The sequence below is a fragment of the Pelophylax lessonae genome (genome assembly GCF_965119305.1).
Source record: "Pelophylax lessonae genome assembly, chromosome: 12".
In the NCBI taxonomy this organism is placed as follows: Eukaryota; Metazoa; Chordata; class Amphibia; order Anura; family Ranidae; genus Pelophylax; species Pelophylax lessonae.
Window position 1 is genome coordinate 33,151,116 of NC_138779.1, and position 144,179 is coordinate 33,295,294.

General features: G+C 46.8%; 1 protein-coding gene and 1 pseudogene across 2 annotated transcripts; both read left to right on the forward strand.

Moving 5' to 3' along the window:
- Positions 1–17,936: 17,936 nt before the first annotated feature.
- LOC309568835 (uncharacterized protein) lies at positions 17,937–81,045 on the forward strand (the record flags this gene model as incomplete). Its single annotated transcript, XM_082274620.1, has 5 exons — positions 17,937–17,946; positions 19,957–20,066; positions 21,402–21,494; positions 26,469–26,549; positions 80,998–81,045. 5 exons carry the CDS (start codon positions 17,937–17,939, stop codon positions 81,043–81,045), a joined length of 342 nt encoding a protein of 113 aa, XP_082130746.1.
- Positions 81,046–82,990: 1,945 nt separating this feature from the next.
- On the forward strand, positions 82,991–95,549 carry LOC309567737 (GDH/6PGL endoplasmic bifunctional protein-like; annotated as a pseudogene). The gene is made up of 4 exons (XR_014226125.1): positions 82,991–83,631; positions 89,151–89,268; positions 92,896–93,165; positions 94,179–95,549. The product of XR_014226125.1 is annotated as a GDH/6PGL endoplasmic bifunctional protein-like (transcript).
- Positions 95,550–144,179: the final 48,630 nt, after the last annotated feature.

A 144,179-nucleotide genomic window follows, 5' to 3' on the forward strand; every position in this document is an offset into this window, starting at 1 on the left:
AGCAGTAAATTGATTGTTCACTGCAATACTTGTGGTCTCAATTATTCACAATGACAGAATTAATGGTGTCAGATGGGTTGGAGCAGGCTCAGAGCACAAGAAGTGAAGAGGATACCCATGCCACTCCCTCGGGGGCAGGGCTACATAAGGGACCCTACACCCACTGACTACCAATGTTAGGGGGCCCTTCACCACTTACCTCCAATGTTAGAGGGCCCTTCACTACTGACCACAAATGTAAGGGGGCCCTTCACCCACTTACCACCAATGTTAGAAGGCTCTTCAGCACCGAGGTAAGGTGGCCCATTACCACTAACCATCAATATAAGGGGGGTCCCTCACTACCAGCCAACAATATAAGAGGCCCTTCTCCCACTGACGACCAACATAAGGGGGTCCTTCACTACCAGCGAACAATATAAGGGAACCCTTCTCCCAGTGACCATTAATGTAAGAGGGTCCTACACCACCAGCGAAAAACTTAAGGGGGGCTGTTCTCCAACTCCAACTCCAGCTCCAACCAATGTAAGAGGGTCTTTCACTATCAGCCAACAATATAGGTACCCTTCACCCACTGACCACCAATGTAAGGGGGTCCTTTACTACTGACCACAAATGTAAGGGGGCCCTTCTCCCACTGACCACCAACGTAAGGGGGTCCTTCACTACCAGCTAACAATAAAAGGGGGTCTGTTCTTCTACGGACCACCAATGTAAGGAGGCCCTTCCTCCAACTTACCCTTCACTACAAGCGAACACTGGAAGTAAAGGTTTGGCAGTGGTGGGATTCACTATCAGCCAACAATATAGGTACCCTTCACCCACTGACCACCAATGTAAGGGGGTCCTTTACTACTGACCACAAATGTAAGGGGGCCCTTCTCCCACTGACCACCAACGTAAGGGGGTCCTTCACTAGCAGCTAACAATAAAAGGGGGTCTGTTCTTCTACGGACCACCAATGTAAGGAGGCCCTTCCTCCAACTTACCCTTCACTACAAGCGAACACTGGAAGTAAAGGTTTGGCAGTGGTGGGATTTGAACCCACGCCTCCAGAGAGAGCAATATACCAATGTTAGGGGGCCCTTCACCACTTACCTCCAATGTTAGAGGGCCCTTCACTACTGACCACAAATGTAAGGGGGCCCTTCACCCACTTACCACCAATGTTAGAAGGCTCTTCAGCACCGAGGTAAGGTGGCCCATTACCACTAACCATCAATATAAGGGGGGTCCTTCACTACCAGTCAACAATATAAGGGGCCCTTCTCCCACTGACCACCAACATAAGGGGGTCCTTCACTACCAGCGAAATATAAGGGGGGCCGTTCTCCCACGAACTACTAATGTAAGGGATCCGTTGACCACTGACATCTAATGTAAGGGATCCCTTCACTAGTGACCACCAATGTAAGGGGCACTGCACCACTGATCACCAATGTTAGGGGGCCTTCACCACTGAGTTAAAGTGGCCCTTCACCACCAACCATCAATATAAGGGGGTCATTTACTACCAGCCAACAATATAAGGGGGCCCTTCTCCTACTGACCACCAACGTTAGGGGGTCCTTCACTAGCAGCGAACAATAAAAGGGGGCCTGTTCTTCTATGCACCACTAAGGTAAAGAATTCCATCAGCACTGATCACCAATGTAGGGGGGGGGGGCTTCTCTCACTGCCCACTGATCCTTAGCTACCAGTGAACATTATAAGTAATGGTTTGGCAGTGGTGGGATTTGAACCCACGCCTCCTGAGAGACTGGAGCCTTAATCCAGCACCTTAGATCGCTCGGCCACACTACCCTCTACAGCCACCACTGTAAGGTATCATCTGTCACCCACTGACATCTAATGTAAGGGATCCCTTCACTACTGACCACCAATGTAGGGGGGTCCTTCTCCCACTGCACACTGATCCTTCGCTACCAACGAACACTATAAGTAAAGGTTTGGCAGTGGTGGGAGTTGAACCCATGCCTCCTCTGATTCTGTTTGCATATTCTTGTTTTACATAAAAAGTCAAAAGCAGTAAATTGATTGTTCACTGCAATACTTGTGGTCTCAATTATTCACAATGACAGAATTAATGGTGTCAGATGGGTTGGAGCAGGCTCAGAGCACAAGAAGTGAAGAGGATACCCATGCCACTCCCTCGGGGGCAGGGCTACATAAGGGACCCTACACCCACTGACTACCAATGTTAGGGGGCCCTTCACCACTTACCTCCAATGTTAGAGGGCCCTTCACTACTGACCACAAATGTAAGGGGGCCCTTCACCCACTTACCACCAATGTTAGAAGGCTCTTCAGCACCGAGGTAAGGTGGCCCATTACCACTAACCATCAATATAAGGGGGGTCCTTCACTACCAGCCAACAATATAAGGGGCCCTTCTCCCACTGACAACCAACATAAGGGGGTCCTTCACTACCAGCGAACAATATAAGGGAACCCTTCTCCCAGTGACTATTAATGTAAGAGGGTCCTACACCACCAGCGAAAAACTTAAGGGGGGCTGTTCTCCAACTCCAACTCCAGCTCCAGCTCCAACCAATGTAAGAGGGTCTTTCACTATCAGCCAACAATATAGGTACCCTTCACCCACTGACCACCAATGTAAGGGGGTCCTTTACTACTGACCACAAATGTAAGGGGGCCCTTCTCCCACTGACCACCAACGTAAGGGGGTCCTTCACTACCAGCTAACAATAAAAGGGGGTCTGTTCTTCTACGGACCACCAATGTAAGGAGGCCCTTCCTCCAACTTACCCTTCACTACAAGCGAACACTGGAAGTAAAGGTTTGGCAGTGGTGGGATTTGAACCCACGCCTCCAGAGAGACTGGAGCCTAAATCCAGCGCCTTAGACCGCTCGGCCACACTACCAGATGCTCATGCTCCTGCTCCTGCTCCTGCTCCAGCTCCATCTTCAGCTCCAACTCCAACTCCAGCTCCAACTGCCACCAATGTAAGAGGGTCCTTCACTACCAGCGAACAATATAAGGGGGGGCCGTTCTCCCACGAACTACTAATGTAAGGGATCCGTTGACCACTGACATCTAATGTAAGGGATCCCTTCACTACTGACCACCAATGTAAGGGGCACTTCACCACTGATCACCAATGTTAGGGGGCCCTTCACCACTGAGTTAAGGTGGCCCTTCACCACCAACCATCAATATAAGGGGGTCATTTACTACCAGCCAACAATATAAGGGGGCCCTTCTCCTACTGACCACCAACGTTAGGGGGTCCTTCACTAGCTGCGAACAATAAAAGGGGGCCTGTTCTTCTATGCACCACTAAGGTAAAGATTTCCATCAGCACTGATCACCAATGTAGGGGGGGGGGGCTTCTCCCACTGATCCTTAGCTACCAGTGAACATTATAAGTAAAGGTTTGGCAGTGGTGGGATTTGAACCCACGCCTCCGGAGAGACTGGAGCCTTAATCCAGCGCCTTAGACCGCTCGGCCACACTACCTTCTACAGCCACCACTGTAAGGTATCTGTTAACCACTGACATCTAATGTAAGGGATCCCTTCACTACTGACCACCAATGTAGGGGGGCCCTTCTCCCACTGCACACTGATCCTTCGCTACCAACGAACACTATGAGTAAAGGTTTGGCAGTGGTGGGAGTTGAACCCACACCTCCTCTGATTCTGTTTGCATATTCTTGTTTTACATAAAAAGTCAAAAGCAGTAAATTGATTGTTCACTGCAATACTTGTGGTCTCAATTATTCACAATGACAGAATTAATGGTGTCAGATGGGTTGGAGCAGGCTCAGAGCACAAGAAGTGAAGAGGATACCCATGCCACTCCCTCGGGGGCAGGGCTACATAAGGGACCCTACACCCACTGACTACCAATGTTAGGGGGCCCTTCACCACTTACCTCCAATGTTAGAGGGCCCTTCACTACTGACCACAAATGTAAGGGGGCCCTTCACCCACTTACCACCAATGTTAGAAGGCTCTTCAGCACCGAGGTAAGGTGGCCCATTACCACTAACCATCAATATAAGGGTTGTCCTTCACTACCAGTCAACAATATAAGGGGCCCTTCTCCCACTGACCACCAACATAAGGGGGTCCTTCACTACCAGCGAAATATAAGGGGGGCCGTTCTCCCACAAACTACTAATGTAAGGGATCCGTTGACCACTGACATCTAATGTAAGGGATCCCTTCACTAGTGACCACCAATGTAAGGGGCACTTCACCACTGATCACCAATGTTAGGGGGCCTTCACCACTGAGTTAAAGTGGCCCTTCACCACCAACCATCAATATAAGGGGGTCATTTACTACCAGCCAACAATATAAGGGGGCCCTTCTCCTACTGACCACCAACGTTAGGGGGTCCTTCACTAGCAGCGAACAATAAAAGGGGGCCTGTTCTTCTATGCACCACTAAGGTAAAGAATCCCATCAGCACTGATCACCAATGTAGGGGGGGGGGGGTTCTCTCACTGCCCACTGATCCTTTGCTACCAGTGAACATTATAAGTAATGGTTTGGCAGTGGTGGGATTTGAACCCACGCCTCCAGAGAGACTGAAGCCTTAATCCAGTGCCTTAGATCGCTCGGCCACACTATCCTCTACAGCCACCACTGTAAGGTATCTGTTAACCACTGACATCTAATGTAAGGGATCCCTTCACGACTGACCACCAATGTAGGGGGGCCCTTCTACTGCACACTGATCCTTCGCTACCAACGAACACTATAAGTAAAGGTTTGGCAGTGGTGGGAGTTGAACCCATGCCTCCTCTGATTCTGTTTGCATATTCTTGTTTTACATAAAAAGTCAAAAGCAGTAAATTGATTGTTCACTGCAATACTTGTGGTCTCAATTATTCACAATGACAGAATTAATGGTGTCAGATGGGTTGGAGCAGGCTCAGAGCACAAGAAGTGAAGAGGATACCCATGCCACTCCCTCGGGGGCAGGGCTACATAAGGGACCCTACACCCACTGACTACCAATGTTAGGGGGCCCTTCACCACTTACCTCCAATGTTAGAGGGCCCTTCACTACTGACCACAAATGTAAGGGGGCCCTTCACCCACTTACCACCAATGTTAGAAGGCTCTTCAGCACCGAGGTAAGGTGGCCCATTACCACTAACCATCAATATAAGGGGGGTCCTTCACTACCAGCCAACAATATAAGGGGCCCTTCTCCCACTGACGACCAACATAAGGGGGTCCTTCACTACCAGCGAACAATATAAGGGAACCCTTCTCCCAGTGACTATTAATGTAAGAGGGTCCTACACCACCAGCGAAAAACTTAAGGGGGGCTGTTCTCCAACTCCAACTCCAGCTCCAGCTCCAACCAATGTAAGAGGGTCTTTCACTATCAGCCAACAATATAGGTACCCTTCACCCACTGACCACCAATGTAAGGGGGTCCTTTACTACTGACCACAAATGTAAGGGGGCCCTTCTCCCACTGACCACCAACGTAAGGGGGTCCTTCACTACCAGCTAACAATAAAAGGGGGTCTGTTCTTCTACGGACCACCAATGTAAGGAGGCCCTTCCTCCAACTTACCCTTCACTACAAGCGAACACTGGAAGTAAAGGTTTGGCAGTGGTGGGATTTGAACCCACGCCTCCAGAGAGACTGGAGCCTAAATCCAGCGCCTTAGACCGCTCGGCCACACTACCAGATGCTCCTGCTCCTGCTCCTGCTCCAGCTCCATCTTCAGCTCCAACTCCAGCTCCAGCTCCAGCTCCAACTGCCACCAATGTAAGAGGGTCCTTCACTACCAGCGAACAATATAAGGGGGGGCCGTTCTCCCACGAACTACTAATGTAAGGGATCCGTTGACCACTGACATCTAATGTAAGGGATCCCTTCACTACTGACCACCAATGTAAGGGGCACTTCACCACTGATCACCAATGTTAGGGGGCCCTTCACCACTGAGTTAAGGTGGCCCTTCACCACCAACCATCAATATAAGGGGGTCATTTACTACCAGCCAACAATATAAGGGGGCCCTTCTCCTACTGACCACCAACGTTAGGAGGTCCTTCACTAGCAGCGAACAATAAAAGGGGGCCTGTTCTTCTATGCACCACTAAGGTAAAGAATCCCATCAGCACTGATCACCAATGTAGGGGGGGGGGGGCTTCTCTCACTGCCCACTGATCCTTAGCTACCAGTGAACATTATAACTAAAGGTTTGGCAGTGGTGGGATTTGAACCCACGCCTCCGGAGAGACTGGAGCCTTAATCCAGCGCCTTAGACCGCTCGGCCACACTACCCTCTACAGCCACCACTGTAAGGTATCTGTTAACCACTGACATCTAATGTAAGGGATCCCTTCACTACTGACCACCAATGTAGGGGGGCCCTTCTCCCACTGCACACTGATCCTTCGCTACCAACGAACACTATAAGTAAAGGTTTGGCAGTGGTGGGAGTTGAACCCATGCCTCCTCTGATTCTGTTTGCATATTCTTGTTTTACATAAAAAGTCAAAAGCAGTAAATTGATTGTTCACTGCAATACTTGTGGTCTCAATTATTCACAATGACAGAATTAATGATGTCAGATGGGTTGGAGCAGGCTCAGAGCACAAGAAGTGAAGAGGATACCCATGCCACTCCCTCGGGGGCAGGGCTACATAAGGGACCCTATACCCACTGACTACCAATGTTAGGGGGCCCTTCACCACTTACCTCCAATGTTAGAGGGCCCTTCACTACTGACCACAAATGTAAGGGGGCCCTTCACCCACTTACCACCAATGTTAGAAGGCTCTTCAGCACCGAGGTAAGGTGGCCCATAAGGGGGTCCTTTACTACTGACCACAAATGTAAGGGGGCCCTTCTCCCACTGACCACCAACGTAAGGGGGTCCTTCACTACCAGCTAACAATAAAAGGGGGTCTGTTCTTCTACGGACCACCAATGTAAGGAGGCCCTTCCTCCAACTTACCCTTCACTACAAATGAACACTGGAAGTAAAGGTTTGGCAGTGGTGGGATTTGAACCCACGCCTCCAGAGAGACTGGAGCCTAAATCCAGCGCCTTAGACCGCTCGGCCACACTACCAGATGCTCCTGCTCCTGCTCCAGCTCCTGCTCCTGCTTCAGCTCCATCTTCAGCTCCATCTTCAGCTCCAACTTCAGCTCCAACTTCAGCTCCAACTGCCACCAATGTAAGAGGGTCCTTCACTACCAGTGAACAATATAAGGGGGGGCCGTTCTCCCACGAACTACTAATGTAAGGGATCCGTTGACCACTGACATCTAATGTAAGGGATCCCTTCACTACTGACCAGCAATGTAAGGGGCACTTCACCACTGATCACCAATGTTAGGGGGCCCTTCACCACTGAGTTAAGGTGGCCCTTCACCACCAACCATCAATATAAGGGGGTCATTTACTACCAGCCAACAATATAAGGGGGCCCTTCTCCTACTGACCACCAACGTTAGGAGGTCCTTCACTAGCAGCGAACAATAAAAGGGGGCCTGTTCTTCTATGCACCACTAAGGTAAAGAATCCCATCAGCACTGATCACCAATGTAGGGGGGGGGGGCTTCTCTCACTGCCCACTGATCCTTAGCTACCAGTGAACATTATAACTAAAGGTTTGGCAGTGGTGGGATTTGAACCCACGCCTCCGGAGAGACTGGAGCCTTAATCCAGCGCCTTAGACCGCTCGGCCACACTACCCTCTACAGCCACCACTGTAAGGTATCTGTTAACCACTGACATCTAATGTAAGGGATCCCTTCACTACTGACCACCAATGTAGGGGGGCCCTTCTCCCACTGCACACTGATCCTTCGCTACCAACGAACACTATAAGTAAAGGTTTGGCAGTGGTGGGAGTTGAACCCATGCCTCCTCTGATTCTGTTTGCATATTCTTGTTTTACATAAAAAGTCAAAAGCAGTAAATTGATTGTTCACTGCAATACTTGTGGTCTCAATTATTCACAATGACAGAATTAATGATGTCAGATGGGTTGGAGCAGGCTCAGAGCACAAGAAGTGAAGAGGATACCCATGCCACTCCCTCGGGGGCAGGGCTACATAAGGGACCCTATACCCACTGACTACCAATGTTAGGGGGCCCTTCACCACTTACCTCCAATGTTAGAGGGCCCTTCACTACTGACCACAAATGTAAGGGGGCCCTTCACCCACTTACCACCAATGTTAGAAGGCTCTTCAGCACCGAGGTAAGGTGGCCCATTACCACTAACCATCAATATAAGGGGGGTCCTTCACTACCAGCCAACAATATAAGGGGCCCTTCTCCCACTGACGACCAACATAAGGGGGTCCTTCACTACCAGCGAACAATATAAGGGAACCCTTCTCCCAGTGACTATTAATGTAAGAGGGTCCTACACCACCAGCGAAAAACTTAAGGGGGGCTGTTCTCCAACTCCAACTCCAGCTCCAGCTCCAACCAATGTAAGAGGGTCTTTCACTATCAGCCAACAATATAGGTACCCTTCACCCACTGACCACCAATGTAAGGGGGTCCTTTACTACTGACCACAAATGTAAGGGGGCCCTTCTCCCACTGACCACCAACGTAAGGGGGTCCTTCACTACCAGCTAACAATAAAAGGGGGTCTGTTCTTCTACGGACCACCAATGTAAGGAGGCCCTTCCTCCAACTTACCCTTCACTACAAATGAACACTGGAAGTAAAGGTTTGGCAGTGGTGGGATTTGAACCCACGCCTCCAGAGAGACTGGAGCCTAAATCCAGCGCCTTAGACCGCTCGGCCACACTACCAGATGCTCCTGCTCCTGCTCCTGCTCCAGCTCCTGCTCCTGCTTCAGCTCCATCTTCAGCTCCATCTTCAGCTCCAACTGCCACCAATGTAAGAGGGTCCTTCACTACCAGCGAACAATATAAGGGGGGGCCGTTCTCCCACGAACTACTAATGTAAGGGATCCGTTGACCACTGACATCTAATGTAAGGGATCCCTTCACTACTGACCACCAATGTAAGGGGCACTTCACCACTGATCACCAATGTTAGGGGGCCCTTCACCACTGAGTTAAGGTGGCCCTTCACCACCAACCATCAATATAAGGGGGTCATTTACTACCAGCCAACAATATAAGGGGGCCCTTCTCCTACTGACCACCAACGTTAGGGGGTCCTTCACTAGCTGCGAACAATAAAAGGGGGCCTGTTCTTCTATGCACCACTAAGGTAAAGATTTCCATCAGCACTGATCACCAATGTAGGGGGGGGGGGCTTCTCCCACTGATCCTTAGCTACCAGTGAACATTATAAGTAAAGGTTTGGCAGTGGTGGGATTTGAACCCACGCCTCCGGAGAGACTGGAGCCTTAATCCAGCGCCTTAGACCGCTCGGCCACACTACCTTCTACAGCCACCACTGTAAGGTATCTGTTAACCACTGACATCTAATGTAAGGGATCCCTTCACTACTGACCACCAATGTAGGGGGGCCCTTCTCCCACTGCACACTGATCCTTCGCTACCAACGAACACTATGAGTAAAGGTTTGGCAGTGGTGGGAGTTGAACCCACACCTCCTCTGATTCTGTTTGCATATTCTTGTTTTACATAAAAAGTCAAAAGCAGTAAATTGATTGTTCACTGCAATACTTGTGGTCTCAATTATTCACAATGACAGAATTAATGGTGTCAGATGGGTTGGAGCAGGCTCAGAGCACAAGAAGTGAAGAGGATACCCATGCCACTCCCTCGGGGGCAGGGCTACATAAGGGACCCTACACCCACTGACTACCAATGTTAGGGGGCCCTTCACCACTTACCTCCAATGTTAGAGGGCCCTTCACTACTGACCACAAATGTAAGGGGGCCCTTCACCCACTTACCACCAATGTTAGAAGGCTCTTCAGCACCGAGGTAAGGTGGCCCATTACCACTAACCATCAATATAAGGGTTGTCCTTCACTACCAGTCAACAATATAAGGGGCCCTTCTCCCACTGACCACCAACATAAGGGGGTCCTTCACTACCAGCGAAATATAAGGGGGGCCGTTCTCCCACAAACTACTAATGTAAGGGATCCGTTGACCACTGACATCTAATGTAAGGGATCCCTTCACTAGTGACCACCAATGTAAGGGGCACTTCACCACTGATCACCAATGTTAGGGGGCCTTCACCACTGAGTTAAAGTGGCCCTTCACCACCAACCATCAATATAAGGGGGTCATTTACTACCAGCCAACAATATAAGGGGGCCCTTCTCCTACTGACCACCAACGTTAGGGGGTCCTTCACTAGCAGCGAACAATAAAAGGGGGCCTGTTCTTCTATGCACCACTAAGGTAAAGAATCCCATCAGCACTGATCACCAATGTAGGGGGGGGGGGGGGTTCTCTCACTGCCCACTGATCCTTAGCTACCAGTGAACATTATAAGTAATGGTTTGGCAGTGGTGGGATTTGAACCCACGCCTCCAGAGAGACTGAAGCCTTAATCCAGCGCCTTAGATCGCTCGGCCACACTATCCTCTACAGCCACCACTGTAAGGTATCTGTTAACCACTGACATCTAATGTAAGGGATCCCTTCACGACTGACCACCAATGTAGGGGGGCCCTTCTCCTACTGCACACTGATCCTTCGCTACCAACGAACACTATAAGTAAAGGTTTGGCAGTGGTGGGAGTTGAACCCATGCCTCCTCTGATTCTGTTTGCATATTCTTGTTTTACATAAAAAGTCAAAAGCAGTAAATTGATTGTTCACTGCAATACTTGTGGTCTCAATTATTCACAATGACAGAATTAATGATGTCAGATGGGTTGGAGCAGGCTCAGAGCACAAGAAGTGAAGAGGATACCCATGCCACTCCCTCGGGGGCAGGGCTACATAAGGGACCCTATACCCACTGACTACCAATGTTAGGGGGCCCTTCACCACTTACCTCCAATGTTAGAGGGCCCTTCACTACTGACCACAAATGTAAGGGGGCCCTTCACCCACTTACCACCAATGTTAGAAGGCTCTTCAGCACCGAGGTAAGGTGGCCCATTACCACTAACCATCAATATAAGGGGGGTCCTTCACTACCAGCCAACAATATAAGGGGCCCTTCTCCCACTGACGACCAACATAAGGGGGTCCTTCACTACCAGCGAACAATATAAGGGAACCCTTCTCCCAGTGACTATTAATGTAAGAGGGTCCTACACCACCAGCGAAAAACTTAAGGGGGGCTGTTCTCCAACTCCAACTCCAGCTCCAGCTCCAACCAATGTAAGAGGGTCTTTCACTATCAGCCAACAATATAGGTACCCTTCACCCACTGACCACCAATGTAAGGGGGTCCTTTACTACTGACCACAAATGTAAGGGGGCCCTTCTCCCACTGACCACCAACGTAAGGGGGTCCTTCACTACCAGCTAACAATAAAAGGGGGTCTGTTCTTCTACGGACCACCAATGTAAGGAGGCCCTTCCTCCAACTTACCCTTCACTACAAATGAACACTGGAAGTAAAGGTTTGGCAGTGGTGGGATTTGAACCCACGCCTCCAGAGAGACTGGAGCCTAAATCCAGCGCCTTAGACCGCTCGGCCACACTACCAGATGCTCCTGCTCCTGCTCCAGCTCCTGCTCCTGCTTCAGCTCCATCTTCAGCTCCATCTTCAGCTCCAACTGCCACCAATGTAAGAGGGTCCTTCACTACCAGCGAACAATATAAGGGGGGGCCGTTCTCCCACGAACTACTAATGTAAGGGATCCGTTGACCACTGACATCTAATGTAAGGGATCCCTTCACTACTGACCACCAATGTAAGGGGCACTTCACCACTGATCACCAATGTTAGGGGGCCCTTCACCACTGAGTTAAGGTGGCCCTTCACCACCAACCATCAATATAAGGGGGTCATTTACTACCAGCCAACAATATAAGGGGGCCCTTCTCCTACTGACCACCAACGTTAGGGGGTCCTTCACTAGCTGCGAACAATAAAAGGGGGCCTGTTCTTCTATGCACCACTAAGGTAAAGATTTCCATCAGCACTGATCACCAATGTAGGGGGGGGGGGGCTTCTCCCACTGATCCTTAGCTACCAGTGAACATTATAAGTAAAGGTTTGGCAGTGGTGGGATTTGAACCCACGCCTCCGGAGAGACTGGAGCCTTAATCCAGCGCCTTAGACCGCTCGGCCACACTACCTTCTACAGCCACCACTGTAAGGTATCTGTTAACCACTGACATCTAATGTAAGGGATCCCTTCACTACTGACCACCAATGTAGGGGGGCCCTTCTCCCACTGCACACTGATCCTTCGCTACCAACGAACACTATGAGTAAAGGTTTGGCAGTGGTGGGAGTTGAACCCACACCTCCTCTGATTCTGTTTGCATATTCTTGTTTTACATAAAAAGTCAAAAGCAGTAAATTGATTGTTCACTGCAATACTTGTGGTCTCAATTATTCACAATGACAGAATTAATGGTGTCAGATGGGTTGGAGCAGGCTCAGAGCACAAGAAGTGAAGAGGATACCCATGCCACTCCCTCGGGGGCAGGGCTACATAAGGGACCCTACACCCACTGACTACCAATGTTAGGGGGCCCTTCACCACTTACCTCCAATGTTAGAGGGCCCTTCACTACTGACCACAAATGTAAGGGGGCCCTTCACCCACTTACCACCAATGTTAGAAGGCTCTTCAGCACCGAGGTAAGGTGGCCCATTACCACTAACCATCAATATAAGGGTTGTCCTTCACTACCAGTCAACAATATAAGGGGCCCTTCTCCCACTGACCACCAACATAAGGGGGTCCTTAAGGGGGTCCTTCACTACCAGCGAAATATAAGGGGGGCCGTTCTCCCACAAACTACTAATGTAAGGGATCCGTTGACCACTGACATCTAATGTAAGGGATCCCTTCACTAGTGACCACCAATGTAAGGGGCACTTCACCACTGATCACCAATGTTAGGGGGCCTTCACCACTGAGTTAAAGTGGCCCTTCACCACCAACCATCAATATAAGGGGGTCATTTACTACCAGCCAACAATATAAGGGGGCCCTTCTCCTACTGACCACCAACGTTAGGGGGTCCTTCACTAGCAGCGAACAATAAAAGGGGGCCTGTTCTTCTATGCACCACTAAGGTAAAGAATCCCATCAGCACTGATCACCAATGTAGGGGGGGGGGGGGGTTCTCTCACTGCCCACTGATCCTTAGCTACCAGTGAACATTATAAGTAATGGTTTGGCAGTGGTGGGATTTGAACCCACGCCTCCAGAGAGACTGAAGCCTTAATCCAGCGCCTTAGATCGCTCGGCCACACTATCCTCTACAGCCACCACTGTAAGGTATCTGTTAACCACTGACATCTAATGTAAGGGATCCCTTCACGACTGACCACCAATGTAGGGGGGCCCTTCTCCTACTGCACACTGATCCTTCGCTACCAACGAACACTATAAGTAAAGGTTTGGCAGTGGTGGGAGTTGAACCCATGCCTCCTCTGATTCTGTTTGCATATTCTTGTTTTACATAAAAAGTCAAAAGCAGTAAATTGATTGTTCACTGCAATACTTGTGGTCTCAATTATTCACAATGACAGAATTAATGATGTCAGATGGGTTGGAGCAGGCTCAGAGCACAAGAAGTGAAGAGGATACCCATGCCACTCCCTCGGGGGCAGGGCTACATAAGGGACCCTATACCCACTGACTACCAATGTTAGGGGGCCCTTCACCACTTACCTCCAATGTTAGAGGGCCCTTCACTACTGACCACAAATGTAAGGGGGCCCTTCACCCACTTACCACCAATGTTAGAAGGCTCTTCAGCACCGAGGTAAGGTGGCCCATTACCACTAACCATCAATATAAGGGGGGTCCTTCACTACCAGCCAACAATATAAGGGGCCCTTCTCCCACTGACGACCAACATAAGGGGGTCCTTCACTACCAGCGAACAATATAAGGGAACCCTTCTCCCAGTGACTATTAATGTAAGAGGGTCCTACACCACCAGCGAAAAACTTAAGGGGGGCTGTTCTCCAACTCCAACTCCAGCTCCAGCTCCAACCAATGTAAGAGGGTCTTTCACTATCAGCCAACAATATAGGTACCCTTCACCCACTGACCACCAATGTAAGGGGGTCCTTTACTACTGACCACAAATGTAAGGGGGCCCTTCTCCCACTGACCACCAACGTAAGGGGGTCCTTCACTACCAGCTAACAATAAAAGGGGGTCTGTTCTTCTACGGACCACCAATGTAAGGAGGCCCTTCCTCCAACTTACCCTTCACTACAAATGAACACTGGAAGTAAAGGTTTGGCAGTGGTGGGATTTGAACCCACGCCTCCAGAGAGACTGGAGCCTAAATCCAGCGCCTTAGACCGCTCGGCCACACTACCAGATGCTCCTGCTCCTGCTCCAGCTCCTGCTCCAGCTCCTGCTCCTGCTTCAGCTCCATCTTCAGCTCCATCTTCAGCTCCAACTGCCACCAATGTAAGAGGGTCCTTCACTACCAGCGAACAATATAAGGGGGGGCCGTTCTCCCACGAACTACTAATGTAAGGGATCCGTTGACCACTGACATCTAATGTAAGGGATCCCTTCACTACTGACCACCAATGTAAGGGGCACTTCACCACTGATCACCAATGTTAGGGGGCCCTTCACCACTGAGTTAAGGTGGCCCTTCACCACCAACCATCAATATAAGGGGGTCATTTACTACCAGCCAACAATATAAGGGGGCCCTTCTCCTACTGACCACCAACGTTAGGGGGTCCTTCACTAGCTGCGAACAATAAAAGGGGGCCTGTTCTTCTATGCACCACTAAGGTAAAGATTTCCATCAGCACTGATCACCAATGTAGGGGGGGGGGGGCTTCTCCCACTGATCCTTAGCTACCAGTGAACATTATAAGTAAAGGTTTGGCAGTGGTGGGATTTGAACCCACGCCTCCGGAGAGACTGGAGCCTTAATCCAGCGCCTTAGACCGCTCGGCCACACTACCTTCTACAGCCACCACTGTAAGGTATCTGTTAACCACTGACATCTAATGTAAGGGATCCCTTCACTACTGACCACCAATGTAGGGGGGCCCTTCTCCCACTGCACACTGATCCTTCGCTACCAACGAACACTATGAGTAAAGGTTTGGCAGTGGTGGGAGTTGAACCCACACCTCCTCTGATTCTGTTTGCATATTCTTGTTTTACATAAAAAGTCAAAAGCAGTAAATTGATTGTTCACTGCAATACTTGTGGTCTCAATTATTCACAATGACAGAATTAATGGTGTCAGATGGGTTGGAGCAGGCTCAGAGCACAAGAAGTGAAGAGGATACCCATGCCACTCCCTCGGGGGCAGGGCTACATAAGGGACCCTACACCCACTGACTACCAATGTTAGGGGGCCCTTCACCACTTACCTCCAATGTTAGAGGGCCCTTCACTACTGACCACAAATGTAAGGGGGCCCTTCACCCACTTACCACCAATGTTAGAAGGCTCTTCAGCACCGAGGTAAGGTGGCCCATTACCACTAACCATCAATATAAGGGTTGTCCTTCACTACCAGTCAACAATATAAGGGGCCCTTCTCCCACTGACCACCAACATAAGGGGGTCCTTCACTACCAGCGAAATATAAGGGGGGCCGTTCTCCCACAAACTACTAATGTAAGGGATCCGTTGACCACTGACATCTAATGTAAGGGATCCCTTCACTAGTGACCACCAATGTAAGGGGCACTTCACCACTGATCACCAATGTTAGGGGGCCTTCACCACTGAGTTAAAGTGGCCCTTCACCACCAACCATCAATATAAGGGGGTCATTTACTACCAGCCAACAATATAAGGGGGCCCTTCTCCTACTGACCACCAACGTTAGGGGGTCCTTCACTAGCAGCGAACAATAAAAGGGGGCCTGTTCTTCTATGCACCACTAAGGTAAAGAATCCCATCAGCACTGATCACCAATGTAGGGGGGGGGGGGTTCTCTCACTGCCCACTGATCCTTAGCTACCAGTGAACATTATAAGTAATGGTTTGGCAGTGGTGGGATTTGAACCCACGCCTCCAGAGAGACTGAAGCCTTAATCCAGCGCCTTAGATCGCTCGGCCACACTATCCTCTACAGCCACCACTGTAAGGTATCTGTTAACCACTGACATCTAATGTAAGGGATCCCTTCACGACTGACCACCAATGTAGGGGGGCCCTTCTCCTACTGCACACTGATCCTTCGCTACCAACGAACACTATAAGTAAAGGTTTGGCAGTGGTGGGAGTTGAACCCATGCCTCCTCTGATTCTGTTTGCATATTCTTGTTTTACATAAAAAGTCAAAAGCAGTAAATTGATTGTTCACTGCAATACTTGTGGTCTCAATTATTCACAATGACAGAATTAATGATGTCAGATGGGTTGGAGCAGGCTCAGAGCACAAGAAGTGAAGAGGATACCCATGCCACTCCCTCGGGGGCAGGGCTACATAAGGGACCCTATACCCACTGACTACCAATGTTAGGGGGCCCTTCACCACTTACCTCCAATGTTAGAGGGCCCTTCACTACTGACCACAAATGTAAGGGGGCCCTTCACCCACTTACCACCAATGTTAGAAGGCTCTTCAGCACCGAGGTAAGGTGGCCCATTACCACTAACCATCAATATAAGGGGGGTCCTTCACTACCAGCCAACAATATAAGGGGCCCTTCTCCCACTGACGACCAACATAAGGGGGTCCTTCACTACCAGCGAACAATATAAGGGAACCCTTCTCCCAGTGACTATTAATGTAAGAGGGTCCTACACCACCAGCGAAAAACTTAAGGGGGGCTGTTCTCCAACTCCAACTCCAGCTCCAGCTCCAACCAATGTAAGAGGGTCTTTCACTATCAGCCAACAATATAGGTACCCTTCACCCACTGACCACCAATGTAAGGGGGTCCTTTACTACTGACCACAAATGTAAGGGGGCCCTTCTCCCACTGACCACCAACGTAAGGGGGTCCTTCACTACCAGCTAACAATAAAAGGGGGTCTGTTCTTCTACGGACCACCAATGTAAGGAGGCCCTTCCTCCAACTTACCCTTCACTACAAATGAACACTGGAAGTAAAGGTTTGGCAGTGGTGGGATTTGAACCCACGCCTCCAGAGAGACTGGAGCCTAAATCCAGCGCCTTAGACCGCTCGGCCACACTACCAGATGCTCCTGCTCCTGCTCCAGCTCCTGCTCCTGCTTCAGCTCCATCTTCAGCTCCATCTTCAGCTCCAACTGCCACCAATGTAAGAGGGTCCTTCACTACCAGCGAACAATATAAGGGGGGGCCGTTCTCCCACGAACTACTAATGTAAGGGATCCGTTGACCACTGACATCTAATGTAAGGGATCCCTTCACTACTGACCACCAATGTAAGGGGCACTTCACCACTGATCACCAATGTTAGGGGGCCCTTCACCACTGAGTTAAGGTGGCCCTTCACCACCAACCATCAATATAAGGGGGTCATTTACTACCAGCCAACAATATAAGGGGGCCCTTCTCCTACTGACCACCAACGTTAGGGGGTCCTTCACTAGCTGCGAACAATAAAAGGGGGCCTGTTCTTCTATGCACCACTAAGGTAAAGATTTCCATCAGCACTGATCACCAATGTAGGGGGGGGGGGGCTTCTCCCACTGATCCTTAGCTACCAGTGAACATTATAAGTAAAGGTTTGGCAGTGGTGGGATTTGAACCCACGCCTCCGGAGAGACTGGAGCCTTAATCCAGCGCCTTAGACCGCTCGGCCACACTACCTTCTACAGCCACCACTGTAAGGTATCTGTTAACCACTGACATCTAATGTAAGGGATCCCTTCACTACTGACCACCAATGTAGGGGGGCCCTTCTCCCACTGCACACTGATCCTTCGCTACCAACGAACACTATGAGTAAAGGTTTGGCAGTGGTGGGAGTTGAACCCACACCTCCTCTGATTCTGTTTGCATATTCTTGTTTTACATAAAAAGTCAAAAGCAGTAAATTGATTGTTCACTGCAATACTTGTGGTCTCAATTATTCACAATGACAGAATTAATGGTGTCAGATGGGTTGGAGCAGGCTCAGAGCACAAGAAGTGAAGAGGATACCCATGCCACTCCCTCGGGGGCAGGGCTACATAAGGGACCCTACACCCACTGACTACCAATGTTAGGGGGCCCTTCACCACTTACCTCCAATGTTAGAGGGCCCTTCACTACTGACCACAAATGTAAGGGGGCCCTTCACCCACTTACCACCAATGTTAGAAGGCTCTTCAGCACCGAGGTAAGGTGGCCCATTACCACTAACCATCAATATAAGGGTTGTCCTTCACTACCAGTCAACAATATAAGGGGCCCTTCTCCCACTGACCACCAACATAAGGGGGTCCTTCACTACCAGCGAAATATAAGGGGGGCCGTTCTCCCACAAACTACTAATGTAAGGGATCCGTTGACCACTGACATCTAATGTAAGGGATCCCTTCACTAGTGACCACCAATGTAAGGGGCACTTCACCACTGATCACCAATGTTAGGGGGCCTTCACCACTGAGTTAAAGTGGCCCTTCACCACCAACCATCAATATAAGGGGGTCATTTACTACCAGCCAACAATATAAGGGGGCCCTTCTCCTACTGACCACCAACGTTAGGGGGTCCTTCACTAGCAGCGAACAATAAAAGGGGGCCTGTTCTTCTATGCACCACTAAGGTAAAGAATCCCATCAGCACTGATCACCAATGTAGGGGGGGGGGGTTCTCTCACTGCCCACTGATCCTTAGCTACCAGTGAACATTATAAGTAATGGTTTGGCAGTGGTGGGATTTGAACCCACGCCTCCAGAGAGACTGAAGCCTTAATCCAGCGCCTTAGATCGCTCGGCCACACTATCCTCTACAGCCACCACTGTAAGGTATCTGTTAACCACTGACATCTAATGTAAGGGATCCCTTCACGACTGACCACCAATGTAGGGGGGCCCTTCTCCTACTGCACACTGATCCTTCGCTACCAACGAACACTATAAGTAAAGGTTTGGCAGTGGTGGGAGTTGAACCCATGCCTCCTCTGATTCTGTTTGCATATTCTTGTTTTACATAAAAAGTCAAAAGCAGTAAATTGATTGTTCACTGCAATACTTGTGGTCTCAATTATTCACAATGACAGAATTAATGGTGTCAGATGGGTTGGAGCAGGCTCAGAGCACAAGAAGTGAAGAGGATACCCATGCCACTCCCTCGGGGGCAGGGCTACATAAGGGACCCTACACCCACTGACTACCAATGTTAGGGGGCCCTTCACCACTTACCTCCAATGTTAGAGGGCCCTTCACTACTGACCACAAATGTAAGGGGGCCCTTCACCCACTTACCACCAATGTTAGAAGGCTCTTCAGCACCGAGGTAAGGTGGCCCATTACCACTAACCATCAATATAAGGGGGGTCCTTCACTACCAGCCAACAATATAAGGGGCCCTTCTCCCACTGACGACCAACATAAGGGGGTCCTTCACTACCAGCGAACAATATAAGGGAACCCTTCTCCCAGTGACTATTAATGTAAGAGGGTCCTACACCACCAGCGAAAAACTTAAGGGGGGCTGTTCTCCAACTCCAACTCCAGCTCCAGCTCCAACCAATGTAAGAGGGTCTTTCACTATCAGCCAACAATATAGGTACCCTTCACCCACTGACCACCAATGTAAGGGGGTCCTTTACTACTGACCACAAATGTAAGGGGGCCCTTCTCCCACTGACCACCAACGTAAGGGGGTCCTTCACTACCAGCTAACAATAAAAGGGGGTCTGTTCTTCTACGGACCACCAATGTAAGGAGGCCCTTCCTCCAACTTACCCTTCACTACAAGCGAACACTGGAAGTAAAGGTTTGGCAGTGGTGGGATTTGAACCCACGCCTCCAGAGAGACTGGAGCCTAAATCCAGCGCCTTAGACCGCTCGGCCACACTACCAGATGCTCCTGCTCCTGCTCCTGCTCCAGCTCCATCTTCAGCTCCAACTCCAGCTCCAGCTCCAACTGCCACCAATGTAAGAGGGTCCTTCACTACCAGCGAACAATATAAGGGGGGGCCGTTCTCCCACGAACTACTAATGTAAGGGATCCGTTGACCACTGACATCTAATGTAAGGGATCCCTTCACTACTGACCACCAATGTAAGGGGCACTTCACCACTGATCACCAATGTTAGGGGGCCCTTCACCACTGAGTTAAGGTGGCCCTTCACCACCAACCATCAATATAAGGGGGTCATTTACTACCAGCCAACAATATAAGGGGGCCCTTCTCCTACTGACCACCAACGTTAGGAGGTCCTTCACTAGCAGCGAACAATAAAAGGGGGCCTGTTCTTCTATGCACCACTAAGGTAAAGAATCCCATCAGCACTGATCACCAATGTAGGGGGGGGGGGCTTCTCTCACTGCCCACTGATCCTTAGCTACCAGTGAACATTATAACTAAAGGTTTGGCAGTGGTGGGATTTGAACCCACGCCTCCGGAGAGACTGGAGCCTTAATCCAGCGCCTTAGACCGCTCGGCCACACTACCCTCTACAGCCACCACTGTAAGGTATCTGTTAACCACTGACATCTAATGTAAGGGATCCCTTCACTACTGACCACCAATGTAGGGGGGCCCTTCTCCCACTGCACACTGATCCTTCGCTACCAACGAACACTATAAGTAAAGGTTTGGCAGTGGTGGGAGTTGAACCCATGCCTCCTCTGATTCTGTTTGCATATTCTTGTTTTACATAAAAAGTCAAAAGCAGTAAATTGATTGTTCACTGCAATACTTGTGGTCTCAATTATTCACAATGACAGAATTAATGATGTCAGATGGGTTGGAGCAGGCTCAGAGCACAAGAAGTGAAGAGGATACCCATGCCACTCCCTCGGGGGCAGGGCTACATAAGGGACCCTATACCCACTGACTACCAATGTTAGGGGGCCCTTCACCACTTACCTCCAATGTTAGAGGGCCCTTCACTACTGACCACAAATGTAAGGGGGCCCTTCACCCACTTACCACCAATGTTAGAAGGCTCTTCAGCACCGAGGTAAGGTGGCCCATAAGGGGGTCCTTTACTACTGACCACAAATGTAAGGGGGCCCTTCTCCCACTGACCACCAACGTAAGGGGGTCCTTCACTACCAGCTAACAATAAAAGGGGGTCTGTTCTTCTACGGACCACCAATGTAAGGAGGCCCTTCCTCCAACTTACCCTTCACTACAAATGAACACTGGAAGTAAAGGTTTGGCAGTGGTGGGATTTGAACCCACGCCTCCAGAGAGACTGGAGCCTAAATCCAGCGCCTTAGACCGCTCGGCCACACTACCAGATGCTCCTGCTCCTGCTCCTGCTCCAGCTCCTGCTCCTGCTTCAGCTCCATCTTCAGCTCCATCTTCAGCTCCAACTTCAGCTCCAACTGCCACCAATGTAAGAGGGTCCTTCACTACCAGTGAACAATATAAGGGGGGGCCGTTCTCCCACGAACTACTAATGTAAGGGATCCGTTGACCACTGACATCTAATGTAAGGGATCCCTTCACTACTGACCAGCAATGTAAGGGGCACTTCACCACTGATCACCAATGTTAGGGGGCCCTTCACCACTGAGTTAAGGTGGCCCTTCACCACCAACCATCAATATAAGGGGGTCATTTACTACCAGCCAACAATATAAGGGGGCCCTTCTCCTACTGACCACCAACGTTAGGAGGTCCTTCACTAGCAGCGAACAATAAAAGGGGGCCTGTTCTTCTATGCACCACTAAGGTAAAGAATCCCATCAGCACTGATCACCAATGTAGGGGGGGGGGGGCTTCTCTCACTGCCCACTGATCCTTAGCTACCAGTGAACATTATAAGTAAAGGTTTGGCAGTGGTGGGATTTGAACCCACGCCTCCGGAGAGACTGGAGCCTTAATCCAGCGCCTTAGACCGCTCGGCCACACTACCCTCTACAGCCACCACTGTAAGGTATCTGTTAACCACTGACATCTAATGTAAGGGATCCCTTCACTACTGACCACCAATGTAGGGGGGCCCTTCTCCCACTGCACACTGATCCTTCGCTACCAACGAACACTATAAGTAAAGGTTTGGCAGTGGTGGGAGTTGAACCCATGCCTCCTCTGATTCTGTTTGCATATTCTTGTTTTACATAAAAAGTCAAAAGCAGTAAATTGATTGTTCACTGCAATACTTGTGGTCTCAATTATTCACAATGACAGAATTAATGATGTCAGATGGGTTGGAGCAGGCTCAGAGCACAAGAAGTGAAGAGGATACCCATGCCACTCCCTCGGGGGCAGGGCTACATAAGGGACCCTATACCCACTGACTACCAATGTTAGGGGGCCCTTCACCACTTACCTCCAATGTTAGAGGGCCCTTCACTACTGACCACAAATGTAAGGGGGCCCTTCACCCACTTACCACCAATGTTAGAAGGCTCTTCAGCACCGAGGTAAGGTGGCCCATTACCACTAACCATCAATATAAGGGGGGTCCTTCACTACCAGCCAACAATATAAGGGGCCCTTCTCCCACTGACGACCAACATAAGGGGGTCCTTCACTACCAGCGAACAATATAAGGGAACCCTTCTCCCAGTGACTATTAATGTAAGAGGGTCCTACACCACCAGCGAAAAACTTAAGGGGGGCTGTTCTCCAACTCCAACTCCAGCTCCAGCTCCAACCAATGTAAGAGGGTCTTTCACTATCAGCCAACAATATAGGTACCCTTCACCCACTGACCACCAATGTAAGGGGGTCCTTTACTACTGACCACAAATGTAAGGGGGCCCTTCTCCCACTGACCACCAACGTAAGGGGGTCCTTCACTACCAGCTAACAATAAAAGGGGGTCTGTTCTTCTACGGACCACCAATGTAAGGAGGCCCTTCCTCCAACTTACCCTTCACTACAAATGAACACTGGAAGTAAAGGTTTGGCAGTGGTGGGATTTGAACCCACGCCTCCAGAGAGACTGGAGCCTAAATCCAGCGCCTTAGACCGCTCGGCCACACTACCAGATGCTCCTGCTCCTGCTCCTGCTCCTGCTCCTGCTTCAGCTCCATCTTCAGCTCCATCTTCAGCTCCAACTGCCACCAATGTAAGAGGGTCCTTCACTACCAGCGAACAATATAAGGGGGGGCCGTTCTCCCACGAACTACTAATGTAAGGGATCCGTTGACCACTGACATCTAATGTAAGGGATCCCTTCACTACTGACCACCAATGTAAGGGGCACTTCACCACTGATCACCAATGTTAGGGGGCCCTTCACCACTGAGTTAAGGTGGCCCTTCACCACCAACCATCAATATAAGGGGGTCATTTACTACCAGCCAACAATATAAGGGGGCCCTTCTCCTACTGACCACCAACGTTAGGGGGTCCTTCACTAGCTGCGAACAATAAAAGGGGGCCTGTTCTTCTATGCACCACTAAGGTAAAGATTTCCATCAGCACTGATCACCAATGTAGGGGGGGGGGGCTTCTCCCACTGATCCTTAGCTACCAGTGAACATTATAAGTAAAGGTTTGGCAGTGGTGGGATTTGAACCCACGCCTCCGGAGAGACTGGAGCCTTAATCCAGCGCCTTAGACCGCTCGGCCACACTACCCTCTACAGCCACCACTGTAAGGTATCTGTTAACCACTGACATCTAATGTAAGGGATCCCTTCACTACTGACCACCAATGTAGGGGGGCCCTTCTCCCACTGCACACTGATCCTTCGCTACCAACGAACACTATAAGTAAAGGTTTGGCAGTGGTGGGAGTTGAACCCATGCCTCCTCTGATTCTGTTTGCATATTCTTGTTTTACATAAAAAGTCAAAAGCAGTAAATTGATTGTTCACTGCAATACTTGTGGTCTCAATTATTCACAATGACAGAATTAATGATGTCAGATGGGTTGGAGCAGGCTCAGAGCACAAGAAGTGAAGAGGATACCCATGCCACTCCCTCGGGGGCAGGGCTACATAAGGGACCCTATACCCACTGACTACCAATGTTAGGGGGCCCTTCACCACTTACCTCCAATGTTAGAGGGCCCTTCACTACTGACCACAAATGTAAGGGGGCCCTTCACCCACTTACCACCAATGTTAGAAGGCTCTTCAGCACCGAGGTAAGGTGGCCCATTACCACTAACCATCAATATAAGGGGGGTCCTTCACTACCAGCCAACAATATAAGGGGCCCTTCTCCCACTGACGACCAACATAAGGGGGTCCTTCACTACCAGCGAACAATATAAGGGAACCCTTCTCCCAGTGACTATTAATGTAAGAGGGTCCTACACCACCAGCGAAAAACTTAAGGGGGGCTGTTCTCCAACTCCAACTCCAGCTCCAGCTCCAACCAATGTAAGAGGGTCTTTCACTATCAGCCAACAATATAGGTACCCTTCACCCACTGACCACCAATGTAAGGGGGTCCTTTACTACTGACCACAAATGTAAGGGGGCCCTTCTCCCACTGACCACCAACGTAAGGGGGTCCTTCACTACCAGCTAACAATAAAAGGGGGTCTGTTCTTCTACGGACCACCAATGTAAGGAGGCCCTTCCTCCAACTTACCCTTCACTACAAATGAACACTGGAAGTAAAGGTTTGGCAGTGGTGGGATTTGAACCCACGCCTCCAGAGAGACTGGAGCCTAAATCCAGCGCCTTAGACCGCTCGGCCACACTACCAGATGCTCATGCTCCTGCTCCTGCTCCAGCTCCTGCTCCTGCTTCAGCTCCATCTTCAGCTCCATCTTCAGCTCCAACTGCCACCAATGTAAGAGGGTCCTTCACTACCAGTGAACAATATAAGGGGGGGCCGTTCTCCCACGAACTACTAATGTAAGGGATCCGTTGACCACTGACATCTAATGTAAGGGATCCCTTCACTACTGACCAGCAATGTAAGGGGCACTTCACCACTGATCACCAATGTTAGGGGGCCCTTCACCACTGAGTTAAGGTGGCCCTTCACCACCAACCATCAATATAAGGGGGTCATTTACTACCAGCCAACAATATAAGGGGGCCCTTCTCCTACTGACCACCAACGTTAGGAGGTCCTTCACTAGCAGCGAACAATAAAAGGGGGCCTGTTCTTCTATGCACCACTAAGGTAAAGAATCCCATCAGCACTGATCACCAATGTAGGGGGGGGGGGGGCTTCTCTCACTGCCCACTGATCCTTAGCTACCAGTGAACATTATAACTAAAAGGTTTGGCAGTGGTGGGATTTGAACCCACGCCTCCGGAGAGACTGGAGCCTTAATCCAGCGCCTTAGACCGCTCGGCCACACTACCCTCTACAGCCACCACTGTAAGGTATCTGTTAACCACTGACATCTAATGTAAGGGATCCCTTCACTACTGACCACCAATGTAGGGGGGCCCTTCTCCCACTGCACACTGATCCTTCGCTACCAACGAACACTATAAGTAAAGGTTTGGCAGTGGTGGGAGTTGAACCCATGCCTCCTCTGATTCTGTTTGCATATTCTTGTTTTACATAAAAAGTCAAAAGCAGTAAATTGATTGTTCACTGCAATACTTGTGGTCTCAATTATTCACAATGACAGAATTAATGATGTCAGATGGGTTGGAGCAGGCTCAGAGCACAAGAAGTGAAGAGGATACCCATGCCACTCCCTCGGGGGCAGGGCTACATAAGGGACCCTATACCCACTGACTACCAATGTTAGGGGGCCCTTCACCACTTACCTCCAATGTTAGAGGGCCCTTCACTACTGACCACAAATGTAAGGGGGCCCTTCACCCACTTACCACCAATGTTAGAAGGCTCTTCAGCACCGAGGTAAGGTGGCCCATTACCACTAACCATCAATATAAGGGGGGTCCTTCACTACCAGCCAACAATATAAGGGGCCCTTCTCCCACTGACGACCAACATAAGGGGGTCCTTCACTACCAGCGAACAATATAAGGGAACCCTTCTCCCAGTGACTATTAATGTAAGAGGGTCCTACACCACCAGCGAAAAACTTAAGGGGGGCTGTTCTCCAACTCCAACTCCAGCTCCAGCTCCAACCAATGTAAGAGGGTCTTTCACTATCAGCCAACAATATAGGTACCCTTCACCCACTGACCACCAATGTAAGGGGGTCCTTTACTACAGACCACAAATGTAAGGGGGCCCTTCTCCCACTGACCACCAACGTAAGGGGGTCCTTCACTACCAGCTAACAATAAAAGGGGGTCTGTTCTTCTACGGACCACCAATGTAAGGAGGCCCTTCCTCCAACTTACCCTTCACTACAAATGAACACTGGAAGTAAAGGTTTGGCAGTGGTGGGATTTGAACCCACGCCTCCAGAGAGACTGGAGCCTAAATCCAGCGCCTTAGACCGCTCGGCCACACTACCAGATGCTCCTGCTCCTGCTCCTGCTCCAGCTCCTGCTCCTGCTTCAGCTCCATCTTCAGCTCCATCTTCAGCTCCAACTGCCACCAATGTAAGAGGGTCCTTCACTACCAGTGAACAATATAAGGGGGGGCCGTTCTCCCACGAACTACTAATGTAAGGGATCCGTTGACCACTGACATCTAATGTAAGGGATCCCTTCACTACTGACCACCAATGTAAGGGGCACTTCACCACTGATCACCAATGTTAGGGGGCCCTTCACCACTGAGTTAAGGTGGCCCTTCACCACCAACCATCAATATAAGGGGGTCATTTACTACCAGCCAACAATATAAGGGGGCCCTTCTCCTACTGACCACCAACGTTAGGAGGTCCTTCACTAGCAGCGAACAATAAAAGGGGGCCTGTTCTTCTATGCACCACTAAGGTAAAGAATCCCATCAGCACTGATCACCAATGTAGGGGGGGGGGGGGCTTCTCTCACTGCCCACTGATCCTTAGCTACCAGTGAACATTATAACTAAAGGTTTGGCAGTGGTGGGATTTGAACCCACGCCTCCGGAGAGACTGGAGCCTTAATCCAGCGCCTTAGACCGCTCGGCCACACTACCCTCTACAGCCACCACTGTAAGGTATCTGTTAACCACTGACATCTAATGTAAGGGATCCCTTCACTACTGACCACCAATGTAGGGGGGCCCTTCTCCCACTGCACACTGATCCTTCGCTACCAACGAACACTATAAGTAAAGGTTTGGCAGTGGTGGGAGTTGAACCCATGCCTCCTCTGATTCTGTTTGCATATTCTTGTTTTACATAAAAAGTCAAAAGCAGTAAATTGATTGTTCACTGCAATACTTGTGGTCTCAATTATTCACAATGACAGAATTAATGATGTCAGATGGGTTGGAGCAGGCTCAGAGCACAAGAAGTGAAGAGGATACCCATGCCACTCCCTCGGGGGCAGGGCTACATAAGGGACCCTATACCCACTGACTACCAATGTTAGGGGGCCCTTCACCACTTACCTCCAATGTTAGAGGGCCCTTCACTACTGACCACAAATGTAAGGGGGCCCTTCACCCACTTACCACCAATGTTAGAAGGCTCTTCAGCACCGAGGTAAGGTGGCCCATTACCACTAACCATCAATATAAGGGGGGTCCTTCACTACCAGCCAACAATATAAGGGGCCCTTCTCCCACTGACGACCAACATAAGGGGGTCCTTCACTACCAGCGAACAATATAAGGGAACCCTTCTCCCAGTGACTATTAATGTAAGAGGGTCCTACACCACCAGCGAAAAACTTAAGGGGGGCTGTTCTCCAACTCCAACTCCAGCTCCAGCTCCAACCAATGTAAGAGGGTCTTTCACTATCAGCCAACAATATAGGTACCCTTCACCCACTGACCACCAATGTAAGGGGGTCCTTTACTACTGACCACAAATGTAAGGGGGCCCTTCTCCCACTGACCACCAACGTAAGGGGGTCCTTCACTACCAGCTAACAATAAAAGGGGGTCTGTTCTTCTACGGACCACCAATGTAAGGAGGCCCTTCCTCCAACTTACCCTTCACTACAAATGAACACTGGAAGTAAAGGTTTGGCAGTGGTGGGATTTGAACCCACGCCTCCAGAGAGACTGGAGCCTAAATCCAGCGCCTTAGACCGCTCGGCCACACTACCAGATGCTCCTGCTCCTGCTCCAGCTCCTGCTCCTGCTTCAGCTCCATCTTCAGCTCCATCTTCAGCTCCAACTGCCACCAATGTAAGAGGGTCCTTCACTACCAGTGAACAATATAAGGGGGGGCCGTTCTCCCACGAACTACTAATGTAAGGGATCCGTTGACCACTGACATCTAATGTAAGGGATCCCTTCACTACTGACCAGCAATGTAAGGGGCACTTCACCACTGATCACCAATGTTAGGGGGCCCTTCACCACTGAGTTAAGGTGGCCCTTCACCACCAACCATCAATATAAGGGGGTCATTTACTACCAGCCAACAATATAAGGGGGCCCTTCTCCTACTGACCACCAACGTTAGGAGGTCCTTCACTAGCAGCGAACAATAAAAGGGGGCCTGTTCTTCTATGCACCACTAAGGTAAAGAATCCCATCAGCACTGATCACCAATGTAGGGGGGGGGGGGCTTCTCTCACTGCCCACTGATCCTTAGCTACCAGTGAACATTATAACTAAAAGGTTTGGCAGTGGTGGGATTTGAACCCACACCTCCGGAGAGACTGGAGCCTTAATCCAGCGCCTTAGACCGCTCGGCCACACTACCCTCTACAGCCACCACTGTAAGGTATCTGTTAACCACTGACATCTAATGTAAGGGATCCCTTCACTACTGACCACCAATGTAGGGGGGCCCTTCTCCCACTGCACACTGATCCTTCGCTACCAACGAACACTATAAGTAAAGGTTTGGCAGTGGTGGGAGTTGAACCCATGCCTCCTCTGATTCTGTTTGCATATTCTTGTTTTACATAAAAAGTCAAAAGCAGTAAATTGATTGTTCACTGCAATACTTGTGGTCTCAATTATTCACAATGACAGAATTAATGATGTCAGATGGGTTGGAGCAGGCTCAGAGCACAAGAAGTGAAGAGGATACCCATGCCACTCCCTCGGGGGCAGGGCTACATAAGGGACCCTATACCCACTGACTACCAATGTTAGGGGGCCCTTCACCACTTACCTCCAATGTTAGAGGGCCCTTCACTACTGACCACAAATGTAAGGGGGCCCTTCACCCACTTACCACCAATGTTAGAAGGCTCTTCAGCACCGAGGTAAGGTGGCCCATTACCACTAACCATCAATATAAGGGGGGTCCTTCACTACCAGCCAACAATATAAGGGGCCCTTCTCCCACTGACGACCAACATAAGGGGGTCCTTCACTACCAGCGAACAATATAAGGGAACCCTTCTCCCAGTGACTATTAATGTAAGAGGGTCCTACACCACCAGCGAAAAACTTAAGGGGGGCTGTTCTCCAACTCCAACTCCAACTCCAGCTCCAGCTCCAACCAATGTAAGAGGGTCTTTCACTATCAGCCAACAATATAGGTACCCTTCACCCACTGACCACCAATGTAAGGGGGTCCTTTACTACTGACCACAAATGTAAGGGGGCCCTTCTCCCACTGACCACCAACGTAAGGGGGTCCTTCACTACCAGCTAACAATAAAAGGGGGTCTGTTCTTCTACGGACCACCAATGTAAGGAGGCCCTTCCTCCAACTTACCCTTCACTACAAATGAACACTGGAAGTAAAGGTTTGGCAGTGGTGGGATTTGAACCCACGCCTCCAGAGAGACTGGAGCCTAAATCCAGCGCCTTAGACCGCTCGGCCACACTACCAGATGCTCCTGCTCCTGCTCCAGCTCCTGCTCCTGCTTCAGCTCCATCTTCAGCTCCATCTTCAGCTCCAACTGCCACCAATGTAAGAGGGTCCTTCACTACCAGTGAACAATATAAGGGGGGGCCGTTCTCCCACGAACTACTAATGTAAGGGATCCGTTGACCACTGACATCTAATGTAAGGGATCCCTTCACTACTGACCAGCAATGTAAGGGGCACTTCACCACTGATCACCAATGTTAGGGGGCCCTTCACCACTGAGTTAAGGTGGCCCTTCACCACCAACCATCAATATAAGGGGGTCATTTACTACCAGCCAACAATATAAGGGGGCCCTTCTCCTACTGACCACCAACGTTAGGAGGTCCTTCACTAGCAGCGAACAATAAAAGGGGGCCTGTTCTTCTATGCACCACTAAGGTAAAGAATCCCATCAGCACTGATCACCAATGTAGGGGGGGGGGGGCTTCTCTCACTGCCCACTGATCCTTAGCTACCAGTGAACATTATAACTAAAGGTTTGGCAGTGGTGGGATTTGAACCCACGCCTCCGGAGAGACTGGAGCCTTAATCCAGCGCCTTAGACCGCTCGGCCACACTACCCTCTACAGCCACCACTGTAAGGTATCTGTTAACCACTGACATCTAATGTAAGGGATCCCTTCACTACTGACCACCAATGTAGGGGGGCCCTTCTCCCACTGCACACTGATCCTTCGCTACCAACGAACACTATAAGTAAAGGTTTGGCAGTGGTGGGAGTTGAACCCATGCCTCCTCTGATTCTGTTTGCATATTCTTGTTTTACATAAAAAGTCAAAAGCAGTAAATTGATTGTTCACTGCAATACTTGTGGTCTCAATTATTCACAATGACAGAATTAATGATGTCAGATGGGTTGGAGCAGGCTCAGAGCACAAGAAGTGAAGAGGATACCCATGCCACTCCCTCGGGGGCAGGGCTACATAAGGGACCCTATACCCACTGACTACCAATGTTAGGGGGCCCTTCACCACTTACCTCCAATGTTAGAGGGCCCTTCACTACTGACCACAAATGTAAGGGGGCCCTTCACCCACTTACCACCAATGTTAGAAGGCTCTTCAGCACCGAGGTAAGGTGGCCCATTACCACTAACCATCAATATAAGGGGGGTCCTTCACTACCAGCCAACAATATAAGGGGCCCTTCTCCCACTGACGACCAACATAAGGGGGTCCTTCACTACCAGCGAACAATATAAGGGAACCCTTCTCCCAGTGACTATTAATGTAAGAGGGTCCTACACCACCAGCGAAAAACTTAAGGGGGGCTGTTCTCCAACTCCAACTCCAGCTCCAGCTCCAACCAATGTAAGAGGGTCTTTCACTATCAGCCAACAATATAGGTACCCTTCACCCACTGACCACCAATGTAAGGGGGTCCTTTACTACTGACCACAAATGTAAGGGGGCCCTTCTCCCACTGACCACCAACGTAAGGGGGTCCTTCACTACCAGCTAACAATAAAAGGGGGTCTGTTCTTCTACGGACCACCAATGTAAGGAGGCCCTTCCTCCAACTTACCCTTCACTACAAATGAACACTGGAAGTAAAGGTTTGGCAGTGGTGGGATTTGAACCCACGCCTCCAGAGAGACTGGAGCCTAAATCCAGCGCCTTAGACCGCTCGGCCACACTACCAGATGCTCCTGCTCCTGCTCCAGCTCCTGCTCCTGCTTCAGCTCCATCTTCAGCTCCATCTTCAGCTCCAACTGCCACCAATGTAAGAGGGTCCTTCACTACCAGCGAACAATATAAGGGGGGGCCGTTCTCCCACGAACTACTAATGTAAGGGATCCGTTGACCACTGACATCTAATGTAAGGGATCCCTTCACTACTGACCACCAATGTAAGGGGCACTTCACCACTGATCACCAATGTTAGGGGGCCCTTCACCACTGAGTTAAGGTGGCCCTTCACCACCAACCATCAATATAAGGGGGTCATTTACTACCAGCCAACAATATAAGGGGGCCCTTCTCCAACTGACCACCAACGTTAGGGGGTCCTTCACTAGCTGCGAACAATAAAAGGGGGCCTGTTCTTCTATGCACCACTAAGGTAAAGATTTCCATCAGCACTGATCACCAATGTAGGGGGGGGGGCTTCTCCCACTGATCCTTAGCTACCAGTGAACATTATAAGTAAAGGTTTGGCAGTGGTGGGATTTGAACCCACGCCTCCGGAGAGACTGGAGCCTTAATCCAGCGCCTTAGACCGCTCGGCCACACTACCTTCTACAGCCACCACTGTAAGGTATCTGTTAACCACTGACATCTAATGTAAGGGATCCCTTCACTACTGACCACCAATGTAGGGGGGCCCTTCTCCCACTGCACACTGATCCTTCGCTACCAACGAACACTATGAGTAAAGGTTTGGCAGTGGTGGGAGTTGAACCCACACCTCCTCTGATTCTGTTTGCATATTCTTGTTTTACATAAAAAGTCAAAAGCAGTAAATTGATTGTTCACTGCAATACTTGTGGTCTCAATTATTCACAATGACAGAATTAATGGTGTCAGATGGGTTGGAGCAGGCTCAGAGCACAAGAAGTGAAGAGGATACCCATGCCACTCCCTCGGGGGCAGGGCTACATAAGGGACCCTACACCCACTGACTACCAATGTTAGGGGGCCCTTCACCACTTACCTCCAATGTTAGAGGGCCCTTCACTACTGACCACAAATGTAAGGGGGCCCTTCACCCACTTACCACCAATGTTAGAAGGCTCTTCAGCACCGAGGTAAGGTGGCCCATTACCACTAACCATCAATATAAGGGTTGTCCTTCACTACCAGTCAACAATATAAGGGGCCCTTCTCCCACTGACCACCAACATAAGGGGGTCCTTCACTACCAGCGAAATATAAGGGGGGCCGTTCTCCCACAAACTACTAATGTAAGGGATCCGTTGACCACTGACATCTAATGTAAGGGATCCCTTCACTAGTGACCACCAATGTAAGGGGCACTTCACCACTGATCACCAATGTTAGGGGGCCTTCACCACTGAGTTAAAGTGGCCCTTCACCACCAACCATCAATATAAGGGGGTCATTTACTACCAGCCAACAATATAAGGGGGCCCTTCTCCTACTGACCACCAACGTTAGGGGGTCCTTCACTAGCAGCGAACAATAAAAGGGGGCCTGTTCTTCTATGCACCACTAAGGTAAAGAATCCCATCAGCACTGATCACCAATGTAGGGGGGGGGGGTTCTCTCACTGCCCACTGATCCTTAGCTACCAGTGAACATTATAAGTAATGGTTTGGCAGTGGTGGGATTTGAACCCACGCCTCCAGAGAGACTGAAGCCTTAATCCAGCGCCTTAGATCGCTCGGCCACACTATCCTCTACAGCCACCACTGTAAGGTATCTGTTAACCACTGACATCTAATGTAAGGGATCCCTTCACGACTGACCACCAATGTAGGGGGGCCCTTCTCCTACTGCACACTGATCCTTCGCTACCAACGAACACTATAAGTAAAGGTTTGGCAGTGGTGGGAGTTGAACCCATGCCTCCTCTGATTCTGTTTGCATATTCTTGTTTTACATAAAAAGTCAAAAGCAGTAAATTGATTGTTCACTGCAATACTTGTGGTCTCAATTATTCACAATGACAGAATTAATGGTGTCAGATGGGTTGGAGCAGGCTCAGAGCACAAGAAGTGAAGAGGATACCCATGCCACTCCCTCGGGGGCAGGGCTACATAAGGGACCCTACACCCACTGACTACCAATGTTAGGGGGCCCTTCACCACTTACCTCCAATGTTAGAGGGCCCTTCACTACTGACCACAAATGTAAGGGGGCCCTTCACCCACTTACCACCAATGTTAGAAGGCTCTTCAGCACCGAGGTAAGGTGGCCCATTACCACTAACCATCAATATAAGGGGGGTCCTTCACTACCAGCCAACAATATAAGGGGCCCTTCTCCCACTGACGACCAACATAAGGGGGTCCTTCACTACCAGCGAACAATATAAGGGAACCCTTCTCCCAGTGACTATTAATGTAAGAGGGTCCTACACCACCAGCGAAAAACTTAAGGGGGGCTGTTCTCCAACTCCAACTCCAGCTCCAGCTCCAACCAATGTAAGAGGGTCTTTCACTATCAGCCAACAATATAGGTACCCTTCACCCAATTTTTGTTTATTAAAAGTCTTGCAATCAATAATCATAAAATCAATATACATAAATAAATATATACATATTTACATGAAAAGGGGGGAAAAAAAATACATAGCAAATTCTGCTCTCAAATAAAGAATGGCTTTACAGCAAAAACAAAACTCACATCATGAAACACATCATTACCGGGAAAAATAATCTTAATAAGACTCACACCACCACACCAGACATCAAACCTGCGAGGTCAAGAAACAAAACCACTCCCATTATGCATGCAGCCCTTCTTCAAAAATGAAGATATTAACTAACAAAAGCTAAGGGCGTGAAAGAAATAGCATAGGAAAAAAGCTTTTCACCCAGAGATGGACAGTTCACCAAAAGCAGGTCTGATATTCCTCCACGCCCTTATCCAGACCGCTCGAGGCTCCCTGCTCTTCTCAAGACCCCGAATCTTCCCAACCTCACCCAGAATATCGTACACCACCACCTCGACAGGGAGGACTTTCTTCCGCAGGGTAATCTGGCACCGTGCATTCCACGTGAAGTAACGGACAACTATACTAACTAGAAAAAGTGTATCCAAATCAAAATCCCAGCGAGTCGGGAATGCCCCGTACACCCACTCCGCATAACTCATGCGATAGAGAAAGGGGATGCCTAGAGCCCTCCCCACCCTTTTATACACCTCTATGTTAAAGGGACACTGGAGCAAAAAGTGGTCCATAGACTCCACTTTACCAACACACTCCGCTCTAGGACAATCCCGATCATCCACAGGGCGATGCTTCAGGTTCCCTCTCACATAGAGCCTTCCGTGGAAAGCGAGCCAGGCTTGATCCCTAAACTTCAAAGGGATTCTTCCTAAGTTAATTAAACGCAACCCCTCCCTCATTACGGGGCCTGGGCAATCCCTTAAGGTCAGCGACACACTGAAAGCAGAGCCCAAAATCCTCTTCTCCAGAAGCTTTCTGGGGAGGGACTTGATATCCCCCACTGTCACCTGCCACTGCCTAAGTATTTTCAGACACGTGGCAACATAAGCCGGAAGCTTGCCATGTCGGACTCTCAGACTTTTCACTGGCCCGCCATCTTCCCAGCATCGCAGAAAAGGCCTAAACCAAGATTGAAAAATACCCACCCATCCCGGCGGGGTCTCTGCTAACATATTACCAAGATTATACTTTAAAAAAAGCAGAGAAAAGAAAACTATAGGGTTGACCATTCCTAGACCACCCTCCCGCCTGGACAGGTAAGTTACATTGCGTTTGATCAGGTTCAGCCTATTTCCCCATAACAGTTGGAAAAAGCAGCTGTACACCCTTGCATAGAGAGATTCCGGCAAGATACAGACAAAGCTGACATATAAAAAGATTGGGATCAGGTAAGTTTTAATCAAGTCAACCCTTTCCCTCAAGGAAAGTTTCCATTTCTTCCAGCTTGCCACCTTGGCATTGGCATTCAACAACCTGCTTTCCCAATTTCGATGACCATAGTCACCAGGACCAAATTTGATGCCCAACACTTTAATTTCCTGCTGGGGCTCTGGGAAGGCATCCGGAAGTTCGAAGCTTTCACCCTCCTCACCCATCCAGAAAACTTCACTCTTTTCATGATTGATTTTAGAGCCAGAAGCCTCAGTGTACTGCTCTATCACAGAGACCACCTCCTGCGCCTCCTCCATCCCAGAGATAATAACAGACACATCATCGGCATAGGCCACGACCTTCAAAGGCGGCACACCAGCAATGCCCAAAGGCACCCCACACAACGATCCACTCTCTAACCTTCTTATGAAGGGGTCGATTGCGAATACATATAGCAGGGGGCTCAAAGGACACCCCTGGCGCACACCAGAGCCAACCTCAAAAGGCCGTCCAACCCAACCATTAACAAGTGGGAAGCTCTCAGCCCCTTTATATAATGTTTTCAGCCAATCAATAAACCTCCCCTGCAGGCCGTATCTACCAAGTAGCAAATACAGGTACTCATGATTGACTCGATCAAAAGCCTTCGCCTGATCCAATGCCAGCAAGTACTTTCTCCATCCAGCAGCCCTGCATCGCTCCAAAGCCTCCCGGACAGCTAAAATTGCTGAAAAGGTACTTCTGCCCTGGACCGAGCAGTGCTGATGATTGGACAACAAATCGCCTGCTACTGACGACAAGCGCCAAAAAAGAATCTTCGCCAAGATCTTTCTATCAACATTGAGAAGACTGATGGGGCGCCAGTTCTCAATTATTGAGGGGTCTTTACCTTTTGACAGAAGAATCACAGCGGATTGCCTCATGGAGGGAGGGAGAGAACCCTCTTCTAAACAGCTGTTATAAACCTCCGCTAAAAAGGGAGCCAGAATGGACTTAAAACACTTGTAAAATTCAGCTGTCAACCCATCTGGCCCAGGCGACTTTTTGGTAGCCAGCTTCTCTATAGCACGAACTACCTCATCCGCTGAAATTGGTTCTGTCAAATCCATCAAAGGCAATGTATCATTTCCCAATCCTGGAGTAGAATCCAGAAAGCTTTCCATCCTGTCCCGACTAAGGTCCTTTCTTCCCAGAAGGTCTGCGTAATATGACCTGAAGATCTCCAGGATCCCTGATCTGGACTTCACCAGGGAACCCGTACTATCCCTCAGACCTATGACCGTCTTAACTGCTATGCCTTGCTTACAGTTCTGGTAAGGATCAGGCGAGTGATATTTCCCATAATCTCTCTCCAGAACCAAGGAGGCATGCCGGTCGTATTGACACTTCCTAAGAAGAAGCTTTACCTCCGAGATCTCCCCTGGATCTCCTCCATACGAGACAAGACGATCAAGCTTCCTCCGCAAATGCTGGTAGGCAATATACATACCAAGCTGCTTCTTCTTACTTATGGCCTTGAAAAGTCCAATCGCCCTTTGTTTCACAAGCTCCCACCACTCTGACTTACTGCTGCAAAAGTCCAGAATAGAAACCTGTGCCTGAAAAAAATCCTCAAAGGATTGTCTTACCTCTACATCTTCCAGGAGAGCCGAATTCAGTTTCCAGGTACCCCTTCCCCTGGGTGGAGTGTCCGAGGCATTCAGAGTCACAGACAGCATACAGTGGTCAGAGAACTCCACCGCCCTCAACTCAGGAGCCGAGAAAGCAGAGTTCTCCTTTAAAAAAAACCTGTCTATCCTACTCTGACTATTCCCTCTCTGAAACGTGAATCCCGTGCTGCCAGGGCAGTGCTTAATGTGCACATCTACCAGGCCTGCTTGTCTAACCATATCTCTAAGAAAAACGCTATCATAACCCAGCCTGTCTATGGAGACCCCCCTGTCTTCAGGCCTAATTATGGTGTTAAAGTCACCTCCAAAGACAACCTGCTGGGATGTAAAAAGGAAGGGCTTGATCTTTGTGAAGAGGCATTTCCTGTCCCATTTTGACTGCGGTCCATAGATATTGATGAGGCGCAGGTCCTGCCCCCTAACAGAGACGTCTAAGACCATGCATCTCCCCATTTCTACCTCAATTATCCGCCGGCACGTTACCATATCGGTTTTAAAAAGAACCGCAACTCCGCTGCAAGGCTCAGCCGCAAGAGACCAAAAGGAGGGACCACATCTCCACTCCCTTTTTGCTAGATGGACATCGGCCAAAGTATTGAGCCAGGTCTCTTGCAAAAATAAAATCTCAGCATCAAACTCACTGAGCAAAAATAAGGCAATATCACGAGCTCTTGCAGATTTCACGCTGGCGACATTAATGGTCGCCACCTTTATCAGAGCGGGCACTGCCATCAGGATGATTGGGGTAGTCGTTTCTTAACCTCCACCACACTCTCATCACCCGAAACAGCTCTCTTTACACTATGTGACTCCCCCTCATCCATAGATGATAAAGAAGTGGATAAATTGGATACTAACTCCTCCCCTGATAAAACCGAAAATGTGTTGCCAAGAGGAACCCCTCCTGGCTCTAACTGTAAGGAGGAAACGACCGCTTTACTGGTTTTCCTCTTTTTCTTTTTCTTCCTCCTTGTCCTCTCCCACCCCTCCTCATCCGAATCCTCCACAACAGAGGGTGAGACATGGGACATGGACACCCCTCCCTCAACCCCATCGACCCCACCACCATCCAGCACCCCTGCACCCTCTTGGCCGCGTTTGCGGTGTCGAGAGACAGGGACTGGAGGTGGAGTAGGCCGAGGGGGAAGATCCACTATACCCGCCCCCCCAGCAGCTTCCGCTAGTCTGGAGGATCTACGCACAGTAGATGTAGGAACAACAGGAGGGACAGACTCAGGGACCACATCACTAGGGGAAACAAAATCTGACACAATAGACACAGGAAGGACAGACTCAGGGACCACCTCACTAGGGGAAACAGAATCTGACACAGGAGGGGCAACAACAATTTCCTCTCTAACTTCAGCTGCTTCATCTTCTTTATCAAGCCTCTGCAGCTCAGTCTCCAATCCTGGCAAGTTATGCAGTGCCTCTGGGCACTGGCTATATGGATGACCCAGCTGCTGGCACAAATTGCACCGAATCTGGGTGCATTCTCTGGCCAAATGGCCTAAATCCTGGCACAGTGAGCACTTCTTGTGGGTGCAGGACGATGCAAAGTGGCCTTTATCACCACATTTATTACATACCTTAGGCTGACCTTGGTAGAAAATGGTCAGCCTATCCCTACCCAGAAAGGCTGAGCAGGGAAGGTGCTGAACTACATCGCCCAGCACCCCCAATTTTAGTGACACTGTCCAGGCCCCTGTCCATATCCCATGCTCATCAAGGACCTTCCGCAGTGGAGTGAGGACCTCGCCATATCGGCGTAGCCATACTAATAAATCAGCCTCTGGTATGGATTCGTTACGCACCAAGATGGTCACCGACTTTATCAGAGGCTGTCTTGAAATCACCTTTGGCACCAAACCACTCCACTGCTGAAGGCCCTTGCACCTCCTAAATCTCTCCCAAAAGAGATCCAAACTCTCAGGTTTCACAAACGACAAATCAAATTCATAACTTCCCACCGGGCAAATCAAAGCAAAAATGTCACAGGCTTTAAACCCCATTTCCAAGACCAACTCGGCCACTCTCCCCCTTACTGGCGGCGTTCCATCGCCCTCCCACCGCAACTGAACCACATTCCTCCTCCTATACCCACTAACCAACCCCCCAACAAACCTCCTTGAATTGCGATTACTAACCAAATCCCCACCACCCACCCTGGTGCGACTCCCCAAAGCTGAAGCATAGCTTCCAACATTCCTCCCAGCAGAAAATCCATCAGTTTGTTTTGAAACATCCGACACAGACATAACAGATAACGATTGTACAGATCCGGGATTAATCTGTACAATCGATAAATCTTTCCTCTGCTGAGCAGGGGGAGAAATGTCATTTCTATTTTTCCCAGCAATATTATCCCCTTCACCACCACCCACCACATTCATTGCTTTATGATTATTGTCATTTTTAATACTTGCTGGGATATTTGTTGTCTTCACAGCAGAATCCATAGTTGGTGCTGCACTGGTAAGAGTTTCAGCTGTCATCTTCTCTTCCACTGGGACAGGGTTTTCAGCTGTGGAAATGGAATTCAGTTCTAGCACAGCAGCAGGTAAAACACTGCAGGTAACTTCCATGGCTGCTTCCATTCCAAAAACAGCAGCATGCTGATCCCCTCCCCCACCAGCAATCAGCCCTGAAACACTGGGAAGCTCTGGTGAAAGTGAAACAGACTCCTTGGAGCTGGCAGCCATTTTGCTTTCAGAGGGACTACTGGTCTCAGCCAGACCAGCAAAATCCATGTCTGGGGTGTCAGATGCAGGTCCATCCACATTCACCTGATGGTCCGGGGATTTCACGGTCAGGGATTTTCCCTGCATGTCTGTACTGGTTGTGTTCACAGCAGAATCTCCAATAGGTAGCTGTAGGCAAAGCTCCTTCTCACCTGGGACACCATCCACAACAGCAGGTGGGGCAGACATGTTGGATGGCAGCATGGTATACTGGGATTTCTCCACCAGTACTGGCTTTGCTGGTTTGTATCTCCTCTGCCCATCCACAGGGATTTCTGATGGATCATCAGTGAATGCAAACTTATCTGCTCTCAGGGGGGACTCCATCTCCTGGATAAATGTCAGGGATCCATGCCCACTCTCAACCCCCTGGCTGGTTGCCGCTGGCGATTCCCAGTTCTGGCATGGGGGGAGAGGTGCAGAGGCAGATGGAGCCTGGTCATCCATTAACTGAGGCTGCTGATCCACAGAACTTGCTGATGCTTGGCTGGCAAATCTCCTCTCATTATCAAATTTTTCTTTAAACACTCCGCTTCTATCTTTCAACTTTTCCAGTAATAAAGATTGTTTCTTTACCTTATCTTCCAATTCCTGTAGCTCAGGCTTCATGGCTGTGCGATTTTTACTCCAGGCCTGGCAGTATTTGGCTCTGAAGGATTTATGTTCAGCCTTCAAAACTTTAAGTTTTTCTTCAGCTCTCCCAATCGCCCTAAAACGATTGATAACCTTCTGGCTGAAGACATCCGCATTCTCACCAGGGCCTGGACCCACAGACAGGTCCTCCACCTCCTCCTCACTAGGCCCCGTGTCATCAGGGGGATCCCTCCCAGGGCCTCCCCCAGGATCAGGCATTGTTCCTGGGCCAAGCTAGCAAGCAAGGCCCAGGCTTGAAAAGGGCTGGTTCTCTGAGAGAGCTCTTTGGGTGTGTCCTCCTCCTTCTTCCCACTGACCACCAATGTAAGGGGGTCCTTTACTACTGACCACAAATGTAAGGGGGCCCTTCTCCCACTGACCACCAACGTAAGGGGGTCCTTCACTACCAGCTAACAATAAAAGGGGGTCTGTTCTTCTACGGACCACCAATGTAAGGAGGCCCTTCCTCCAACTTACCCTTCACTACAAATGAACACTGGAAGTAAAGGTTTGGCAGTGGTGGGATTTGAACCCACGCCTCCAGAGAGACTGGAGCCTAAATCCAGCGCCTTAGACCGCTCGGCCACACTACCAGATGCTCATGCTCATGCTCCTGCTCCTGCTCCTGCTCCTGCTTCAGCTCCTGCTCCTGCTTCAGCTCCATCTTCAGCTCCATCTTCAGCTCCATCTTCAGCTCCAACTGCCACCAATGTAAGAGGGTCCTTCACTACCAGTGAACAATATAAGGGGGGGCCGTTCTCCCACGAACTACTAATGTAAGGGATCCGTTGACCACTGACATCTAATGTAAGGGATCCCTTCACTACTGACCACCAATGTAAGGGGCACTTCACCACTGATCACCAATGTTAGGGGGCCCTTCACCACTGAGTTAAGGTGGCCCTTCACCACCAACCATCAATATAAGGGGGTCATTTACTACCAGCCAACAATATAAGGGGGCCCTTCTCCTACTGACCACCAACGTTAGGGGGTCCTTCACTAGCAGCTAACAATAAAAGGGGGCCTGTTCTTCTATGCACCACTAAGGTAAAGAATCCCATCAGCACTGATCACCAATGTAGGGGGGGGGGGGGGCTTCTCCCACTGATCCTTAGCTACCAGTGAACATTATAAGTAAAGGTTTGGCAGTGGTGGGATTTGAACCCACGCCTCCGGAGAGACAAGAGCCTTAATCCAGCGCCTTAGACCGCTCGGCCACACTACCTTCTACAGCCACCACTGTAAGGTATCTGTTAACCACTGACATCTAATGTAAGGGATCCCTTCACTACTGACCACCAATATAGGGGGGCCCTTCTCCCACTGCACACTGATCCTTCGCTACCAACGAACACTATAAGTAAAGGTTTGGCAGTGGTGGGAGTTGAACCCATGCCTCCTCTGATTCTGTTTGCATATTCTTGTTTTACATAAAAAGTCAAAAGTAAATTGATTGTTCACTGCAATACTTGTGGTCTCAATTATTCACAATGACAGAATTAATGGTGTCAGATGGGTTGGAGCAGGCTCAGAGCACAAGAAGTGAAGAGGATACCCATGACACTCCCTCGGGGGCAGGGCTACATAAGGGACCCTACACCCACTGACTACCAATGTTAGGGGGCCCTTCACCACTTACCTCCAATGTTAGAGGGCCCTTCACTACTGACCACAAATGTAAGGGGGCCCTTCACCCACTTACCACCAATGTTAGAAGGCTCTTCAGCACCGAGGTAAGGTGGCCCATTACCACTAACCATCAATATAAGGGGGGTCCTTCACTACCAGCCAACAATATAAGAGGCCCTTCTCCCACTGACGACCAACATAAGGGGGTCCTTCACTACCAGCGAACAATATAAGGGAACCCTTCTCCCAGTGACCATTAATGTAAGAGGGTCCTACACCACCAGCGAAAAACTTAAGGGGGGCTGTTCTCCAACTCCAACTCCAGCTCCAGCTCCAACCAATGTAAGAGGGTCTTTCACTATCAGCCAACAATATAGGTACCCTTCACCCACTGACCACCAATGTAAGGGGGTCCTTTACTACTGACCACAAATGTAAGGGGGCCCTTCTCCCACTGACCACCAACGTAAGGGGGTCCTTCACTACCAGCTAACAATAAAAGGGGGTCTGTTCTTCTACGGACCACCAATGTAAGGAGGCCCTTCCTCCAACTTACCCTTCACTACAAGCGAACACTGGAAGTAAAGGTTTGGCAGTGGTGGGATTCACTATCAGCCAACAATATAGGTACCCTTCACCCACTGACCACCAATGTAAGGGGGTCCTTTACTACTGACCACAAATGTAAGGGGGCCCTTCTCCCACTGACCACCAACGTAAGGGGGTCCTTCACTACCAGCTAACAATAAAAGGGGGTCTGTTCTTCTACGGACCACCAATGTAAGGAGGCCCTTCCTCCAACTTACCCTTCACTACAAGCGAACACTGGAAGTAAAGGTTTGGCAGTGGTGGGATTTGAACCCACGCCTCCAGAGAGAGCAATATACCAATGTTAGGGGGCCCTTCACCACTTACCTCCAATGTTAGAGGGCCCTTCACTACTGACCACAAATGTAAGGGGGCCCTTCACCCACTTACCACCAATGTTAGAAGGCTCTTCAGCACCGAGGTAAGGTGGCCCATTACCACTAACCATCAATATAAGGGTTGTCCTTCACTACCAGTCAACAATATAAGGGGCCCTTCTCCCACTGACCACCAACATAAGGGGGTCCTTCACTACCAGCGAAATATAAGGGGGGCCGTTCTCCCACAAACTACTAATGTAAGGGATCCGTTGACCACTGACATCTAATGTAAGGGATCCCTTCACTAGTGACCACCAATGTAAGGGGCACTTCACCACTGATCACCAATGTTAGGGGGCCTTCACCACTGAGTTAAAGTGGCCCTTCACCACCAACCATCAATATAAGGGGGTCATTTACTACCAGCCAACAATATAAGGGGGCCCTTCTCCTACTGACCACCAACGTTAGGGGGTCCTTCACTAGCAGCGAACAATAAAAGGGGGCCTGTTCTTCTATGCACCACTAAGGTAAAGAATCCCATCAGCACTGATCACCAATGTAGGGGGGGGGGGGGGCTTCTCTCACTGCCCACTGATCCTTAGCTACCAGTGAACATTATAACTAAAGGTTTGGCACTGGTGGGATTTGAACCCACGCCTCCGGAGAGACTGGAGCCTTAATCCAGCGCCTCAGACCGCTCGGCCACACTACCCTCTACAGCCACCACTGTAAGGTATCTGTTAACCACTGACATCTAATGTAAGGGATCCCTTCACTACTGACCACCAATGTAGGGGGGTCCTTCTCCCACTGATCCTTCGCTACCAACGAACACTATAAGTAAAGGTTTGGCAGTGGTGGGAGTTGAACCCATGCCTCCTCTGATTCTGTTTGCATATTCTTGTTTTACATAAAAAGTCAAAAGCAGTAAATTGATTGTTCACTGCAATACTTGTGGTCTCAATTATTCACAATGACAGAATTAATGATGTCAGATGGGTTGGAGCAGGCTCAGAGCACAAGAAGTGAAGAGGATACCCATGCCACTCCCTCGGGGGCAGGGCTACATAAGGGACCCTATACCCACTGACTACCAATGTTAGGGGGCCCTTCACCACTTACCTCCAATGTTAGAGGGCCCTTCACTACTGACCACAAATGTAAGGGGGCCCTTCACCCACTTACCACCAATGTTAGAAGGCTCTTCAGCACCGAGGTAAGGTGGCCCATTACCACTAACCATCAATATAAGGGGGGTCCTTCACTACCAGCCAACAATATAAGGGGCCCTTCTCCCACTGACGACCAACATAAGGGGGTCCTTCACTACCAGCGAACAATATAAGGGAACCCTTCTCCCAGTGACTATTAATGTAAGAGGGTCCTACACCACCAGCGAAAAACTTAAGGGGGGCTGTTCTCCAACTCCAACTCCAGCTCCAGCTCCAACCAATGTAAGAGGGTCTTTCACTATCAGCCAACAATATAGGTACCCTTCACCCACTGACCACCAATGTAAGGGGGTCCTTTACTACTGACCACAAATGTAAGGGGGCCCTTCTCCCACTGACCACCAACGTAAGGGGGTCCTTCACTACCAGCTAACAATAAAAGGAGGTCTGTTCTTCTACGGACCACCAATGTAAGGAGGCCCTTCCTCCAACTTACCCTTCACTACAAATGAACACTGGAAGTAAAGGTTTGGCAGTGGTGGGATTTGAACCCATGCCTCCAGAGAGACTGGAGCCTAAATCCAGCGCCTTAGACCGCTCGGCCACACTACCAGATGCTCCTGCTACTGCTCCAGCTCCAGCTCCAGCTCCATCTTCAGCTCCATCTTCAGCTCCAACTGCCACCAATGTAAGAGGGTCCTTCACTACCAGTGAACAATATAAGGGGGGGCCGTTCTCCCACGAACTACTAATGTAAGGGATCCGTTGACCACTGACATCTAATGTAAGGGATCCCTTCACTACTGACCACCAATGTAAGGGGCACTTCACCACTGATCACCAATGTTAGGGGGCCCTTCACCACTGAGTTAAGGTGGCCCTTCACCACCAACCATCAATATAAGGGGGTCATTTACTACCAGCCAACAATATAAGGGGGCCCTTCTCCTACTGACCACCAACGTTAGGGGGTCCTTCACTAGCAGCTAACAATAAAAGGGGGCCTGTTCTTCTATGCACCACTAAGGTAAAGAATCCCATCAGCACTGATCACCAATGTAGGGGGGGGGGGGCTTCTCCCACTGATCCTTAGCTACCAGTGAACATTATAAGCAAAGGTGTGGCAGTGGTGGGATTTGAACCCACGCCTCAGGAGCCTTAATCCAGCGCCTTAGACAGCTCGGCCACACTACCTTCTACAGCCACCGCTGTAAGGTATCTGTTAACCACTGACATCTAATGTAAGGGATCCCTTCACTACTGACCACCAATATAGGGGGGCCCTTCTCCCACTGCACACTGATCCTTCGCTACCAACGAACACTATAAGTAAAGGTTTGGCAGTGGTGGGAGTTGAACCCACACCTCCTCTGATTCTGTTTGCATATTCTTGTTTTACATAAAAAGTCAAACGTAAATTGATTGTTCACTGCAATACTTGTGGTCTCAATTATTCACAATGACAGAATTAATGGTGTCAGATGGGTTGGAGCAGGCTCAGAGCACAAGAAGTGAAGAGGATACCCATGCCACTCCCTCGGGGGCAGGGCTACATAAGGGACCCTACACCCACTGACTACCAATGTTAGGGGGCCCTTCACCACTTACCTCCAATGTTAGAGGGCCCTTCACTACTGACCACAAATGTAAGGGGGCCCTTCACCCACTTACCACCAATGTTAGAAGGCTCTTCAGCACCGAGGTAAGGTGGCCCATTACCACTAACCATCAATATAAGGGGGGTCCTTCACTACCAGCCAACAATATAAGGGGCCCTTCTCCCACTGACGACCAACATAAGGGGGTCCTTCACTACCAGCGAACAATATAAGGGAACCCTTCTCCCAGTGTCTATTAATGTAAGAGGGTCCTACACCACCAGCGAAAAACTTAAGGGGGGCTGTTCTCCAGCTCCAACTCCAGCTCCAGCTCCAACCAAGGTAAGAGGGTCTTTCACTATCAGCCAACAATATAGGTACCCTTCACCCACTGACCACCAATGTAAGGGGGTCCTTTACTACTGACCACAAATGTAAGGGGGCCCTTCTCCCACTGACCACCAACGTAAGGGGGTCCTTCACTACCAGCTAACAATAAAAGGGGGTCTGTTCTTCTACGGACCACCAATGTAAGGAGGCCCTTCCTCCAACTTACCCTTCACTACAAACGAACACTGGAAGTAAAGGTGTGGGATTTGAACCCACGCCTAAATCCAGCGCCTTAGACCGCTCGGCCACACTACCAGATGCTCCTGCTTCTGCTCCTGCTCCTGCTCCTGCTCCAGCTCCATCTTCAGCTCCAACTGCCACCAATGTAAGAGGGTCCTTCACTACCAGTGAACAATATAAGGGGGGGCCGTTCTCCCACGAACTACTAATGTAAGGGATCCGTTGACCACTGACATCTAATGTAAGGGATCCCTTCACTACTGACCTCCAATGTAAGGGGCACTTCACCACTGATCACCAATGTTAGGGGGCCCTTCACCACTGAGTTAAGGTGGCCCTTCACCACCAACCATCAATATAAGGGGGTCATTTACTACCAGCCAACAATATAAGGGGGCCCTTCTCCTACTGACCACCAACGTTAGGGGGTCCTTCACTAGCAGCTAACAATAAAAGGGGGCTTGTTCTTCTATGCACCACTAAGGTAAAGAATCCCATCAGCACTGATCACCAATGTAGGGGGGGGGGGGGCTTCTCCCACTGATCCTTAGCTACCAGTGAACATTATAAGCAAAGGTTTGGCAGATGTGGGATTTGAACCCACGCCTCCGGAGAGACTGGAGCCTTAATCCAGCGCCTTAGACCGCTCGGCCACACTACCTTCTACAGCCACCACTGTAAGGTATCTGTTAACCACTGACATCTAATGTAAGGGATCCCTTCACTACTGACCACCAATATAGGGGGGCCCTTCTCCCACTGCACACTGATCCTTCGCTACCAACGAACACTATAAGTAAAGGTTTGGCAGTGGTGGGAGTTGAACCCACACCTCCTCTGATTCTGTTTGCATATTCTTGTTTTACATAAAAAGTCAAAAGTAAATTGATTGTTCACTGCAATACTTGTGGTCTCAATTATTCACAATGACAGAATTAATGGTGTCAGATGGGTTGGAGCAGGCTCAGAGCACAAGAAGTGAAGAGGATACCCATGCCACTCCCTCGGGGGCAGGGCTACATAAGGGACCCTACACCCACTGACTACCAATGTTAGGGGGCCCTTCACCACTTACCTCCATTGTTAGAGGGCCCTTCACTACTGACCACAAATGTAAGGGGGCCCTTCACCCACTTACCACCAATGTTAGAAGGCTCTTCAGCACCGAGGTAAGGTGGCCCATTACCACTAACCATCAATATAAGGGGGGTCCTTCACTACCAGCCAACAATATAAGGGGCCCTTCTCCCACTGACGACCAACATAAGGGGGTCCTTCACTACCAGCGAACAATATAAGGGAACCCTTATCCCAGTGACCATTAATGTAAGAGGGTCCTACACCACCAGCGAAAAACTTAAGGGGGGCTGTTCTCCAACTCCAACTCCAGCTCCAACCAATGTAAGAGGGTCTTTCACTATCAGCCAACAATATAGGTACCCTTCACCCACTGACCACCAATGTAAGGAGGCCCTTCCTCCAACTTACCCTTCACTACAAGCGAACACTGGAAGTAAAGGTTTGGCAGTGGTGGGATTCACTATCAGCCAACAATATAGGTACCCTTCACCCACTGACCACCAATGTAAGGGGGTCCTTTACTACTGACCACAAATGTAAGGGGGCCCTTCTCCCACTGACCACCAACGTAAGGGGGTCCTTCACTACCAGCTAACAATAAAAGGGGGTCTGTTCTTCTACGGACCACCAATGTAAGGTGGCCCTTCCTCCAACTTACCCTTCACTACAAGCGAACACTGGAAGTAAAGGTTTGGCAGTGGTGGGATTTGAACCCACGCCTCCAGAGAGAGCAATATACTAATGTTAGGGGGCCCTTCACCACTTACCTCCAATGTTAGAGGGCCCTTCACTACTGACCACAAATGTAAGGGGGCCCTTCACCCACTTACCACCAATGTTAGAAGGCTCTTCAGCACCGAGGTAAGGTGGCCCATTACCACTAACCATCAATATAAGGGTTGTCCTTCACTACCAGTCAACAATATAAGGGGCCCTTCTCCCACTGACCACCAACATAAGGGGGTCCTTCACTACCAGCGAAATATAAGGGGGGCCGTTCTCCCACAAACTACTAATGTAAGGGATCCGTTGACCACTGACATCTAATGTAAGGGATCCCTTCACTAGTGACCACCAATGTAAGGGGCACTTCACCACTGATCACCAATGTTAGGGGGCCTTCACCACTGAGTTAAAGTGGCCCTTCACTACCAACCATCAATATAAGGGGGTCATTTACTACCAGCCAACAATATAAGGGGGCCCTTCTCCTACTGACCACCAACGTTAGGGGGTCCTTCACTAGCAGCGAACAATAAAAGGGGGCCTGTTCTTCTATGCACCACTAAGGTAAAGAATCCCATCAGCACTGATCACCAATGTAGGGGGGGGGGGGGGCTTCTCCCACTGATCCTTAGCTACCAGTGAACATTATAAGCAAAGGTTTGGCAGTGGTGGGATTTGAACCCACGCCTCCAGAGAGACTGGAGCCTTAATCCAGCGCCCTAGACCGCTCGGCCACACTACCCTCTACAGCCACCACTGTAAGGTATCCCGGTAACCACTGACATCTAATGTAAGGGATCCCTTCACTACTGACCACCAATGTAGGTGGGTCCTTCTCCCACTGCACACTGATCCTTCGCTACCAACGAACACTATAAGTAAAGGTTTGGCAGTGGTGGGAGTTGAACCCATGCCTCCTCTGATTCTGTTTGCATATTCTTGTTTTACATAAAAAGTCAAAAGCAGTAAATTGATTGTTCACTGCAATACTTGTGGTCTCAATTATTCACAATGACAGAATTAATGGTGTCAGATGGGTTGGAGCAGGCTCAGAGCACAAGAAGTGAAGAGGATACCCATGCCACTCCCTCGGGGGCAGGGCTACATAAGGGACCCTACACCCACTGACTACCAATGTTAGGGGGCCCTTCACCACTTACCTCCAATGTTAGAGGGCCCTTCACTACTGACCACAAATGTAAGGGGGCCCCTTACCCACTTACCACCAATGTTAGAAAGCTCTTCAGCACCGAGGTAAGGTGGCCCATTACCACTAACCATCAATATAAGGGGGGTCCTTCACTACCAGCCAACAATATAAGGGGCCCTTCTCCCACTGACGACCAACATAAGGGGGTCCTTCACTACCAGCGAACAATATAAGGGAACCCTTCTCCCAGTGTCTATTAATGTAAGAGGGTCCTACACCACCAGCGAAAAACTTAAGGGGGGCTGTTCTCCAGCTCCAACTCCAGCTCCAACCAATGTAAGAGGGTCTTTCACTATCAGCCAACAATATAGGTACCCTTCACCCACTGACCACCAATGTAAGGGGGTCCTTTACTACTGACCACAAATGTAAGGGGGCCCTTCTCCCACTGACCACCAACGTAAGGGGGTCCTTCACTACCAGCTAACAATAAAAGGGGGTCTGTTCTTCTACGGACCACCAATGTAAGGAGGCCCTTCCTCCAACTTACCCTTCACTACAAATGAACACTGGAAGTAAAGGTTTGGCAGTGGTGGGATTTGAACCCACGCCTCCAGAGAGACTGGAGCCTAAATCCAGCGCCTTAGACCGCTCGGCCACACTACCAGATGCTCATGCTCCTGCTCCTGCTCCTGCTCCTGCTCCTGCTCCTGCTCCATCTTCAGCTCCAACTCCAACTCCAGCTCCAACTGCCACCAATGTAAGAGGGTCCTTCACTACCAGCGAACAATATAAGGGGGGGGGCCGTTCTCCCACGAACTACTAATGTAAGGGATCCGTTGACCACTGACATCTAATGTAAGGGATCCCTTCACTATTGACCACCAATGTAAGGGGCACTTCACCACTGATCACCAATGTTAGGGGGCCCTTCACCACTGAGTTAAGGTGGCCCTTCACCACCAACCATCAATATAAGGGGGTCATTTACTACCAGCCAACAATATAAGGGGGCCCTTCTCCTACTGACCACCAACGTTAGGGGGTCCTTCACTAGCAGCGAACAATAAAAGGGGGCCTGTTCTTCTATGCACCACTAAGGTAAAGAATCCCATCAGCACTGATCACCAATGTAGGGGGGGGGGGCTTCTCTCACTGATCCTTAGCTACCAGTGAACATTATAACTAAAGGTTTGGCAGTGGTGGGATTTGAACCCACGCCTCCGGAGAGACTGGAGCCTTAATCCAGCGCCTTAGACCGCTCGGCCACACTACCTTCTACAGCCACTGCTGTAAGGTATCTGTTAACCACTGACATCTAATGTAAGGGATCCCTTCACTACTGACCACCAATGTAGGGGGGTCCTTCTCCCACTGCACACTGATCCTTCGCTACCAACGAACACTATAAGTAAAGGTTTGGCAGTGGTGGGAGTTGAACCCACACCTCCTCTGATTCTGTTTGCATATTCTTGTTTTACATAAAAAGTCAAAAGCAGTAAATTGATTGTTCACTGCAATACTTGTGGTCTCAATTATTCACAATGACAGAATTAATGATGTCAGATGGGTTGGAGCAGGCTCAGAGCACAAGAAGTGAAGAGGATACCCATGCCACTCCCTCGGGGGCAGGGCTACATAAGGGACCCTATACCCACTGACTACCAATGTTAGGGGGCCCTTCACCACTTACAGTGGCGGAGCCAGAGGGCTAGCTGGGGTGGCAGTTGCCACCCGAGACGAAATCCTTGCCACCCCTGTTGCCACCCCGCTCACCAGTGGCAGGGGGGTTTGGCCGGGAACTCGGGCTACATATCAGCATTTTAACATTCAAGCCAGTGATAAGTGAGCGATTGGGGGGGGGGGGCAGATTGGGGGGGGAGAGTGATTGCAGCTGTCAAATTTAGGCATTGATGTCGGGTGTGGGCGGGGCCGTATGCGGGAGGCGGGGGTCCGCCCCCTTGCTCGTGGAGAAACAGAAGCTGGCTGGGAAGGGAGGTGGAGTCTCCAATGAACATTTCTTGTGCTTCTGCTGCTATTTGTTCCCTCCCCCTTGCCCAGCGCGCCTCTTTTGATTTCATCACAGCAGATGCCAGGAGGGGGAGGAGTGGAGCCTGCAGTGAGTGGAGGAAGAAGTTCAGCCTAGCACAAGGTAAGCTGCCTCTGGGCTGAATGTAGTAGTGATGTCGGTGGCTTGTCTTAGTGGGCAGGAAGAGGGGGAGGAGGGGGGCCTCTCTGTAGCAGACTTCACTGATGCTGTAAGATCGTTTTTTTTTGTTTTGTGTGTCTGTCTGCTTCTGAAGAGAAGAGGTTTTCTAAGATCTCCCCAAATCTCTATTACACCTTCCTAGAGTCCCTACCCACTACCTGCTAACCAGTCCAGTACACAGGCACATTCTCCTCTCCTGTATGACCGCCTCGTGTGTCTGGGGCTGGGGCACTACAAATCCAAGCATGCCAGGTGAGGAGAGGCAGCAGCAATATGACAGATCAGGCTGATTGTTAGATGAAAAGTGCTGGTGTATAGTATTTGTGAGTGATGGAGCGAAGGATAGAGGGATGGGGTGATGGAGCGAAGGATAGAGGGATGGGGTGATGGAGCGAAGGATAGAGGGATGGGGTGATGGAGCGAAGGATAGAGGGATGGGGTGAAGGAGAAAGGGATAGAGGGATGGGGTTATGGAGAAAGGGATAGAGGGATGGGGTGAAGGAGAAAAGGATAGAGGGATGGGGTGAAGGAGAAAAGGATAGAGGGATGGCGTGATGGAGCGAAGGATAGAGGGATGGGGTGATGGAGCGAAGGATAGAGGGATGGGGTGAAGGAGAAAGGGATAGAGGGATGGGGTTATGGAGAAAGGGATGGGGGGATGGAGAAAGGGATAGAGGGATGGGGTTATGGAGAAAGGGATGGGGTGATGGAAAAAGGGATAGAGGGATGGGGTGATGGGGAAAGGGATAGAGGGATGGGGTGATGGAGCAAAGGATAGAGGGATGGGGTGATGGATAAAGGGATGGGGTGATGGAGAAAGGGATAGAGGGATGAGGTGATGGAGAAAGGGATAGAGGGATGGTGTGAAGGAGAAAAGGATAGAGGGATGGGGTTATGGAGAAAGGGATGGGGTGATGGAGAAAGGGATAGAGGGATGGGGTGATGGAGAAAGGGATAGAGGGATGGGGTGAAGGAGAAAAGGATAGAGGGATGGCGTGATGGAGCGAAGGATAGAGGGATGGGGTGATGGAGCGAAGGATAGAGGGATGGGGTGAAGGAGAAAGGGATAGAGGGATGGGGTGAAGGAGAAAGGGATGGGGTGAAGGAGAAAGGGATAGAGGGATGGGCTTATGGAGAAAGGGATGGGGTGAAGGAGAAAGGGATAGAGGTATGGGGTTATGGAGAAAGGGATGGGGTGATGGAGAAAGGGATAGAGGTATGGGGTTATGGAGAAAGGGATGGGGTGATGGAGAAAGGGATAGAGGGATGGGGTGAAGGAGAAAAGGATAGAGGGATGGGGTGAAGGAGAAAGGGATAGAGGGATGGTGTGAAGGAGAAAAGGATAGAGGGATGGGGTGAAGGAGAAAAGGATAGAGGGATGGGGTTATGGAGAAAGGGATGGGGTGATGGAGAAAGGGATAGAGGGATGAGGTGATGGAGAAAGGGATAGAGGGATGGTGTGAAGGAGAAAAGGATAGAGGGATGGGGTTATGGAGAAAGGGATGGGGTGATGGAGAAAGGGATAGAGGGATGGGGTGATGGAGAAAGGGATAGAGGGATGGGGTGATGGAGAAAGGGATAGAGGGATGGGGTGAAGGAGAAAAGGGATAGAGGGATGGGGTGAAGGAGAAAGGGATAGAGGGATGGGGGGATGGAGAAAGGGATAGAGGGATGGGGTTATGGAGAAAGGGATGGGGTGATGGAAAAAGGGATAGAGGGATGGGGTGATGGGGAAAGGGATAGAGGGATGGGGTGATGGAGCAAAGGATAGAGGGATGGGGTGATGGAGAAAGGGATAGAGGGATGGGGTTATGGAGAAAGGGATGGGGTGATGGAGAAAGGGATAGAGGGATGGGGTGAAGGAGACAGAATAATATACGGATGAAAGTAATGGAGAATAGAAAGGGTGGAGGGAAATGGGGCACAAGGATTATTGGATGGATGGTATGGTGGAGGGATGGAGTAAGAGCTAAAAGGGTGTTGTGATGGAGTTATGGAGGGAGGGATAGAGTAACAGAGGGATGAGAGTGATGGAGGGTGAAGAGGTTGGAGGGACCTACAACAGAGGGATGGTAGGATGGACAATTGGATAGATTGATGGAGACAGGTGATGGGTGAAGGAGGTGATGGAGGGATGCAGACAAGAGGTGATGGAGACAGAAGATGCTGGAGACAGGAGGTGATGTAGGCATGCTACGTTTGGAGCTCCTGATGTTAAGGGGGGACTCCTGATGTGAAGTAGGGTTGCTTCCTGATAAATTTATTTTAGTTTCCATTTTTGTTTTTTTTTTGGGGGGGGGGGGGGGGGCAGCATCAAATTCTTGTACCCAGTTAGCATAATATCTTGGGCCAGTCCTGCACCCACCTCCCTGCAATCAGAGAGAGAAACTGACTGAAGCTGGATGGGGCAGGAAGGATTCAGCCACAGGATGGATGGATGATGTCAGCGCCGGTTCCTGGACTTGGTAAGTGTTACTGGCTCTGCCCCCCTCCCCCCTCTCTCACTACTACCCCCCCCCCCCCCCTCACCACCACCCCCTCCCCCCTCTCTCTCACTACCCCACTCCTCTCACCACCAGGAATGCATACACATGTGTATAAACTCACAGTCTATAGCATAATCTGCCCACATAAGTCTCTCATATGAACAAAGCTTGTCATTAAAATATCATAAAATGAATTATAAAATAAATAAAATCCACCAAAACAGCAGAATTAGCTTAAAAGTCCATAACTGCTAAAGAGTCCTGGGATGATGACTAAACGTGCAGATGTAGTACTGGATCACCAATGCATGCCACCACTATGCTCAGAGGGGGAGTAAAAGTGCAAACACTACTGGCTTAGCCACTCTCGTGACCAAGCAAACGAGCCAAAAAACAATCACATCCACCTGGACAGATCCTGGGTAGCCAAAATGATGTGTGATCTCACAGTGCTCCAAATCATGTGGAAGAAAAAAGAGCTTCACTAGTGTGATAACGTTTAAACAACTTTATTCACATCCACATTTAATAATGTTGCACTCACATCTTAGTAGCACATCCATCGCTCGTGTCATCTGTCCAGGTGGATGGGATTGTTTTTTGGCTCGTTTGCTTGGTCACGAGAGTGGTCTTTTTACCACCTAGCAATGCCCCTGCCGCTCACGCTCGCTTATGCTTATAACATTACATAGCATAGCTGAACCTGAACGAGAGGGCCCCTGTGTAGCTTGTTCTCTGTGACTCTGACTGAGCGCGGTGAGCTGAGCAGGAGCGGCGCCATGATTCGCTGCACAGCTAACCAATCACGCGTGCCTGCACACCTGATTGCTTCGCTGTGCCACTACTCACGGTGAGTGGCGGCACAGCGAACCAATCAGGTGTGCAGGCACGCGTGATTGGTTAGCTGTGCAGCAAATCACGGCACCGCTGCTGCTCACCGCGCTCAGTCACAGACAGTCACAGAGAACTAGCTACACAGGGGCCCTCTCGTTCACTTCTTCTACCTGTAACCTTAGGTAAGTCTCTCTCTCTGGTCTCTGCATGATTGAAGGGGGCACGGCACGCTGGTCACTACATTGATATGTTGGCAATCATGCTGGTCACTACATTGATATGTTGGCAATCATGCTGGTCACTACATTGATATGTTGGCAATCACTCTGGTCACTACATTGATATGTTGGCAATCATGCTGGTCACTACATTGATATGTTGGCATTCATGCTGGTCACTACATTGATATGTTGGCAATCATGCTGGTCACTACATTGATATGTTGGCAATCATGCTGGTCACTACATTGATATGTTGGCAATCACGCTGGTCACTACATTGATATGTTGGCAATCACGCTGGTCACTACATTGATATGTTGGCAATCACACTGGTCACTACATTGATAGGTTGGAAATCACACTGGTCACTACATTGATAGGTTGGAAATCATGCTGGTCACTACATTGATGGGTTGCTACGCTGGCGGTCACTACATTGATGGGTTGGTACGCTGGCGGTCACTACATTGATGGGTTGGTACGCTGGCGGTCACTACATTGATGGGTTGGTACGCTGGCGGTCACTACATTGATGGGTTGGTACACTGGCGGTCACTACATTGATGGGTTGGTACGCTGGTTACTACATTGTCAATTGATGGGGGGGGCATGCTGGTCACTACATTGATGGGGGGCAATATTGTGCAGCCCTACTCATAGGCATGCGCACGGGGTGTGCTGGGTGTGCCTAGGCACACCCTAATCACCCCCATGCAGTGCTTCTGCCATGGCCACCGCCGCTGTGTCTGCTGCTCTCTGCCCCTGGCTACTCAGCTCCCGAACCCAATCCTGTCGGTGCGGAGACTGAGAGGGACTGTCTGGGGGAGGACCCTGGCCTGCTGTAAGGGGGCATCTATATAGGGGACCTCACCTCACCCTGGCCTGCTGTAAAGGAGGATCTTTGGGGGACCTGCCCTAGCCTGCTCTAAAGGGGGATATATGGGGATCCTGCTCTAAAGGGGATCTATGCCATAGATCCCCCTTTAGAGCAGGGTCCCCATAGATCCCCCTTTAGAGCAGGGTCCCCATAGATCCCCCTTTAGAGCAGGGTCCCCATAGATCCCCCTTTAGAGCAGGGTCCCCATAGATCCCCCTTTAGAGCAGGGTCCCCATAGATCCCCCTTTAGAGCAGGGTCCCCATAGATCCCCCTTTAGAGCAGGGTCCCCATAGATCCCCTTTAGAGCAGAGCCCTGTGATCGGTGTGCGGCCTTAAAAGAATAATGTTTACTTTGATAATTGTTTATTTAATTAAAAATGTTTTAATACCACTTAGCGCCGGTTCACATTGCAGCGACGCTACTTCGCACCGCGACCTCGGAGCGGCCGCCACGGACTTCATAACATTGAAGTCTATGGTGGTCGCCTTCTGGTCGCCCCAAAGAAGCTCCGGACCCTTTTTCTAGGTCGGAGCGACTTGTGTCGCTCCTATTAGAATGGGTCCGCAGCTTCCCTATGGGAGGCGACCTGCGGCGACCTGTGAGGCGACCAGGTCGCCTCACAGGTCGCCCTAGTGTGAACCGGCACTAAGGATGTTTGTTTACATTTATTTATAAAAGTGTGTGTGTGTATATGTGTGTATATGTGTGTGTGTGTGTATATGTATATATATATATATATATATATATATATATATATATACACACACACGCATGTATATTGACCCCCCAAAATAATACCTTGCCACCCATTTACCACCCCTGTTTTAAAAGTCTAGCTCCGCCACTGCCGCACTGTAGCAGTAAAACTAGCAAAACTTGGTTAAAAATGAGCCTGTGGTGATATCGCCGCTTTACCTGAAGTCTGAGTTCCTTTGTGACTCAAAAGTGATCTGTTATGCCCCGTACACACGTGCAGATTGTCGGCCGAACGATTGGCCGTCTTTTGTCCAAGGTCTGTCGTGTCTGTTGAAAAGTGCAAAAGACTGCACACGAATTTTGTCGGCCAACAACAGCCGACTGCAGAAGTGATGTCATGTGATGGTTAACTTTCCCTGTGTTTTTTCTTTTCTGAGCATGCCCAGTCTTGCAAATCTGCTGTGTGTCGGCCGAAATCTGTACTGACTGGCGAACAATCGGCCGTTCTCGTGTCGGCATACAAAAATTTTAATGCCTGCACGACAGATTCTGTTCGGCCGAAAGTGCGCTGTCGGCTGTCGGAAGCATCATACTAACAAGCCTACAATCGGCCGATCGGTCATCGGCCGAATCTTTTCGGCCGACAATCTGCACGTGTGTACGAGGCATCAGAATAGAGAAATGCGGGTGCCTCCATACAGGGCCGTAGTTAATTTTTTTGTTCTGGGGGGGTTCAGCAGCAGTTACAAAGTAAAAGTCTTTTTAAAAAAAAATAGATTGCGCCAAATTCATAAAGTTTGGAAAAAGGATTGTATGGTTGTTTTGTACCATGCAATGCATTTGCAACCTGTGTTTGGGGTGTCATTGAGATTGCACTAACACCCCAAACACAGTTTGCGAACACATTGCATTTGCCCGGATTGCATGGTACTAAACAATCATACAATTCAGTTGCCGTGAAATTCCAAAATTGGTGCATGCATGACTTTGGTGTGATCTGAGCCTATTCAAAATGAATAGGCCCAAATCGCACCACCCTGAAGCACATGTGCATTAAACTGGTTCCTGCATTATTCATATGCGGATCATATTGTGAACTGAGGATTAATCAGTCCATGGCTCTGGCAGCCATGTTGTGGTGCTCACTGATGAGTTAGAGAGCTGAGGGGTAACCCAGTGAGCACCACATCATGGCTGCCAGTGCTAGGCTGGACTGTAAGTAACACGACAGCAATGGAAAACTCAGCCCAGCCTCAGTCAATGCCATTAACCACTTGAAGACCAGGCCTAATCTGACACTTCTCTCTTGCATGTAAAAAACTGTATTTTTTTGTTAGACCACCAAACATTATATATTTTTTAGCAGAGACCATAGAGAATAAAATGGAGGTTGTTGCAATGTTTTATGTCACAGGGGATTTGCGCAGCTGTTTTCTAAACACATTTTTTTTTTTTCAAATACACATCAATCAATTTTAGGCTGCATTCACATGTCAGCGTATGGATCGCGGGCAGAATCGCTGCGCGATCCGGAGATCATTGCAAATCGCGGGGACGCCTGTGCGTTGCCCGTGATTTGCAATAGCACCCCAAACGCTGAGTGATGTTGCCGCGATTTCCGCCTGCCGAATCGCGGTAACATCGCGCAAAAAATCGCGGGACGCAATACGCTCCAAAGAAGCTCTTGTACTTTTTTGGGCGTAGTGCGTCCCGCAATTTTTTTTTTTGCGCGGTGTTACCGCAATTCGGCAGGCGGAAAATCGGCAAGCAATTCTGCCCACGATCCATACGCTGACATGTGAATGCAGCCTTAATGTGGGAAAACACTATAGCCCATTTTTTTTTTTAAATAATATAAAAGATGAGGTTGTGCTGAGCAAACCGATACCTAACGTCATTTTTTTAAATTGTGCAAACTCGTGAAACGGCAACAAACTATACAACCTAAAAAAAATCTCCATAGGTGACGCTTTACATTTTTTTACAGGTTATCCGTTTAGAGTTACAAAGCAGGTCTAGAGCTAAAATTATTGCTCTGGCTATAACGCTTGTGGCGATACTTCATGTGGTGCAAACACTGTTTACATATGCGTGAGTGGCCTAGGTATGTGTTGGCCTCATTGCTTCCGGTGTCCTAGACCATAGAGATGATCGGTGACGTTCTGGTCCCTGATCGCCTCTATGCATCAACTGCTGGATCAGATGCCAGGCTTTCTGGAGGGACAGAAAAGTCCAGGAAAAGCATCGGAGAGCAGCCCCCTCCTGCGGCTTGTAAAAACAATCAAGCAGCTAATTGGCCACTAGGATCGCTTTTACAGTGTAGGGCATCGCAGAACAAAACGATACTGGGATTATGGCTGACAGCTGCAGCCATGGCCCCAGTATAACCGCTTGAAAACAATGACGTGCATGGCATCAAGTGGTAAAATCTAGCTGTGATTCTGCCCGTGATTCTAAATCACACTGTAATGCTGGCAAAATGCAGCACATGTGTTTGTGTGCAAATTATTTTTAGTGGCATCTAAAATGTGGTGCAGTTTTGGCACAATTGTTATGTGATTTATCCTGCAGCAAGCAGCATGACGTAAAGCTTGTCACTGAAAAAGGAGCAGGAGCTTCTTTTGCGCAACAATCCCAGCAAAACCACACTGCGTTTTGGTGCCATCAAAATAAATGTCACAAATATGTATGCTGCGTTTTGCCAGCATTGCAATGCAATTTGGAATCTCGGGCGATTCCAACCGTGATCCCAAATTGGTAGATGTGAACGAGGCCTGGCATAACAGCAATGGAAGACTCAGTCCAGTCTCAGTCACTAACTTTGCCAATTGCCTCACAGTCTCTCACGGTTACCTAGTCCCTGCAGCCAATTTGCCTGGGCAATGGCTGGTGTTGGCACTTCAATCATCAGGGCACCATGGTTGATATGGTGTCAGGATGAATGCAGCACATTTATTTCTATTAATACATTGTAATATAAAATAAAAAAGGTTGAACTAACCATAATGCAGAATCAGTGGGAGCCCTGAGTGTCACTTGCCACGTCGCCTGCCACCGGTGCAGCTTGTCACTTGCCACGTCGCCTGCCACCGGATGCAGCTTGTCACTTGCCACGTCGCCTGCCACCAGATGCAGCTTGTCGCTTGCCATGTTGCACACATAAAGAAGCAATGAGCACAGCAGGAGCTGCGCCCGTTGTCCCGCCCTCCCCGCCAAGCAGCATTGCACACAGCAGGAGTGGCGCCCGCTGTCCTACCCACCCCGCCAGGCAGCATTGAACACATCAGGAGCGGCACCCGTAGTCCCGACCATCACTAGAGAGCGGTGGGTGGGACTATGGGCGGCACTCCAGCTGTGCTCAATCCGTGGCGGGATGGGCGGGACCACGGGCGCCGCTTCCGCTGTGCTTAATGTTGCCTGGTGCGGTGGGCGGGACCACGGGTGCTGCTTTTGCTATGTTCAAATCTGCCTGCTGGTTAAGAACTGTGTCAGCCGATCAGAGCCTGACAGCCCCACGGTGAACAGCGTGCGCTTGTCGCTTGTCCAATGACATATTAACCCTTGCTGCAGCACTACACACGCTACACTCTGCCACTGACAGGAACATAATGTGTTTGCATTTTTGACAGGATGCTCTGGGGGGGTTTCGACCCCCCCCCATGACTCTCCCCTTATCTATGTCACTGCCTTCATATAAATGCTTCGTACACACAGATTGTGTAATCGGATTGTAATGAGTGTGGCCTCTAGATGGATTAGTTGGAGAGTTATGGACCTTGGACCACATGTGTATTCTAGTCGAGGGCAAATATTTCAACTGACCTCTGACACTGTGAATGAGCTCCTCCTGCAGTGAAACATGGAAACCCTAATGGTGGTAGAGATTTTTACCCATGGTGGAAATCTGGGTAATGTCACACATTTTTGATTCATTGACAGATTTTTGCTAGCCTTGCTGAAATGGGCTACATTTCTGTAGTGTTTAAGGAGTTAATATAGCAGTTGCACATAGGGAAATATTTTTTACCTGCTTGAAAGATACATAGGTTTGCACATTCCTGTCATAAAAATGTATGCCATGTAGAGCTTCACGATTCTGGATAAAATGAGAATCACAATTTTTTTTGTTTAGAATAAAGATCTCAATTCTCTCACAAATCTCGGCGTAACATCTTTCATGTTATACAAAAAAATTGGGCTAACTTTTTTTTGCTTTTTTTAAATTCATTAAAGTGTATTTTTGGCCAAAAATTTGAAAGACTGCTGCACAAATACAGTGTGACATAAAATATTGCAATGATCGCCATTTTATTCCATAGGGTCTCTGGTAAAATATATATATAATGTTTGGGTGTTGTACGTAATTTTTTTCACACTACCGCGGCACGACTTCGGGGGCGACCTGTGAAGTCACGTGCACCGCGACTTCGGCACGACTTGCAGGAACTTCATATAATGAATGTCAATGCAAGTCGCTCTGATGTCGCCCCGAAGTAGTACAGGAACTATTTTCTAAGTCGGAGCGACTTGAGTCGCTCCTATTAGAACGGTTCCCGTAGCACAGAATGGACCGTGACTTGTCAGTCTGACCAGTCGCCTGGCAAGTCATGGTAGTGTGAATGGGCACTAAGAGGTTAAACTGCCCTCACTTACAGACAGAAAAATTTCTTTGATCTAAAAGAATGAAAAGATACCTTGTAAAACATTGTGTTTATTGCCCCGTTCACACTGGGGCAACGCTACTTCCCGGGGCGACCTCACAGGTCACGGCGCGCTGCTCGCACCGCGACCTCGGAGCGGCCGGCACGGACTTCATAACATTGAAGTCAATGCAGGTCGCTCCAGGTCGCCCCAAAGAAGCTCCGGACCCTTTTTCTAAGTCGGAGCGACTTGTGTCTCTCCTATTAGAACGGGTCCACAGCTTCTCTATGCCAGGCGACCAGGTCACCTGACAGGTCGCCCCAGTGTGAACGGGGGCTTAATCTCCCAGCCTTGGCAATGTTGATAAACATTTTGACAGCTGCGAGTGAGCAGAGAACAGCTCCTGCTCTGTATGAATCGAGGAAATTACGTTTTAAGATTGTGGGGGGGGGGGGGGGGTGAATCGAGATCGCAATTTTTTAATGATTGATCGTGCTTAATGTACTCATATGGCAAAATCCACACAGTGCAACTTAAGGGAATTCTACACCGTCACTCCTCTGACCTCTGAAAAAGGTCTTTCGATGTCTTATTGTGTCCTACAGGCCTCCCAGTTATTAGCCGATGCTGACAATATAGGATGAAACTCCTTTGGTGTCTTTGGGTATCATTAGAAGAAAAAGGTATCCACAAACTGTTGACAAGCCATTGTCCCAATTCTCTCAATGAAACAAGCATATTTATGTGGGATTTGCTGGAAAATCTTGATGGGCGTTGAGCCTGATGTTCTGACTTCTGTCAAGCATGATCACCTATTTTACCACCTTTTTAGTTTTCAGGCTTTATTTTTCTTATATTGGTAATATTCCTGTCACCTCCCCCCCTGCCCCTCCTGTCTATGCACAAAACAAGGTCCATAAAGACATGGGTGGGCGAGTTTGGGGTGGAGGAACTTGACTAGCCTGAATCCTGACCTCAACCCGATATAACACCTTTGGGATGAATTAGAGCGGAGACAGAGAGACAGGCATTCTCGTCCAACATCAGTGCCTTCCCTCACAAATGCGCTTCTGGAAGAATGGACAAACCTTTCCATAGACACTGTCCTAAGTTTTCATGCACACAGGGCGTTAGAAAAAAGGAGCTGCAAAGCCACTACCAGCACCAGGAAAAAGCCGCTATAAAAACGCTCTTTTAGTAGCTTTTTGAATTGGCGTTAATGCGCATTTAGCCACGTTCGCTTTCTCTGCCTCAATTTAAAATCAGTGGATCCCTAATGAGCACCGCCTTAAAGCGGAGTTCCGGGCACAAAAAAGATTTTTTTTTTTTTTTGTGCCCCTCCGCTAGGTATGCCGCACCTGAAAAGGAATTGGATAGTTATTTTTTTTTTTTTTGTTTACTCCCCTTTTTATTGACGATCGTAAATACTCACCTATGACAGCTTCCTCCTCCAGCGCCGAGGCTCACCCCGTCACTTCCTGCCTCGCGATGATTCCTGGGAGCTAAACGTCATAGCTCCCAGGAATCAATGCGCCGCACCGGCCCCGCTCGTCATTTCCGGGCATGCCCAGAAGCTGTTTAGGAATGCGGCGCCGCATCGGAAGTGACGAGAGGGGCCGGTGCAGTGCATTCTGGGACACGAAGACGCGGAAGAAGACAGAGAAGAGGACCGCGCCGGCTTCAGCTGCCCACAACCGAGATGGAAACGCTGTGGAAGAAAATTTCTAAGTAAGTATTTCTTCTAAAAGGTAAGTGCGAACCGGGACAGATCAGAGGCTAGCCATTGTGGAATGTGCTAGCCCTGACTGTCCCGGGGGTATGTTCAAGAAAAAAACGTTTCTCTGCCCGGAACTCCGCTTTAACTGATCCGACTTTTAACCCATTGATTTGAATAGAACTCGCATTCAAGTCGGATCATCAGAAACCATCATAAACCTTGTGCTCTGAGGTTTCTGAAGGAGAACCCCACACCAAAATTAAAAAAAAAAAAAAATGGCGTGCCCACCCCCCCAAGGCCCTTTTACAGTCTGGTATGGTTCTTGAAAGGGAACCTCATGCCAGAATGGAAAAAGGAAAAAAAAACCCTTAGGTCTGGGGTATGAATTTTGAGGGGAACCCCCACGCCAAAAGAAGAAAAAAAGACGTGGGGAACGAACAAGCGCGCCCCCCCTTCCTGGACCATACCAGGCCACATGCTTCAACATGAGGGGTTGGGTGCTTTGGGGCAGGGCACCCCCCACCCCAAAGCACCTTGTCCCTATGTTGATGGGGACAAGGGCTTCTTCCCGACAACCCTGGGCGGTGGTTGCGGCGGTCTGCAGGCAGAGGGCTTATCAGTATCTGGAAGCCCCCTTTAACAAGGGGGCCCCCAGACCCCCCCATGTGAATGAGTATGGGGTACATTTTACCCCTATTCATCCCCAAAAAAAAAGCAGTTTAGTGTAAATAAAAATTAGACAGTTTTGACCAGTCCTTTATTAAACATCTTCCTCCATCTTCTCCTCCACTGCTGTCTTCTACGCCTCTGAATTGGTCCTTTAACTCTGTCTACCTTTAGTTGTGCCAGATCTGCTCTCTGCTGGTTTAAATATATCGCCATGGGGTGTGGCCCTTCGGTGATGTCACCATGAGTCCCTGCCCCTTGTGACTTATCAAAACCGTCTCATGTTTTTATTTACCCTACACTGCTTTTTTTTTTTTTTTGGGGGGGGGGGGGGTGAATGAGTACAATCACAATGTACCCCATACTCATTCACATGGGGGGGAGGGGGGGACCTGGGGGTCCCCTTGTTAAAGGGGGCTTCCAGATTACGATAAGCCCCCCTGCCTGCAGACCCCCACAACCACTGCCCAGGGTTGTCGGGAAGAGGCCCTTGTCCCCATAAACGGGTACTTTGGGGTGGGTGGTGCAGAGCCCCTACTGCCCCAAAGCCCCCCCCATGTTGAGGACGTGTGGCCTGGTATGGTCTGGGAGGGGACGACACTCGATCGCCCCCCCCCTTCCTAACCTGCTGGGCTGCATGCTCAGATAAGGGTCTGGTATGGATTTTAGGCAGGACCGCATGCCATTTTTTTTTTTTTTTTTGGTGTGGTGTTCCCTTTCAAGATCCATACCAGACTCAAAGGACCTGGTATGGATCTTGGGGGGGGGGGACCCCATGCCATTTTTGATTTTAGCGTGGGGCTCACCTTCAAGATCCTCAGAACACAAGTTGCATCCCGCAAGTTGGATCATCATGATACGACTTGGATGTCACTTCCATTCAGATCAGTTAAGATGACTCTCATAGGCAACCATTGATTTAGACACCCAAAAAAAAAACATTTTAAGGCCTCTTAAATGCTGCTGATAAACGAACGTTTACAAGCAGTTGGGCGTTTTTTTCATTAGCCCCCAAACTCTCCTTTGTTATCTTATCTGGCTATGTACACTAAGATGTTTAAAGTCATTTAGAGGCAGTTGAGATTAGTGGCATTTTTTTTTTTTTTAAAGCAAAAAAATGCGTTCAGATGGAAGTTTATTGGCATTTGAAACGTCAAATGCTTGTAACAGCGTGCAAACGCGTCTAAACACAGTGACGCGTTTATAGGTGTTTTCAATGGGAATACATTTCTGACCATTTTACAATGTAAAAATGCTTCTAAACACAAATGTTGCAAAAAAGGCGGCAAAAAGTTTTTAACCGTCAGTTACTAGCTGTCCAGTTCCAGCGTTCAGGAGAGGTTTTCAAGCATCCCGTGTACATGAAGCCTTACAGCTGGAACACTGGTCCTCAGAGCCCGCTGACCCTGGGATTTTATTTTGCAGCTTGAAAACGCCTATACCACTTACAGCTCCTAAAAGCCTGTGTGTGCATGAGGCCAAAGAATAACACGGAGAGGTGATTTTTAAGCTGCAAAAAAAAGTCTAAAGCTGGTAAAAGCAGCTGTGAAAACGTCTTGTGTGCGTGGGGACTAAACCTTGTGGACAGCCTTCCCAGCCAACTTTATATTGAACCCTACGGACTAAGGCCCCTTACACACATATGGTCTGTTCAGTTCATCAGTTCAGTCACGTCAAAAATTATCAGTTATTCATCCGTTTTTTCATTCATTCGTTTTTTCATCCGTTTTTTTTTTACATCCACTACCAATGAAAAGACGGATGAAAAACGGACCGTTTGTCCGTTTACAGTAATCCCCCACTCCATCGCGGTTCAGTTTTTGTGGTCCCGGTAATTTGCGTTTTTTTATTTTTTATTTTGTTATTTTGTTTATTTTGTTATTTTACTATATAAATCATTAAAAATGAAATATTTTTGTGTTTTCCATAGCTCTTGCTCTGTCTCTTAGTATCTTTTATGTGTTTAAATGAGTTTCTATTGTTTTAAAAGTGTGTTTACAGTAAACCCCCCTCCATTGCGGGGGTTATGTTCCGGACCCAGCCGCGAAAAGTGAAATTCCGCGAAATAGAAAAACCCTATTAAAATGCATTGTAGGCATGATTTTTTTACTGTCACTGTACGTGTAGAAGCATTTTAAGGTCTTTAACCACTTCAATACAGAGCAGTTAGACACCCTTCCTTCCCAGACCAATTTTCAGCTTTCAGCACTCTCACACTTTGAATGACAATTGCTCAGTCATGCTACACTGTAACCAAACAAAATTTTTATCATTTTTTTCACACAAATAGAGCTTTCTTTTGGTGGTATTTGATCACAACTGGGTTTTTTTTTTTTTCGTGATATAAGCAAAAAAAGAGCAAAATTTTTGAAAAAAAAACACTTTTTTTTAGTTTCTATTATAAAATTTTGCAAAAAATTTATTTTTCTTCATACATTTGGGCCAAAATATATACTGCTACATATCTGTGGTAAAATTAACCCAAATTACTGTATATTATTTAGTCTGTGTGAAAGTTATTGAGTCTAGAAGCTATGGTACCAATTACTGAAAATTGATCACACCAGATGTACTGACGGCCTATCTCCTTTCTTGAGGCCCTGAAATGTCAGGACAGTTCAAATACCCCCCAAATGACCCCTTTTTGGAAAGTAGACAGTCCAAGGTATTTAGTAAGAGGCATGGTGAGTTTTTTGAAGGTATAATTTTTTCCCACAATTCTTGGGAAAATGAAGAAAAAAATATTTTTTTCTTTTTTTCCCCACAAAGTTGTCAATTTATAAGCCATTTCTAACACATAGCATGTACACAGCAAAAATGACACCCCAAAATACATTCTGCTACTCCTCCTGAGTATGGCGATACCACATGTGTGAGACTTTTACACAGCCTGGCCACAAAAAGGCACTCCACATCCAAGTAGATCCTTCAAGCGTTCTAGGAGCATAAATACACATAAAACTTTCTTACTACCTATCACACTTTTGAAGGCCCTAGAGCACCAATACAATGGAAAAGCCCACAAAATGACCCCATTTTGGAAAGCAAACACTCCAAAGTATATTCTATGAGGCATTATGGGTCATTTGAACATGTCATTTTTTTCCACAAGTTTTTGGAAAATGTGGGAAAAAATTAAAACCTATTTTTTTTACACAAAGTTGTCAATTTATAGGATATTTCTAACACATAGCATGTACATAGCAAAAATGACACCCCAAAATACATTCTGCTACTCCTCCCGAGTATGGCGATACCACATGTGTGAGACTTTTACACAGCCTGGCCACATAAAGAGACTCAACATCCAAGAAGCACTGTCAGGCGTTCTAGGAGCATAAATACACATATAACTTTCTGACTACCTATCACACTTCTGAAGGCCCTAGAGCACCAAGACAATGGAAACGCCCACAAAATGACCCCATTTTGGAAAGCAAACACTCCAACGTATATTATATGAGGCATAATGGGTCGTTTGAACGTGTCATTTTTTTCCACAAGTTTTTGGAAAATGTGGGAAAAAAATTAAAACCTTTTTTTTTTACACAAAGTTGTCAATTTATAGGATATTTCTAACACATAGCATGTAAAAAGCAAAAATTACACCCCAAAATACATTCTGCCACTCCTCCTGAGTATGGCAATACCACATGTGTGAGACTTTTTCACAGCCTAGCCATATAGAGGGGCCCAACATTCAAGGAGCACCATCATGCATCCTAGCCACTTGCCTAGGCCTATTTTTGACATTTGGTGTTTACAAGTTAAAATCAGTTGTTTTTGCTAGAAAACTACTTAGAACCCCCACACATTATATATTGTTTTTTAGCAGAGACCCTAGAGAATAAAATGGAGATTATTGCAATATTTTTTATCACACCGTATTTGCGCAGCGATCTTCCAAACGCAATTTTTTTGGAAAAAAATCACTTTTTTTAATTAAAAAATAAGAAACCAGTAAAGTTAGCCCAATTTTTTTTCATAATGTGAAAGATAATGTTATGCCGAGTAAATAGATACCCAACATGTCATGCTTCACAATTGCGCACGCTCACGGAATGGCGACAAACTTTGGTACTTAAAAATCCCCATAGGCGACATTTTAAAAATTTCTACAGGTTACCATCTTAGAGTTACAGAGGAGATCTAGGGCTCAAATTATTGCTCTTGCTCTAACGATCGCGGCGATACCTCACATGTGTGGTTTTAACACCGTTTACATAGGTGGGCGGGGTTTCTGTATGCGTTCGCTTCTGCGCGCGAGCTAACGGGGACAGGGCGCTTTAATTTTTTTTTTTTTTTTTTTTTTTACTATTTATTTTATTTATTATTTTTTATTTTTACACCGTTTAAAAAAAAAAAAAAAAAATGATAATTTTTATTTCTATTACAAGGAATGTAAACATTCTTTGTAATAGAAAGAGGCACGACAGGACCTCTTTTTTGTGAGATTTGGGGTCACAAAGTCCTCAGATCTCACAAGTACACTAAAAGATAGGAAAAAAAAATAAATAAATAAATAAATAAATAAAATGAAAAAAAAAAAAAAAAGGGACCTTTAAATCGGTTGCTAGGCAACGATGTTTGCCGTAGCTCCGGTCCTCCAAGACCATAGAGTTGAGTGAGGGCAAGCTTGCCCTCACTCGACATCCTGTCTGTGAGGATCCGGGACCGGATTGTTTTCCCCGCTGCCGGCAGGTCCGGTAAGTGGGGAAAAGGACCGGGACGCGGCGGGAGGGGGGGGGGTCACCTCTTCCGCCATCCCGGAAAGGTGATCCCGCGGCGAATCCGCCGCTTGGACTACCCTTATCGGAATGCCAACTGTCCACCGTTTAAAAAAATACCAGGGTTATGGCAGCTATCTGCTGCCATAACACCGGTATTCAGGTTTAAACGGAGGACGTATAAATACATTGGCCGGTTGGCAAGTGGCTAGGGACATAAATCACACACATAAATTCCTTACAACCTACCACATTGTTGAAGGCCCCTAACACATTGCATAATACATACCAAAATACATTCTGCTGAGCAAAGGATAAACAAAAAAATTACCTGTGGTTTTAGCAGTGCAGTGGTTCAGGCAGCAGGCAGGAACGTAGACAGCGACAGTGAAAGGATTGTCCAGGCAGCAGGCAGGAATACTGTCCATAGTCAGTACAGGCAGAGATATTGTCAGCCAAGCCAAAGCATTGGTCCAAGTAGTAGGCAGGGATATGGTCAGCAGCAGAAAAAGGATTGTCCATGCAGCAGGCAGGAATACTGTCCATAATTAGTACAGGCAGCAGGCAGAGATATGATCAGTACAGCCCAAGTATTGGTCCAGGCAACAGGCACATGTTCCATAAAAAGTCCCGGGTCAGTGCAGGCAGGGATATGATCAGCACAGCCAAAGTATTGGTCCAGGTAGCAGGCAGGACCATCAAGTTTAGGGCCTCGGTCGGGAAAGAATGGGGACAGGGGTAGAGGCTTCTCCCACCCAAATCGCTTTGAAGCCTCCGGACTCCAGACCCTGTTCTGAGTTTACAAACCCAGAGAAATCCAAAAACTGGTTTTCTCATATCAGAACACTATTCTGAAGCCCCTCACAAAAGTGAGACCCCTGTGTCATTTTGAATCCCACTACTACAGTAGCAGGGCGAAGGATCAGTCTAAGGAGCAGGCAAAAACATGGTCGTAACAGGCCGAGGTCAGTGCAGGTAAAAGGCAGAAATAGACGGTAGGCTAAGGCATAATCAAAAAACAGTCCAGGGTCAGTTCACTTGAAAGGCAGAAACATGGCGGATAAACAATGCAGACGGCAGGCAGAGGCATAGTCGATAAACAGTCCAGGGTCAGTTCACTTGAAAGGCAGAAACATGGCGGATAAACAATGCAGACGGCAGGCAGAGGCATAGTTGATATACAGGCCAGGGTCGGTTCACATGGAAGGCAGTGATATGGTTGGTTGAGGCAGCAGGAAAATATTCAGCACAAACATTGAAAAAGGGAAAATGGCAGTCTGACTGAAATATGGGCTAAAAGTTTAGGGCAGTGTGATATATTTTGAAGCATTCTCCAATGCAAAGGCCAGGTTGGGAGGGACAATCGGGACAATGGAAACTGGTGTCTTTCCTTACTCCTCTTTTGCTACACACCCTACACTTTTTTTTTGGCGTCTTCTTCCGGTTTCTGAAGGTGGGATATGGAAAGGGAAATGGCGCTCATGAAGTCTGCTGACACAATCCGAACGAATGATTTCTGGGGGGGATCCTTGCTGGTAAATGAGGGCAGTGGCAATGTCTTCAATAAACTGGAGGAAGGGGATTGGTGTTGTTGTGGACTTTTTATAGGTGACAAAGGCATTGTACGTGGCCAAATGGAAAAAGTACACTGCAACTTTTTTGTACCAAAAGAGGGTCTTTCGTGTCGGGAGATAGGGCTGCAGCATTTGATCATTTAAGTCCACCCCCCCCCATGTACTTATTGTACTCGAGGATGCAAGCAGGCTTTTGAAAGGGACTTTGAACGGGACCGCGTCGTCTTCTAATTTCCACTGAGGTGTCATCGTGGATGGTGGACATGAGGTAAACGTCCTTACTATCCCTCCACTTCAAAGCCATTACTTCCTCGTTTCTTAGGCTTGCGGATTCCCCGATTTGTAAAGGAGTGGTGACCAGACTCTGCGGAAAGCCCTTCCGTTTTTTTCTTACTGTACCGCAGGCCAAGGTTTTCTTCAGGTACAAGTGGCGGAAAAGGGGCAAACTGGTGTAATAGTTGTCCATATAAATATGGTACCCCTTTTGCAGCAATGGGAAGGCTAGGTCCCAGACAATCTTCCCACTTACTCCCATGTACGTTGGGCACTCAGGGGGCTGGAGCTCAGAGTCTCTGCCTTCGTACACGCGAAAGGCGTACACGTATCCAGTTTGGCTTTCGCAGAGCTTGTTTAGTTTTAAGCCGTACCTAGCCCTCTTGCTGGGAATATACTGCTTAAATGCCAGCCGGCCTGTGAAGTGGACCAGTGATTCGTCCACAGCGATCTTTTGGTCAGGGACATAGACTTCGGGGAACCGTCTGGAAAAGTAATCAATTAGGGGGCGAATTTTGTAGAGTTTATCATAATTGGGATCATCTCGGGGAGGGCACTGGGAATTATCGTTGAAATGCAGGAAGCGCATTATAATTTCATAGCGGGACCTGGGCATGACTGATGAATAAAGTGGCATATGGTGGATGGGTTTGGTGGACCAATAAGAATGCAGCTCGTTTTTTTTTGTAACCCCCATATTGATTGTAAGGCCCAAAAACACTTTGAACTCTTCTACTGTTAGGGGTCTCCATTCCAAATTACGGGAATGATATGAGGTGGGGTTGTTCTCTATGAATTGTTGGGCAAAAAGATTTGTTTGGTCGACGATGGCTTGAAGGAACTCCACAGGGAAAAATAAATTAAAAAAATCAATTAGAGCAAAATTTTGGGTGTTGACCTGCAAACCTGGCTGTGCTGTGAAGGGGGGGATTGTAGCTGACCCAGAGCTAGAAGGCAGCCACAATGGGTTTGCCAAGGCATCCGGAAGCTGCATTTGGGCTCTTCTTCTTTGGGGCTGGTGTGAAATTCCAGTGCTTGTACTGGGCATTTCCTCCTGGGGTCCAGCACCGTTGGCGTTTGCCGATTGGCCATTGGCGTTGTTGGTGTCTACCTGGTTTTCAGTGCGGCGTCTTTTAGGCCGAACTTCTTCCTCCTCCGATTCAGTGCCGGATGTAAAGCCTTCAAAGGGCTCAAATTCGGAACCGGATTCAGAAAGGGTTTCCGCGTCGGAAAGTGAGAGCTCCCCGCTGCGGTCACTCATCATGGATATCATTTCACAGGCCTCTTCGGCAGTGAAAACCCTTTTGGACTTGGACATGGTAGCTGTATGGAGGGTGACAGGTACTCAGGTACTTTGCTGGGCAGGTGACAGGTACTCTTGTACTGATGAGCAGGTGGCAGGTACTCCGATAGGCAGGTGACAGGTACTCGGGTACTCTTATGGGCAGGTGACAGGCAGGTGATAGTAGTAGTACTGATACTGATACTGTACTGATGGGTACTGGTGATCAGTACTGATAGGTACTGATGAGTACTAATGAGTACTGATGGGTAGTGATTGGTACTGATGAGCAGGCGGCAAGTACTCGGGTACTTCAGGCGGCAGGTACTCTGATGAGCAGGTGGAAGGTACTCGGGTACTCTGATGAGTAGGTGACAGGTACTCGGGTACTCTGATGGGTAAGCGACAGGTACTCAGGTACTCAGATGGCCAGGGGACAGGTACTCGGGTACTCAGATGGCCAGGGGACAGGTACTCGGGTACTCAGATGGACAGGTGACAGGTACTCAGATGGGCAGGTGACAGGTGCTCTTGTACTGATGAGCAGGTGGCAGGTACTCCGATAGGCAGGTGACAGGTACTCGGGTACTCTTATGGGCAGGTGACAGGCAGGTGATAGTAGTAGTACTGATACTGATACTGTACTGATGGGTACTGGTGATCAGTACTGATAGGTACTGATGAGTACTAATGAGTACTGATGGGTAGTGATTGGTACTGATGAGCAGGCGGCAAGTACTCGGGTACTTCAGGCGGCAGGTACTCTGATGAGCAGGTGGAAGGTACTCGGGTACTCTGATGAGTAGGTGACAGGTACTCGGGTACTCTGATGGGTAAGCGACAGGTACTCAGGTACTCAGATGGCCAGGGGACAGGTACTCGGGTACTCAGATGGCCAGGGGACAGGTACTCGGGTACTCAGATGGACAGGTGACAGGTACTCAGATGGGCAGGTGACAGGTGCTCTTGTACTGATGAGCAGGTGGCAGGTACTCCGATAGGCAGGTGACAGGTACTCGGGTACTCTTATGGGCAGGTGACAGGCAGGTGATAGTAGTAGTACTGATACTGATACTGTACTGATGGGTACTGGTGATCAGTACTGATACTGATAGGTACTGATGAGTACTAATGAGTACTGATGGGTAGTGATTGGTACTGATGAGCAGGCGGCAAGTACTCGGGTACTTCAGGCGGCAGGTACTCTGATGAGCAGGTGGAAGGTACTCGGGTACTCTGATGAGTAGGTGACAGGTACTCGGGTACTCTGATGGGTAAGCGACAGGTACTCAGGTACTCAGATGGCCAGGGGACAGGTACTCGGGTACTCAGATGGCCAGGGGACAGGTACTCGGGTACTCAGATGGACAGGTGACAGGTACTCAGATGGGCAGGTGACAGGTGCTCAGATGGGCAGGTGACAGGTACTCTTTATTTGCTGGGGGCGATCAGGGCACAGTAATTCCACAATACTCTGGTAATGCTGTAGTAACTCACTGTTTGTAGATCTCCTCCTCACACTGGATCGGTGTGTGAGGAGAAGAGCCTGGTAACAGTGAGTTACCCACATCTTTGTTGACATTTGTGACCGGCTGTGATTGGACACAGCCGGTCACGTGGTAAAAAGCCAATTTCATTGGCTATTTACCAAGATCGGGGATTGGCTCTGTCCGGGGGACGAGCCTCGTCCCCGATCGCTGCTCTGCGCGCCCCCGGGGGCGCGCATTGCAGAGAGAACGAGCGGCTCGCGCTTGAGCCGCTCATGTGATCGGCTGTGATTGACATAGCTGATCACGTGGTAAACAGCCAATTTCTATTGGCTGTTTACCTTGATCAGGGATTGGCTATGTCCAAGGGACAAGCCTCATCCCTGATCGCTGCGGTGCGCGCCCTCGGGGGCGCGCAGTAGCAGCTAGAACGGGCGGACGTCATATGACGGCCGCCCGGAACGGTAAAGCCATCCTGCCGGCGTCATATTACTATGCGCCGGTATGGATGTGGTTAAACACACTTTTAAAACAATAGAAACTCATTTAAACACATAAAAGATACTTAGAGACAGAGCAAGAGCTATGAAAAACACAAAAATCTTTCATTTTTAATGATTTATATAGTAAAATAACATTACAAAAAAAAACGCGAATTACCGGGACCGCAAAAACTGAACCGCGATGTAGCGGGGGATTACTGTAAAGACCTTAACCGCTTGCCGACCGCCGCACGACTATATACTGCGGCGGTCCGCCCCTCACAGGCAGAGTGACTTATCGGTACGTCACTAGCCTGGGAGGGTCTGGGGAGCGAGCGCGCTCCCGCGCGGTCACGGACCCCCCCCCCCCCGCGCGTGTGACCGGCGGACCCGATGTCCGCCGGCCACTCTGCGATCGGCGGGGGAGAGGGAGAAAGTCAGGCAGCTTGTGTAAACAAGCTGCCTGTCATTCTCCTCGGTGTAAAGACACTGATCACATGGATCTACTTTGTAGATCCGTTGATCAGTGTCCTTGCAGCTCAAGCCACAGCCAATCACAGTAGAAAGCACGCCCCTAGGGATACACACAGCCCCTCCCTCCCATATAAAGTTAACCCCTTCACTACCAGTGTATTTTTACAGTAACAGTGCATATGTATAGCACTGATTACTGTAATAATGTCACTGGTAACCCCAAAAGTGTCAAAAATGTCAGTCAAGGGTTCGATCTGTCCGCCCCAATGTCGCAGTACCGCAAAAAAAAATCGCAGATCGCCGCCATTATGCGTTTAAAAAAAAAAAACAACAAAAATGACAAAAATCTTTCCCTTTGTTAGTAAACGCGATAACTTTTGCGCAAACCAATCAAAATATGCTTTTTGCGATTTTTTTTTTTTTTTTTTTTTTTTTTTTTTTTTTTTACCAAACCTAGGTAGCATAAAACAAATTGGCCGAAAATGTTAAAAAATTTTGATTTTTTACATTTTTTTGGGGGGGGAATTTCATATAAAAAAAATGTGAAAAATATTGCTATTTTTGCAAAATTGACGCTCTTTTTTTGTTTATAGCGCATGATCAAAAAATCGCACAGGTGATCAAATACCACCAAAAGAAAGCTCTGTTTGTGGGGAAAAAAAGGACGCCAAATTAGTTTAGGTACAGCGTCGCACGACTGCCCAATTGTCCGTTAAAGTCACACAGTGCCAAATCGCAAAATACCCCCTGGTCGTTTAGCAGCCAAATCCTCCGGGGCTTAAGTGGTTAAAATACTTTTAAAAGTACAGTGACAGTAAAATAAACATGCCTACAATGCATTTTAATAGGGTTTTTCTATTTCGCGGAATTTCACTTTTCGCGGCTGGGTCCGGAACGTAACCCCCGCAATGGCGGGGGGATTACTGTACATCCGTTTTTCGTCCGATCTGTTTTTTTGACGGATGAAAAATAGGGCATTCATCCATTCCAAAAAACGGACATTGACGGAAGCGGATGTTAACGGATGATCATCCATTGTCATACTTTTTTACATAGAGATGCATTAATGTCCGTTTTTCATCCGTCAATGGATGGATGAAAAACGGACAAACGGGGACCGTATGTGTGAAAGGGGACTAAGACTGGGATGCCATTAAATGCATGTGCCTGTAAAGCAGTGTTAATTTCGTCGACTAAAACTGACTAAAACGTTTTCGTCGACTAACACAATTCAGATGACTAAAATACGACTAAAACTAAAATGGCATTTTAGTCTTGACTAAAATACGACTAAAACTAAAATGGCATTTTAGTCAAAAGACTATAACTAAAACTAAATCGAAATTTGCTGCCAAAAATTAACACTGGTGCATGCTCAAAGCATAAATAATAACATATTCGGTTTTTCACTCCAGGACCAGCAGTAGTATATAATGAGTTTGGAAATTGTAGAGAAATGCTTAAATAATGCATTACAAATTACAATTGAACTACACCCATTTGATTATAGAGGACTAAAATGAGTTTTAGTCGACTAAAATGTAGGGCGTTTTAGTCGACTAAAATATACTGGAGTTTTAGTCGACTAAATACGACTAAAACTAAAACACTTGCAGAAGACTAAAATAGGACTAAAACTAAAATGCCATTTTAGTCCTAAGACTAAGACTAAAACTAAATTGAAATTTGCTGCCAAAATTAACACTGCTGTAAAGGCAGGTGTCCCAATATTTTTGACAATATTTTGTATCTAGTGTACTGTGCTTCTGTTGCTCAGGATAACTGCTGGCTCTGACTGGTATGAGGAAGGGGTAAAGTCTCACCACCTGGCTGGAGTAACTGTTGGTTTTAGAAAAGTATTGCTGTTAGTCAGCTTATGTGTTCAAAGGAAAATGGTTTGTTAATTGTGGTGTTGTTTGGCCTTCTCTAGAATTCCAGGAAATACTACACTGGCATCTGATATCTCCTTTCTGTTTGCAGAGCTTATCCGTAAGGTTTCAACAAGCTGAGATGTTTCTATAGAGAATTACTGGCAGATAGTGAGAGTGCTTGGGATATCTAAACTCTCTCTCTGCCAGGAAAAGACTTTCTGTGTGATCCTTGCACAACAATTTTCTTGTGTAATCATTAACATTTAACAGGGGAGGGATCATTGACCTACCAGTTTTGTTGCTTTACTGCTGCCTGCTCATTACACCAGCCTTGTGCACAGACAGAGCTCTGCAGGGGAACCTGGTCAGCACTTTGCAAAAAGGTAGGTGTGCATGCTGCTTTGTTATTATTGATAAGAATTTAAAGAACCCTATGCAGAATGACGAGGAACACCAACTGTGCCCTTAATTTACTGCCAGTGCCACATTACATGCATTTCTGTGAGGTCCAGCAGGTATTTCCACAGCGAGCAGAAATCAGACAGTTCAGGCATATTTGGTGGTGGCAATAATATTTCTAGAAAAATATTTCAGAAACGGAAACTAGTGTACACAGGTGAAATTGGGGATTGGCTAGACAGCAAAAGGTTAAATGACTCTGCCTCTTGGCCTTTCATACCACCACTATGTTTTCCCTGAAGAAAGGACCCATCAGCAGTTTAGAGAGATGCCAATGCTGGCAAAAGAGATATTGGATTTCTGTGGTGAGCAACAAGAGTAGAGTAACAGTACTCTTGCTGTTGCTCTCCACAGAATAGAGTAGCAATATGCAAGTAGGGCCAGATTAACATAGGAGCTATTGGAGCTGCAGCTCCAGGCCCCTACCTTAATATAGGCCCCGGGTTGGCCATATTCACTGTTACCGCTCTTCTGTCACTTGTGAACACAGAAGTCTGGCTTCTATGCTCGCTTCCCCAGGCAGCTCCCTCAGAACCTCCCCACACAGCACGAAGGCCGGACAAGGAGGGACAGTTGCCAATGCATGGATGTGTTTGAAGCCCATAAAGACAGCATCCCATGTTGAATTAGGCATGCATGGCTGCACCCTTCCTCCTCTGGGTGCATGCCAAGGCACGGCCCTTAAGGCCCTTCAAAATCCTCAGCCCCAAGCCCATGATGCTCTTAATCCGGCCCTGTATGCAAGGCCAAGAAGTGGTTCAAGGACTCTTACATGGGTGCTATAAGCCCAAACTACGGTATGTCTCTGAGAAGATTCAAATTTTTACAGGGCATGGTAAAGCTAGTAGTAGTTTGCCACATTTAACTGGACTTGTTCCTTTACAGCCTTCCGCAACCTTTGCTGTCATGTGCCTTTTACTGAGGAGCAGTTTCCGTCTGGCCACTCTACCATACAGGCCTGATTGGTGGAGGGAGTGCTGCAGAGACGGTTGTTCTTCTGGAAGGTTCTCCTCTCTCCACAGAGAAACGCTGGAGCTCTGCCAGTGACCATAGGGTTCTTGGTCAGATCCCTGACTAAGACCCTTCTCCCCCGATCGCTAAGTTTGGCCGGGTGGCCCACTCTAGGAAGAGTCCTGGTGGTTCTAAACTTCTTCCATTTACGGCTGAAGGCCACTGTGCTCATTGAGACCTTCAATGCTGCAGAAATTTTTCTGTACACTTCCCTAGATCTGTGCCTCAATACAATCCTGTCTCGGAGGTCTACAGGCAACTCCTTGGATGTCATTACTTTGTTTGTGCTCTGACATGCATTGTTAACTGTGGGACCTTATATAGACAGGTGTGTGCCTTTCCAAATCATGTCCAATGAGTTAAATTTACCACAGGTGTACTCCAATCAAGTTGTAGAAACCTCTCAAGGATGATCAGTGGAAACAGGATGCACCTGGGCTCAATTTTGAGTGTCATGGCAAAGGCTGTGAATACTTATGTACATGTGATTTTTTTTTTTTTTTCTTAAAAATTCGCAAAGGTTTCAAACCATCTATCACACTGCCATTATGGGGTTTTGTTTATAAAATTTTGAGGAAAATAATGAATTTTTGCCATTTTGGAATAAGGCTGTAACATAAAATGTGAAGCGTTGTGAATACTTTCTGGATGCACTGTATGCAGCCAGGACTTTAAAGCCCCGTACACACGTAGCGATTGTCGGCCGTAAATATTCGGCCGCCGAAAGATCGGCCGATTGTCGGCTTGTTAGTATGATGCTTCCGACAACCGACTCCGACTTTTTGGCCGAACAGAATCTGGCGTGCAGACTTTAAAAATTTTTGTTGGCAGTCACCAGAACGGCCGATTGTTCGCCAGTCAGTACAGAATTCGGCCGACAAACAGCAGATTTGCAAGACTGAGCATGCTCAGAAAAGAAAAACGACACGGAAAGTTAACCATCACATGACATCACTTCTGCAGTCGGCTGTTGTTGGCCGACAAAATTAGTGTGCAGTCTTTAGCACTTTTCAGCCGACATGACAGCACCGGACAAAAGACGGCCGATCGCTCGGCCGACTTTCGGTACGTGTGTATGGGGCTTAAAGCCCCCCCCCCCCCCCCCCAGGGCAGCAGAGAAGGGGGTTGAAGACTTATGTTTTGGAAAGTTAACTGTGCACTATATGGGGTGTTCTCTTTTGTTGACCAATGGCACACTTATGATCCTGTCTCTGGTTTGAGTGCTGAAGAGGAAGATGCTTGCCTAGTTCCACATGTCACTGTTTTGGTGACCAGATAAGCGAGTTGTCACTTCCTTCCGAGTAAAAACTGAGCACAATGTCACTTGCCAGAGACAAAACAACCCTTCATCCAGCCAGCATAGCAGAAATGCATGGAACTGGGTTGCTATTTAAAGCACCAGTGACCTAGGGTTTTAAAGGCCTCTTGCACACGATACTTCTGTTTGAGCATCTGGCAGCTTGAAAAAGCTCAGTACAGCTTTTTTTTTTTTTTTTTTTTCTGAGCTAAAATATAGTCCATTAATTGTAATGTGCCTGTGCACACAGGCGCGGAAACCAGCGCTGTGCATTCATCAGTAAGAACAAAATAGAAAATTCTGCATTTTTAGTCAGTAATTTAAGCATCAATGCATGCAAATACGCACGAATACTCGCGAATACATATAAAAAAAAAGGTCTGGAAAAAGTAGATGCTCAAACAGGAGTATTGTGTGCAAGAGGCCTAAGTGTGGTCGCAAATGGCCCAGTATTACCCTAACTACAATATTTGGGCAAGGATTTTTTTTTTTTTTTTTTTTAAATGTTACCCTGGAAGGCAATAACACATGGTTCTCACTGTCATCCACTCATTATTGCTCAGACATTTTCCTGGTTGATAGAAAATCTGTGTGACCTTGCTAGGCTAGGACAGCCCTCAGCCATACTTTTTTTTTTTTTTTTACATACTCCCAGGTTTTTATTGCTACCTCTGTCATCATTTAAAAAGATTTCAAATCATTCCTGTTTTTGTGACAAAGGAGAGGCAGAGGAAGTGATGAGAGAGCTGTCCAATGAGGATAGAGATCATAATAGAGAAGCACCGATATATCAGGTGAAAATAGGGTTATCAGCATTTTGCCGATAGAAAAAAAAGGTGCAGATAATGGCATGCTGTATCCCATCAACTTCAATGCAAAATCTTCAGTGCAAGCCCCCCACTCCCCCCCCCCCCCTTAGGGAATTCAGTGAAACTTGTCACCTCCCCTAGTGAATTCAGTGCAAAGTGTCACCTCCCCTAGTGAATTCAGTGTGCCACCCCCCCCCCCCAGTGACTAATGCAAAGTGTCGCCCCCCCCCCCACCCCCTAGTGACTTTAATGCAAAATTGCCCCCTAGTGTCTTTAATGCAAAAACCCCAGCCATATTAATTTAAAAAAATATATATATACACATTTTTTTTAATCACTTCCTATTTCAGGAGGTTTACCCTCCCTTCATGACCAGGCCATTTTTTGTGATACGACACTGCGTTACTTTTAGAGCCCATTCACACTAGCACGACTTGTGAGGCGACTTGTGTAGCCCCAGGTCGCTTGACATAACAAAAGCAATGTTAATCAATCAGTGCCGTCTTAATTGGCACTACTGAAGTCGCTCCGACTTAAGAAAAGGGTCCTGTACTACTTTGAGGCGACCTGTGATCCGACTGTCCCATATACTTCAATGGGAGTCGCCTCCTTATCTTAATTGAAGCGACTTGTTATCAGACTTTCCAGGAAGAAGTAAGAGATTAGCCAGGCATTCCCCACAGACAAAGTCGCCTGTCTCTTCAAAGTAGTGCACAAGTCTCTTCCAAGTCTCTTCCAAGCCTCTTCCAAGTCTCTTCCAAGTCTCTTCCAAGTCTCTTCCAAGTCTCTTCCAAGTCTCTTCCAAGTCTCTTCCAAGTCTCTTCCAAGTCTCTTCCAAGTCTCTTCCAAGTCTCTTAACAAGCCTCTTAACAAGTCTCTTCCAAGTCTCTTAACAAGTCTCTTCAAGTCACGGGGCGACTTTCTGGTCGTGGTAGTGTGAACCGGCTCTTAACGGTCATGCCACGCTATACACAAATAAATAAAGATTTGCCCTATAAACAAAAAAAACACAGGCAATTTTGAAATAAAAAACAATATTTCTTACTTTCTGCTATAAAACCTATCCAATAAAAAAAAATGGGAAAAATGTAATTTCTTTATAAATTTAGGTCAATATGTATACTGCTACATGTTTTTGGTTAAAAATAAAAAATCCCAATAAGCGTATATTGATTGCTAACTGTGTGGGAGGTACTTGTACCGTGGGAAGGCAGATCTCCCAGAATGGCGATCTGCCTTGTTTACATAGGCAGACCGCCGTTCTGTCTCTCTTGGGAATGATCGGCCGGTCCCGGCAGACTTTGCGTCCGCTTGACCCGTTGATTGGCTCCCCCCTGTGCCCAATCCCAGCGGGAGCGGGCGCCCGTGTGTGCCCCTAGACCCGGAAGTGCAGGATTCCATACAGGTATGTGATCCTGCGCAGAGGAGCCGATTTGCCGCCTTGTGTAATTTTTGCCTTGTGCCTTCTGAATTTTTGGTTTTGGCACCAGAATTTTCATTATGGTACACCAATAGATAACAGCAGAAATATTTTTTTTAGTATAGTGGTGAGCGTCTTTGGTTGCTGTGCCCTCCTGTCTCTGGGGCACTTATTTCCCTGATTATTTTTATTTTTTTGTCTGTATCAAAGGTGGGAACAACAAAATTTGATAATAAAGGTATAGTGGACAGCAACTGAAATAACTAGTGAATATTTAAAATGAACAAAGACACCAAGAGCAGTTTTTATAAAAAGGATAAAACCAAACTTTACTGGACATCAAAATACATAAAGCTCCTTACACATTAATAAGACTCAAACTTACACTCCTATTCCCTATATCCCAAAGAAAGGTCATATAATACTTAACTCTGGCAACAGCTTTCACTCGATATCTGGAACAGGACAGTGAGGAGGTTTTTTGCTGCATGCTTTTCTTCCACAGCTCCAAAAACGAACCTTTCTCCCCCATCCTAGTGACTCAATTTATAGTCCTGTATACCAGAGACCACCCACAGGATGTGGTCATTCCTTTTGACCACTCACAGGTCATATTGTGAGTGATGTCAGCAAGACATGGTTGCACTTCCCCCAAAACCACATGGTCAATTGGCTATGCTGCAGACATTTTTACAAACAACGTCAAAGCTCACTAAACCACCTGTGGGTGAGCGATGATATTACACATGTATGGGAACATTTGTCATGAATCAGTTAAAAAATATCCACAACTCAAACATTGTCCTAGTGTCCATAGTTACAGACAGCAATAAGACCCTGACAGAGGTTTGAATACTTCCACACACTACCCAAAATGAAAAATGTTTTTCAAAAAATGTAAAAAACTGTAAAAACTTTGTGCAAACACTGCGCCAGTACATCAGGCTACAAGCATTTGGATTCATTTAGGGTCCTTTCACACGGGCAGTGCTCCCGGCTGACTCCATTTTTGCTCAGCGGGAATCGTTCCGCCGATCCCCGCTGAGCAGGCGGATGACAGCTCCGTTTCCGCTTACTTTGCAGAGATGAAGTTGTCAGATCCCCGCTCTCCTCTATAGCCATGTAATCTCCTTTGGGTTGCCGAGTTACAGAGGAGAGAATCACAGAAGGCTTTCCATGTGCAGAGCGAGGTGTACAGGAAACTGGCAGCGCACACCGCGGACACCTCCTCTAATTCTTCACAACACTGTAGAGGAGGTGTCCGCGGTGTGCGCTGCCAGTTTCCTGTACACCTCGCTCTGCACATGGAAAACCTTCTGTGATTCTCTCCTCTGTAACTCGGCAACCCAAAGGAGATTACATGGCGCGTCTGTGACAGCTATTACAAGATCCATTTAAACACCCTACTAAACAACATCCAAGAATAAGTCTTTTTTTTGTGGATTATGCTACATCCAGTCCTGTTGGTTGGTTCTACATTGATGGTCATAGAGTAATCTTTACTGTTCAAACCTGAAACCATGAGGACATATTCATTGGTACCAGAGTGGATTCATCCAGACCTAGACTGCCCAGGAAGGAGGATATTTATCATCAGGAGAGTCTGTGATCAGCCCTATGCCAATAATCATCCGGTAAGAGGCTCATCCTCCCTTTTGAGTGGGGTTTTCCAGCACATATCCACACTTGGGCATTTTTCTTCTGGATTCTATCTATACGCCCTTATGATTTCCATTTTCTGGTTAGGGGCCAGTCCAGACATGGTGATGGGATCACCTGCACCCTAAGTTGCTGTGAATTTTACACCTGGAAGTCACCGTGTATATTACACGATATTACGGACATTGTTTTGGACTTTATGCACCTTATCTTATTTGCACCTTTAAGAGTTTTTTTGCCACTTTATACTAGTATGCAATCTTCTTAATCTCATACTGCTGATTTACTTTTTGTCCTTTGAGGCACATCAGTTATATTATTTAGTATTCACTGTGAGATGTGTTTATTATTATTAGTTTTGTGACTAATTGATTTTGATATCACTTTATTGGTTCACCCCAACCTGATTGGTTGACACTTAGGAGTTTAGCGCACCTGCTTTTTTATTTATATTATATTTTACAATTACCTGTGAGTTTTTGGCACAATATTTTGAAATAACTTTTTATTGGCAAACTTTTAACAACATTTTATTTTTCCAGCCTGAAAGTTCCAGCCATGATGCAGTGGAGGACTCTGTGTTGTATACTCCTGGTTGGCGTGATTACTGTCACCTGCAAAGAAAAAGGACACATATCTGTTATTCTACTTGGGGCTACTGGAGACTTGGCTAAAAAATACCTATGGCAGGGACTCTTCCAGCTCTATCTGAATGAAGTCCCAAAGGGCCACACCTTCAGTTTTCATGGAGCTGCACTGACCGCTCCAGAAAAAGCAGAGGCGATACTGTTCAATTCACTTAAGAATCTGAGCTGTCCAGCAGATGTTGAGGCTGATCGGTGTGCTCTTTTGAAGGACCAGTTTCTAAAGCTCACTCGTTACAGGCAATTGAAGACGGCTGAGAACTATACAGCATTACACCAGGACATTCTTACTTCACTAGCAGAAGAAGATCTTCATGAAGCTGGCAGACTTTTTTATTTGTCAGTCCCTCCATTTGCATATGCTGATATTGCTCGGAACATCAATGCCAGCTGCCGGCCTCCCCCTGGAGCATGGCTACGAGTGGTGTTGGAGAAGCCCTTTGGGCATGACTATGAATCTGCTAAGAAGCTGGCAAGTGATATGCAAACCTACTTCCAAGAAGAAGAGATCTATCGGGTAGATCATTATCTAGGAAAACAGGTGAGACTAATAATTTTGTAATCAGAGGGGGGTATAGCCTAAGTGTCCAAAACAAATTTAGCATGGTTGGTTTGCGTCTGTTACAGCTGTCACTGTGACTTTTCTCTGTGCAATCACTGCACAAGCACAGTGAGAGCTTCAAACAGCAGGTTTGTTTTTAAACCAACCTCACACGATTACCATGATTTGGATATCATGCCCATCACTTAGTTGGGAACCATGATAATTGGTTACCTATTGATTGCAGACCTGTGGCTGCCTCTGCCTTAGAAATAAGAATGTGCACAGCTGCATGCTGCTAGTTCTCTAAACATTTTCCTGCAAGGGGAACCATGCCTGGTAACTTTAATCTACAGACTGCAGGTGTGCTCAGCTGATTCACAGACACAGATAAAGGGTACTTTCACACAGGCTTTCCGTTCGGCAGACTCCGTTTTGCTCAGCGGGGATCGATCCGCCGATCCCTGGTGAGCAGGCGGATGACAAGTCCGTCTCCGCTTACTTTGCAGAGACAGACCTGTCGGATCCCTGCTCTACTCTATGGGAGATCGGACGAAAACGAACCGCCTGTTTGTTTTTTCATCCTATCCGATCCAATTCTCCAGATGGATGGAAAATAGGGTTTCCATCCGTCTGGATTTCACGGACAGGACAGGATCAGATCGGATAGCAGCGGGTGTCGGCGGACATGTCACCACTGACATCCTTCCCTCCATAGGGGCGAATGGAGCGTTCGATCAGGTCCACCTGAAAAACTGACAGGTGAGCCTGATCGAAAAGCCTGTGTGAAAGGGCCCTACCAGTTAGTCATGCAAGCATAATCAAATCTATCTGAATATTATTTTTTTTTCCAATTTTTTCTTTAAAAGCATGTGGACTCTTTTCCGAAAGCCTGTGTTTATATTCGGAAGTAGTGGGAGCAGTGGTATTAAGCTGGCCATACATGGATGGAAATCCAGCCGATTTTAGCAGGAACCAGACTAATTTCAATCCATGTTTGTGTAGGCTGATTGTACAAGTCAAACCATCGAATTATTGGAATGCGATTACTGCCGACGGCTTTAGCCGATAGCAGTAATCATTTTGTTCTGCCAGCTGGGAAGGCCCCATTATCTCCTACCCACGGGGGAAAGAGAGGAAATCTAATCATCTATGACCTGTCTTAGCCATGTCTCCAGAACAACTATTATGAGAAACAAGAACAATGTAACCCAGCCAGTCAACCTTTACAATGGGAACAACTGGCCAGTGATATGCTGCCTGCCACCCATTGGGGTTGATTTACTAAATCTGGAGAGTGCAAAATTTGGTGCAGCTCTACATAAAAACCAACCAGCTTTCAGGTTTTTTTTTTTTTTTTTTGTCAAAGCTTAATTGAACAAGCTGAATTTGGAAGCTGATTGGCTACCATGCAGAGCTGCACCATATTTTGCACTCTCTAGTTTTAGTAAACCAACCCCACTGACTTAAAAGTTGTTGCCTAGTTTTATTAAAATCAGTCATAAGTTGTAAAGTTGTTGTACAGAGACCATTCTGTGTAAATTGAGCAACTCCTTTGAGCATTGCGAACAACTGGTCCCTGTCAAGGTTCATTTCCAAAGAATAATAAGCACTGTAAGCTTGCTGAAAAATATCTGATTTAGCACTTTTTGCAAAAAAAAAAAAAAAGGGGACGAGCTTTTGATTGCACAAGGCAAATTTACAACACAGCTCCTGAGTCAGTTCACATATCAGCCCACAAACAGCCTCCCAGGATACAAGGAATATGATAGATGATCACACATTGGTAATGCTGAGGTCTCTTCTTTTATTTCATATTAAAAAAAACCCGAAAAATCCCTGAACCATTACATGTTTTGTACAGCATACTCAAAGACTGAAAAATGTGTGTAGCACACAGCAGAGTTTAAAGTGGTATTCAACCCTAAACCAAAAATTTAATAAAATTGCAGCTCACCAGTCATTCGATGTGGTGGCTGCAATCGTTTTTCTCTGTTTTTCACCTGTTGATATGACCAGTAACACACCTGTATGAGTGAATAAACAAATAAATAGTGCACTAACAATGTGAATTGATAAAAATCAATAAATGTGTAAAATGTGTTTTCGCCTATGCACGTGTCGAATTTAAGTGCAAACAATAAATAGTCCTTTATGCAAGTCCATATTTGGGTGAGGTAAGAGAAAATGAGAATAACACAAGTCTCTCAAATAACGTGAGGCCAATAAACCATCAAAAACGTGAGATAAATCCATGCCAAAGTGTCGTGCCACAGCCTACAGGTGATGATGTTTCACATAAACTTGAATTCTTCTTGCCTGCCAGGGTGGCCCCTTACAGCAAAAGACTTCTAGGTTGGCATTCAAATGGTGGACTTGATGGGACGGTGAAGTGATAACATTTGATGGTAAAGATGGATGCTTACCAGAAAACAGGGAGACATGAGCCTGGACTACTACAGAACAGGAAATCCAGCGAAGAATCCTGGAAGCAGATCCGCTTTGCAGTGATGTGGTTCCAATGTTGCACGGAGCAAATTCCACAAAGAAGGCACCCAATAAAAAAAGGGGGACTCCTCTGCTGCCACTTCCAGCGATGTCTTCTCTCTACTTCCTCCCGAACGTCCCATCAAGTCCACCATTTGAATGCCAACCTAGAAGTCTTTTGCGGTAAGGGGCCACCCTGGCAATAAGAATTCAAGTTTATGTGAAACATCATCACCTGTAGGCTGTGGCACGACACTTTGGCACGGATTTATTTATCTCACGTTTTTGATGGTTTATTGGCCTCACGTTATTTGAGAGACTTGTGTTATTCTCATTTTCTGTTACCTCACCCAAATATGGACTTGCATAAAGGACTATTTATTGTTTGCACCTAAATTTGACAAGTGCATAGGAGAAAACACATTTTACACATTTATTGATTTTTATCAATTCATATTGTTAGCGCACTATTTATTTGTTTATTCACCACTATTTGTATTTGTCTAGTGCTGCTTTCTTATTATTTTTTCACTCTAAATTTGTGCACCTTTCACTTTCACCACACCTGTATGAGTGCCTCCACTCTGAATGCCAAGCCGGCCGCTACCCACCCCTCCACAGTTCAGCACTCCAATGAGTAAGGAGGGGGGGGAAGCAGAGAGCTGCTTACAGTTTGGCTGAATTTGCATCGCACTCGGACCAAAATGGTGCTGGACCTTTTTTGGTTCACGCTGGAATCAAATCGCATGGGTGTTCACACCCATACGATCGGTTTTCTGCCCGATTTCACAGTTCGCACTACGATCTGCAAACTGATTTGGGGGTGTCATCAAAGGAGATGTATAGGAATCCATTTTTCCCCCATTTATAATTACCTAGGTGGATGCAGTTTTGGTCCCCCCAGCGCCTCTACACTAAGAACCAAGCGATTGAACACAGCTGATCGCTCGGTTCTGACAGCTCCCCGAGCTGCTGACTGACAGTCAGCAGCTCTCTGCTCTGCCCCCTCCTCACTCATTGGAGCGCTGGGCTGTGGAGGGGCGGGGAGGGGCTGTTTAGGCACCTGGCACATCCCGACTCTGTGGTCATGATGTGGTGCCTGGACCAACTTTTGTGACGTCAGCAGAGAGCGGACTTCAGTCTGCTCTCTGCTGACAACAGTTCACAGGAGTGCAGGACAAACTGCACTCCTGCGATCCATAGGAGATGTACATCCAAACGAGCTTTGGCTGTACAGGTCCTTTAACTTTACATTGACACCCGCAGCGGTTCGCAGATGTCAGTGTGAACTGCCTGCCAGTGAGATGCGATGCGGAAACCCGCACTGGAATTGTGCTGGTTTCCGCATCGCACCAGTGTGAACCGAGCCTTAAGGAGTTGGGGATGAATGTCTTAGTGAGCACGCAAAGAAGCACTGGTAGGTTTCTCACATTCATTGTCCGATAGAAGTGATCTGCTTGTGTGTTAAGCTAGATTGTACATGCACGTGCACATCTCGTAGATATCTGTCTATCCCTAGGGCAGGCCATACACGATTCATTTACTTTTGTTCAACTAGCGGGTTGAAAAAGAAAATGAATCAATTTCCCCATCCACACACATGATGTGGATGGGGGAGTCTCCTTCCACAGTGATATTGTATTTTGTGGGAAGAGTTCCCCGCCATCAGAATACTCTCAGAATGCTATAGCATTTACCTGTGCATGCGAGTTCAACGTTATTCTGAACACAAAACCTCTGCATTGAAAAACGACCTCATATGCACATGCATGGATAAAGAAAGATGCACAAGAGCACAGCCATTTATTGGTATAGGAGGCTATAAGTGGCATGTGCAGCTCCCTGGGCACGGGAAAGCATCAGGAAATTACACTAGGCACATAAAATGCCTGGTGAGCCCCATGTGCATAAACCCTAATGGAGTGTGTTGGGGTGACAAGTACTGCAGATTGTGTACACCATGTAGAACGTCTGTAGGTTTAGACTCTATTTACCCAGGCTTTTTTAAGCCACGCCTAATTCAGTGAAATTTAGCCACGCCTGTTTTCTCTGTCCCCGGATGTCTCTTATATCGGTCTTACAAAGTTGGGAGTAATGCAGTTAACTCCTCTCCACTCTATCCAAAGAAAGTTCGGCTTTAATCTGAATTGCATGAAATTCCTTGCAGTCTGAAATGTTATTTATTTTTTTCATTTATGTTGAATTCTAGGCAGATAAAGACACTCCTTTCTGAAGCTCTGCATTCACCGTTGCATGCATTTTTAACGCAAGCATTGTAAGCACCTCAATTTGTAGTGGCCTCTTGCAGCTCAGTCTGGTAGAGGGGGAAGCAGCAGAATATGCCAATCAGTTATACTGCCGTATAAGGAGCATATTGATTGGAGAGGGAACAGAGTCACAGAGATATGCTCATCAGTTTACCGCAGGCAACCTCAGCATGAAAACTGTAGTAAAACCACAAATCTCCTCATGTATCTGCCTTTGGGAGTCATGCCTGTGGCTGTGAGTCCTGTAATGCCTTATGGGACTTGTAGTTCCAACACAGCTGGAGTGCTGAGGCTGCCTTCCCCTGGTCTACTGCTTCTCCTTTCACTGTCCAGTCAAAGCCTTGGGGAAGGGACAAGACCTCTGAGTTCAACTGCAGCTGAGAAAAATCTTGTTTCCTGCCTGCTGGACGGGGCTGTGCTGTATAGAAGAGCTGGGTAAATCTTAGGCCTGCATGGACAGGATTTCAAATCCTTTGGCAGGTAAAACAGCTTTCATATGTGTTGAATCTCTGAATGTATCTGTTTTACCTGGAGTTTAACCCTAAATACGACAGTAAGTACAGCAAATTGGATACTGTATTTACAAGCTAAGGATTTTGGATGTTAAAGGTAAAAAATCTGCTCCCTTACCCTCTCCCTACCCATGGTTGCTCTGCCCGGTGTAATTGATGGGACTTAACTGTCAGTTACTCTCATGACGGGTTACTTCTAAGTACCGGAGCTAAGCAGCACTGGTCTAATATATTTGTGACGTATCTTTTCCAGACAGTTGAACAGATTCTACCATTCAGACGACGCAACCAAAAGCATCTAGACTCAATCTGGAACAGGCAGCATGTGGATAGAGTGGAAATTGTCATGAAGGAAACAGTTGATGCAAAAGGTATTTTAGAAAACTCAAAAGAGCTCTACATTTTACTATCTTATTTTATTTTTATTTTTTTTTTTTTTAAAGACTGCATACCTAGAGGTTTTAGTCTTGATTGAATTGAAAAACAAAAAAATTCCCCCTCTGTGCACTCGGGGGGGGGGGGGGGGTCAAACCAATGCAACCCCCCCCCCCCCCTATCAGTCGGTCGGTCAATCAGTCGGCAGACAACACATTCTCTCCCCCCCCCCCCAACCCCCCCGAACGGTCTGCCTCCTTACCTCCTCCTGTCTGAGCCGGGAAATGCTGGATGGCTGAGGCCTCTCCTCCAGCCATGTGTCTTCTGCCTCTTCCTGGCCACTGGCCAGTAATATCGCTTCTCCTTTTGGCCAATCGGGAAAGGGGTCTCACAACCCTCTTCCTGATTGGCTGGGAGGAGAATCAGTGTGACAATAGCGAATATTTATTCACTATTGCCATACAACTGGGTGGGCTCGAGGCTTAGTGCTCTGCGCCCCGAGCCCACCTTTTTTGAAGCCTATTAGAGCCTCTGGCTCTAATCGCGTGCTTCAAAAAAAAAAATCCCCTATTTGAATCCATGCGTCCAGCGCCCTGCATGTAGATTAGGGGGCCGGATGCATGGATAGGGGGGCAGCGGCCCTGTGCCCCCAATGGACAGGCCGCCACTGCTCAGGTGTAGCCTGTCAGCAAGGGATTCTCAATGCCAGTATAAAGGAACACATCCAGCCAGAATCAGTGCAGCTGCCCCTTTAAATTGTCTGATCAAGGACTTGACCACAATCTATATAACCTACACAGTGAATTTTAATTGTTTTTAATCTGTTTTATTAAAATTGATATGTGTTTTTGCAACAGAACAGTGTGAAAGCAGCCTAAGTGCTGCACTTTTAAAGGGATAGTGAAGGAATGGCACAGCACTTAAAGTATAACTAAAGGCAAAACTTTTTTTTAAAGTAGAGATAGATTAAAACTCCTGTCAGTTTTTGTCGCTGTCTGTGCCCCCGTTAGGGGATTGTCCTGTTTACCATTATCATTGAAAGTAAAGGAAAATCCCCAAATTTTGGGTTGTCCCCAGAAAAGAAAAAGAGGTGAAATGTTCCAATGGGGACACTAATTCTGGTGACCTGGGGGTCCCCAAGGAATTTCCTTAATTTTCAGGGATTTCCCCTTACTTCCTGTTTGGCTTTGGGACAGGAAGTGAACAGAAATCTCCACAATGGGACACAGGTGGCAAAAATAAATCTGACAGCGTTTACTACCCTCCCTTACTCTATACAAAATGGAAAAAAAAATAAAAAATTTGCCTATAGTTCTACTTTAACTTTTACAGCCTACAAGACAAAGTGCTGCTCCTGGCAGGATCTCCAGTTAAGAAACTTTGCAACAGAGTTGCAAAAATTATTTGAATATTAAAAAATATTAAATTAAAAAGAATATTAAAACTGCATACAGTGTGGCATGATGCCAAACATAATGAAAAATAGATTAATGGTTTGAAAAACACTTATGGGCTTGTCTATAGCAGTTGGCATGCATTAAGAAACGTATAACATGTACGGTGTGCATTGTGAAGTGTAGCGTTCTTACAACGCACCGCTACTTATTTACATTGTTAAAAAAAGTTGCATCCACTTATGAAGTTCACACGTATAATGTGAACAGGGCACATAGAAAACATACCCTTGCACTGAACCCGTATTGATCTATGCCTTAACAGGTTCACATTGTGTATTTGACAGGTTTCCTTCAAATGATAGTAATCCAATAGTTGTTACAAGTGGGTGGGCTTTTGTCACAAAGAGCAAGTATGGTATGCATAGCAGCACCTTGTGGTACACTTATTTGCCGAAGGGACCCTCCAGCACTGCAGTGGCCGCAATCTCCCCTTGTTGTTTCAATGCCACAGCTCACTTTTCATAGTCTTTTTTTTTTTTTTTTTTTTTTCCAGCTTTTATGTCTTTGGCCATCTAAGAGTTAATTCATCAAAGCACCTTGGCATGCAAGATTGCACACTGAGCTGTGCAGTGAGCAATGTGAAGAAGATTGCTGGCATGCAAAAAGGATCTCTTTATTGCAGAAGAGAAATGGCATGAGCAATAAAATGCCTACCTGTCAGCAGTTTTTTTTTTTTTTACTCCTTAAGGATTTAATTATGCTTTAAACCTGATCTTAAAGATAAGCAAATATTGTATTCTAACTTGACTCCTCCTTAGTGCGTTTTGTGTATTTTTCCAGATTTGTGCAGTAATCCAGCATGAACCTTTGCCTACATGCAGGAGCTTTCTGTTTTAAACACCGGTCTCTGCTGCTTTTTGTGCAGAGTGACTGTCCTTGTATCCGTACTCTCCTGTACTTTTCTGCCGGCAGAATGTAGTAGAAGGACCTGTTGGGTCCCTCACAAAATGTCTATGTCTGGAGTTTTGCTTCAAAGGAAACCTGTCACAAAACTTGGCAATTCAATAACCGCATATGAAAAACAAATACATAGGTGGAGGTTACCATAATTGAAAATCACGTGTCAAAATGTTCCAAAGATCATGTAAACCCAGAGATATAGCCAGCTGATTTTTTTTTTTTTTTTTTATGAAAATCTCAGTTTTTTGTAAATGCTTTGTGATATACAGGGAAGCTCAGGAAGTAAGGAAGTAAGCAGGAGTGTGGTCAAGATTGACTTTAGCAAAAAAAATAGAATTTTACATGTAAATTCTGAATACAATATCCTGAATCCACTGATTGTTTCAATATGTGCTTTCCCTGAAGGTAATCTTTTCTATTCATATATTGTCTATTTATTTATTTTTTATTGTGTCCTCAGTTTGAATTGGCAGCAGTTTATTGTAGTCCCTTTTGTGTACTCTATGATTGTCTATGTACTATCACAGGATGAACAAAATGTACAACAACCCAAGTCGCATAGCTTTTGGGCTGAAAAGTTATTGAACTCCATTCTGGAGAAATGGACAAACAATTGGGTAAATAATTCACCTTATATATCACCCCCTGAGACAAAATGAGCATTTAACCCTTGCAGTGGGCCCCCCTCTACACTGGAAGGGTTAAATGCTCGCTTTGTCTAGGGGGAGATGAACAGGGGGAATTACTTGCCTATTACAGGTGGCCCTTTCCGAAGCTTCGGAGATGTACGTGGCCTCTCAGGGAGATATCATGTACAACGAAGGACAGCTGGTCCTGCGTTGTCCATTATGACATCAAAGAGCTGTGACTGGTTGGGCAGTGGAGAGGAGCAGCTTCTGGGGACCTGTTCTGTGAAGAGGAGGAAGTATGCCTGAGCAAGGATTAAAGTATATACTTATCCTGTATTCCTAAACCCCCTAGACAAGTCAAGCATTTAACTCTTTAACGGTTTTCTATTTTTTTTTTTGTTTAAATACAGTATATATATATATATATATATATATATATATATATATATATATATATATATATATATATATATATATGTATGTGTGTGTGTGTGTGTGTGTGTGTGTGTGTGTGTGTATATATATATATATATATATATATATATATATATATATATATATATATATATATATATATATATATATATATATATATATATATATATATATATAAATAATTTTTTTTTTTTTTTTTTAGGCCGCACCAGTTTTTATGAAGAATATGGTGTCATACGTGATGTTATCCAGAATCATCTGACAGAAATTTTGACCTCTGTTGCCATGGAAGTGCCAAATAACCTCTCCAGCTCTGATGAAGTCCTGAGAGCTAAGCTGGAATTATTGGATTCTCTGCACCCCTTGGAAGGCAGCAGTGCTATCATTGGTCAATACCAAAACTATGTGCAACAGGTCAGAGAGGAGTTGGAAAAACCTCCAAATTTTTTCACCAAAACACAGACATTTGCAAGTAAGTTGCTTCTTCTAAATCTACTCACATTTGTATAAAAGGGGGTAAATGCTTTACCAGCTACGCTGGTTGTGATCGCAGGACCTCTTGCGTTCTACAGTTTGCTCTACATTGTGATGGGCAGCCTCACTGACACAATAGTTTAGGGTAATTTTTAGCACTATAAAGCACCCTGAGTGTGGGGACTCCCGGGCTGTTCAGTGAGTTTGTATGAATGTTGGAACATGCTTTCTGTATATCAGTGATGTCCAACCTAAAGGGCCCATTTATATTTCAAGCTGAGTGGAGGGCTGCTTCTAAATCAGCACCTCTGTTATATCCTGTCCAGCCTGTACAAAGCACCCAAGGTCAATGCATGGTGGGAAAAGCCCAGCACGAAAGATAGTAAAGGTCACACGTATTGTTATAAAACCAGGAAAATACGTGAATACAATGGGAATAACTCCCTTCTAGGAAGCTCTATCTCCAGGTGCCATTCTGTTCACCTGCTTAATGCCACTATGCCCCCCCCCCCCATATTTGCTGTCAATAAGTGTAAAATAAGACTGAGTGTCAGTGAGCGTAAAAAAAAGTCCCACCAGTGCTGCCATTGGGAGTAAAAGAAGCCCCATGTTGGTGTCAGGGAAAATTAAATAAGCCCCATTGTTCCAGTGGGACTTAAATAATCTCTACAATGTTCCTGCCCTCTCTACTTTCCTCCCGCGATGAAGGCTGCAGAAAAAGGTCTTTCAAGCATGGAGTTTGACACCTCTGTTCTATGTGCTGCTGGTGTAGTCACTATGAAAGTGGCAGGGTCACTCAAAATTGCTCATTAAAAGTTTTTTAAATTTTGGTAAAAGTGGCATAGTTTCTTTTTTAACTCAAGCCTGATGTTCTTAATATAAAATATTAGTGAAATATAAGCAGAAGAGATGAAAATAAATATTTAAAATGTCATGGCATTCAGAAAATGGCCCAACTGTACAGATAACCTGGTCTAAACAATGCATTCTTTTTTTTTGCCCTTTTGAAAGGTGTCCTTATCTATATTGACAACATGCGGTGGGAAGGAGTGCCCTTTCTCTTGGTATCGGGCAAAGATTTGGATGAGAGGACTTCATATGTCAGAGTTGTGTTTAAAGACAATGCCTTCTGCCTGCAAAAAGATTCAGCCCGAGATACAGTGAAAGATCATGTAAGCCCAGGCAGGTTGTATTCCACATTGGACATGGAGAGCTAGGTTTTCCGGCTGTGCTAATAAGTCGAAATTTATTCAAACCAAGCCTTGTACCCAGCCAGTGGCAAGAAGTGTCTGAACTCCCAAATGTCTTTTTGTTTGGTCAACCTCTATCTGATTTTTATGTGTACCATCCAATTCAAGAAAGAGAAGCCTACTCCATATTAATCTCAAATATTTATCGAGGAAAGAAGGAGTCCTTCATCACAACAAAAAATCTGCTGGCTTCCTGGAAGTTCTGGACTCCCATCTTGGATGAGCTGGAGAGAACTTCACCAAGAGTCTATCCAGGAGGGTCAGAGACCAGTCATTTGCTAGACTTTGTAATAGAACATGGTGGGCTACGTTTTCTGACAGATGAACACTTACAGATAATGGGCATGGAGCAAAAGACCAATGCATTTGCTTCAACACAATCCATATTTCTCAGTAACACCATGGTGTCTAACTGGGCTGAACAGCTGATAGAGAAACTAGCACAAGACATACAGAGGGCAGCAGAAGAAGCCGTGAAGAGCTCAGGTAGTTTCCATCTGGCTCTATCTGGGGGCTCCAGCCCTATCGCCTTATTTCAGAGATTGTCCAGGCACCATTATGGCTTTCCATGGAAGCACACTCATTTGTGGATGGTGGATGAACGCTGTGTGCCATTTACAGATATTGAGTCCAACTTTGGTAGCCTTGAAAGACGTCTGTTGCAGCATGTCAGAGTTCCCTATGTAAATATCCACCCCATGCCTGTACATAGGAACCAAAGGCTCTGTGCTGAGGAAGATTTAGGTACCCAGGTCTATGCTCAGGAAATCTCTACCCTGGTCAGCAATTCAAGCTTTGACTTTGTACTATTAGGGCTGGGGAATGATGGCCATACTGCTTCTATCTTCCCTGGCTCTAAGAATGGGATCACAGGAGATGAATTGGTGGTATTTTCAAGAAGTCCAATAAAGCCCCATGACAGGATGAGCCTTAGCCTCCCACTCATTAATAAAGCCCGAAAAGTCGCTGTCCTAGTTCTAGGTAAAGGGAAGCATGATATTGCAACTCTTATTAGCAGAGCAGAAAGCAATCCCAATAAATGGCCCATCTTTGGAATAAAACCAGTATCTGGGCAGTTGGTATGGTACATTGATTATGAGACTTTGTTTAGGTAAAAAAAAAAAAAAGACAATGTCCACCAGTGAGTGCCTTTTTTTTATTTGAAGGGTCACACCACCAAAAAAAGCCTTTCAGTGTTCCGCAAATGCCAGAGGATGGAACCACCTTCTTTTTTGGGGACTACAACATTGCAATGTCTACTTAGTTTCCAGGTCTACTAATTTTTACAGCCATAGGGCCCATGCTACTCTATCAGTTCTATGACAGGATTGCAAGCTGGCCACACACACATAAATTTCTGTGGGCTGAATGAAAGATCTTACAGGTTTCCCCATTTACGTTAGCAGCGCAGATTGACAAATTCCCCCTGCAGGGCTATTTTTATTTGGACTACTGGCAGCCCATCAAAAAAATTTGATCAGTGTGGCCAGCTTAAAGTGACTGTAAAGGTTTTTTCGTTTTTTAAAACCAATATGTCATATTTATCTGATCTGTGCAATGGTTTTTGATCCCCCACCAGCACTGTCAGCTCCTCCTCTTCTTCATCTGCCCCAATAGTATGCGCTTGCTATGGAGGCAGACACATGGGCTTGATGCCGGGTCTGACTGTGTGTGTCTCAAGACACACACCGTGCGGCCCGGGCCTGTCCCTGCTTCTTCCTCACAGGATTTTGACTGACAGCAGTGGGAGCCAATTGCTTTGGCTGCTGCCAAGTCTCCCGTGGGGGGGCTGAGGGGCAGCAACTTTCAAAAGGTTTGTTTACCTTTAATGCAGATAATGTTTTGAGGTAAAAAATGTTTTGCTTTTATAACCACTTTAAGGCCCCATTCACACTAGTGCGACTTGTTCCGCGATTTTGGACCGCAAAATCGCATGACAAGTTGTTGTCCATTATTTTTAATGAGCCCCATTCATATCAGTGCGTTTTTGAAGTCGCACCGACTTCAAAGTAGTTCCTGCACTACTTTGCCACAATTTTATAGCGTTTTGAGGCATATAGCCTTGCCATTGCTTTCAAAATCGCGCCGCAAAATTGCGGTAAATTTGCGTCGCATAAGTGTGAAAGGGGCCTAAGAGAGCAGCAAGAACTCTCTGCCTCTTCTACTGCATTGCTGCCTGCTTGACAAACCAAGGACCTGTCACTGTGTCGCTACTTTATTGCTGAAGGGCAAGGCTTTGCAAAGTTTGGGCTCCTGAACTAATCATGCCATAGGATGAGATGATTGCACTTTTTAGGGATTCTTTTGCTGCCAGTGACAGAATTGCGAGGAGGTCCATGCAAGAAGGTGTTTGATGGATTTTCATTTCTTAACAAAGATTTCAGCAGTAGTAAAAAAATGTTGTGCTGCAGCAAGAGTGAGGCTCTGCAGTGTGGGGATCAGGGCTGAGAATTCCTGTAGTTATTCCATTTCTGGGGGACACCAAAAGATATAAAAAAGTGGATCATTCAGCTTACCATTGTGAAATGATAGATCAGTTTTGATGCAAATGTTCCATGTTATAAACCAATATACATACTTGCGTTTTGGTACTTTACAAAAAATGAAAAAGCCAGGGAGCTTGTTATGTGTTATACAGTATCTGAAATTGTGGTACTATTGTCCTAAGGCTGGCCATAGATGGGTCTTTTTTTAAATGCAAGCCAGGTGGATGGAGGAATTCTCCCCGCTGTGCCATTGTAATCTGACAGCAGGGACTCCTCTGTTGTCAGAATACACTGATCTGCAGCTGCAACAAGCTGATCGACAAAAGTTTTACAGCATTCCCATTCAACTTCTGTCTAGTGGGAATGCCATATATGGATCAAAATTCAGCCAGTCCTTACTGAACCAGCCGAATTTCCATCTATGGCCAGTTTAACTATACTTTTGTAAGGTGATCACGGTCACTGTACTGTGGCTGGAAATTGCCTAATATATCACTAATACTTAAAACCTCTCATGCCTAATAACCGTTACATGCAGTCACCCTTCTTTGATTTACAGCAAAAATATACCAATTCCATGATCCCTCTGCACACATCCAGATTTTTTTCCATTGTCCTCCCCAACCATTTTTTTTTTCTTTCTCTTCTATATGTCCTCAGTGTTATGTTTTTTTCTTCTCCTTACACCGCACCCCACTATTTGTAAAACAGAGAAACATTTTTGGTTGGATTTGCCCTTTAAAAGTACACCTGGATGATGTGTCTTTTTTGGAGAGGTTTCTAAGCTGTTCAATTGGCATATTGTTGTTATTACTAAAGTGGACCAATAACTGTGAATGACTACTGAATGTTTCATATTTTTATGTTGCATTATCCACTGAAAAAGACAGATGTAAAATATGCAACTAAATTATAGAATTGTAGATATTATTGTGAACAGTTAATAACTAGTTTTTATTAGATGTTTATAATGTTTTTCCATCTAAATTTTATATCCATGTATGTGGCTGTACATGCTTTCATTGGAATAAAAACATTCACCAGCTGACGGCAGGTAATACATTTTATTATGTGTGCATAAAAGGCTCACCAGGTATTACACAGGCGGTAGTAGTTCGGATTCACCTGTTCCAATAACTATTATGCCTTTTACAAATAACACATTCACTGCTATTTCCTTTTCACATTGACCCCACAGGTAGACATACCCCCATTCTGTACAGTGGTTAAAGGAGACCCATTGCCATACTTCTCCTGTGGGTCACAGGAGTGCATTTAATTCTGCGACCCAGATTCAAACGACTGTCCTAATATGGTTAAAAAAAGCCAGGGTAATAAAAAAATCCTATGTTTGCTATGTCTAAACTGTCATTTTATTTTCCTTCAATCCTCTCCTAGCCCTAGCTGAAAAGCCACTTTAGCTGTGATATTCTATATAGAAGGACCGCTGTGCTCTGTGTGAGTCTCTCAACGTCAGTCCAATGCGCCCCCTGCTGTGTCAAACCTGCAGCTATCCAGTCAGCAGCAGTAATTACTATTTTAATGTTTTTGCATCCTGGCTTTAATAGAACATGACCAAGTTGGTTTCAATTTGTTATTGATGGAAGTTGGGGTTTAGATGAAGATTATAATTTTGGATAGAGTAGTAAATGGTAAACCCCCTGGCACAGAGAGACATGGCAAGGTTTTTTTTTTTTTAAGTTGTAACTAGTAATATTTAAAAAAAAAAAAAAAAAAAAAAACATTTTTTACACACTTTCACCAGTGCAGTACAGCGTTGTCATATGACTGATGTGGTGGTGGTCAGAGATACTGACTGGTGACAGTATGTTAAAAACAAAATAAAGTACTTTCATCAGAGTAGTTCAGTGTCACCATGTATTACCTGGGGGAGGGGGGGATGAGGATTTATTTATTTAAACTTTGATTACTGTTACAGTGGTCACTGTAACAGTAATAGTTTGAACTGTCATGAATGGGTTACATTCTTAACAGTTGTGATTTACTATTGTGTGCTGTGATTGGCCCACAACTATCACATGGTACAGGGTGCTGAGATTGGCCCACAGCTATCACATGATACCTGGAACATTCACAGCTGTCATGACTTTTTTAACCACTTGACGACCGCCGCACGACTATTTACTGCGGCGGTCAGCCCCGTGCAGGCAAAGTGACGTAGGACTACGTCGTCCATTCCCGCCGGTCTGGTGCGCGCTCAATCAGATTCCATGCTGAGCCTGTGTAATGTAAACACAGGCTCAGAAAAGACGTGCTCTCCCCTCCCATGATCCTTTTTGGATTCATCAAGAGGAGAGAGCACATCAAACTGAGTACTGCACCAAGCACACCCACATACACTTAGATAGGCACACTTAACCCTCATTCGCCCCCCCCAGTTAACCCCTACACCCCCTGTCACAACACACACTGTATACAATATATAGCATTTTCCTATATACCTGTATAAGTGTGATTTGTGACCAGGTGTAGCGCTTGCAGCCCTGCCCTCCCTTTTTCACTTAAAATACCCGCCACCCCCCCCCCCCCCATAAAGATTTAACCCCTACCCCCCTGTCAGATTGCACACTAATATAAACGTAATATACTGTTTTTCTGTATTTTGTATTAGTGCAATTGTGACTCGAGTTGGCGCTGGCGACTTCGTTTCTGTCCCAAGGAGGTTTCGGGTCCCCGCCACCCCCCCCCAATAAAGATGTAACCCCCTGATCACCCCTACACCCCCTGTCACAACACACACTGTATACAGTATATAGCATTTTCTATATACCTGTATAAGTGTGACTTGTGACCAGGTTTAGCGCTTGCGGCCGTTCCTTTTATCCTTAGGATACCCGCCACCCCCTCCCAATAAAGATTTAACCCCCTGATCACATCCAGTTAACCCCTTCCCCCCCTGTCACATTGCACACTAATACAAACGTAATATACTGTTTTTCTGTATTTTGTATTAGTGCAATTGTAACTTGAGTTGGCGCTAGCGACTTCGTTTCTGTCCCAAGGAGGTTTAGGGTCCCCGCCACCCCCCCCAATAAAGATTTAACCCCCTGATCCCCCCCCCCCCCCGATCACCTCTACACCCCCTGTCACAACACACACTGTATACAGTATATAGCATTTTCTATATACCTGTATAAGTGTGACTTGTGACCAGGTTTAGCGCTTGCGGTCGTTCCTTTTATCCTTAGGATACCCGCCACCCCCTCCCAATAAAGATTTAACCCCCTGATCACATCCAGTTAACCCCTTCCCCCCCCTGTCACATTGCACACTAATACACACGTAATAAAGTTTTACTGTATTTTGTATTAGTGTGATTCTGACTTGAGTTAGCGCTAGCGAGTTAGTTTCTGTCCCAAAGGAGGTTTAGGGTCCCCGCCACCCCTCAAAGATTTAACCCCCTGACCCCCCCCCCCGATCACCCCCAGTTAACCCCTTCATTGCCCTGTCACAGTGTCACTTTTATAGTGTACAGTTTTTTTTCTGATCACTATTATTAGTGACACAGGTGACATTAGCTAGTGTTAGTGTCAGTCTAAAATAGCGCAGATCCCCGGCGCATAGTTAGAAATAACCCCTTGATTACCACACACACACACACACACACACACACACACACACACACTTCCATTACTAGTATAGTGTTTGAACAGATAATATCTGATCAGAACTATACTAGCGTCCCCATAGTTTAGGGTTCCCAAAACGCAGTGTTTGCACGATCAGCACTGATTCCTGCCAGTACCTGCGTTTAACCCCTCCGCCCAGCCCACCCCACCCCACCCAGGCAAGTGTAGTAATCAATAGATTACTGTCACTTACAAAAAAAAAACACAACACACAAAACCGCTGTGTTAGCAGAGTCAGGCCTGATCCCTGCTAGCATTAGCAGTTTTTTTTTTTTTTTTTTTTTTAGTAGCGCTTGAAATAGTCCTTGACAACCAGGTGCTTTTATTACCTGTGAGTCACACTACTGTACCGGTAAATTTAGTTACCAAAATGTCCAAACGTTGGTACAGTAGTGCAGAGGCTTATAGTATACTGACCATGTCAGATGAGAGCGATGGGGAAGCCTCACTGGCAGAATCAGGGTCCGTACACGAACCTGATGACAGCAGCGGCTCCCTGACAGATGGCTCAGACGACGGATGGGTCCCTGTTAGACCCAGGTGTACCCGACCCCATTCTGGAGTTGTTGAGATGCAGGAATCGCAGGGTGCTCCTATGGAGCAGAGTGTCGGTACTAGTGCCGCTCATCCTTCTGGCGGCCTGGCAAGCGCCAGTGGCCTAGTACACCCTGGACCTAGTACAACCAGCACTGCAGTAACACTTGGTGACGTGGCAAGTCCCATAAGTGCAGTTGAAGCTGGTGCGGTGGCTAGCACGAGTAGTGGCCCGCAGCCACCGCGTATTCGAAGACAGGCCCGTAGTGCCCTCCCTGATGCGCTGGCATATCCCAATTGGCAACCCACTGATTCTACAGTGCCAGTACTTCCCCCCATTCACTGCCCAACCTGGAATCCACGTGGAGACAGCTGGTTTTACGCCCCTGAACTTTTTTGAGCTGTTCTTCACGGAAGATCTTTTCAGATCTATTGTGGAACAATCAAATTTATATGCGCAACAATTTATCGCCACCAAACCAAATTCGCCCTTGCCAGACCATTTTAAAATCATTCTGGGCCTTTCCCTCAACATGGGCATAACCAAACAGAGTGAATTGCGGCTATATTGGTCCACTAGCCCACTTTACCATATGCGCATGTACTCTGCCTCCATGTCCAGGGCGAGATACGAGCAAATTCTGTGATTTATGCATTTCAGCAACAATGAAATCTGTCGTCCTCGGGGCTACCCTGCATATGATCGGCTCCACAAAATTCGGCCCCTCATAGACCACTTCAATCAGCGGTTTGCAGCCTTGTTTACGCCCGAAACAAGTTTTCTGCGTTGACGAGTCCCTGATTAAGTTTACTGGCCGCCTTGCTATGAAACAGTACCTCCCCAGCAAGCGTGCCAAGTACGGGGTCAAGCTGTACAAGCTCTGTGACAGGGCCACAGGCTATACAGTTAGCTTTCGGGTCTATGAGGGAAAAGATAGCACTGTGGAGCCCCCCCAACTGCCCAGACTACATAGGGAGTAGCGGCAAGATAGTTTGGGACTTGGTGTCACCCTTATCCGGAAAGGGATACCATTTCTTCGTGGACAACTTCTACACAAGCGTGCCACTATTTAGTCATCTTCTTGAATTACAAATTGGCGCATGTGGCACCGTGCGACCTAATCGCCGGGGCTTCCCCCAACGGCTTGTAAATTCCTGTCTTAGTCGGGGGGAGAGAGCCTGCTTGAAAATGGACAAATTGCTTGCAGTGAAGTGGAGGGATACACGGTATGTTTTCGTTCTGTCCTCCCTTCACGCGGACACGACGATCCAAATTCCTACGGCAACTGGCGTTATGGAGAAACCCCTCTGTGTCCACGAATATAACCTTAATATGGGAGGGGTGGACCTTAACGACCAGCTTTTGGCGCCGTAATTAGTTGCCCGTAAAGCCAGACGCTGGTACAAAAAAGTGTCTATTTATTCCAATTGGCTATGCTGAACGCCTTTGTCCTATACAGGACGTCAGCGTGAACTGGATCCTTCGAGAATTCCAGGAAGCGATCATCCTTGCCTACCTGTACCCAGGAGGTGTGCCTGCCCAACTTCCCCTTCCAGATGCAGTGAGCCGGCTTCATGAGAGACATTTTCCACACGTCCTCCCGCGTACCCCTACCCAAACTCACCCCCAAAGAAGATCCCGTGTCTGTAGCAGGCGTGGATTTAGGCATGACACCCGCTATTATTGTCCCAGATGTCCTGACCAACCTGGTCTCTGCATTGGGGAATGTTTTGAGCGCTACCATACACTAGTAGAGTATTAGTGTAGGGTACAGCACTAAACAGTGTAGGGCACACAAACACAGGGTCTTGAAAGATGTTCGATGGCTATCGACATTTTGAGAGACCCAAGCTGGAAAATCGCAGTTCACAAAAAAAGTGTTACAAAAAAAATAAAAAATCCAAAAACAGTTGTCGTGTCAGTCATTTTGTATGTTCTTCTACTCTTCCTACTTTTACTGTACTTGTTTGTTTTTCATTATTTTGCTAACCTGTTTCTCTTGCAGGTACCCGTCGGCTGCCACATTGATTTTATATATTCTGACACAAACAGCGTTTGCGCACAGCATATATGGATACCTCTGATGGCAGCAGCTGTGGAAGGCTGATTTCAGCACTGCAGTTAAAATATCTTTTAGGTATATATATATATATATATATATATATATATATATATATATATATAAACTGCTTACACAGACGCGGAACCCAAATACAGTAAGCAACCAAGCGCTTAGTGAGGACACGTACCTAAAGCTGTATGGTATAAGATGCTGCTACTTAGTGACAATAGTATATAAGAACAGAATACATATAAATCAAACAATAATGATAAAATATTCTAGTAGCGCAAAAGGAGATGACAACCACTCTCCACCTACCAAACAGTAAGTGTGACTAAATATGTAAAACAATCTCAGTGCAAGAGGTCCGGCACATGTAGATCCACCAAAGCAGCACAAATAAAATAATGAAATAACAATAGTCCAAAATGATGAATCTTTGGGAAAATTGTAGGTGCAGATGTATTGGATCACCTAGACCACCACCACCGTGCTCTGAAGGGGGGAAACAATGAGCACTCACCAGCTCCACAGGCTCAGTCACTCTCGTGACTGAGCAAACAAGCCAAACATCAACCACATCCACTAAGGACTCCGGGACAGGAACAATGGCATAGGATCGGTCAGGTTCAATGACATGTAGAGGGAAAAAACAGAGCTCCACTGGTGTGATAACATTTTGAACTCACTTTATTCCAGTATACACAGACATTGCACTCACATGTATCCAGTTGATCATCCGCATTAAAAATGGAGGTGTGCACCCTTCGGGACCCGTGTCCAGACTCCACGCCGTGGACCGCGCGCCTTCCGGGTGTCCAGACTCCTCGTACACTAGATTGAGGTTACGCCGCCTGGCCACGCCCCGATGCGTTTCGTACTTCCGACTTCCTCACGGGGCATACGAAACGCGTAGGGACGTGGCCAGGCGGCGTAACCTCAATCTAGTGTACGAGGAGTCTGGACACCCGGAAGGCGCGCGGTCCACGGCGTGGAGTCTGGACACGGGTCCCGAAAGGTGCACACCTCCATTTTTAATGCGGATGATCAACTGGAGGTTGTGAGTGCACTGTCTGTGTGTATACTGGAATAAAGTGAGTTCAAAACGTTATCACACCAGTGGAGCTCTGTTCTTTTCCTCTACAGTGACTGAGCCTGTGGAGCTGGTGAGTGCGCATTGCTTCCCCCCTTCAGAGCACAGTGGTGGTGGTCTAGGTGATCCAATACATCTGCACCTACAATTTTCCCAAAGATTCATCATTTTGGACTATTGTTATTTCATTATTTTATTTGTGCTGCTTTGGTGGATTTACATGTGCAGGACCTCTTGCACTGAGATTTTTACATATTTAGTCACACTTACTGTTTGGTAGGTGGAGAGTGGTTGTCATCTCCTTTTGCGCTACTAGAATATTTTATCATTATTGTTTGATTTATATGTGTTCTGTTCTTATATCTTTTAGGTATACGTGGAATATTTAAACAAAATAACCGCGCTAAACACAAAATAAATCTGCGAAGAAATTGAAAAATTGAAGCTGCAGCTACAGTGGGAAACACCAAATAGAAATATAAAAGATAAAGCTGCGCTAAAAAATGATGCATGTAAATACAACAAATGTGTATCTCATAAGATAGTATTGAGCTATCAGAGTTAAATAAACATATAAAATATGTATGTGCAATCACACAAATAAATAAAGGGAAACCCCCTAACTGCAATAAAAATCGGCTCCAAGCTGAAAGGTATAGTCCAAAATAGAAAAGATAAAGTCCAAAAAAATGTGCAATTGATGTGCAAAGAAACAGAAATCCTTCACCGCTAAAGTGAACTCTTCCTCCGCTGTGACAAAGTGCCCAAATCACGCTAATGCGCTTACCAGATGAAAACTGTAATCAGGCATTGGAAATGAACCACCAGAGATAAGCATCCAGTCAGCTCCAACAGATCCCTTAAGTACCTCCACTCCAGGTCCGCTAGATGGTATGCACAGTGGTATAGAGACAGCCTGGGCAATCCACACTCCAGCAATTATCATGAAAAAATAACAGCCACCATGGTGAAGTATGCAACAATAGGCTTTTAATGAATAAGGTAAAAAACTCACATGTATAAAAACAAACAGCGCTTGTATTCGGCGGGATCCGAAGAACACAGCCACCCGACTTCCACGTTTCATCCTAGATCAGTGGTTCTTAACCTTGTTGGAGGTACTGAACCCCACCAGTTTCATATGCGCATTCACCGAACCCTTCTTAATTGGAAAAATAAAATATAATTTTTTCAAATTCAAAACATAGGTATATATTATTTTAGGTATATATTTATACATAGGTGCACAAAATGAACAAAACCATTAAAACATAATTTTCACACAAAAACAAAAACATAATAATGAATATTTACTGCAAATTAGTGTGACTTCTGCTGTTGTCTTTCAGAGATCAGTTTAGAAATGCGTGGCTTTAGCTTGGCAAGTGCAACTCATTTTTGCAACAAAGTCTGTTCCTTTTCTTTGTTTTTATGTCCAGCATCCCCCCTTACAGCAGGCCAGGGTGAGGTGAGGTCCCGTCCCCCATATAGATCACCCCCTTTACAGTAGGCCAGAGTGAGGGGGATCTATATGGGGGACCCCGGACCTCACCTCACCCTGGCCTGCTGTAAAGGGGAGATCTATATGGGGGACGGGACCTCTCCTCACCCTGGCCTGCTGTAAGGGGGATCTATATGGGGGACCTGGTCCCCCATATAGATCCCCCCTTACAGCAGGCCAGGGTGAGGTCCCCCATATAGATCCCAGGTCCCCCATATAGATCCCCCCTTACAGAAGGCCAGGGTGAGGTCCGGACCCTGGCCTGCTGTAGGGGGGGATCTATATGGGGACCCCAGAGTGACCTAACCTCACCCTGGCCTGCTGTAAGGGGGGCTCTATATGGGAGACCCCAGAGTGACCTAACCTCACCCTGGCCTGCTGTAGGGGGGGATCTATATGGGGGACCTCACCTCACCCTGGCCTACTGTAAGGGGGATCTATATGGGGGATCACGTCCCCCATATAGATCCCCCCTTACAGCAGGCAAGGGTGAGGTGAGGTCCCGTCCCCCATTTAGATCTCCCCGCTTACAGCAGGCCAGGTTCCCCATAAAATAGATCCCCTGTACATAGTCTTCTGAGTGTTCTCACAGTCAGTCAGACAGTCAGTCACTAGACTAGTACAGCCAGTACTACTCCAGTCGTACCGTTTTTTCACCTGTGTCCCGACTCCCGTTCACAGGCTAGGTTTTCCTCCTGCAGGCTGCAGCACCACTGGCTCTCTGGCCTCTCACCTGCCGGCTTCTTCTGCTGCTGCGGCTGCCTGGCCTGGTGGTTCTTTCCCGCGCTGCGCTGGGCGGCCGCTGCATGGGTTAGTCCCTCCCCCAGACAGTCCCTCTCCGCACCGCATGCCTGGCCTGTCTCCCCCACCACCACTCCACAGTGGGCAACGCCGGCTCCGTCTGGATCGGATTCGGCCGGGAGCCGACCTTCACAGCCAGCAGTGAGAGTGAGCCAGGGGCAGAGAGAGCTGCAAGTGCGAGCAGACTCAGCGGGCGGCGGCGGCCAGCCTATCATGACAGAGTGAATGACATGACACTGCGGAGCGGATGCGCCCCCCCAGATGTTGCGCCCAGTGCGGCTGGCCCCCCTGCACCCCCCCCACGCTACGCCACTGGATGTTGTGTATTTCCATGATGATGGTGCGGAGCGGGAACGGAAGGACATACCCGAAACTGGAGAAATAGTCCCTGACAGCAAAGTGGTACTAGCGGAGGGTGTGCCGAACCCTCGAGACTGACCCACCGAACCCCTGGGGTTCGATCGAACCCAGGTTAAGAACCACTGTCCTAGATGCTCAAATGAGCAGGGCCCTCTAGTTCCTCCTGTTTTGAACTGTATTGTAACTGTATTGTCTTCCCTCACATTGTAAAGCGCTGAGCAAACTGTTGACACTATATAAATCATGTATAATAATAATAGATGACGTCTTCCTAGGGATACGGGCGGCGTGCTGACTCACCACTTAAGCCCCGTACACACACACAGATCGTCGTCATACAAATGTTCGTCTTTTCTCCCCGGGATGTCGGTGTCTGTTGAAAAGTGCAAAGACAGCACAAGGACAGCACAAGAATTTTGTCTGCAGACTTCAGCTGACTGCAGAAGTGATGTCATGTAATGGTTAACTTTCCCTGTGTTTTTTATTTTCTGAGCATGCCCAGTCTTGCAAATCTGCGGTCTGTCGGCTGATTTCTGTACTGACAGGCGAACAATCGTCCGTTCTGGTGTCCGCAGACAAAAATTTTCATGTTTGCAAGAAAGACTCTTGTCCGCGGATTGTGTGCAGACAGCTGTCGGAGGCACCATACTAACACGCGTACAATCGGCAGATCTTTCGTCCGCCGACGTTTGTATGACGACGATCTGTGTGTGTGTACGGGGCTTTAAATAGCCAAGAAACAACAGCATGACCGCCCCTATCTGAGTCGCACCTACATACAACGGGCGCCATATTTGATGTGGGATATTGCCAGTAACGGCCAACTATCCCTTCGATCATAGGCCAGATAGAAGCAAACCCAATTTGACCTACCTAAATGTCATCTAAACATAGCGAGCGCCATATTTGATGTGGGATACCGCTGTAACAGTAATCTGTACATTTAGTACAGGGTCGTGTAAACTTACCCAATTGGGACAATAATGCGTTCCTACACACAGCCCTAATATAAAGCATTGCAGTCAAATGACCATAAATGCAACGCATCCAAAAGCCGATAATGGGAATAAACAAGTTATATCTCCCTTTTGTGATGCTATAATGGTAATAGGAGGCGCCATAATAGATAAGGGCCGCACCTACATACAACGGGCGCCATATTTGATGTGGGATATTGCCAGTAACGGCCAACTATCCCTTTGATCATAGGCCAGATAGAAGCAAACACAATTTGACCTACCTAAATGTCATCTAAACATAGCGAGCGCCATATTTGATGTGGGATACCGCTGTAACAGCAATCTGTACATTTAGTACAGGGTCGTGTAAACTTACCCAATTGGGACAATAATGCGTTCCTACACACAGCCCTAACATAAAGCATTGCAGTCAAATGACCATAAATGCAACGCATCCAAAAGCCGATAATGTGAATAAACAAGTTATATCTCCCTTTTGTGATGCTATAATGGCAATAGGAGGCGCCATAATGGATAAGGGAAAAAATGCCAGTAATATCTCCTACCATGTAAACGGCCAAAATAGGGCTAATACTGGAAATAAAATATCATTAAAATTCTAAATATGATACCTATATGTAATATAATCATATTGAATAAAATTATAAAAAAAATAAATCATGAGCCACACAAATATGGCTATACTTACATTAAATAATTTTATATATAATCTCTATCAGCCTCCAAATGATATCTAAGCTCATAATGAGCTCAAATATAGGCTAAGACATAAATGCGCCCTAAACCTAGTAAATAATGGTATTATGCCAAGCTCCACCATTTAAGGGGCTGTCGAATCTAATCGAGGCTGCGCTGCATATAGAATGCGACTCACACAGGGTTCACAATTTATGTAAACATAAATATGATCATAAATAAAAACTTAAACACATATAACTGGAAACCCATAATACGCCCTATTTCAGTGTATCCATAAGGGACACTTCCAGCGGGTTGTGGACTTGACCATATACAACTCTAACAGGACTCCTGATTATAGGTGACATAATTAAATTAGATATCTATAGAACATAAGGTCCACCATAAATGGTAACCTGATCCACTTATAGGGGGATATCGTTTAAACATGATCAAAGTTATAGATATAACACAAACAGGTTCACCACCCTCATATATTTCCAACCACCATATATAACCAGGAATACGATATGTAATAAATTCAAGAGTTGTCAATAAAGGCATTTACGTCAGTGTCTATATTAAGGCCAAAGGGAGTAAAGGTTTTGCTCTTGTAAATCCAAGACATTTCTAATCTAGAAAGGCCTCTAATTAGGGGCTCACCCCTCCAATGCGGATCAAACTTATCAATACCTAAAAAAATGGTGTTACGGGGGTCCCTATTATGCTTGAGGCGGTAATGCTTGGATACAGAGGTGTTTTTGAAACCTTTTTTCTCTTACGTCCTCCGACAGTCGCCGCCCCTCCATATTCATCACAATGGGGTTATGACCTTTGCTCCGTAGGAGTAGCTAGGCAACAGAATATGTTAGTACAAAGACTTTTAGCATATCCCACCCCCAGGGGGTGGTCCCCTCAGCTCATAACCCTCCACTTCCTGTATCCAACTCAGTTTCAATGTCTAGCTTGTCAGGAGTAGCTGGATGTTTCTATGCTGGGACATTTTGTCTCAGCCTTCTCTCTTTTTTGATTTTATTTGAGTTTTTTCTCTCTTTCTTTATTTAGCTGTTATTTTTACCAGCATTAGTTAGATCTACTGATGAAGAGGATACTGCGGGCTGCGTCTCGGGCTGACTCCCCTGGTCGCAGGTTGTGGGTCAGTGGCTTCTCAGCCCGCCATCGAGCGTTCAGTCAGGTACCGCTCCTGAGTTTTCTGAACGACCCATCCCTGTTCCGTGCAGGGATGCTAGGGTGAGGTGGCTACCTCACTGGACGCTGTGCGGTTTCTCAACCCACCTTCTGCTGCGTCCTGGATGCGACTCTCCCCGTCTCATGTACAGCGGCTTGTTCGCCTGTGCGGGTCCCCCACGCCATGTAAGAGGTAAGTGTATCTATGTGGGGACCTGTCTGTCTGGGGGGTGTCAGTCTGGGACTGTGTTACCTTGCCCTGTGTTCACACTATTGATGCTTCCCTATCTCTCACACTGCATGCTGTGGGCTGCAAGGAGGGGGGGCTGTGCTGCACTCTGTGTCAGTCTGACTGTGTGAACGGCTGTGTGCTGTGGGGCTTGATGCTATCATGCTTGTTGCACATTACAGCGCCGCTGCGGCGGTCCACCATGTTTTTTATGACAAAGGGTGTAATTTCTTTTTCACCTTCATGAGGTGAGGGAGCGGCGGTTTCGGCGCCAAACGGCGCCATTTTGGCTGTGATCGCTCCGGCCGCATGGTACACATGCATGGCGGCCATTTTCTTGTAGCCTCCCATAGGCTTTAATAGAGCGCCCTGTATGCCAGCACTTCCTTTCCTACAGGAGCACCGATCTAGGCAGCAGCAGCAGCGGTCTCTCCAGGTTTTTTCCCTCTATTCCCTGTATCCTTGCCTGTGTATACCTTCTCCCTGTGGGGGTCCCTGGTGTGGGTGTACTTGTGTGGCGGTGGGCTACATTCGCAGCGCCTTATTTAAAGGGGCGACCACCCATTTACTTGTACTCAATTTGGGGCATGGATTCTCAGGAAAGCAAGTTTCCTGCCACATTGGTGGGAAGCCAGGGGACTGCTGCTTCCCCCCCAGGGGGGGATTTGGCTGCGATTGTGGCTAGCCTTGCGACTCAGGTGCAAATGCTGGTGGCTGCTCAATCCTCAAAAAGGCCCAGAGTTTCAATTTCCTCTGATTCAGAGGGTGATGGTGATGGGGCTGCTGTGGCTGGGGTCTTCTTGTCGGGGTCCCGTTCCTCCCTGGACCTTATAGGGTCAGAAATGGAGGCTGAGGTTGAAGGGGTGGATAATTCTCCCCCTGGCTCGTCTGAAGAGCTTGCACTCATGGATGAACTGGTTGCTTCTATCAAGCAAACACTGCATTTACAGGATGAGCAATGTCCTCCTGCTGCCTTGGCGGCTTATGGGACGCAAAAAAGGCGCAAAGCATCGCAGGTGTTTCCCTGCACTGATGATTTTCAATGCGCTGTAAAAGAACAATGGCGTAATATACGCAAGCCTTACCGAGTAGATTTAAGCTACGCTATCCTTTTACGCCCGCTACTGATGAGCGTTGGTGTATCCCACCTCCGGTGGATCATGCGATAGCGGTTTTGAATAAGTCCACTGCGATTCCTGCTGAGGACACTCCGGTGTTCCGGGATGCCACGGACAAGCGGATGGAGTCCCTTGCCCGTCATACCTACTCTATTATGGGTTCCATGTTGAAAGCCTTATTTGCTTCACTTATGGCGGCCCAGGCTGTCGCTAGCTGGACGCAGGTGCTTAGACGCGTCCTGGTGGCTGATTCTGCCCCCCAGGCGACTTTGGATATGGTGGATCAAATCCACCAGGGTGTCATGTATATGTGTGATGCGGACCTGGATATGGTTCCGTTAGCTGCACGTGTACATCGCGCCGTCTGGTTTGGTTGAAGTGTTGGTCGGTGGACCAGTCTTCACGTAAGACCTTGGCTAACTTGCCTTATGATGGTTCTCGCCTTTTTGGTGAATCCCTAGATGCCTTAATTAAGGGGGTCACGGGTGGTAAGAGCACGCTCCTGCCACAATCCCACAAGGCTAAGACGGCTCCTGGTAAGAGGAATGCTTCCTTTCGAGCCCCTCAGGGGTCCTTTTGTGCCTTTCGGTCACACTATAGGGGCAAGCCGTCCAAGGGTCAAGGCTCCCACAAGAAGCCGTGGGCTGGTAAGCAAAAGTCCGACCAGTCCGGTTCCGCGGCCCACAACAGTGCGGCCTGAAGGGGCGCCCTCACCCGGCTCAGGGGTGGGGGGACACTTGCTCGGTTTCCCTCAGCCATGGCTGTCCCGGGTCCGGGACAGGTGGGTTCAGGAAATCGTTCGATCTGGTTACAAGATCGAGTTTCTCTCTCGGCCGGAGAGCAGATTTTTTCCCTCAAATCTTCTACTGTCCCCGGAGCGTTTGCGGGATCTGCATCTAGCGGTGCAGGACCTGAGGGCTCAGGGAGTGGTGGTCCCGGTGCCTCATCGGGACAGATTTCGGGGGTTCTATTCCAATCTGTTCACCGTACCCAGGAAGGAGGGCAAGGTACGTCCGATTCTGGACTTGAAGGCGCTGAACCGCTTCGTGCGGGTGCGCAAGTTCCGCATGGAATCCCTGCGGTCGGTGGTGGCTGCCCTGATTCCGGGGGAGTTCATGGCTTCCATCGACTTGAAGGATGCGTATCTTCACATCCCGATTTTCGAAGGTCACCAGCGGTACCTTCGGTTCGCCATAGCGGAGGATCATTACCAATTTGTGGCGTTACCTTTTGGTCTCGCCTCGGCTCCACGGGTGTTCACCAAAGTGTTGGCCCCGGTTCTGGCTTTGTTGAGAGCCCAGGGCATCTCGGTCCTGGGGTATCTGGACGATATTCTGGTTCGGTCTGCGACCAGCCAGGGTCTGGAGAAGGATCTGTCCGTTACGTTGCAGACTCTGCAGGAGTTTGGTTGGACGATCAATTTTCCAAAGTCAACGCTGTGCCCATCGGTTCATCTCCCTTACCTGGGAATGATTCTGGACTCTGTCCAGGCGAAGGTCTTCCTACCGGACGACAAACTCAGGACTCTTCAGGAGGAAGTCAGGTCCCTCAGGGACGATCCGTCCTCGTCCATTCGGACGTGCATGCGGTGTCTGGGATTGATGGTCTCGGCCTTCGAGGCGATTCCCTTCGCCCAGTTTCACACGCGGGGTCTCCAGGCGGAAATTCTGTCCAGGTGGGACGGGCGACCGCAATCTCTGGATCTTCGGATCTCGTTGAGTCATCGGACCAGAAGGGATCTTCTGTGGTGGCTCCAGTCCCCGTCGGTGTCGGGGGGCAAATCTTTTCGTCCCTTCTTGTGGACGGTGATCACCACGGACGCCAGCCTGTTGGGCTGGGGTGGTGTTCTGGGCGTTCTGTCTGCCCGGGGTACTTGGTCGGAGGAAGAGTCCTCCCTTCCGATCAACATTCTGGAACTGCGAGCGATACGCCTCTGCCTTCGACGTTGGACGGACAGACTACAGGGCTGTCCGGTTCGTGTGCAGACGGACAATGCCACGGCGGTGGCTTACATCAATCACCAAGGAGGCACCAGGAGTGCCAGGGCGGCTCGAGAAGTGGCCGACATTCTGTCTTGGGCCGAGACGCATGTCCCGGCGATATCGGCAGCTCACATTCCGGGGGTGGAGAATTGGCAGGCGGATTATCTGAGCCGTCAGTCCCTGGACCAGGGGGAATGGTCCCTCCACCCGGAGGTCTTCCAGATGTTGTGCGCGAAGTGGGGTCTCCCGGAGGTGGACCTGTTCGCGTCTCGTCTGAGCAACAAGGTACCACAGTTCGTGGCAAGGACGCGCGATCCTTGGGCAACTGCGTCGGACGCGTTGGTTGCCCCGTGGCATCAGTACCAACTGATGTATGCGTTTCCACCGATTCAATTGCTGTCCAGGTTCCTTCGCAGGTTACACTTGGAACCAACCACGGTGATTCTTGTGGCACCGGACTGGCCTCGCCGGTCCTGGTACGCAGACCTCGTAAATCTGGCGATCGACGCCCCGTGGCGTCTGCCTCTTCGAGAAGATCTCCTGTCGCAGGGGCCGATCTTCCATCCTGCTTTACAGTCGCTGGCTTTGACGGCCTGGCTGTTGAAACCGAGGTCCTGAAGTGCAGGGGTCTTTCCCCTGAGGTCATTCACACTTTGATCAATGCGAGGAAGTCTTCCTTGGGGAAGGTCTATTACCGTATTTTGCCTGGTGCGAGTCCAGGGGGTTCTCACCTCGCACTTACTCGGTGTCTAGGGTGTTGTCCTTCCTACAAACGGGTGTTGACCAGCGTTTGGCGCTAGCTACGATCAAGGGTCAGGTGTCTGCGTTGGCCGTTCTTTTTCAACGTCCTGTGGCATCTAACTCTTTGGTTAGCACTTTTGTGCAGGGGGTACGACATCTGATCCCTCCTAGGAGGGACCCTTTACCCCCTTGGGACTTGAATCCAGTTCTGTCCGTGTTGCAGCGTGCTCCTTTTGAAAGGATCAGGGAAATCTCGCTGTCTTTGTTGTCCAAGAAGGTCGCCTTTTTGGTGGCTATTACCTCGGCTCGTAGAGTGTCGGAGCTGGCAGCCTTGTCCTGCAAGTCTCCGTATCTGGTCGTGCACTTGGACAAGGTGGTCTTGCGACCTAATCCTTCTTTTCTTCCGAAGAGGGTTTCGGACTTTCACCTCAATGAGGACATTGTCTTGCCTTCGCTTTGTGCGAAGCCTAAACATCCGAAAGAGGTGCAGCTGCACTCCTTGGATGTTGTCCGGGCGATCAGGGTTTACCTGAAATCGACTGAATCCTTTCGCAAATCGGATACCTTGTTTGTTCTTCCGGAGGGTCCTCGGAAGGGCATGGCGGCGTCGGCTTCTACCATCGCCAAATGGATCAGACAGACCATTGAACAGGCCTATGCTTTGATGGGGAAAGTTCCCCCTGTGCCTGTGAAGGCGCACTCTACCAGATCTCTGAGTACGTCTTGGGCCTGTCGTCATCGGCGGATGCCTCCTTTGGCCGCAAGGTTCTTAGTGCGGCAGTTCCCTAGAGCCCTTGTTGCGGGCTCCTTGGCTGTTTGGGATTTTTGTTTTTCCCTGGGTTCTTGCTCCTGTTGAGCAAGTGTTTTTTTCTCATGCCCGACTGGTTTCCTTCCTTTGGTAAGGTTCCTTTCTCTGATGGGAGACGGCGTTGCCTTAGGCGCGGCTGCGTTTTTCCCACCCCTCATGTTTGCACTGCTTTGGGACATCCCCATTGTGATGAATATGGAGGGGCGGCGACTGTCGGAGGACGTAAGAGAAAACGGAATTTTTGTAAAATCTTACCTGTAAAATTCCTTTCTCTGAAATTCCTTTTTCTTTCCTCCGACAGACGCCGCCCCCGCCCCTCTTTTGGGGTTGTTGGTTATATGCTCTACTGCTATTCCACTGAAACTGAGTTGGATACAGGAAGTGGAGGGTTATGAGCTGAGGGGACCACCCCCTGGGGGTGGGATATGCTAAAAGTCTTTGTACTAACATATTCTGTTGCCTAGCTACTCCTACGGAGCAAAGGTCATAACCCCATTGTGATGAATATGGAGGGGCGGCGACTGTCGGAGGACTCAGAGAAAGGAATTTTACAGGTAAGATTTTACAAAATTCCGTTTTTATATTCGCTATGTGCTCTTTACAGCGAACAAAGAGAGGCTGCTTAGTCCTCCCTATGTACTGAAGACCACAAGGGCACTGCAGCAGGTAAACTACACCCGTACTTGAACAAGAAATAAAAGGCTTAATAGAATACATCAGACCTGTGCTCGTTGATGTAAAGTTCTTTACATTTCTCTGCTTGCACTTGTTAACAGAACAAGGTTGGCATCTGTTACATCTGTAATAGCCAACCAGATGGTTCAGAAAACTTGGCTTCGGTTCAGGAGGGTTTAGAACATTGGGAGCAAGCACATCCCTCAAAGTAGGGACTCCTCTAAATACAACCTTAGGTTTGCTAGGTAGTACCTTAGTCAATACACAATCATTTTTAAGGATATGCCAATGTTTTTCTATTATCTTCTTGATAGTTCTATGCTGAGTGGAAAAGGTAGTAACAAAAGGTGAAGTGTACACCTAATCACTATTAATAGGATGTGTCCTGGTTGAAAGCATGGCTGATCTATCTATCCATAGAGTCTACTGTTTTCAAAGTGTCAGCTAACAAGGAACTGTCATAGCCTTTATCGATAAACCTTGTGGTAAGAACCCGTGACTGAAGCACAAAGTCCTTATGGTCAGTGCAGTTCCTCTTAAGCCTCATATACTGACCCTTTGAAACAGCACGAAGCCATGGAACATGGTGACAGCTGTCGATAGGGATGTAAGAATTCCTCTCTGTCTTTTTAAAATATGTGGTGGTAACAAATCTACCTGTATCACGCATAATGGTCAAGTCAAGAAAATGAATAACAATCTGACTGGCCTCAAAATTCAACTGAATACCCCTTGTATTTAGATTAAAAAATTCCATAAAGGAGTCCTGCTCTAATTTGGACCCATTCCAGAGGAGGAGGATGTCATCAATGTACCTTGCCCAGAGCAACACCTGGGGTCGGTCACAACCATAGATGACGTCCTCCTCCCACTTGGCCATAAACAGGTTCGCCAAGCTGGGAGCATATTTAGCCCCCGTCGCGACTCCCCTGTCTTGGCGAAAGAATCGACCATCAAACCAGAAGTAGTTTGACTTGGTAGCAAACTCCAGTAGTTCCATGATGAACTCAATCTGGAGATTTGGAATATTAGAATTTTTGACTAAAGAGCTTTTAACTGCTTGTAGACCCAAATTATGAGGGATTATAGAGTACAAAGATGTGACGTCAGCAGTGACCATCCAAAGTCCATCAGTCGGAACCAGATTCGACAACAAATTGATTACATGCCTGGTATCCTTGATATATGGAGGAGTGAGTTGGACTAATGGCTGTAGATAAGAGTCAATGTACTTCCCCACCCGGGACGTCACAGAGTCAATGCCACTGACTATGGGACGTCCCGGGGGGAAGTCAGACTCTTGTGGATCTTGGGCAAATGGTATATGATAGGTGTTCTAGGGCATCTAGGCACCAACAACGCTCTCTCATTCTTGTTGAGAATATTAAGAGAGAAACCCTTGGATACTATTGCTTCTAATTCATTTTTGTACTTGAAAACTGGATCACGAGGGAGGGGGGTTTAGGTGTGCCTATCGCTCAAAATATGCTGCATTTCAGCAAAATAGTCACATCTATCTTACACAACAATCCCCCCCCCCCCCTTGTCAGCCGGTCTAATTACCAATTCCTTATTCTGACACAAGGAATCCAGACCAGTGGCAAGATCTTGACTGAGTCTATTCTTCCGGACTTGAATATCATTCAAGTCTCTCACAACCACATCCCTAAAGACTTTGAGGGAAGGCGCCAAGGCGCCAGGCGGATTAAATAATGATGCATGGGATAGATTGGAATGTTTAAACTCTGTGGAGATGGTTCTACTATCTCTCACTGGATTGCCCAGCATGTATTTCTAAATATTAATTTTTCTGACAAACTTGTGAATGTCCATGTATGTTTGAAATTTATTTAGACATTTAGGGGGTGCGAATTTAAGTCCCGTATCCAAAATATTGCATTCTGAATCAGTAAGGACCTTGCAGCTCAAATTAAAAATAACCGCACCTCCTAAGTCTTTTTTCTTCCTCTTGCGGTTCTAATGGGCGCTTTTGACCTTGCTTGGCCCTTTGAAACCCCCCCCCAGGGTAGCTTTGTTTAGGCTGACCCTGGGGGGGTGGTTCATCCATTTCAATATTTCTAGACTCTGGAGGGTCTAGAGTAAGGGGAGACCTAGAACCTGATTGAATTTCTGAGTGCCTATTATTAGGGTGTTGGTTATCCCTAAGAGGATGGAATTGGTTACGAATAGGGACATTATATTGATAGTAAGAATTGTCATATCCTTCCTCATCCCTGTTTCTAGACATAGGTCTATTATAACCCTGATCAGAACCTTGATTATAACTTTGGGCTCCATAGTTAGATTCATGTCTCCATATTGGATTATGCCCTGTACCTTGTCTCTTATTATAAACAGGTCCATCTACCCATTGTGGGGCATTTTCAGTGTTGTAAACACGATGAGGAGAATTATCACCTCTTTGATGGGGAGACCAATTGCGATTTTTTGATATCCATATTGGGATTAATGAGGTTGTCCTTGGTTCTTAGGCCGGGAAGCTCCTCTACCCCTACCTTTCCCTCGTCCCCTAAAGGGAGATCTATGGGACGGGTATTGGCCTCTATAAGGCTGTACCTGAGCCACTGTGCTGGGCTGGGGTGGATGGTATACTTGATTTTTATTTTTAGAGGCCGTAACTTTAGGAACATCTGGATTGGATTTATCCAGTATTATTTCATTGGCAGAAGTTGAAATGAGTTTCTTTTGCCATTCAAAGACGGTGCTTGGAAGTTGCGGCCGACGAGTGATGTGAGCGGACGTGTCCCACAGTAGCTCCGCTGGTATCCTGCTATTATCCTGCTGATCTCAGCCATCCTGTGCCCGATTCACCTGCAATTTTCAGGCTTACCTCCAATATCTGGTAATTGCATTAATATTAAGGTGGTGGCTTATCCTACGGTCTCTATTTGGTACACAGTGTTTCGCTTTTACTCATCATATATCTGGTAATTGCAATACGTTAAGGTGGTGGTTCTTATATAGCCTTCATCGTCTTTTTGATTGCACATATTTGCCTACACACATCAGCATCTGGTAAGCTGCTTGTGTTGGTGGTGGGCTGCATTATCACCTTCCCCTTTTTTCTTTCACACACTTGGGAGTGATTCACTTGATTATACAGTATCACGCTATGTTCTATTTGTTTTTTATTCCCACACCCAAAATATTATAATCTTGGGACGGCCATTGTTGAGGAGGAACCCGTCGCAGATTCTCATCTGGCTCGGCTAACCCTTATTCAAGGCATATTTTACTGCTACTTCTGGTAAGCAGTGAATTCACTTATTTTTCCGCACGGATATTTGGATGAAAATATCATTTTGGACTTTTTAATTTAATTTATCACTTTATCAAACATTGGGACTCTATAGATTCTTGATTTTTGTTTGTGTCACTTAGCGCAGCTTCTCCCCCCCTTTTTACCTCTCCACACCCTCTGCTTGCCGGCCGTGCCACCATTTCTATCCGGACGGATGTCCTCCCGCGGCACAAAATCCCGATCGGCGGCGGACCCTGGCGGCCAAGATGGCGGCGCCGCGACCCGCTCGGCAAAGGAGAAGCAGAAGGAGGCCGCACAGCGCCTGTTCGCAAAGCCTCCAGGTAAAGACCTTGCTCCCCCTCCCTGTCAGGCTGATGTGGGGGATGTGGATATGACCTCGGGGGACTTGGGAGATGCTGGCCCTCTTCTGTTGCTGGACTCTGGGCCTTTGGCCCCCCATGAGGCGGGAGCGCTGCTGCAGTTGGGGCCTACCTCCCCTTCCATGACCCTTGACTCGGAGCCCACCCTGCGGGATATCCTTTCTGCGGTCACCACTGGCAACGCTAACATCGCTAGATTGGCTGGTGAAGTTCAGGGCATGAAACTAGAACTGTCCCTAGTACGCCAGGACATGCAGAAGCTGCGGGATCGCACGGCTGCATTGGAGGGCCGGGTTAGTACTATAGAAGATGAATGGCAACCATTACAGCGGGATGTTCAGTATCTCCATTCTATTACTACAGCTAATGCAGCCAGACTGGAGGACATGGAAAACCGCTTGCGTAGGAATAATGTGAGGGCAGTGGGAATCCCTGAAAAGGCGGAGGGGAAACACCCTGTGGATTTTATTGAAGCATGGCTGCTGACAACCTTTGGCAAGGATTCCTTTTCCCCTATGTTTGCCGTGGAGCGGGCCCACAGGATCCCTGCTAGACCTCCTCCGCCGGGAGCCCCCCCCAGACCCTTTCTATTCAAGCTGCTCAATTACAAGGACCGCGATGTCATCCTGAATAAAGCAAGAACCACTGCTGATCTCTCTATAGATAATGCCAGAGTCTCTCTGTACCCTGATTTTTCCGCTGAAGTGCAACGCAGGAGAGCTAAATTTCTGGATGTTAAGAAGAGGCTGCGTAAACTGAATGTGCCATATTTCATGCTTTATCCTGCCAAATTGAAGGTGGTGGCGAATGGCTCGACCCAATTCTTTGACAACCCCCCGGCCGCTGTGAACTGGCTGGATAGGGAGGAACGTCATCTGGCCCGGCAGGCACCCCCCTGAGTTTGGGGACGCTGTTATCCTTTACTGGCTTTGAGTTTCAGTCTATGATGCGGAGCACTGACTGTCCGTTTCCAAGTTTTCTTTTTTTTCTACAGTTGGTGTTTTTTACCCCCCAATAGGGGTATTACATTTGGGATCACCGCTCGGCTGAGCGAGACTGTCGTGTTTCCCCCCCCAGATTGACTGTATGCGGTTCCTTTGCATACTGTGCCCATATCCTGTTGTCCTGCGGGGACATGCTGACTCCGTGGAACGGAGAATGGTTTACTATTGGGCCCTGTTGGCCCCCTTGACTTTGTTCTTTGCACTGCTGCTCTTCCCCCCCTCCCTACCTTATGTTCTTTTTCAGGTGAGACCTCTCAGGCCTAGGACTCTTCCGGCTGCAGATGGCTGGCGTGGACTGCACTTCCCTCTCTATTTACCTACGCACTTGGTGCGCATGCCCCCGGAGACTCTGTTCTGGCGAACTATGGTTGGCGGTGGGGAGTGGTGTGTCGGGTGTTCTGGGGGATTTTTGCTGTTACATTTATATTGTGTTTTTGTTAACTCATGGAGCTCTCACAGCTTAATGCATTAATCTTGTCCTGGAATGTTCGGGGCCTGGCGGATGGGGTTAAACGTAAAGCGGTATTTGCATATCTTAGGAAGCTTAAGCCCACTATTGTCTGTTTACAGGAGACCCACCTGGTGCGCGCTTCCACGCATTTACTACGCTCTCGGGCATATCCTGTTCAATACCATTCTGTTCACTCCTCGTATTCGCGGGGGGTGAGCATGTTGGTGTCCAGGGAGGTGGCTTTTGCGTGCCTGCGCAGCAGGGTGGACGATTTGGGGAGATATGTTTTTTTATTATGCAAACTTAATGGTTTTCTGTGTATTTTGGCTGCTGTCTATGTCCCTCCACCCTTCTCCCACGAGGTTCTCCGTCTATTGGCGCAATTTATGGCGCCCCACCCTGATACCCCAGTGTTGGCCATGGGGGATTACAATAATTATCTGGACCCGGCACTTGATAAATTCCACCCCTCCTATCACGGGCCCGCCCCTATTTCACGCCCTACGGCGTTTGCTAAGTTTTTGACGGAATTGGGCCTCAGAGATGTTTGGAGGGACAGGCAGGCCTCCACTAAATGTTATTCCTGCTATTCGGCCACTCATGGAGGACCGTCCCGCATTGATTTGGCCCTGGGGAATGACTCTATGAGGCCCCGGGTGACTGATTCGGTGTACGAGCCTCGCCTGGTGTCCGATCATTCCCCGCTTTGGGTTCGGTTTTCGGTTCGGGGCTCGGTGACTCGTGGGCTGTGGCGGGTGAACCCGTTCTGGCTGACGTTGTTCCCTGAGCCGGATCCGATTGCACCGGCCTTGGAAGACTTCCTGGCTGTTAATCGGGGTTCTGCCTCCCCTGCGGTGGTGTGGGATACCCTTAAGGCCTTTTTGCGTGGTCAAATTATCAAAGGGATTACTATGGTTAAACGTAATTCTGCGCAGTGGGAGGAAACGGTTTGTGATGACATGAAACGTAGGGAGGAGGCTATGATAGCCTCGCCCTCTCCCTCTGCGCAGAAGGCCTGGCTGGAAGCGCAGGCTTTGTATAACTCAGTGGTACTTTCAGCGGCTGAGAAGAAACGATATTTCCTGCAGCAAATGTACTTTGAGGAGGGCGAGAACACTGGGCACATGCTGGCTATGGTAGCCAGGTCTCAACAGGATCCTGGCTCGGTGACGGAGATTGTCTCTCCCTCTGGGGAGGTGGTCTCCTCCACTCCTCAGGTGCTTGAAGCTTTAGGCAGTTTTTTGCTGATCTGTATCAGTCCCGGTGCGGGGGCCGGGGGGCGGCCCTGTCCTCCTTTTTGAACGGGTGCTCCCTGCCTCAGCTTCGGCAGCAGGATAGTCTGTCCCTTCGTGCTCCGATTACTATGTCTGAACTGACGGATGCGTTGGGGCAGGCACCTAATAATAAGGCACCGGGAGCGGATGGTCTTCCGGTTGAGGTTTACTCTAGGTATGGGTCCTTCTGCCGGCTCTCCTCTCCACTATGCAGGATATTATGCGGACGGGGGTCCAACCGGATTCCATGAGTGAAGCCATTATTTTTGTCTTACCCAAGCCAGGGAAGGACCCTAGATACCCCGACTCATACAGACCGATCTCCCTGTTGACCACTGATATAAAACTTTTCGCACGTATTCTTGCTAACCGGCTTTCGAAGGTCATTACCTCCATCATTCACCCGGACCAATCTGGATTTATTCCGGGCAGGTCCACGGCGATTAATATACGGCGGCTTTATCTCAATTTACAAATTCCTGTTGATAACCCGGGTAATAGAGCCATATTGTCCTTGGACGCGGCCAAGGCATTTGATAGCGTCGAGTGGCCTTATCTGTGGGAGGTCCTCTCTCGCTTTGGCCTGGGTGATGACTTCATTGGTTGGGTTAAGGCGTTGTATTCGGCACCTAGGGCGCGAGTCAGGGTGAATGGGGAACTTTCTTCCCCATTCCCCCTTTACAGGGGTACTAGGCAGGGGTGCCCTCTGTCCCCCCTGCTGTTTGCACTGGCGATAGAGCCGTTGGCGGCCCTCATTAGGAGTTCCCCGGCTGTGGTGGGTTTCCGGAGGGGTGACCTGGAGGAGAAGGTGTCCCTGTATGCGGACGATACCCTTCTGTATTTGGGTGACACTGAGGGTTCCCTTAATTCGCTTATGGTTCTTATAGCGCAATTTGGCTCATTTTCAGGTTTTTCTATTAATTGGGATAAGTCCATACTAATGCCTCTTGACCCCATACCCAATCCCTCTCTGCCGGCCCTGGGTCGCCTGCGTGTAGCAGACACCTTTAGGTATTTGGGGGTGATGGTCTCCCCGGATCCGGCTCAGTACCTGCGTTTGAACCTGCTGCCTCTTTTATACAAGCAACGTACTAAGGGTAAGAGTTGGTGTAAGCTGCCACTTTCAGTGGTCGGCAGAGTGAACTTAATTAAAATGATTTGGGCCCCCCAGCTATTGTATATCTTTCATAATTCTCCAATGTGGATCCCAGTGTCCTGGTTTAAGCGGGCGGAGTCCCAGTTTCGTGACCTTGTCTGGCGGAGGCAGCAGCCCCGTATTAAATTGTCTACCCTTCAGTACCCCAAGGATAAGGGTGGATTGGCAGTACCCCATCCGCGGATGTACTTTCTTGCAGCTCAGTTGCAGCATTTGGCGGGGTGGGGGGATCAGTCCTCGACGGACCCACAGTCCCTGCTTCTGACTAACTTCAGGCTACCTCTCTCAGCGGCGTCCCTTTTGGAGATGGATCTTCCCTCATTGCCGTTCCGTGCTCCCACGGCGACCCTGTTGCGTCGCCTGTGGCGGGAACTGCGTGTGTTGTCACACTCGGACGGATTTTTTTATTTTACTCCATTGTGGGACAACCCGGCCTTTCCGGAGGTCGCTAGGTTGCAAGACTCTCTGGGGTGGCGGGACAGGGGTATAAGGTACTTTGCCCAACTGTTTGAGGGCTCTGTGCTTAAACCTTTTGACCGCCTTCAGTCTGAATTTAATCTCCCTCGCCAGCACTTCTATCGCTACCTCCAACTGCGCCATGCCCTTCAGGCCCAGCAGCGACTGTCCCCCATATGGCAGGTGGACCAGACGATTATGAACTCAGTGATTAGGGCTCAAGATAAATGGGGACTGATCTCCCTTAGGTACCAATGGCTTCTCTCGTGTATACAGGACCCGGCCTCCTTGCGGTGTAGAGCGGCATGGGAAATGGATCTGGGGGATATTGGCGGAGATCAGTGGGATCAGGCCTTGGAGGCCCTTCCCTCAGTGTCTCTGTCGGCTTCCCACAAGCTTTCCCAGCTCTTTATACTCCATAGGACGTATCGTACCCCAGTCCTCCTGCATGAGTGGGGTAGGCGGGATACGCCTCTTTGCCCTAAATGTGATTCCCACAGGGGAGATTTCATACATCTGCTGTGGCGCTGCCCGAAGTTGGTTAGGTATTGGACTCAGGTCACACAATGCATTTCACAAGTTGCCCATGCACCTATACCGGTTGACCCTCTGGTGTGTCTGTTGGGCATACTAGACCCGGAGCCGTTTACCCCTGGTGCATATATCATGGTGCATAGGCTATTATACTTGGCCAGGAAACCGATTGCTAACTATTGGATGAGTCCAACGATTCCTACATTGGCACAGTGGGTGGCACGAGTCAATTATATTCTGCTAAGGGAACAGTTAGCGTATCGCCATCGTAATGCAGCCACAAAGTTTTATAAAATCTGGCAGGATTGGTTAGATTACCCTGGACTAGCACCTGCACAGCTGTTTATGTATCGTATTCTGCAGGCTTAGTCTGTTGGTAGACATCCTGGCTGTCATGGGGTCTTTCTCACCTGAACTCCTATTCTCCCTTTCTTCCTCTTTCTTCCCTTTTTGTATTCCCCTCTCTTTTCTCCTTCTCTCTGTTCGACCCGTTCCTCCTCTTTCCCCCCCTTTTTTGTTGTTCTTCTGGGAACTGGGCTCCTCCGTTCCTTTGCTGTGGTGGAGACCTGTTCCCGGTATCTCTCTATCCCTTGGATTCTGACATGGGTATGATGGCCACGTAGGTATAGTGCTCTCGGGGGGTGTCACTTTCACACTGCTGATGTGGGGAGGTTTCTTCCTGCGCTAATGCCGAACCCTGTTTATCCTGATACGTTGCTGCTTTGGTTTATGTTTATATCGGCCTAAGTGGGCTCGGCCTTCTCTATTATTTTAACACTACTGTGATTGTTTCTGTTTTTATATTGCTCTATGCTGTTTCTTCTCACCAAGAGATGTGACCCCTGCGAGGGTGCGGTATTTTTCAACGTGAATGTATGTACGCGACTGTCATTGCTGTGTATGTTTTCACCTGTTCCCTTCCCTTCTCTGTTTTTTTTTTCCTTTCTGTTGTTTTTAATAAACACCTTTTGGATTTAAAAAAAAAAAAGACGGTGCTTGATTGATAATCGCCCAAATCTCTGTTGTATTTTTTTCTTTTTTTAATTTTTTGATCTCTTTCTTCTTTTTCAGGAATCTTTAACCTCCCTGGCGGTATGATTATGTCAGGAATTACATACCAAAAGCGGTACAATTCTTTTCATGGAAATTTGGCGTTATGTATTATAGGCCTACAATTCTTAGTAATTACTGACTTAAACCTGACCAAAACAAGACTCTAGTAGACATCCCAGATGTGATAAATTTGAAATACAAACACGTGAATTATAATCGAATCAATAATATTATTTTATTATTTAATAAATAATATATATAATAAAATGATATTATTGATTAGATTATAAATCATGCATTATATATTATATATAGATATATGTATGTGTGCATATATATATATATATATATATATATGTGTATATATATATATATATATATATATATATATATATATATATATATATATATATACATATATATATATATGCATACATACATATATATATGCATATATATATATATATACACCGGTGTATATATATATATATATATATATATATATATATATATATATATATATATATATATATATATATATATATATATATATATATACGCATATACAGTGGGTACGGAAAGTATTCAGACCCCCTTAAATTTTTCACTCTTTGTTATATTGCAGCCATTTGCTAAAATCATTTAAGTTAATTCTTCTTCCTCATGAATGTACACATAGCACCCCATACTGACAGAAAAACACAGAATTGTTGACATTGTTGCAGATTTATTAAAAAAGAAAAACTGAAATATCACATGGTCCTAAGTATTCAGACCCTTTGCTCAGTATTTAGTAGAAGCCCCCTTTTGATCTAATACAGCCAGGAGTCTTTTTGGGAAAGATGCAACAAGTCTTTCACACCTGGATTTGGGGATCCTCTGCCATTCCTCCTTGCAGATCCTCTCCAGTTCTGTCAGGTTGGATGGTAAACGTTGGTGGACAGCCATTTTTAGGTCTCTCCAGAGATGCTTGATTGGGTTTAAGTCAGGGCTCTGGCTGGGCCATTCAAGAACAGTCACGGAGTTGTTGTGAAGCCACTCCTTCGTTATTTTAGCTGTGTACATAGGGTCATTGTCTTGTTGGAAGGTAAACCTTCGGCCCAGTCTGAGGTCCAGAGCACTCTGGAGAAGGTTTTTGTCCAGGATATCCCCGTACTTGGCCGCATTCATCTTTCCCTCGATTGCAACCAGTCGTCCTGTCCCTGCAGCTGAAAAACACCCCCACGGCATGATGCTGCCACCACCATGCTTCACTGTTGGGACTGTATTAGACAGGTGATGAGCAGTGCCTGGTTTTCTCCACACATACCGCTTAGAATTAAGGCCAAAAAGTTCTATTTTGGTCTCATCAGACCAGAGAATCTTATTTCTCACCATCTTGGAGTCCTTTAGGTGTTTTTTAGCAAACTCCATGCGGGCTTTCATGTGTCTTACACTGAGGAGAGGCTTCCGTCGGGCCACTCTGCCATAAAGCACCGAATGGTGGAGGGCTGCAGTGATGGTTGACTTTCTACAACTTTCTCCCATCTCCTGACTGCATCTCTGGAGCTCAGCCACAGTGATCTTTGGGTTCTTCTTTACCTCTCTCACCAAGGCTCTTCTCCCCCGATAGCTCAGTTTGGCCGGACGGCCAGCTCTAGGAAGGGTTCTGGTCGTCCCAAACGTCTTCCATTTGAGGATTATGGAGGCCACTGTGCTCTTAGGAACCTTAAGTGCAGCAGAAATCTTTTTGTAACCTTGGCCAGATCTGTGCCTTGCCACAATTCTGTCTCTGAGCTCTTCAGACAGTTCCTTTCACCTCATGATTCTCATTTGCTCTGACATGCATTGTGATCTGGAAGGTCTTATATAGACAGGTGTGTGACTTTCCTAATCAAGTCCAATCAGTATAATCAAACACAGCTGGACTCAAATGAAGGTGTAGAACCATCTCAAGGATGATCAGAAGAAATGGAAAGCACCTGAGTTAAATATATGAGTGTCACAGCAAAGGGTCTGAATACTTAGGACCATGTGATATTTCAGTTTTTCTTTTTTAATAAATCTGCAACAATGTCAACAATTCTGTATTTTTCTGTCAGTATGGGGTGCTATGTGTACATTCATGAGGAAGAAGAATGAACCTAAATGATTTTAGCAAATGGCTGCAATATAACAAAGAGTGAAAAATTTAAGGGGGTCTGAATACTTTCCGTACCCACTGTGTATATATATATATATATATATATATATATATATATATATATATATATATATATATATATATATATATATACATATATATATATGCATATATATATATATATATATACATATATATATATGCATATATATATATATATATATATATATATATATTATAAAATGTGTTTTGTGCAACGTTTTTTTTTTTTTTTTTTTTAATTTCCCTCCCTAGTTCCGCTCCCATGCAGCATTGCTGCTACAGGGAACGGAACTAGGAAGTGATCACACTGACGGAGGGACGGAGGAGCGGCGGGACTCTCGGCTGGTGGTCACAGCAATGAGAGATCATCGCTGGATCGCCAGGATAAGGTAAAAGAACACCGCTGCGCTCTCTGCAATCCACCCCGAGCGTGACTCGGGGTTACCGATCCTGCAATGAAAAATCAACCCCGAGTCACGCTCGGGATTACCGCTAAGGAGGTTAAGAGGTTATTAGAGGAAGCTGTATAGTCCTCACTGTCTTTGAATGGGAGAAGTTTCTCCTTTACTATCTCTGCACTATCTCTTTGATCTCTGCATCAAGTCTAGAAAGCTTAGCTGTTTTACGGCTAATGAGGAATTTAAGAAAATGTAATCCTGCCTCATTAAAATATTTATACCATTCCTCTAGTTCAACTTCCCCCGTTTGGGGACAGACCTCCCATCGCAAGCTGCGAGGGACCATGGAATTCTTGGTGTATACCTCCAAAAAGGCCATGTCCCATTGAGTATGGACTTCCAAAATCATCAGATTTTTTAATTTAAAAAAAAGGCCATTCAGATCATTTTCTTTGTCAGAAAAAACTTCAAATACACCATCTGTGTTGACAATCTTTGAGGCCCGATACTCAAAGATATCCATAATGTCGTGTAAGCTGCAGTTAGCAATCCAAAAAAATTTCAAATATGTAAACAAAATAACCGCACTAAACACAAAATAAATCAGTGAAGAAATTGAAAAATTGAAGCTGCAGCTACAGTGGGAAACACCAAATAGAAATATTAAAGATAAAGCTGCGCTAAAAAATGATGCATGTAAATACAACGAATGTGTATCTCATAAGATAGTATTGAGCTATCAAACAGAGTTAAATAAACATATAAAATAAGTATGTGCAATCACACAAATAAATAAAGGGACACCCCCTAACAGCAATAAAAATTGGCTCCAAGCTGAAAGGTATAGTCCAAAATAGAAAAGATAAAGTCCAAAAAAATGTGCACTTGATGTGCAAAGAAACAGAAATCCTGCACCGTTAAAGTGAACTCTTACTCCGCTGTGACAAAGTGCCCAAATCACGCTAATGCACTTACCAGATGAAAACTGTAATCAGGCATTGTAAATGAACCACCAGAGATAAGCATCCAGTCAGCTCCAACAGATCCCTTAAGTGCCTCCACTCCAGGTCCGCTAGATGGTATGCACAGCAGTATAGAGACAGCCGGGCAATCCACACTCCAGCAATTATCATGAAAAAATAACAGCCACCATGGTGAAGTATGCAACAATAGGCGTTTAACGAATAAGGTAAAAATCTCACATGTATAAAAACAAAAAGCGCTTGTATTTGGCGGGATCCGAAGAACACAGCCGCCCGACATCCGGTTAACTCGTGGTGACATCAGCACGCCTTCCCGATGCGTTTCGTCATAGATTACGTCTTCCTAGGGATACGGGCGGCGTGCTGACTCACCACTTAAATAGCCAAGAAACAACAGCATGACCGCCCCTATCTGAGCCGCACCTACATACAACGGGCGCCATATTTGATATGGGATATTGCCATTAACGGCCAACTATCCCTTCAATCATAGGCCAGATAGAAGCAAACCAAATTTGACCTACATAAATGTCATCTAAACATAGCGAACGCCATATTTGATGTGGGATACTGCTGTAACAGCCATCCGTACATTTAGTACAGGGTCATGTAAACTTACCCAAATGGGACAATAATACGTTCCTACATACAGCCCTAACATAAAGCATTGTGGTCAAATGACCATAAATGCAACGCATCCAAAAGCCGATAATGTGAATAAACAAGTTATATCTCCCTTTTGTGATGCTATAATGGCAATAGGAGGCGCCATGATAGTTAAGGGAAAAAATGCCAGTAATGTCCCCTACAATGTAAACGGCCAAAATAGGGCTAATACTGGAAATAACATATCATTAAAATTATAAATATGATACCTATATGTAATATAATTATATTGAATAGAATTAATTAAATCATGAGCCACACAAATATGTCTATACTTACATAAAATAAATAATTTTATATATAATCTCTGTCAGCCTCTAAATGATATCTAAGCTCATAATGAGCTCAAATATAGGCTAAGACATAAATGCGCCCTAAATGGTGGAGCTTGGCATAACACCATTATTTACTAGGTTTACAGTCACCTGGGCTAGAGCCCACAAACTTCACCATGATAAGCCTGTTACCCTAACCGCTATGCTATAGCCTCAAGACAGCTGAATGGCACTTTTAGCGATCTAAGTCTCTGTAACTGTTATGATTGATCCGTTATGACCATAGACACACACCTTTTCAGCATGGCTCCTGATGGCAGAGCAGGAGAATGACAGCAAAATGAGGAGCTTTTAATACACTACAGGAACCACAGAACCCAGCACTGCCCTGCTTCCCTATATAGACCATAGACACACACCTTTTCAGCATGGCTCCTGATGGCAGAGCAGGAGGATGACAGCAAAATTAGGAGCTTTTAATACACTACAGGAACCACAGAACCCAGCACTGCCCTGCTTCCCTATATATACTGTGTGCTGGAACTAGGATAGATTTACAAGATTGATGACTAATGATAAAAAAAAAAAAACATGCTTACAATCTAAGGTTGCTAACTCACATAAATACACAGTAGGGCCAATTCTGTTTAGGATCCAATTAACCTACCAGCATGTCTTTGGAGTATGGGAGGAAGGCGGAGTACCCGGAGGAAACCCACACAGGCACAGGGAGAAGATGCAAACGCCAGGCAGTTAGTGTTGTGGTTGGGATTTGAACCAGTGACCCTCTTGTTGCTAGGTGAAAGTGCTAACCACTACTCCACTGTGCCACTCCATGGATGATACATCCTGGCTGGCGGGCCGGGTTCAGGACCCTGGCAGGCCGCAGTTGGGGTGCAGAACTGTGTTGGCTATTATGTTCTGATACCTATGGAAGTGGAAAGCCCGACAAGCTGTGACCCCCCACACATACACACACACACACACATACACATGGCTCTTTTTAACTTATATTTTAAAATATGTTAAAAATAATATGAATCTATTTAAAGTTTATATATATAATGTAAAAAGGTACAGTCACCTGGGCTAGAACCCACAACCTTCACCATGATACACTTGTTATCTTAACGGCTACGCTATAGCCCCAAGACTGATAAAAAGCACTGTAAGAGATATAAGTCTCTGTAATAGAGCTATATTAGTCTGAACAAGTAACTGTTATCATTGATCCATTATGAGCATAGACACACATCTTTTCAGCATGGCTCCTGATGGCAGAGCAGGAGGATGACAGCAAAATTAGGAGCTTTTAATACACTACAGCAGGGGTGGGGAACCTTTTTTCTGCCAAGGGCCATTTGGGTATTTATAAAATCATTCGGGGGCCATACAAAATTATCAACTTAAAAATGTGCCTGTTATATTTGGTCAAAAATGTAATTAACTCACCCCTAATGCGATGGCTGCAACTGCTTCTCTTTGGTGAGGTGTGTGATGTTAGCTGGTATTGATGATGTTGCTACTCGCAACTGGTTTTCCAGGTTTGCGTCGGTCAGTCTGGAGCGCAGTCGACTTTGTGGTGGTAAGATTTGAAAAGAACTGCTGGCGGGTAATGCTGGTGGTACAGCTGACTGGTACTGCTGGTGGGTACAGCTGGCTGGTACTGCTGGTGGGTACAGCTGGCTCAGGCTGGTACTGCTGGCTTTTACTATGCTGTGGGTACTGCTGGCTGGTACTGCTGGCTCAGGCTGGTAGTGCTGTGGGTATTGCTGATTCAGGCTGGTACTGTGCTGTAGGTACTGCCTTGGGTACTGCTGGCTCAGGCTGGTACTGTGCTGTGGGTACTGCTGGCTGGTACTGCTGGCTAGTACTGCTGGCTGGTACTGCTGGCTCAGGCTGGTACTGCTGGCTGGTACTGTGCTGTAGGTACTGCTGGCTGGTACTGTTGTAGGTACTGCTGGCTGGTACTGTTGTGGGTACTGCTGACTCTGGCTGGTACTGCTGTGGGTACTACTGGCTTTGGCTGGTACTGCTGGTTCTGCTGTGGGTACTGCTGGCTCTGGCTGGTACTGCTGGCTCTGGCTTATACTGCTGTGAGTACCGCTGGCTCTGGCTTATACTGCTGTGGGTACTGCTGTGTGTGCTGCTGGAGGGAAATGCTGGCTAGCAGCGGCGCCGCGCTGGAGGAAGATGCGATTTTTCCTGTATTGGTCACAGGCAGAGTGCATTTGATATCACTCCGCCTGTGACTCACTCAGACTGTCAGAACGGAGCCGGAACTATACAGGAAGCATGGGCTCCATTCTGACAGATCAGCTGACAGACACAGACTCAGCTGCACAGGGGGGCCGGACCAAATGACTTTGAGGGCTGCATACGGCCCCCGGGACGTAGGTTCCCCACCCCTGCACTACAGGAATCACAGAACCAAGCACTGCCCTGCTTTCCTATATATACTGTGTGCTGAAACTAGGATAGAATTCAGACTTCTAAACACATTTTAAAATAAGATTAATATAATAAGGTGTTGCCACCTGGGCTAGAACCCAAGACTTCACCACTGTAAACCTGCTACTCTAACTAGGCTCTTTCTCTGGCTCTAATTAGGTGAATCATGAAAAAAAAAAAAAAAAAAAACTCAAAATTATTATACATACTCAAAAGTATGTAACTCACATACATACATAGTAGGGACACTTTTTTTTTTAACAGGATCCAATTAACCTACCAGCATGTCTTTGGAGTATGGGAGGAAGGCAGAGTGCCCAGAGGAAACCCACTCAGGCAAGGGGAGAACATGCAAATGCCAGGCAGGTAGTGTTGTGGTTGGGATATGAACCAGTGACCCTCTTGCTGCAAGGTGAAAGTGCAAACCGCTACACCACTGTGCTGCCCCATGAATGATACATCCTGGCTGGCTGGCGGGCCGGGTTCAGGACCCTGGCGGGCCGCAGTTGGGGTGCAGAACTGTGTTGGCTATTATGTTCTGATACCTATGGAAATGGAAAACCAGACGAGCTGAGACCCCCCACACATACACACACACACACACGCATACACGCACACACACATGGCTCTTTTTAACTTATATTTTAAAATATGTTAAAAATAATATGAATCTATTTAAAGTTTATATATATAATGTAAAAAAGTACAATCACCTAGGCTAGAACCAACAACCTTGTCCATGATACGGTTGTTACCTTAACCGCTACGCTATAACCCTAAGAATGTTGAAAGGCACTTTTAGAGATCTAAGTCTCTGTAACAGAGCTATATTAGTCTGAACAAGTAACTGTTATCATTGATCCGTTGTGACCATAGACATACACCATTTCAGCAAGGCTCCTGATGGCAGAGCAGGAGGATGACAGCAAAATTAGGAGCTTTTAATACACTACAGGAACCACAGAACCAAGCACTGCCCTGCTTTCCTATATATACTGTGTGCTGGAACTAGGATAGATTTACAAATCTATGGTCTGTGGTCTGTGGGAGTTACTACATTAATTCTCATTGGTTCAAAAATCATCCTAATAAAGACAACTGTATTTAAAACACATTTTGTTTAACTCATATTTTAAAATAAAATTAATATAATAAGGTGTTGCCACCTGGGCTAGAACCCAAGACTTCACCACTGTAAACCTGCTACTCTAACTAGGCTCTTTCTTTGGTTCTAATTAGGTGAATCATGAAAAAAAAAAAAAAAAAAAAAACTTTAATTTATTTTTTATTTATTTCAGGTCATATATAGCGCTGTCAATTTATACAGCGCTTTACATATACATTGTACATTCACATCAGTCCTTGCCCTCAAGGAGCTTACAATCTAAGGTCCCTAACTCACATACATACATAGTAGGGCCAATTTATTTTTATACAGGATCCAATTAACCTACCAGCATGTCTTTGGAGTATGGTAGAAAAGCAGAATGCCTGGAGGAAACCCAAGCAGGGAAAGGGAGAACATGCAAATGCCAGGCAGGTAGTGTTGTGGTTGGGATTTGAACGAGCAACCCTCTTGCTGCTAGGTGAAAGTGCTAACCACTACACCACTGTGCCTCCCCATGAATGTTACATCCTGGCCGGCGGGCTGGGTTCAGGACCCTGGCGGGCCGCAGTTGGGGTGCAGAACAGTGTTGGCTATTATGTTCTGATACCTATGGGAGTGGAAAACCCGACAAGCTGTGACCCCCCACACATACATACACGCACACACACACACACACATGGCTCTTTTTAACTTATATTTTAAAATACGAATGTATTTTTATATATATATTTTATATATAATATAAATGTGTGTATGGCAAAACTGGTGTAGTCTGTTTTGTGTGGGTGGGAACTGCTATGCTGGCTAATATAGGGGGCGGGTTGTCAAGATAAGATGGACTAGAATGACACCTATAGACAAGAAAAGGGTATCAAACTGGCATAGTCTAAATGGTTTGAGTGAATATTGTGTGCATCGCTGGCTCATATGTGGCACAGATTGTCTAAGTAACATGGACCACATGGGACATCTACACACAGAAAAGGGGTGGCTTTGGACGGGTAACCTGTCGTCTACAAAGTGTGAGTACCCTTTTTAGCTAGAACAGCACATATAGGACACAGGTTGTCTAGATGGCAACGACGATACCTACAGACATGTAAAGGGTGGCTTTGGTTGGGCAACCTATCAAAGCCAGCATGGTATGGGTGGGTGCCCTATATTCATCTAGCCCGGTTCATATAAGGTACAGTTTTATAAAGGATATAAGGGATGGAATTTCATGGGCATGCTTGCTTATTCTGCATACTGTGCATAGGGTGAGATTTGTAACATGGGCACCATTATACCTACAGTGAGGTGGGCATTATACAGGCAAACTAACATAGTCTGCATTCTGCATGTGGAAATGCTCTTGAGCTAGCCTGGCTCATGTAGAAAATAGATTGTGAAGATATCATGGACACCTTCAGATTGGGGCATTTTTAAAGCATGGCTACATACTGCAGTCTCCATTCACCTAATTGTCATGTTTAAAATTCATATGGCCATGAACAAGATATTATAAAAACTTTTAAAACCTATAAAAAAAACTATAAAAAATTTTTCACTTGCAGTAGCCAGGATTCGCACCCGAGGCTCCCCTAATGGTAAGCGAGAACGCTAACCATAGAACCAGCGTACCACTGCACTCATACATGCTATAAAACTCCCTAAATCTTTTAGTACGCAGTGTGTTTCATTAAAATAACCACGTAAGCCTCGGAGGATTTGGCTTTTCGGAATTTTTTTTTTAATTACAGTATGCACATATAACTAAGACAGTATTAACACAGCCTGATGTGATAATTTTAATTAAATTAATTGTCATTTTTGTTCTTTCTTTAGTATTTTATTAAAAATATACATATTTTTTTTTCATTAAATTAACCACATAAGCCCCGGAGGATTTGGCATTTCGGAATTATTTTTTATTACAGTATGCACATATAACTAAGACAGTATTAACACAGCCTACAGGCCTCAAATTTAAATTGGAAGTATTCCAGGGCTCGGGCTGTGTACAGTAGTATGGCATCATAGTTGAACTGTGCAGCTATCTTTGCTCATATAGGGAACATATTGTCTAGGTATTATGGACCACAATAACACCTACGGATGGGACAAGGGTAACATTGTATGGCAAAACTGGTGTAGTCTGTTTTGTGTGGGTGGGAACTGCTTTGCTGGCTAATATAGGGGGCGGGTTGTCAAGATAAGATGGACTAGAATGACACCTATAGACAAGAAAAGGGTATCAAACTGGCATAGTCTAAATGGTTTGAGTGAATATTGTGTGCACCGCTGGCTCATATGTGGCACAGATTGTCTAAGTAACATGGATCACATGTGACATCTACACACAGAAAAGGGGTGGCTTTGGACGGGTAACCTGTCGTCTACAAAGTGTGAGTACCCTGTTTAGCTAGAACAGCACATATAGGACACAGGTTGTCTAGATGGCAACAACGATACCTACAGACATGTAAAGGGTGGCTTTGGTTGGGCAATCTATCAAAGCCAGCATGGTATGGGTGGGTGCCCTATATTCATCTAGCCCGGTTCATATAAGGTACAGTTTTATAAAGGATATAAGTGATGAATTTCATGGGCATGCTTGCTTATTCTGCATACTGTGCATAGGGTGAAATTTGTAACATGGGCACCATTATACCTACAGCGAGGTGGGCATTATACAGGCAAACTAACATAGTCTGCATTCTGCATGTGGAAATGCTATTGAGCTAGCCTGGCTCATGTAGAAAATAGATTGTGAAGATATCATGGACACCTTCAGATGGGGCATTTTTAAAGCATGGCTACATACTGCAGTCTCCATTCACTTAATTGTCATGTTTAAAATTCATATGGCCATGAACAAGATATTATAAAAACTTTTAAAAACCTATAAAAAAAAAAAAAAATTCACTTGCAGTAGCCAGGATTCTAACCCGGGGCTCCCCTAATCGTAGGCGAGAATGCTAACCATAGAACCAGCGTACCACTGCACTCGTACTTGCTATAAAACTTCCTTAAATCTTTTAGCACGCAGTGCCACAGTGAAAAGGCATTGTACTTAGCTATGATCATTTTAATTAAATTAATTGTCATTTTTGTTCTTTCTTTAGTATTTTATTAAAAATATACATATTTTTTTTTTCATTAAATTAACCACATAAGCCCCGGAGGATTTGGCATTTCGGAATTTTTTTTTTTATTACAGTATGCACATATAACTAAGACAGTATTAACACAGCCTACAGGCCTCAAATTTAAATTGGAAGTATTCCAGGGCTCGGGCTGTGTACAGTAGTATGGCATCATAGTTGAACTGTGCAGCTATCTTTGCTCATATAGGGAACATATTGTCTAGGTATTATGGACCACAATAACACCTACGGATAGGACAAGGGTAACATTGTATGGCAAAACTGGTGTAGTCTGTTTTGTGTGGGTGGGAACTGCTATGCTGGCTAATATAGGGGGCGGGTTGTCAAGATAAGATGGACTAGAATGACACCTATAGACAAGAAAAGGGTATCAAACTGGCATAGTCTAAATGGTTTGAGTGAATATTGTGTGCACCGCTGGCTCATATGTGGCACAGATTGTCTAAGTAACATGGACCACATGTGACATCTACACACAGAAATGGGGTGGCATTGGACGGGCAACCTGTCGTCTACATAGTGTGAGTACCCTGTTTAGCTAGAACAGAACATATAGGACACAGGTTGTCTAGATGGCAACAACGATACCTACAGACATGTAAAGGGTGGTTTTGGTTGGGCAATCTATCAAAGCCAGCATGGTATGGGTGGGTGCCCTATATTCATCTAGCCCGGTTCATATAAGGTACAGTTTTATAAAGGATATAAGGGATGGAATTTCATGGGCATGCTTGCTTATTCTGCATACTGTGCATAGGGTGAGATTTGTAACATGGGCACCATTATACCTACAGCGAGGTGGGCATTATACAGACAAACTAACATAGTCTGCATTCTGCATGTGGAAATGCTTTTGAGCTAGCCTGGCTCATGTAGAAAATAGATTGTGAAGATATCATGGACACCTTCAGATGGGGCATTTTTAAAGCATGGCTACATACTGCAGTCTCCATTCACCTAATTGTCATGTTTAAAATTCATATGGCCATGAACAAGATATTATAAAAACTTTTAAAAACCTATAAAAAAAAAAAAATTCACTTGCAGTAGCCAGGATTCGAACCCGGGGCTCCCCTAATCGTAGGCGAGAATGCTAACCATAGAACCAACGTACCACTGCACTCATACATGCTATAAAACTTCCTTAAATCTTTTAGCACGCAGTGCCACAGTGAAAAGGCATTGTACTTAGCTATGATCATTTTAATTAAATTAATTGTCATTTTTGTTCTTTCTTTAGTATTTTATTAAAAATATACATATTTTTTTTTTCATTAAATTAACCACATAAGCCCGGAGGATTTGGCATTTCGGAATTTTTTTTTTTATTACAGTATGCACATATAACTAAGACAGTATTAACACAGCCTACAGGCCTCAAATTTAAATTGGAAGTATTCCAGGGCTCAGGCTGTGTACAGTAGTATGGCATCATAGTTGAACTGTGCAGCTATCTTTGCTCATATATAGGGTTGAGCGAACACGGACTGTATTATTCATGTTCGTACCGAATAATTGGATTTTTGTTACCCGAACATGGACCCGAAAACTTTACTGTATATTCGGGTAAAAATCCGTGTTCGGTCTTTTTATTTCCGGGTTTTGCATGCTTTGGCGCGCTTTTCATGGCGGGCTTTCAACAGCCAATCAACAAGCGTTTAACTGGTGTGCCTAAGCAATCCCAGCCATGCCTACAAATGTATCCGTAGCTGTGATTGGCCGTCTGAAGCACGTGACCAAGTCTTTATAAGTTCGAGGCAGCGCCGCTGCGGCGTCATTCTGCTGTTTAGTTCAGGGAGAGAGCACACATCAACGTGCTGGCTGCTGATTAGGGACAGACAGGAAAAAAAAACATTTGTGTCCGGATAGAATTGAGGGACAGGTCGGAGTGTATTAGGCAGGGCGAGTTGTAGGCATTTTAGGGAGAGAGTCTGCTGATTTTTAGGGTCAGTGTGTTCTACAAACTACAATCGATATTGCTGTGTGAGGTGGGGTTTGCAGTGACCGATCTACGATCTTAGCAATCCTTTTAGGGAGAGAGTCTGCTGATTTTTAGGGTCAGACAGTGCGCTCTACAAACTACAATCGATATTGCTGTGTGGGAGGGGGGTTTGCAGTCACCCGATCTACGATCTTATCAATCCTTTTAGGGACAGAGTCTGCTGATTTTTAGGGTCAGACAGTGCGTTCTACAAACTACAATCGATATTGCTGTGTGGGGGGGGTTTGCAGTCACCCGATCTACGATCTTATCAATCCTTTTAGGGACAGAGTCTGCTGATTTTTAGGGTCAGGCAGTGTGTTCTACAAACTACAATCGATATTGCTGTGTGGTGTGGGATAGGAGATAGGCAGGTGTCAGTGGTCCACATCCATTTTGCTGTGTGTGGGCTGCAGTGAACACAATCTTTTTGGGGTGCAGTGAACACAATCTCTTTGGGGTGCAGTGAACACAATATTTTTGGGGTGCAGCGAACACAATCTTTTTTGCCCACTGAGGAGGAGGGAGAAAAGTATTTTTCTGTCAGGCACTGTGTGTAGCATTTTTCCTTCAGCTGTGCTGTGCTGAGTGACTGATCATACACTGCTGTGTTCAGTTCACATGTGCTAATATTAAATGGTTTCAGAAATCATACACTTTTTTTCTATTCCACTATTCAATATACAGCCTTGGGTTAAAAAAAAAAATTAAATTGTGGCCTGCAGCAGAGCTGAATGATATTTGGGGTTTTTGGGGTTCATCTCATACTTCTGAAGATTTGAGGGTGCTGCCTGTTCCATACTCCTCCTACTCCTCATTCAGCCTTTTAGGGGTACAAACAATAGTAATTGGGGCCTAGTGTGGTTTTGTACGTCTGAGATACATACACTTTTTTTGATCATATTTCCTATTCCGCTATTCAATCAAAACCTTTGGGGATCAATTAAATTGCGGGATTGTCTGTGTTGGTACGTGTGAGATCCACCTTTCCAAGTTTTTGGGGTTCATCTCATACTTCTGAAGATTTGAGGGTGCTGCCTGTTCCATACTCCTCCTACTCCTCATTCAGCCTTTTAGGGGTACAAACAATAGTAATTGGGGCCTAGTGTGGTTTTGTACGTCTGAGATACATACACTTTTTTTGATCATATTTCCTATTCCGCTATTCAATCAAAACCTTTGGGGATCAATTAAATTGTGGGATAGTCTGTGTTGGTACGTGTGAGATCCACCTTTCCAAGTTTTTGGGGTTCATCTCATACTTCTGAAGATTTGAGGGTGCTGCCTGTTCCATACTCCTCCTAATCCTCATTCAGCCTTTTAGGGGTACAAACAATAGAAATTGGGGCCTAGTGTGGTTTTGTACGTCTGAGATACATACACTTTTTTTTATCATATTTCCTATTCCGCTATTCAATCAAAACCTTTGGGGATCAATTAAATTGCGGGATAGTCTGTGTTGGTATGTGTGAGATCCACCTTTCCAAGTTTTTGGGGTTCATCTCATACTTCTGAAGATTTGAGGGTGCTGCCTTTTCCATACTCCTCCTACTCCTCATTCAGCCTTTTAGGGGTACAAACAATAGTAATTGGGGCCTAGTGTGGTTTTGTACGTCTGAGATACATACACTTTTTTTGATCATATTTCCTATTCCGCTATTCAATCAAAACCTTTGGGGATCAATTAAATTGCGGGATAGTCTGTGTTGGTACGTGTGAGATCCACCTTTCCAAGTTTTTGGGGCTCATCTCATACTTCTGAAGATTTGAGGGTGCTGCCTGTTCCAAACTCCTCCTACTCCTCATCCTGCCTTTAGGGGTACAAACAATAGTAATTGGGGCCAAGTGTGGTTTTGTACGTCTGAGATACATACACTTTTTTTGATCATATTTCCTATTCCGCTATTCAATCAAAACCATTGGGGATCAATTAAATTGCGGGATAGTCTGTGTTGGTACGTGTGAGATCCACCTTTCCAAGTTTTTGGGGTTCATCTCATACTTCTGAAGATTTGAGGGTGCTGCCTGTTCCATACTCCTCCTACTCCTCATTCAGCCTTTTAGGGGTACAAACAATAGTAATTGGGGCCTAGTGTGGTTTTGTACGTCTGAGATACATACACTTTTTTTGATCATATTTCCTATTCCGCTATTCAATCAAAACCTTTGGGGATCAATTAAATTGTGGGATAGTCTGTGTTGGTACGTGTGAGATCCACCTTTCCAAGTTTTTGGGGTTCATCTCATACTTCTGAAGATTTGAGGGTGCTGCCTGTTCCATACTCCTCCTACTCCTCATTCAGCCTTTTAGGGGTACAAACAATAGTAATTGGGGCCTAGTGTGGTTTTGTACGTCTGAGATACATACACTTTTTTTGATCATATTTCCTATTCCGCTATTCAATCAAAACCTTTGGGGATCAATTAAATTGCGGGATAGTCTGTGTTGGTACGTGTGAGATCCACCTTTCCAAGTTTTTGGGGTTCATCTCATACTTCTGAAGATTTGAGGGTGCTGCCTGTTCCAAACTCCTCCTACTCCTCATCCTGCCTTTAGGGGTACAAACAATAGTAATTGGGGCCAAGTGTGGTTTTGTACGTCTGAGATACATACACTTTTTTTGATCATATTTCCTATTCCGCTATTCAATCAAAACCTTTGGGGATCAATTAAATTGCGGGATAGTCTGTGTTGGTACGTGTGAGATCCACCTTTCCAAGTTTTTGGGGTTCATCTCATACTTCTGAAGATTTGAGGGTGCTGCCTGTTCCATACTCCTCCTACTCCTCATTCAGCCTTTTAGGGGTACAAACAATAGTAATTGGGGCCTAGTGTGGTTTTGTACGTCTGAGATACATACACTTTTTTTGATCATATTTCCTATTCCGCTATTCAATCAAAACCTTTGGGGATCAATTAAATTGTGGGATAGTCTGTGTTGGTACGTGTGAGATCCACCTTTCCAAGTTTTTGGGGTTCATCTCATACTTCTGAAGATTTGAGGGTGCTGCCTGTTCCATACTCCTCCTACTCCTCATTCAGCCTTTTAGGGGTACAAACAATAGTAATTGGGGCCTAGTGTGGTTTTGTACGTCTGAGATACATACACTTTTTTTGATCATATTTCCTATTCCGCTATTCAATCAAAACCTTTGGGGATCAATTAAATTGCGGGATAGTCTGTGTTGGTACGTGTGAGATCCACCTTTCCAAGTTTTTGGGGTTCATCTCATACTTCTGAAGATTTGAGGGTGCTGCCTTTTCCATACTCCTCCTACTCCTCATTCAGCCTTTTAGGGGTACAAACAATAGTAATTGGGGCCTAGTGTGGTTTTGTACGTCTGAGATACATACACTTTGTTTGATCATATTTCCTATTCCGCTATTCAATCAAAACCTTTGGGGATCAATTAAATTGCGGGATAGTCTGTGTTGGTACGTGTGAGATCCACCTTTCCAAGTTTTTGGGGCTCATCTCATACTTCTGAAGATTTGAGGGTGCTGCCTGTTCCAAACTCCTCCTACTCCTCATCCTGCCTTTAGGGGTACAAACAATAGTAATTGGGGCCTAGTGTGGTTTTGTACGTCTGAGATACATACACTTTTTTTGATCATATTTTCTATTCCGCTATTCAATAAAAACCTTTGGGGATCAGTTAAATTGCGGGATAGTCTGTGTTGGTACGTGTGAGATCCACCTTTCCAAGTTTTTGGGGTTCATCTCATACTTCTGAAGATTTGAGGGTGCTGCCTGTTCCATACTCCTCCTACTCCTCATCCAGCCTTTTAGGGGTACAAACAATAGTAATTGGGGCCTAGTGTGGTTTTGTACGTGTGAGATACATACACTTATTTTGATCATATTTTATATTCCGCTATTCAATAAAAACCTTTGGGGATCAATTAAATTGCGGGATAGTCTGTGTTGGTACGTGTGAGATCCACCTTTCCAAGTTTTTGGGGTTCATCTCATACTTCTGAAGATTTGAGGGTGCTGCCTGTTCCAAACTCCTCCTACTCCTCATCCTGCCTTTAGGGGTACAAACAATAGTAATTGGGGCCTAGTGTGCTTCTGTACGTGTGAGATACATACACTTTATTTGATCATATTTTCTATTCCGCTATTTAATCAAAACCTTTGGGTATAAACAATTAAATTGCGGGATAGTCTGTGTCGGTACGTGTGAGATACACCTTTCCAATTTTTGGGGCTCATTTCATACTGCCGAGGATTTGAGGGTGCTTCAGTCTGCCTCCTGCCTGTTCCGAACTCCTCCTACTCCTCATCCTGCCTTTAGGGTACAAAAAATTGTAATCGGGGCCTAGTTGGTGTTTGTACGTGTGAGATACACCATTTTGTAAAATTTGTCCTATTCCGCTATTTAATATACACCCTGTTTGAGTGTAAAAAATTAAATTGCGGGATAGTCTGTGTCGGTACATGTGAGATACACCTTTTTAAATTTGTTTGGCGCATCTCCTTCTACCGCCGAGGATTGCAGGGCGCTTCAGTTTGCCTCCTGTTCCCAACTCCTCCTACTCCTCTTCCTCATCCTGCCTTTAGGGTACCAAAAATTGTAATCGGGGCCTAGTCTGTGTTTGTACATGTGAGATACACCGTATTATAAAATTTTTCCTATTCCGCTATTCAATATACACCCTTTTGGAGTGTAAGAAAATTAAATTACGGCATAGTCTGTATCGGTACGTGTGAGATACACCTTTTAAATTTGTTTGGCGCATCTCCTGCCACCGCCAAGGATTGCAGGGCGCTTCAGTTTGCCTCCTGTTCCCAACTCCTCCTACTCCTCTTCCTCATCCTCTTTAGGGTACAAAAAATTTTAATCGGGGCCTAGTCTGTGTTTGTACGTGTGAGATACACCGTTTTTTTATCCTTTTTCCTATTCCGCTATTCAATATACACCCTTTTGGGGTAAAAAACATTAAATTGCGGCATAGTTTGCATATTTGACTGTCAGATACACCCGTGCGATACTGTTGTTGTTTTGTTCCGCTATTCAATAAACACCTTTCTAGGGCAAGATCATAAATTACAGAAATGTGAGGAGACCGTCAAATAGGGGCCGTGGCCTGGGTCGTGGTGCTGCTGGTAGAGCTCCTGTTGCAAGGAGAGGACGTGGTCGATCTGTGCCAGCTACACGCACAAGTGAAACACCTTCCACAAGTGTGAGTAGGCGACAGAACCTGCAGCAGTATTTGGTAGGGCATAATGCGCCTCTAGACGTGATGAGGCCTGAAGAAGTACAGGCGATAGTAGATTGGGTTGCTGACAGTGACTCCAGTTCCTTCACATTGTCTCCCACCCAGTCTACTGCAGAAAGGTCAGAGTTGGCACCTGCAGCCAATGTCCAACCGTCTTTCACCTCACCCCCTTGGAAATCAGGCAAGCAGTCTGAGCCCCAATCCATACAGCAGTCTCTTCTTCTTTTTGAGGACTCTGTCAGCAGGGTTTCCCAGGGCCATCCACCTAGCCCTGCCCCAGAAGTTGAAGAGATTGAGTGCAGCGATGCCCAACCACTTATTTCTCAAGATGAGTACATGCAAGGACCATCGCAGCACGTCTCCGATGATGACGAAACGCAGGTGCCAACTGCTGTGGCGTTCAGCATTGTGGAGACCGACAAGGAGGGCAGGGGTGAAGACTGGGTGGAAGATGATGTGGAGGACGATGAGGTCCTCGACCCCACATGGAATGAACATCATGCAGGTGACCTGAGTAGTTTGGAGGAAGAGGCGGTGGTCGCACAGAGCCACCAGCACAGCAGAAGAGGGAGCAGGGTGCAGAAGCGGAGCAGCCGTGCCCTAGACACTACGCCCGCTACTGCCCAACGCAGCAAGGGAACGAGCGCACCAAAGTCAGCTCAAAGGAGTTCTCTAGCGTGGAAGTTCTTTAGAAAATGTGCTGATGACAGGACACGAGTGGTTTGCACCCTGTGCTATCAGAGCCTGAAGCGAGGCATAAACCTTCTCAACCTGAGCACAACCTGCATGATCAGGCATCTAAGTGCAAAGCACGAGCTGCAGTGGAGTAGACACCTTCAAAACCAAGAAACGTCTCTTGCTCATCCTGCTTCCTCTTCTGCTGCAGTCTCGGCCGCTCCAGCCACA